Genomic DNA, 140,923 nt, shown 5'->3' on the forward strand with positions numbered 1-140,923 from the left:
GAGCCAAATCTAAAAACACTGAGGAGGAAAACCCGCCACACGCAGAGAACCTTTTTCTCATCTCCTGTAGAAACAGTTTGTGGTAAGATAAGGTCCCTGGGGGGAAACTTGTATAAAAACCCACTTCCTGCTCCTCCTGTTTTATGCTCCCCATTATTCTAGCGGGGCTGATAAAGTATCGACTTCTTAGCTTGTAAACCATTATGACCTTTAGCTGTTTTTCTGTAGACTATCATGGCAAGACAAAACAAAGCCACTGACAATTTACTTGTGACTATTTACTCTCAGTGCATGCTAGAAAACAATCATAAAATATGCATTAGTAACACTAAATGATTTCATACATTATTACGCTGAATATTATTCTGAGAGCATCACCAGTTACTGATCAAACTTTAATTTCAGCTTTTCTTTTGATTTTAAGAAGTTTTGCCAAAAGTGAAAATCATCAGCCAGCATGGGACAGCACTAAATGGATTCCTAACCATCCAACTAGTTCATCTTGAAATATAATTCATCAATGAATCATAAAGAACAGTATTATGACTCTGAGCCTCTTTATTCTGTCGCATCCTGGGTGCTTGGGGTATTTTTATAGAGCACTTCATTTCTCAAATGTAATATCTCTTTCTTCTCCGCCTTCTGAGCCTCCCTTAAAACATAAATCCACTCCAGACTAGCGTGCTCTGCAGTCCGCAACGATTCCGCCGTCTCGCAGATTAAGGCAGAGTGATCCAAACAGCTTGGCAACACTCTCCCTGACACTGCACTGATTTGCAAACTGATTACCATGTAAGAAGGAAAAAAACACTGCAGTGGATCTGAAGAGGTGTCAGGTTTTTTTTTTTTATCTAAAAAAAGAAGCAAATAACACAAAAAAGCAGGAAAGAGGCAGAAACTGGCAGAGGAGGGGAGAGGAAAAAGAGAGGGAGGAGGGTGAAGAGGAAGAGGACAGAAGGGAGAAAAGAAGGCTACAATAGAAGCACTGATTGGGATGGTGCATCCCTTAAGATGGGGAGAAAATGGCGGGTGACAGAAGAGGATGGGGTTAGCTGCTTTTTAGACAAGCTAAAGAGAGGAGGGTGGAGGATGAAAGAGCTTCAACTCCTCCATCCCTCCAAAAAAAGTATGAAGCATTATGTGGTTTTTGATTGAGTGATGTGAAGAAGGACTAAATAAGAAGTATATGTACACTGAGGTGAGACAGAGTCAGAGGCATAAAGGCATCAACAACAGAGAAGCGACACGTTGCCAAAAATAAATGTCATGGAAAATACTGTGATCCCATGTTGCTTTTGGGGAGTCTTACGTCTGTGTGTGAGTGTGAGTGTGAGTGTGTGTGTGTGTGTGTGTGTGTGTGTCAGCCATAAGCCTGCAGCCGGCCTCTTGATATGGGGCCGGGCCACAGTCCAGAGAGCTCAGGTAATTTGACGGATCGTGCCACTCAGGCCGGTGATGCTTGCAGCTCTCCCTTGCTAGGGATTGTTTCCCCAAGCTTGTTTGGCCAGGCTGACATGCCGACATAAGATGAATAGCAGCTCCTTTTCCCAGCCTGTCTGTCTCTGATCTGTCCTCGCTGCTCCAAGGTCAGCCAGCCACAGAGTCGTGGAGAATGGGAATGTAGACTTGGGAGGGGAGAGAGAGAGGTGGACGGGGGCAGAGGCGGAGGTGGGAGGAAAGTAAGTATGTGTGTGTGAGAGAGAGAGAGAGAGAAGACAGATGTCAGAGAATCTACAAGCAAGGTACATGACTTGGGTCTGAGCAGGTCTATGTGTGCCCTCTGCGTGTCCTGTGTGTTTTCAGTGTGTATTTGTATTTTTGTGTGTACCAAAGAATAAAAGATGTGAGAAATACATCAAACGCCATCAGCATGCTGCTGAGACAGAGCCTGCCAACATGCAGTTTGCCCGGCCACCTGCAGTTAAGTGTGTTGGTCTCGCTTTGGTTTCCACAGCTACATGGAATGAAACCAAGGCCAACTTGCTGTGTTTTCTCAACTCTCCTGTTAGAAGAGAAATCCTTACCAACCTTGACAGATAGCCCAAAGGTAGAGATATATAGACTAGTAATATGTGTTATATGTGTGTCTTTGTGCATGTGTTCCTTTGCTTATACCACTGAAAAAGCCAGTTAGATTTTTTAAACATCTTGAGGACATTTTACAAAGCCAATCATATCACCAGACATAATATCAATAATGGAGGACTCAGGATAACCCCAGACATTATGTTCAATGCAGGCCGGTCTCCTAGAAGTTGTTTAAATTCTCCTGATTTACTTTGCCAAATACATTTTAAGGTAAATGTAGCTGCTCCCCAGAGGATGCTTGGTGGTAATATTTCAGGTGCGGGAAATCAAAATCGTACCGCACACAAGTCTTAAGACGAGTGGATGGTGGGTGTACAAAATGCAGGACCAACCCATGTGTGGTTAGGGTTCGGCAACAAAAGCACTTAGGCAAAGACTGTAGTTTCAGTTAATGTTTTATAAAGAAAATCAATGTGTAAAGTCACTATTGACTTTCTCAATATTTAATCAATATTTCCTCATTATCTTGATAATGAAATCTAATTTAGGGGGTATTATCTTATTTTCAAAACATAGCTGCTGCAACAAAGTAAACATAAATATTTTTGTTTCACTGATTGTATCAATGTTTTTTAAATTACTAAAGTAACAGTATGGTAAAACCCCTCCGCAGCCAGATATGAGGTCGCCCAGGTATGGACAGGTATGAATTTTGTTTGGACATCGTTATGAATCCCAGTGTCGACGCATCTATTAGGCTAATATTAGAGCATACACTAGGTGTAACAGTCAACAAATCTGGGTGAAGTATCTGTAAATCAATCCGTTCGTATTGATCTGTTAAATAAGACTTTGTTCAGCCAAGCAGAACTTATTTTACAGTGATAAGCAACTATGTTTCTGTCACATCTGATAGTCAGAGGGATGAGAACGAGAGCCTACCAGCAGTGAGTAACAAATCTATTAACAACTGTCCTTTTTTTGAAAACCACAACACGGTCACCCTAGATACATATTAACATTGTATATCTAACATTTTCACGTCTGTTGAATCTGTCCATTCACAACCAGTGGAACAACAGTGCCTCCGAATGACATTTTGTGTTACGCCGGCAAGCTAGCTAGCTTGCTAGCAGTGCTTAATTTGTAAATCAGGAGGTCCTGGAACACAGAGAAGTTGCTTTTCTCGTGGGTCAGGGGTAGATGGCTAACAGTTGTCACAACAGGTTGTTTGCAGTGTCTGTAATAAATGGATTCCTGATATTGTCCTGTGTATTAATTGACAAGAAACATGTTTAGGGATGCAACCAATTCTTTAGGTTCATGTGTGACTTCATGTGATTTTTAGGAAATTGTAAGGATAAACTTTTTTGCCAGAATATTTTCTACCATTTGACCTAAAAGATTATTTGCTGCTTGTAGGTTACACTGTGGTTCACATGCATTACAAATTCACCTGAATGCAGGACATTTCATGTCTGAAACTAAAATTTTCCTGGTACAAATAAAAAGTACAAATGTACAGCTATAAAATAAACCCACTTTACATATATATCTGGACGTCAGTTAAAATTTTACCCTGGCTACATCCCTGTAAGATTAAGTGACACTTGGTAAAAGTTATGGTTTGAAAGAAATATTTACAAAAAACCTCCTGCAGAATATTGGTCTGACGTGTCACACACCCAATCATTAAATCTACCTCTGCAGTTGGTCCTCACTACAGTGTGAGCATTCAGGAATTGAGGCACAGTGGTAAAGATCAGGACTTAGATGTGACGATAAAGCAAAAACCCAAAGCTTTAAAACGCTTCACAAAAAGCTCATGTGACATTTCTGGGACAGCTTTAATCAGCACAGCTAATGCTACCTTACTTACACACTGCCATTGTTATTCTCTCTTCTACATCACCTGTGGCTTAAACTGACCCCCTCAGATCATCCTCTGAAGCTACGACACTTTGTGGCTACTGAGCCACCTTATTCTGATTGTCTGTAGCTGGGGGAGGAGGACCAGACATGACTCGCAGTGTGAGAGATTTGAGAGACATGTCTGGCTTACAAGATTTAGGTTTTTGTTCAGAATCAAATAGCAAAGATTTCTCTCTTGGTGTAAAAGAGGAAGATGTAACATTTTCCTCACCTACAGGATAGCTCTAATAAACCAGAGGGTAATACAGTGTTTTAGTGTGGATGCCATTTTTGATGTTTGGTGGCGTCTTTGTTTGCCTCCTGACATCAAATCTTTATAGATTGTGAAAAAAATTGCTTTCGGCTATCAATGTTCTACACCCACATGTTTAGGGTGGTGTGTTTGTGTACAGTATTTGTGTGTGTGTGTAGTATTTGGGTGTAGAATCTATGTGTTTGCACTTGTGAGGAGTGTGTGTGTGTGTGTGTGTACATGTGTGACAGTGTGCATATGTAAGCCTCGTGAGTGTACTGTATAAATGTCAGTAGATCATCTCTCTGTGGATGCGGCTGAGTAAGTATAGCTCAGAAAAATCAATGTTGTGCCCCATAAGGGTAACATAAAACCACATAACATTTTTTTTTATTTCAAAATGTGTTAGCTAAGCTTGGCCTGCAAATCATGTGGCATTTTTTTGCTGAATGCAGTTGAAATAAAAATTCCAATACATGTGGCCGTAGCTCTCGCTACACTACATCATTTATTTTTTAGCATGCTACTGCTTAAAGGCTGCTTTTATTAAAATGTGATTTTCCCCAACCTGACACTTGATTTGTGTTGGATTGGAATTTTTAGAGTCAGTGAATTTGTTCTCTTGTTTAGGGAGCTGTGTGAAACACCTGCAGCCTCTTGTAAGACCAATAATGAGAATTTGATGTTTCTCCAGATGTGCAGCCCAGCATAGAGCCTGTACATTCCTAATATTATTTCATCAGCCCTCACTTCACCCCTGTCCCATTCACTCTTAGCTAACTTCCTCCTCCCCTCCTCTCTACCCTGCCACCCTCCCTCACCATCCCCGCACCCCCTTGTTCAATCTCTGCACTGTCAGTTTGTGCCTCTCGCTTCTCCTTCAGTCATTGATCACAGTGGCAATAGCGTAGTGTTTGCCGGCCTGGAAATGTGTGTCTCGGCAGGGAGGGAAAGGAGATCAAACACTTTAATTACCGCAGGCTTGTAGGTGGTGCCAGCTACAGGCAGCAGTCATGTAACAAGGACAGGTAGAAGAGAAACGCTCGGGCTAACACGGATGCACCAGAGCAAAAACCTCCTTAATCCAGATTCATTCACTTTCACACTCGCACACGTACATTGGGCAACACCATAAATACCTTGCAGTTGTCGTGCTCATAGATCGTGCCGACATGGATGGCCCCCGAATGTATGTAGAAAAAAATGAAACTCTACTGCATATATTTACAGGAGATGAAATCAGTCTTGTGTGGAAACACCACAAATGCATTAGCATACGTAAACAGTCAAACCCAGCATGTGCATGCTATGTATGAGCATGTATACATGTATACTCATAAATCACATTTTCTCCTCTCATCAAACTAACAACTATGATCCGTCTTTCACTATAAATACAACAATCTTAATAACCTAAAAACCTATTGTCATTCAGCTTTTATCGCTCCACTGATTAATTTGTAATACCTGCACTGATCTTGGAGAGAACTACATGGAAAGGTGGAAAAGGCTGACGCAGACTAGCACTGTGATTGATGCCCTGTCTTTCTTGTCCCATTGCTGATTCAGAGCCCCAGGCATTGTGGGAACCAACTCTTGACTTCACTGGTTTTTATTCCTGCCAGGTAGTACCTCACTGTCATTCATGGCCCAGTCATGACTGCACATGGTGTCAACCAGCTGATCAGGTGTGCAAGATGCCGGGACTTGTCAGAATTATAGTGTTCATACGACTGAGGGTGAAAGGGCAGAATAAGGTCAACAGAAAATGTTACATGACCTCTAAAGGTCAATTAGTTAGCACATAATGGTCAGCAAAGCTGGCGAAGGTACTTATTGAGACAGTCTCTTAATGAGAGATTGTCAAACAGATAGGATCAAAGAACAGGTACATCATAAAAAAGTCAATTACTTCAACATTAACACAATGAGAGCAAGATAAAGTATGAGCATTCTAATTATGCCAGCAACACAAAGCCTTTTGCTGGTGGGACTCTGTTATAATTGTTCAGGTTGCTTTGTTTGTGGGTCTCTGGCTTAATGAGCAAATTATCTTAATACTGAAATTTAGTTTAGTCTGGGCGATGAAGTGTTTTCATTTTTCCGCAGGAAAAAATATTGAAGCAAGCGGGAAAAATGTAATCAAGGAGACCAATTCCATCTTATTGTTTGTGAGCATAATTTATATTTTCATTGAAAGTGCCATCTCTTAAAGGCCACGATGAAATAGAAGAGATAATTAGAGCGATATGTGAAATAATACATGTAAAGGGATGATTGCATTCTCCCGGCGTTTCATCGTCTCTTACCTGCACAGAATTATTTTTTTATCTGCTTAAATGTTCTCTTTCTACCAGTCCCACAGGGACTGCCAAAAACATATCAGCTTTATGGTTGTTTGGTCTGGCGTGCACCACAGAAATGGATTTTTTTTTTCATTAAGAGGTGAAGTCTTTGATATGGTGGATCAATTTTTCAGAAGTGTTTTTCTTTGATAAACAAGGGCTTTTTCCTCACTGGGTGAGCACAGGCACAGGCTTGGACCTAACCCAGCACAGGTTGGAACAAGAGCAGTCAAAGAAATTATGGAGAAAATAAAGAGAGAGAGAGAGAGAGAGAGAGAGAGGAGTCCTGGAGAGGAACAGCTGAAGATGGAGGCAGCAGCATTGAAGAGTAGAGAATAAATATTTATGTCCTGTAATGTTTCTGCACGACAGATTCTATATTATATTTGAATGTGGTGCTACACCTCAGCCATGAGAAATGTGTTGGCAGTGAATAGCCTGCTATGCCAATAAAATACATTGGGGGGATTGGGAAAGGAGGAGGAAGGGTAAACAGAGATGGGGGGGTTATGCAGGAAAGAAGGAAGGAGGCAATGAAAGATGAGAGAGGGAGAGACAGAAGGAAGAGGAAAGAAAGAAGAAAAGAACTGATATGAAAGGAGGAGCAGAGGGAGGCGACACAAACAAAGCGTCGACAGACAGAAATTGACATCACAGGTACGGCAAATGGGACAGCGTACATCAAGCAGATCGAGACAGTGTACACAGGGAGAGATGGAAAAAGAATGAAAGAGAGAGATTTGTGGCCTGTGGAGTGAAGGGCATGAAATGAATAGAGCTAGGGGGCCCACTGGAGTGTGTCCTGGGGGTTATGTGCGACTGGGTCAGGGAGAGGAGTGGGCTGGTGGGAGCAAGGATGGTTGCAGGAAGGGTACAGAGCCGGCTAAAGGAAAAGAAGAAGAGACGGACAAGGCCCATTAATTCAGCGATAGTAGCTAACCAGGATCGCTCGGGGGGGGGGGCAGTTTGGATCTGCACTGATAAGAGAAGGTGGAAGGAAGATGTTTTTCTATATCAATTTAAGTCCTGATCAATATTTTCTCTTTTCACCAAACAATTACATTAATATTTATTTGCATAGATGAGCTTTGACCTCTAGATAAAAACAACCATAATTGAAAATATTTTCAATATAGGCCCGTTTTCTTGCCATGTTTACAAATTGCCACTGTCCAAATAGCGATTTTGAGTTTTTCAGATACACTGAAAGACTAAGTGTTCGTGTATGGTTTGAGAAAATTCTTCCACTTCTCACACATTGTCACAAAGATGAATTCAAGGCTGTTTCCTTGATGAAAGGTTGTTTTGAAGATGGATGTTTTCACAGAAATAAAACAAAATAATACATGTAAACAGAAGTGCGTCAGTAAACACTGAAATCTTTGGTTCTGTTGAATCATTTTTTGATCGATGGCTGATCCAATGTCATATGTCCAGTTTCCTTTTCTTTAGATTACAGATTGCTCTTGTAAAAGTGACCAAAGGTTTTTGCTAACTGAAATTTCTGTTAATGAAATGAGAGTTCATGGTCATCTTTTATTTGTCCATTTTTCTCTTTATTCCAAATAGCTTTGACTTTGACCCAAATAATGCTCCCAGAAAAAGACTCCACCATCAGCTCCCACAACAGATAATCTAAGAGCATTCATGAGCTGGTTAAAGGTTGAATCACTGATGTGTGAAATAAACAGTAAAGAGTAGGTCAGTAAATATAATTTTAGATAAAATTGTCAGGAATTATTATTATAAGTCCTGGATTGATTCCTGGAGTTTACAGTTTCAAGCACTGACAAAGAAAATATGGGAATGGAAAGTCATGCAATGCAAGGGTACAAAAACAAAGACTCAACTGCAGCACATGTTCCAAACCGAGATATAAATCTGAGGATAATGAGAAAATATGAAATATATAACAAAGACAGATCCAAAGAGGGGAAAAGGGCCTATTCACATGGGACTAATTTTACTCAGGCGTATTGACTGATTTGTAATAATTGCAGTGCTCAACAGTGGTTTTAATCCACAGGGAATCTGCAGCGTCTACTGTTTCAATCTTCCCCATGCCATGAAAAATTGAGGCAGCACTGGTGGAATCAATGGATGAAAGCATTTCTGCCTTGCTGAATCAGAATGTGACAAATCATAAAATCTGAAAAACCTGTACTGCTGAAGGCATTACAGTTAAAGGCATCATATTCTTTAGATAGTGTTCAATTCAATTCAGTTCAATTCAATTCAGTTTTATTTATATAGCACCGAATCACAACAAAAGTCATCTCAAGGCACTTTTCTTATAGAGCAGGTCTAGACCATCCTTTTTAAAATAATAATCAAATGACTATAATGTGAAAGGAAACTGTTGTATATTCCACTGACATGCAGCTCAGCCATTTTCAGCTCGCTGTTTTTGGTTTGCTCATCCATATTGTTGAGTCACTCCGGCTCTCACTGGCACCCCACATATTAAACCATGGGTGGACGCTCCCAGCTCTCACGCACACACAGGCTGATTGTGGGCTTCCTGCCCAGCGTGAAATGGTGGTGAGCCAAAGTAACTGAGTGGCTGGTGAGCACAGTTGAACATCCAGGAAGCCAGAGAAAGCCAGATGTTTTTCTCAGGAGTTGGCGGACAAAACTAAGGAGACAGTGCCAGTGAATATTGGACTTTATTCAACAGGTGGTGAGAAAGAGAGCTCCAATCGGATGTCTGGATGTGTAAGCAATGTTTGGCAATTGTTTGCTAACACATTAGCCCTGTGATAAATTGGTAGTTTATTAAGGTTTGTTGCTGTGAGTTTGTTTTGGAGTATAATTTTCTGCCTGCTGGAGATCAAAAAATGTTTTATGCAACTTTAATTTCATTATCCCATGTGAAAGCTGGAAACAAAACGAAGAGCTTGGATGTCGGTACACAAATTAATCACAAATTTTTCTCCCTCCTCTTGCACGTTTCATGGTCTGTGATACAAGGGACAATCTCATTTTAGTCCAAGCCTTTGCCATTGATGCCCACATTGCAGCCTTGGACTATATGCACATGAGCCCATGCACTTTAATGCCATACAGCACGGAGAGGAAGCACTGAGGTGTGACAGAGCTGAACTGCCTGACGGCTGCCGATGCGCTAGCTTGGTCGTATCAATGGAAGTGTCTTTCTTGCTTCCCCTAAATGTGCTCAGACAGAGACAAAGACGGAAGCTGCCGAGTGAATCCCTGAAATGGACAGCCCTGGGACGCCCAGTGAAAGTCAAGCAGCTTAGTGCAAAGTAGTTAGGGGGCTGGCTCTCTGTCTGCCTGGTCCATTAACGAAGAGTCGAGCAGGTGAGTGTTGCAGTGGTGCAGAGGCTGGCATATGCCAAACTAGAGGGGTGAGAGTGGCACAGCAGACCCCCTGCCTTCAGTGTCATCTGTCACAGAAGGAAAGCTTGTGTGCTGGTGTGTATATATCTGTGTGTGTGTGTGTGTGTGTGTGCGTGAAGGTGCTCAGCAGGGTGAGGAGGGAAGAGAATATGAGTGAGAAGGAAGAGGGCAGAGTAGAGGGCAGAAAACCTGGCAGAGACTGAACAGGGCGACATAGCTCTGTATGGGCTTACAGTATTCAGGAGAATAGACTGAAATAATTGATAATTCAGGGCTGACACTCAGTTTCCCAACAAGGGAGTGGAATGGAAAATATTATGTTTCAAGTGAAACAATAATGTGAAAATGTGCTCATAGATAGTTTGTGTTTTCACTCCAGGCTTTTTAGCTGTAAATATGTATTAAATTACTTAATCATCTTTGAAACATGTTGTACAGCAGAAAAATAAGAGCAGAGGTAGAAAAGATTCATTGTTATTGAAGTTCAAGGTTTAAAATCTCCACTCTGTTGCCCACTATGGCCTCACTACGACGTGTCAGAGTACATCTTTTGGTATTGTGAGATCAGTCTTTGACAGACTTTTTTATTTAAACGAACACCCTCACCACCTCAACTGTTTTTCCTTCACTCAATCTCTGAGAAGCTTTTCGCAAAAAATGGTAGTGGTTACAGAGACAGGCTGAAAGAGAAAGTGCATTAAACATTAAAGCAGCTATTATCAGTTTTTTTTATAATAACGGATAGTAACGGATTAAATACGTTAATAATGTGAGGGGTCTCTTGCACTGACAAACCTGCTGCATTAACTCCAGCTCGACTGAGTTTTGTAATGTCTCTCAGCTCTTTGTTTTGATTTGCCAAGCCGCAACTTTATCCACTCATTACTCTCATAGCATCGTTGTCAGACACAGCAAACTGCTGTTTTCAAAGCTCCAAAAAACCCACTGTACACTGCCTGCTGAGCACCAAATGGCAGGCAGACTAAGTTAACAACTAGCTGGTGAACATAGTGGAGCATTTAGCTGCTAAAGAGCCTGATATTTTCCCAAGGAGCTGGTGCCAGGAGCCAAAAAGAGAGTGAATATTGGAGTTACATTCAGCAGGTGGCCAAAAATGATTCCAATTAAATGCTAATGTTGCACAGTGTCTGCTGAATGTGCAAATAGGCTGTTTGGTAACAAGTTCACCTTATCAGCTTCAAAGATTTGGCTGTTGTGTTCACAGTTTGTTTCTGCTGCCCCCAAGTGGCTCCAAAATCAGGCAATGCAGGTTCCAAAATTGGTCCAGATTAGAGTAGGGGTTTGGCTGAAGCTTGGATTATAGGGTTCAACAACTATATATATATATATATACATATATATATATATGCATTAAATAGGGTAAATAGGGAAGTGAGACTGTATAACATATTTCATCTTTCTTTAACATCTCATTTGACATTATAAGTCAGAGCAATGTTTCACATAATGGTTGCATTGGATTCACTTATGGGGTTGGTAACCCAGAATGCTCAGAAGGTTACAAGTTTTACAAAAGTCGTTGTCTCCACATTTTCATTATATTATCATCAGCTAATGCTTCTCTTTCATGATGTGAAATAAAGCTGTACAGAGCATCAAAAGAGAACATGAAGAAATCACACACACTCAAACACAGAGGTACTAGACTTTATCATTGAAGTAATGCAAGCAATTTCCCATTTTATTTGTCTTTTCCTTTTTTTCTTTTTTGATGACAAGCTGCAGAGTTGGGCTCTTACATGACACACACTCTTTTTCAGCTCATAACACCTTATAACCCCCTCCTGAGTTCCAATTCATTATCCAGCAGAAGAATGAATAGTAGTTGAGGGACTTACAACCTACAATGCTCCCTTTCTTCCTTTTGTAATCAAGGTAAAGAGGACACGGCTCAGCAATGAGGCTCTAAAACCAATCCAGCTCAATGAGAGTCCTGCATGCATAGAACTATTAATACATTTATTGTCCCAGCTGTGCTGTGGATATGTCCATGAATGTGCTTTTATAGGTGGACTCAAGAATGAATAGCCTCTGAGGAGGACTGTTTCTTTCCATTATTATAACGCAAGTTATAACTTGCATTGCAACCAAAAAAGTGAATTAGAAATGTGTTTGGTCCAGTGAATCACCTTTTAACCACAGTACGTATCTGTTCGGGGAGTTTGGTCCATCAAAGATGCTACTTAATCCGTCTCCCTCTCAGTTTTGTAAAGACCTCTCTTCACCTCCATCACTGTGCTCTGAGACATTTTGTTCTGACTACAGAGGCTTTCTGCCTCTCGATCGTGTCTGTCTGCCTATTTTTCTTCTCTCATTTTACTTCTTTTCTTCTCTTTTGCCGCAGGGCACAGTATGTCATCTCGCAGAGCAGGTATTGCTGACAGGGCGTGACGTTTAGGTGAGAATGCACAATGGCTTTGCAGGTCACTTCTTTTCTTTATCAAGCTGAGATCATGGACAAATATTCTGCATAGGTGAAAATATGTGTCACCTGCGTTGTCACTGTTGAGTGTTAGTCAAATCTCCAGAGCTTAAGATAAATCAGTCTGCCAATAGCAAGATGAGCTGATCACTTATTCCAAAATTACTTGGTCTGATTTCCACTCTCCCCTGAGTTCTCCTGTTGTGCTTTGAAATGATCTCCCTGGATTTTGATATGCTGCTGAGATTAGATAATTTAACTATATAGCAATGTTAAAATGCTTTTGCTTGAGACTTGTGGCACTGGTCACTGATAATAACCCCACTTTTTAGTCCCTTGGAGTCAAACTGAAATTGTTCTTTTTATCACAATAGCATAACAAATATGACTAACCACTCAGTATATTCCCAGTCTTTGTTTTTACATGTGTACTCATTTAGTCAAAAGTAGAATTATTAAAACAGACATAATGGTAATTAGTTGTTTATTTGATGACTTAACAGATGATTCAGCAAATAACATGAACAAAGAAAAAGGTGAGAATCAGGATAAAGTTTATATAGCCTTGTATATCACTTTCTGAGTGATATACAAGGTAAACAACATGGTGAGTTCTCTGTTAAATGTTGTAAAGGAGCAGATAGATATAACTAGTGCTCTCTGGGATGGTTGAAAAAGGGAGCAAAGAACATCTTGTATCACTGTTCAGAGACTATACATTCAGTAGAGCACACTTGGGAAACACGTCCCTAGTGGGCCTGAAGCTCAGATGCTATTTTCACAAATGTGTCCAAAAATGTTTTTTTGCTCTTTTGAAAAAGAGTATGAACAACAGCTGCAGTATCACTATAGTTTTTATTCCATGTCCAAAAGTGAGGAGAATTGAAATGAAAAGTTTGGATATTGCCAGATATGTCCTGTCAATTTGTGATTGCAGGCTGAACTCAAAAACGTGAAATGTAAAATTTTAAGTTACAGTTGGAGACTTCGCTTTCTCCATCCATGTATCCTTTATTATTATTACTTTTTTAGTGTTCTGTAATGAGTATGGACAGTGACAACATAATTTACTGTCAAATAAAATATAGTTGAACACTGGATGACTCACCAGCCTGTGCATACTGAGTCTGCACTCCTTCTAGGAAAAGAAGACAGAATTACTAGGAAACTGGGCCTAGCAGAGAAATGCATCCCACTTGGATGGAAGACCAGCAGTGCATCTTGAAGCTAAGCTTTGGGAAGCTGCCACCCAGAAGTGGTGCCTGAAGCTAGAATTATACTGCTCCACTCTCAGAGTCAATCTTAACTGTGGGGAAATGGGCACTTTTGGCCTCCTTAAGCAGGATCAGCATCCGACACCTGCTGCAGTCTTGGGTTACAGGTGCATGTTGTCCCTTCAGGGCATTAGTTAGCAGCTCAGACCATCTTCCAGACACGGGGCTTGGGAGAGACAGGAAACGAATGGATGTCGGGTTATCTGATAGACTCTAGGTAGAGGAGGATACATGTCATGAGATTGGAGGTTGTTAGGAATTGCATTTGACATATAATACGCTTTGGAAAGCAAGAAATACAAGATATTATAAAAGATCTGTCAATGACATGAACACTAAAAGGATTTAAAAAAAAAAAAAACAATACAAGTGTAATACTACTGCAATGTACCATGTGATGAGAAATTTACTTCATTTTATCCCGGAAGCACATACATGCATTTCACTCTTTAGATTTCTGTCATTCAAAGAACATATCTTACTGCAGGACCTTGAGAAATTTATTTTTTTAAAGCAGTTTTTTCATTGCCTGCCTTCACTGCGAGGAGCTTTTCACAGTGAGTGTTAAGTACTTGGGACTGAACATGAGGGCCATCACTCACTGATGCCTTCTGCCAAAGCCACTTTTCACCAATGGAGCTTAGCACATCCTCTTTTGGGTACAGAGTCAAATTCTAAGCAGTGTTTTTAGAGTGTCAAGGCCACGTGTCGTGTTGCTTCAAAGACAAAGACCCAGAGAAGTCCTGCAGAAGTCAGATCCTCCACTTTTACTCAGTCACTCAGAAGACAGTGCTGCGGAGCGTTTCTGCTGTGGCAGGAGTTTTCTGAAAGCACTGGGGGGAGAAAAAAAGAGGACACAGAACAAGATCAGTGAACAGCCTCCACTTTCCCAGGGAGGAGTTTTCCAAAGGTCACAGTGCCCATTCACACACCAATTTACATTGATCAGCACTCCCCACAGTTGTTTATGCACCAGGAGTTTTGCCCAGAAACCCTGCCATAAATCAACCACAGCCTGAGTCCAGCATCAAGAAAAATCTAAAAACCCTTTCTCATATGAACACAGTAGCAACAAAAGCTGCAGTAGAAGCATTTTCCTGATGTATCTCTTTGTGCTGTTAGACACCGTTTGGTTTTCCCTCCCCAAGTTTAGTTCGCATTTGATGTAGATCAAAGCACAGCACATTTCACAAAGAATCAGGCTGTGAATCCCAGCGGTCACTTGAAAGCACTGACAAAATAAATAAATAAATAAGGAAGATAAATTCCACTTGACATGTACTCAGTCAGTCTGTGTTTCAGCCTTGTGGAACTATTTGTCTAATTAATATATCAATGTTTCATTGGTTCATTTGGGGTAAAGTGAATAATTACTGTAATGACTCAATCAAATCTAACCTCTGTTATGGTTGGGAAAACACCTACAGTATGTGTCTTCTTTTTCCTCGGTGCACCTTCATTTGTTTTCCCAGGATGCTGAATATTAGACTTTCATGTGCACAGCAGCCGGCTGAATATATACATAACACACACATAGGCTCATGAATATGAAAATTAGCCACAACAGGTGGTGAGTAGTCCACTCATAGCAAAGTTAGATTTTTCCTTGCATATGTAACAAATAGATTGTCATGAAGAGCACAAAACCAAGTTTGGCAATATTCTGTATTTCTGTGTTCAGGCATTTCTGTGTTCTTTTTGTCAATAAGTCCCCTGAAAAGACCAAAACTAACAGTGAGTTGAGCCTATAAGTACTGCTTTTGTAGACAAAACCTGATGTAGCTTATTCCTCTGCCACAAACCACTTCTCCAAAAGCTGTTAAAAACACATAAACGAGCTATTCTGCTGCACTGGGAGACATGTTACTTCATAATGATAAACATCAGCACAGTAATCTTCATTTTCAGTAAATGTCACAAACACAGTCCCACTGCTGTACATAATTTTTCCACCGAGGTAACATTTGTCTAAGAGTTTACAGGCATGCCAGCAGCTCTACGAATTAGACACTTTGAGCTAAATGCAAACGTCAGCATGCTAACATGCTGACAATGACAAAGTTAATGTTGATGTTTAGCAGGTATAATGTTTACCATGATTGCACCAGAAAATCTGGAAATCACCACAGTTTTTAAATTCATTCTGCAGGAACATGAATGTCTATTGTATGCTGTGACATTTAATTCTTTGAGGTATGTTTTCTTTTACCTTACCAAAGAAAGGAAACATGTTTGATGCCATGTATGATGATGACCCAACTCCTTACAATTAAAATCCATTCAGTGCTTGTGTAGATATTTCAGTGCAGATCAACTGGACAGCATTGCTATCCCTCAAGCCATGCAGTCAGTTAACTGATTCAGAAAATGACCTAACCTTTTCTGCTGCTTCTTCTTATATTTGTGACCAATGACTGTATTGATTGTGACCCATTTTTTAAGATTTACATCATCATTAGAAGCCCAGAGACAGACTGGCAACCTGTCCAGGGTGTACCCTGCCTTTTGCCCAATATCAGCTGGGGTTGGCTCCAGCCCAACCGCAAACTTCAAAGGATAAGCAGTATAGATGATGGATAATGGATGAATGTTCATTAGAAGTGAGCTTAGGACTAAATATAACAGACAGGGTAAGGAAGCTTTAAAGTGAGATGAGAAAGTGTTGATTTTGGTCTTTTCACAGGATTTTTGGACAGTAAGAAAAATTAAATGATGACACCACCATTACCCTTTTAGTCAATGATTTTGTCAATAAAAAACAATGTTCTAGAGACAGTGACCTCTTCCTCCAAACAGGTGGCATCAGACCATGGCCGTGATGCCAAAATAGATTATATTACAGGTGATGCAAGTTTGCAAATGCATGATAATGAGATTCATGCTGAGTTGCAAATCTGTTTACTTCAGAAATGTCAGTGAACTATGTTACAACAACAGCTGCTCACCTGTCATGACAACTCTATCAAACAAGACAAAACATTCAGTCTCAGCATCCACTTTTGCTCCAAATGGTTTCATGTCATTTGAGTAATGATATTACAGTTTTAAAAAGTACAACCTAAGACTTGGGACACAAACTGACATCTGATTAAATGTGATCAATGCGTATTGAGCAGTGAGACACTGAGGGAGGTTAAAAGAGATGGAAGAAAAAAGCCGGAGGGGCTGAGAAAGAAAGATGATATCAGCTGAGTGATTGAGATGCAGAGCAACGGGGATGGACAAGTTGAGAAGCTGGTGATGCGTCATTGATTGGCACTTTCACAGGGCTAGGACAGATTCCACATCAGCGCTGAGGTGTTCGATTCAAAGTGTATTGACAAATGTTCCCTCGTGCTTTGGTACGGGAGGAAGTTTTTAATTAATGGGCAAAACAAGGGTATATGTTAGAGGATTAAAAAGGGGCAGGGCAGAGAGGATGAGCAAAATTGTGACTCTTTCACAAATTGTATCGAAGCTTGGCAGTGTCTGCAATCAATACGTTAATTACGGTAGTGTGTGATAATCACGCAGAGATGTTGATGACAGTCCTACACTGATGAATGATTTTACCGGGAATCAGTCCAAGCAAATGCGCTAGAAGCGTGACATTAACAGCATAGCATATCCGGTACACGCCTGTGCAAATGTGTATTGATGGACCATGCTAAATGGGTTAAAAGACAGCCAGCAAAATGAATGGCAGCGCCATAAACAATCAAACATTTAATTGTACATTCTATTCCACTTAGCAACTCGGTTGGCTGCAAATAATCAATTTTAAAAGCCACTGAGTTAAGTCTCAGGAGTGCTGAATCTGTTTCTGGATAAATTTAATGCACTGTAGACTTATCAGCATCATGTTGAAACCCTTAATTCTTCAACTGTACATAAAAATGATAGCATTTCTCTCTGTATCTCCCCTCACCTCTCAATTCCATCTTGTTTTCCTCTCTGAGCATTACAAACACAGCAGAAACCTTATGAGAAAATACAGTATGGCACAGATTGATTATAGGTCTTTGCTAATACATCAGAGGCTGCCATACTATAAGGATGTTGCTGAGACTTGAGGGGAAATGGATGAATCTACCGCATGTAAGCTTGTCTGGTTGCACTGTACAAACAGCTGACTGTAGCCTCTTTTTCTTTGGTACTTCCTGTGAAAATCTGAATTAAATTATGAAACGTTTCTACAAACTGATGAAACGTTTATATGTGATGATGAGTGTATATGTTTTTGTATACATCTGCAGCTGTCACTCCAAAAGCTGCTCATCAATTCAGTTTCATTTTTCCATCAATCACACACCCAACACTGCAGTACTTCTTCAGGGGGGAAATGTTTCCAAGCAACTGCTGCAACAGCTTACTGAGAGAGACGACTATCAAAGAGACAGAATGAAATCACAACTCATTTGTGTGCAGAGCCATTTAGCTGCTTCTCTAACATAGTTTGAGGGTTAAGTTGAAGTAATCAATATCTGCCCTCTCCCGTACTTGTATGGTTGTTTGTTATACAGTGAAGCAGTGCTGAAGTTGATGGTGCAAAACAAGCGAGTGCATGTTTAGCGTCCCTTTGTAGTGTTGAAAGCCTGATCCATCATTCAGTGGATGTTTACATATCTGAGTTTTAGAAGAACAAGCATTTTCAAGAGATAGAAATCAGCTCTTTGGATAACGCAGAACTAAGAAACATTTTTTTAGAAATCTTGGCTTTGATGATTTTGAAAGGCCACTAGAGGTAGCAACTCATTACTTCTGATAGAGCACAATAGCCCAATATTCATAGTCTGTGAGACCGTCAATATGCTAGGTACATGCTTACCAAGTTGTCCTTCTGCTTTGAAACTTGCTCCATGTGTTGCTGCTAAGCGCTTGGCAGAACAATGGATTTGTTCTCTCTCTCTACTCATGCATCTTTTATTCTGATGCTCTAGAATTATAACCAGTGTTTTTGCAGCCTTAAGCCTGTTTACAACATTTTGTCTGAAAAGTTTGCTGCAGGAACCTGATCACATATAATTGCTTAGAGTACAGATACAGACTCTAATCTATCTTTATTAGTTAGATCTGAGTGAGAGAGGCTAGTTTTAGCACCACAGTAGTTAAATTCTTCATGATGGAATGCTCTTAGAGTGTTGATAGAGTTGACATTTCCTCTCATGTATATTCTACAACTGGTTCAGATTTTGCATTTCCAACCCTATCACTAGATGAATACTGGACGATATGTGAAAGCCTTGATTACAATGAATGAGATTTTGTTAATGTCAAGTGTCAATGTTTTTACAGTTTTTCATCTCTACAGTATCTGCATGTCTACCATGGTTTGGAAGAGGCTGGAGAGAGATTGTGGCTAAGGCGATTAAAATACACCTGGTTACAGTTAAGGAAACATTAAGGTGAAAGTTAGTAAAATGGTGAATGTTATTTGTCTGTGACATGAGACACTTTTGGCTCACAACTTCCTGCATTAGCACTAAACACTGGCATTGGTCACAAATCATGAGGTGTGGAATTGTATAACATGGGTATAATTGCTACGGATACTTAAGCGCTTTTGTGCTACAGTTCATGTGACACATTTCATTTTGTGTGTTTTCTTCTTCTACTTTTTGTTGCAGTGCACACTCATTTCTTGAGAATTAGTTCCACAGGGTTCTAGTCTAGGCCCATTATATTTGCTTTTCACATTTATTCCATTTTCTGAGTCTCAGAATCTAACATATATCTATATTCATAAAAGAAACTTTTTTCACTTTAGCTGAAAAGTCAATATTAGGCAGTAGCTAACTATAATATGTTATTATTGCTACAAATGCAAGCTCAGTTATATCCACACTGCTCTGATTCCAGTGTGGAATTCATACCTGGGAACCCAGTGTTTCACAGAGGAAAAATAATCAATAATTACTGTTATTCTTTAATAAATGTCAGAATATAACAGTACTTGGATTGTTCTCAAGTATTTGTTTTGGAACAAGTGGTCCAGGATAAACCCATTGTACTTTCACAGCTTTTTCTCTTGAACAGTTTTATGGGGAGAAACCTCTTAAGGGCCTCTGGTCATCACATGACTTACATGTGCACCTTGTGATTTTGCCCACTCTGCCAGAATCACCACAGTTCAGCTCTGTCCCCAGGGCTACGATTCTTTGGCTCTGCCCAGTCGACAAATGTGATTATTCTGCTGCCAGAGTGGCTCTGTCTCTGGGAGTGTTTGTATCACTAAAATTGCAATCTGCAGTGTATGTAGATACTCTGCATGCATGTTAATCAAGCAGGGAGAGTTAATAAATATTGTTGCTGCCTCCTATAAGCATATGTGGTTTGGAAACTGCAGCTGTTAAAATATGAGGTATCCAAATATTTACTTTTATGACAAATGTGAATGCAGAATGATTTGTAGACAAGAAATTGAAATACTTAAGAGATTTTTTTTTAAATAGTGATATAGTATACTATGATACAACCCTCCTGTAATTTACAGTATCTTCATAGTACTGTCATAGTACATATCACTGCTATGGTGATAAAACATTACTGGCTGCCAAGATAATGTCTCATGCATGGCACCAATTCTGCAGCACAGAATGCTCAGCAATGCCAGCCACATCCAATCAAGACATTGTTCTACAGCTCTGCGGAGGTTACCAAATAAGGGGACGGAGCAAAAGGAGCCCCATTTGTAATGAGTGGCAGTGGAACGCAGAGTGGGATAGAAAAAAAATGAGATAGAGGAGGAGAAAAAGAGCAAAAAGATGGAGTGGGATAGCACTGGGTGAGGTGGTGAGAGAGCGGATTGCAGGATTGCGTCAACGATAAGAGATGGTGAAATCAATTCTGGACGAAATGAGAAAGATTGATTTGGGAGTGAAACACAGGAAACAGTGACAAGGGCAGGTATGCAAGGAAGGAGGGAGTGAGGAGGAGGGAAAGATGGAAAGATGACAGAACAAGAGATGTCACTTGTAGGTGACTGGAGGCCACAGGAGGAAGTGACAGACCGTCATGCGAAAACACTTTATGTGTAGATATTTAATGTGTCAATCAAGAATATTATATCCAAGTGATTTTCCAAAGTTTATTTTTCATTCCTATGGGAATTTCTTTTTCCATTTTAGTTTTATTTTGAAATTGATTTTGTGTTTTTCTAATTCAGTCTAATACGCATTTTGAGATCTGAAGCACTGCCATCATTTATTAATTCATTTGTTCATTTATTTATTCATTTGTCTATTTCCTTTCTTAATTGCCAACTTATAGTAAGATTATCTGTTCCCAGTGGTTCTTATGGCAAGACAACTAATGGAATCCCATGGAAGATCCCAGATGGCTCAATAGTTTCATATTGAAATTATAAATGTTTTATTAGTAACACATTACGATTGATTATAGTGCTTGTTTGATTTTTCATTGTTTTAAAAAGATGTATACATAAAAAAAATCTACATATGGTTTTTATATTTGACACAAGGCCACCATCATTCTTGTGCATACTTTCTGACCTCAGTTGACAGTCACACAGTTAGACAGGAGTGCGTTTTAATATCAGCTAAATTCATTATTGCAGACGTTTGTTCTGTCCATTTGTCTGTCTGTCTGTTTGTCTCTCTGGTCCTGGCTCTCTCCCTCTCCTCCACTCATCCATTTACTCTCTTTTTACACCTCGGGCAAAAAGCAAGGTTGCTATCCTCATTAACCTCCCTGCCTCTCTCCAGCTCACCTCAGGCCAGCCCCACCTTAAGCTGCACTCATTACTGTCGAATCAAGCTGGGGAGCCAGAAACTGGAGGTGGGAAGCAGAGAGAGTAAGAGAGATAGACAAACAGTCGGCTGGAGAGGGAAGACTGTCATAATGGGTGACAGAGAGGGAAATAAAAAGGAGGAGAGTGACAACAACTGGAAACAAACAAAAAAAATCAAAGAAAGGCAGATAAAAGGAGTGATTCGCTTTATGAAAAAGCGAAATGAAAAAAAAAAAACAGACGGAGAGAGAGGGACGACAGGGGCAGAGAATCCATTAAGGATCTCGGGAGTGGCTAAGATGATGTGTGAACCAGTCATAGGCAGACATGCTCAAAGCTTAAAACTATGGCACTTGGCATGGTTATCCATGATAGATATCCACTTTCAAAAACCAGTTATTTATCAATGCCACACTTCTGTTGGCTGCGAGACCTCCATTTTAGGGCTCTGAGCGAAGTGTTTCACGTGCTGTCCAATCTATTCAACAGATTCTGACTAGACTGAACTGCTTTTGTGGTCCCCTCTGCTGCTGCCTTATGGCTGAGTCAGAGTTCAAAAATCCCTACAAATCTATCAGGGATTAATGAGCTGTTGCTTAAACTGCAACAGTTATGGATACAAATGGATGCAAAAGTACTCTTGATGATAATGAACCACACCATTTTTTTCCCTTGCCACCGCTGAAAAGTTCTGTTTTTCACTGCCCATTTGTTTCAAGATCTATGGGATAACGTGGATGATTAATGGCATAAGGAATGCTCTTGAAGTACTATCATTAAGAATTTTTTTAATTAGGAGGGGATAGTTTGTGGAGTGAGACGCAACACTTATTCTCAGACTGAGGGGAAAAACGCCAGAGCTCAGCAGCAAAGACCTCTTCATGGCCAGAAGGCAACCAGTGGACACTAACTAAGGAACTGATGTGACATGAAACACGACCGGTCGATCTGACATCACGCTACGCTGGTAAAGTAATTATGCTGATGTTTTTGTGTGTGTGTGTGTGTGTGTGTGTGTCTCAATGTACTTCAATAGCCCATGTCAGTGACTTGCATCTAGAAAGTCTGAGTGTAGCAGTGATGGAAAAATTTGATGGAGGGGCGAATTAAAATGAATGGAAAATGGCAGTTGCATTTTGAAAGCTATAATACAGAGAAAAAGAGAGTGAGAAAGAAAAAGAGAATGAAAGAGAGAGAGAGAGAGAGAGAGATAGGCAGCAGACATGATTAAATTCCATCATCTATTACAGCTCGGCTCGTGGCTTTGATCTGGCTTCAAGGCCGCACTCTGACGCGCTCGGGCTCCATTCGCTTCCTAAAAGGTGACTCTCCCTTCACTGTTTCATCATTCATTTACTATCCATCATTCTCTGCCTATGGGGAAACACATTCATGTGCATATGCTTGCACACGCCCACACACACTTACTCTTACACACACTCATCCTTTGGTTAAAGCAATTAGCAGCCTTGACCAAGATGGAGTACAACATTTATATTTTGACCCTCAAAGGGAGAAACCTTCAGTTTTTTTTCCTTTTACACATTTTTTCTTGCCTTTTGTTTCAACATCTCACAATTTACTCCATCTCTTGGCAGGCTGTCTTTGTCATCTCCTCTTCAGATTCAGATGCAGTTCCTCAATTTCAAGGTACTTTACAAGCGTGGCATGTTGCTGCAGCAGCAATCAGCAGTGAAAACAATTGTAAGCTTAAAGTCGAACATCAACTTGTGAGGCGTTAACAGCAAGGGTGATATCAGCAGTGGAAATGAACCAAATTAACGGTTATGGCTAATAAATCAATTTTCTTGAATTAGAATTGTGAAGCCTTTTCCTTCCCAAATTTTTCCCTCAGTTGAGAAAGTTTACAGAGGATAAAAAATGATTATATTACAACAGGAGGAGCTTTAGTGTCAATTGACCTGTCATCTTCTCCTGACCCACCACTCCTTTCTTTTTCCCTCTCATCTTTTTCATGTCAATCAAGTATCCTAACCCCCATCCCCCTACCCTTTTCCCCACTGATCCAACTATCAATCTCTATCCATAATCCCCTACATGAATCTCCCATCCAATTCTCCAATTCTCCTCTCCTTCCATCTGTAGTCCTCCATTTCTCCAGGAGCAGGGGAGCTTACATCACAATTTCCTCTCAAGCTTCTCCCTTTCTTTTCCCCCCTCGTTCCATATCTTCCTCTCTTGCTCTTCCCTCCCTGTCTTTCTGGTTCTGTGCACCTCCTGGGATAACATAATTCGGAGGACAAGCCTTTCGAGACCAAAGGCTCCCGCTCACTCTCCCTCCATCCCTCTCCCCCTTCAATCCTTCTCAGTGGGGTTCTCCGAGGGACAGTGATTACAACCAACTGACTGCTGCCTCTGCCATGCCAATTAATGCGGGGAGCTTAAAGACAGAGCAAGGGGAAAGAGGGAAAAAGTGCCCGTGCCCGCATCTCCATACATTATCATACTAAACAGGCTGGTGGGGTGTCTCAGCCCAACTGGTGGCTCTACAGCAGACACTTCAGGGACGGGTTCCTGCAGCCTGATGTACTCCAAGTCAGACATGTTTGCATAAACTGGCCCGCTCTCCAAACAAGCTCAGTGAGGTGTCCTTCTGTGTTTGTCCTTACATTCAAGGTGCCAACATCTGACATTATAGTATGGGTCGACTTTATACTCTATTAATTGGGTGTGAAATTACTCTCATTTGAGCCCAGGCACTCAAGGTGTCTCAGTGATTCTGGCTGCGATTGATAGGTGTAAAGGCTCAGGAATATACCCTGACTGCACATCTGAGTATAAGCCTATACAGACAAACATACGCACACTTTTGCTATGAACGCATCTTACAGAGTTTTAAATGGCTCGCTGCAAAGTGTGGTTAAGTAATAATCCATCTAACCAGCCCAACTGTTCCTCCCCAGATAAGTAATGATGCACTCAGTAGCATTGTGGACAGTCAATCACACTTTATGTATCATGACCTACACCAAAGACCAAACATTGTGATTTCAAAGATTCATTTCATTGGCAAGGAATGAATTATTCTAATTTGCTCCAACCATGACAGCTTGTGAAGCTTGTTGGTCAGTGCCAGACGGACTACAAGTAAATGACAAGTACATTTTTGCAGAAATGATAGGGATTAGCTACAATAACTGGTTGCTGCAGCCAAAAGAACCTTCACTTGGAAAGAAATTAAAGACTCAAGGTAAAAACAGAAACTACATAAGGTCAGAGCCCCAGCATGACTACTCTAATTAGTGTTACCTTCAAGTAAGAGGAGGTCCTCCTCTTCCGCAAAAGGTCTCCTGCTCTTGTGTGAGTAGGAGGGCCTGGAAGAAGCCTTAAAAAAGCTCTAAACCTAAGTTTCTCAGGGATATGCTACAGTATTTTACCTTTTCCAACACTTTGAGATTTGTCCTCAAATGTAACATGTATTATAAATAAAAAGGATTATGATTATTGTTATCATTATTTTCTTTTAACAGACCCTTGGGTGGCCCTACGGGGCACACAACACTCCACCACTGACCCAAATCAACCATAGAAAGCACCTTAAGAACAACCAAATATTACCAACTTTATTAACATAAAGACAAAAGAAAACAACCAAAACTACATCAACAAGAGCAACATAAAAATGAACTACAAGTTGAGAGGCAGCATGTCCAGCAGTCCCACACTAAAAGCCTCTGTCTTCTGGCACAAGAGCTTTTAAACACTTCACTGAAGCCAGGTGCAGCTCGTTGATGGTCATCATCAGATAGCACCTGGGTGGAGCTACAGAGAAAACAGGAGAATAAAGGGACAAACAGAGCACCACAAACATACAGCCAAAAGAAACCTTAGTCCTGTCCATTGCGTTCCATCCTTCTTAAACATTACTGCTGGACTGAGCCACTTGCCTTCACTTGTCTTTCACATTACTTTGCCTCCAGCCAACATTTTAAATTGCTGAACAAGCGCGCATGCACACACTCACTCACTCACACACACACACACACACACAAATTTCTAACCTTAAACATGTAGTTTCCTTCTCCTATTGTCCACTCACCTTTTCTCACTATGTTTGAAATGATCTTTTTCTAAGTACTTTTCTTTCTCTATTTGACAATTTCACCAATAACTGGTCAGCATGCGGTCTGAGATGTGGTCTATCAGTTTTTGTAAGTTGTCTTAGGGTATCTTTGCAAGGTTCACACAGGTATGTTTCACACTTGTTACTTTGATTTGGACTAAAGTGAAAGGCTTGAAGGTCTGGAGTTTCTTCGGTCTCTGCAGGCCTTCCAAGTCCCCAGGTGCCCCCCAAGTCTAGCTCAATGCTCATATTAATGCTGCACATTGATGCGTCATTATATGATTGCTCATGTTTTTCTTGGCCGTGTTGCCCTCAGGGACAAAACCACATACTGAGACTATAATGCTTTTAGATAAAAGTAAAAATAATGAATACAATAAATCAATGAAAATTTGAAAAAAACAAACAAAAAAAAAAAAACACTGCACCCAACTTGATGACTCTAAACTGAAGAGTCAGAAGATATAAAAACATAATAACTGGCTCTTGTCCATTCCTGTTTATTGAAGTCCTTAGCTGATGATAGAAGACCTACTCAATACATACTTTATTTTTGTTGCTAGAACATGAGATAGACACCATTTGGAAAAATTGGCACCCATTCTTAAAAGATTTGTGGCACAAAATTGGGACAAATTATGGTGGAGTTCAGGGAAAAGCAGATGAAAAAAGACATGTATTCTTGAGATTATTTAACTAAATGGTGACATTTAAAATGTTGTCAAATGACCACCTGGAACGCTGATATATGTTTGGGACAAAAAATTGTTTAACTGTGTTTTTTTGTTGTTAAAAATGATAATGTTTAAACCTTCCTCATAATAGAAATATTATCTGTGAATTGAGCCAGGCTCATTGTAACTGAAGATTATATGTGTTTATTCACCATCCTGACCTCCAAAAAACTTTCGTTAACACAGTGTTATGAAATTACATTTGCTGACTAATGCTATAATTCTAAGATCCATATACAGGCATCCGGTGTAGACAAGACAGGTAGAATCATTTAGGGAAAGAAAAAAGTAGCAGCTTTATTTACTGTATGTGCTCCTGCTACAGTAGAGTAACTATTGTGAAAGAAACTCAAAGCAAATGTGCACAGTATCTATGATTTTGTCCATCTATGACATGAGGACCTTCAGTTGAGGGTTGTGTTGGGCAGTTCATGCAATGGGAACATTTCTTTACTATGTCGTTTATGGCTGCTTGCAGACCTGTACATCTTATACATAAGGTGTCAGTATCAATACTGTGAAGAATCATTCTGAAAAAATATTTTCAAATGAGTTAACAGGCTCAGAAATTTCAGTTAACCTCCATGGAAACACATAAGATCTTTAAGTCTTGTTTCATGGCACATCTCAGCTCCTCAAGGCCCAGCACTGTCACAGACTTGACCTCATGATGGTTAAGATGTCATTGTATGTACAACAAAAGTCCACAAGGGCTCAGTCTACAAGTCCAGGGAGACATTTGGATACAGCCTCAGAAATACTCCTCTGTCTCAGCCTCCCCGTAAACCCACCTCCACTGTGCTCAGGATGTCATACAGCCTGATGGGAGCTGTGAGGTCTGAGGGTAATTGGCTTTGTAAAATCTGAGTCAAAATGCAAATTTATGTCAACATTTTTGCAGGTGTTTCTACTTTTATCGAAAAACTCGGAACAACAGAGTACAAACAAACTGCAACTTGTGACAGGTCTATAAATAATATCTGCGAGTACAGGGAAATCCAGCTGAATTACAGATTGCAATCATGAATGCCATTAATGAAGCTTTGCAACTGCATGCGCTGTATCTCATGTTTAGATCAGAGTTTTGAGTGTCACACAGAGGCAATGCTTCTATGCTAGTGTGGAAGCTGTACAATAACTGTCCTGCAGCAAATACTGTATGTCCAAATGAGGAGGAGGAGGAGGACATGCTGACTGGAGAGTATGCCATACTGTGCTAAGCTTAATTGTTTTGTACAAACAGCAGCATATAGTTACGGGTGTATAGCCATGTTGAATTGGGATTTACCTCAGGCCAGACTGCTCTCTTTATTCAGTTGCTTGTGCTATCTTTATATTGTCTTTAATGCTATTTGTGTATCCTACTTTGTTGCTGCTGATATCTATCTATCAATCATCTATCTATCTATCTATCTATATTCATAAATCATTAATTCTGCATCAAGCTACAAATCTGAAAGTTTTTTTTTAATGGTGTAATGAGCCAGCAATTAACATCCTGAACATGACTGACTCCCGATTCACTTCAATGTGTCAAATCTAATTAATAGTGAATAATAAGTATTTACAAACAAACCACACACTGTAAATAACTAATGCCGGGCTTTGATTAGCTGACTCATTAATCAGGCCTGGGTTTTCTTAGAGTTTGCCTGTTCATCTCCTTCCATCTTTCATGTGGGGCAGATGAGCAGTCAGTTTATTCCCCACTGTATTTATTCTAATTCTGTCCGAATATCATAAATCAGCAAGCAGCGCTTTATTACTTATGCACTCAGCAGTAATAAAGCATTAATTGGTTATTTGGGGAATAAAGAAGCCAGTGTATTGGTAAAAAATGGAACAATACATCAGCTAATATGGAAATAAGAATTGCATGCATACAGTAAATATTGCACAAAATGGACCCAGTGGGCACTGTGTGAGCTGTATGTTGTTTGGGTTTCTGAGTGAGGAGGTCCACTGAAATGATGCAATATGACTGTAATGAACTGCCAGATCTTAGGGAAGTATATGCAAAGATTTGCCAATCAAGCTTACTGGGAGTTTCACAGCTTCTTGTGTGGTAGCCGGTGTCTGTCTCAGGCTTCTAGCTTTCAAGCAAGATGATTAGCTCACCATGAAAATGGCTTTTTATCGAAAATTAGATTTGTAATGTAGGCAACTGCATCTAGTCCTTTTAGTACCTGACGCAGCACAGAGACTGAGAGACTAACATGTTTATAAATGGCTCATTAGTACTTCTGCATAAATATAAAGTGTCTTCCTAAATGGGTTTATGTTGCCTGCCATTAAGTCAGCAGTGTGATCAGATGGTGTGTTTTCTGCAGTGCTTACAATCTGCTCTCACACTCTACCCAGTCCGCCCAGTCTTCCCACAACCTATGAGTACGTGGGCAGTTTTCCTCACTCACTTTACAAGCTTCTCCTCCTCTGGCCTGACAATATTCATTTTCGGCAATTGAGTAACATCTGCTCATCAGCGGCACAACCTGTCATTCTACCTCGTTCTCTTTTCACTCAGCGTCTCCAAAACCCGCGCACCGGAGCCCATATGGCTCCACCTGCCCCTCACTCACCCCCTACCTCTGTCCCTGTAGTTATTATGCTTGCCTGTCCCCCTGTGGACTGTTCTCTCTGAGTACTGCAGCAACACCGAACTGGCTATAAATCACATTGCATTATCACCGCGCCGTGCTTCGCCTCGCTGTCTGCCCGCCCACTGCTCGCGTCCGATTGGCCGGCGACGCTCCTCGGCCGGCCTCTCCGAGCGGGACATCGGTAGAATCGTAAATCCCGCCTCCTTCTTCAGGGCCGGTGATTGGGAAAGAGGGGCTCTCCTTGAACTGTCAATCATGCTCTTTCTTGTGCGCCTCGCATTCAGTGTTGCTGCCTGCGACGCGCTGAGTGCGGAGCGACGAGACGCGCTGCATACCAACAGAGACATACAAGAGCAGGCTAATTAAGGCAGAAGTGGCGACTCGCGGCAGGTCAGGACGCAAAGATCCCATCCTGTTCTCTGTCACAGCAAACATATTCATGTGAAGTCATTGGACAGTTTGAATTTTACCCTCTCTTCCCATGCATTTTCTAAAATAATTCCTCTTCTCTTCAAGGCACTGAGAACCAAACTAAGTGTCTGGGATATTTTTTCTTTCTGCTCTAATATTTTTCTGGTTGAGAGATTCTACACAGGAGAAGATAAACAGCCCCCTCCGCCTCTGTCTCTGACGGGGGTCATCAAAAGGAAAAGTCAAGTGGATAAGACTGATGTTTTCGTCTAGTCACATGTAGAAGCGTTGGACTATTTGCTGTTGACATTCATCCACTGGGTCGTTTTTTTTAAATGCACAAATTCCCCGCAACGGCACGCTAAAGGAGGAATACCAAGGCATTTGGCTGCAAAACAAGCAGAAAATCAATCAGAACTCCATCATGGGCTGCCCCCTCTTGTGGAACGCGTTTGCTGGTTTGATCCTGGTTCTGCTGTCGAAAGGTAAGTTCTTACGAGCTACTTTGCTGATCCGCTGACGGCGTATATACGCATGTATCTTCGCCTTTCATTTTCTGAAAATGGTTGTGGAGGTGCATACTAATGATGAGACCGGGGAGGGGGGGTCTACCTGCTTGTGAATCACGCGTGTCTGCTGTGCCACTGCGCTCTCCATTTGCTCACGCGGAGATAGAAATGTAGAGAGAGAGAGAGAGAGAGAGAGAGAGACGCTGTGTGTGTGTGTGTGTGTGTGTGTGTGTGTGCGCGCGCGAGCGAGCGAGCGCAGCGCCAGGTTCATCTCCAAGCCAACCTCGTGGTTCAGTGTAAGCAACGGGTGATGCATGTTAAGATGTTTACTACGGGAAAAAAGGAGAAAAAAACAGCCTCCCATTCCCATTCTTCTGTGAACATTCCTTTACGTGACGTGAATGGCCCCGGTATCCCACGCGCACGACGCACCACCAGTGCAAAGAGTGTGTGTGTGTGTGTGTGTGTGTCGGTGTTGGAGGAGGGGGTTAATGTAAGTATGGGCAGAAGCAATGCAGAGGAAAGACTGTTTTGTTCTCTCGCTTCTTCAAAACCAAGGTCGAGAGAGACAGAGAGAGATAAATGGTGAGGGATGGACAGTTTGGGGTGGGGTGGGGTGGTGGGGTCAAACATGAACTGGCTGGGTAGTCAAGCCTTAATTCTCTCTTTTATCACTGGCTTCCCTGCAGCTTCACAGAAGAGGCAAACACACTTCATTCATCTGCTCACTAATTTCTCCAGTTAAAACCTTTTACTTTGTTGAGGCGGCTTGTACAACCATAGGATTCAGACAGCATCTTAAACTGCTTCATTATTACTAACACAAACAGTCAGTGAAGTTATGCTGTTGTTGTCCATGAGGAACACCGACCAGGGAATATTTATAATCCTTCTGCAATTTTTCTTCATGTCATCGCCTAATGTTCTCACCATGCTATGGGATGTCCCACCATATATTAGTTGTGGACGGCATTTTCGCCATGCTATCTAATTTCCCTCAGCCCATCTAGCATGAACACACACACGCACACACACACACACACACAAAAGTACACACACCTGGCTCAATTAGTCCTGCCTTCATCCTGTGGGAAATCAGTATATAAATAAATTACTCCGGCCCCTTAATAACAATAATTGATGTGTCAGTGCAATAAGATGTGAGGTTAACAACCTGCAGATGCAGACGGGGCTATAGCCTCCTGCTCCTGAGCTCCTTGTGGGCAGGAGAGCCCAGCTGGTCATGGTTGGCTTGCCACAGCAAGCCCCTTCTCCACACCAGGCAGAGAGCAGACGGACAGCCCCGCAGGACGTACACACGGTACACAAACACAACGGGCTCAGCACCACACAAACCTAACCCCGCAACCATATTGAGTCTCATTTCAGCTTTCAGCGCTCTGAATTTTATAACCTGTGGGTTTTTGAGATGTGAAGGTGTGACCAATCGTATAGGCCACAGTTGAGGACTGATTGGATATTGATGCGAGTTGTGCACATTGCAGCACATGTGAATTAGATTAATCTTGGAGAGGGATCCCATCTGCTGCTCTTAGTTGCTGTAGGTCCACAACACGTTCATCTTTTAAGGTGGAAAGCATGCATTATAAAGGAAGAACATGACTGCTAAAAGGGCACCGTCCGCTGCTTGATAAATCATGCAGCGGTGGAATAATCCTTTGTATCTGTGCCCCTGAGAGTCATGCTGGTGTAGTATGTGGTTGCATAAATGCCTCACCACCACGTAGCAGATTGTGTGTGAGTTGTTATTGCCTGGTTAATGATGTATAATACAAATTCCACTGAATGACTCTACTGCTTCTACTGTATTTTATTCATCTGAAGATATTTCTGCCTCCTAACAGTGATTATCACTCATTTAGCCACTTCACATTATGCATGACAAATGTTTGTTAAGAGAGAGAGAGAGAGATTTTATTTTTAATACTCTCAGAAACACTTAGTGAAATGTGTTTCAGATGTGTACAATGGCACGTCAGCCAGGTCGAAAAAGGTGCTGCGGAACACCATTAGGCTTTTCAAAGGTTTCCTGCTGGCTTGGTGTTTGAATGCACAAACTACTCCATGGGTGTGATGGTCAGCTCTTGGCATGCCATCATTCATTTCATCACCTCATTTATTCTCACCTTTTTTCTTAAAAAGTCTGAGAACCTTAACTCAAGAAAGTTGGATGGCCAAGCACCTGCTCATACATACAGTAAAATATCTGTGTATTTCTAGCGCACAGGATGTCTGCAAATAATCAAAACCTGTTTTATCTATGAGACCAGGCACTGTGAGGCTTTGCTTTTTTCCTGATGATGGAACATTAATGCTGTGAATGTACTCTCACGCACACCTCCAACAGAAATTAAACAATTTCCCCTTAGCTCAAAGGATGTCTGTTATGACATCTTCAAGATATGACAATGTGAATAATACTGTCATTGATTTGGTGAAAAGTGAAGATGACAAGAGAAATTGCTTCTGCCTACTGTGCTACACAGGTCACAACAGAGGATGTTTGAGGTTATGTCTCCGAGGATATTATTTTAATGCTATATTTAGATAGTTAAGAGGCTGATTTCTGCCTTACATATAGCTATTAATGCAATTACTGCAGGAGATTCCACTTCACACCATACTGTACATATATGTCGCTAATGTTCAAGCAGTCCAACAGATGGGTCTTCCCACCAACATCCACTGCTGTGATGCAGGTTCTGGAAGAGGAAGTGTACAGGGCAGGAAAACAGGTGAAAACAGGTGGGGTCGCTTTGTAGCCCACCATCCCTCTTGTTTCAGCAACATATGGGGGCCAAGTGGGGTCAATGCGCATTGCACATGTTAGCACGTAGCCGCCCTCCTTCTTCCCTGCCCCCCTCACAGACACATATGCACACACACACACTCCACTGGATCACCAGTCTTGGCTTGGGGATGAAGAGAAGGGAGATGCCAGCATCAACAGATGCCTTGCGCTCCTATTCTGGAGGGGCCTCTGCTTTTTCTCCCTCCCTTTGAAATCCATGGTTTCTGTGTGCTGTTGTTTTCCATGTTTGGCTTAGAAATGCTCTGCCATTGGCAGGTTTTATTTATCTGCAAGTGTTGGAGTGAGAGGGCCAGGATTTGGTCTCAAGAGCCTCAGGGACAAGGGTTGGGAGGTTTAACCACCCTGGAGTGGGTCTGTGGTCTGAATGTTTTTCTCCAGGGTCTTACTTTTTTCTGTTTCTCTTGCTGGTGTGTGGTGGCCTATGGTGCAGTGCATTTAACATCTCCCACTGAATCTACCCCTCACCTATCTTGCAGGCAAGATAGTACCTTAAGAAAATGTAGTTGTGTTTTGACCCTAGGACTGACAGAGACGGGTGCTGTGATGGAATAGGAATAGGAATAGGTGAGTTTTGTGTTGATGCTGATAAAAATAGAGTGGCCAAAAATGTTTGGTGAGCTGGAGCGTTATGAGATGTGTTTTAATCTTAATTGCTTTTGATATATTCCAGCACTGTTGGGTGTTCCTAATTAGGAAGTGTTGTTACGGTAAACATAGCATAACAGAGTGAGGACAAAGTTGATATTTTCCAATCTTAAAGCACCTGAAACATTTTGAAAATATACCAGAAGTTCTTGAAAAAGTAAAATACAAACCATTGAAGATTTTGTAGAATCACTTAAGTTATCTGACTTTAATTACTACTCTGATTAGTTCAGCAGTGAAAGAGCTTTTGTACCACAGCTTTAACTTTAGTTACTGAATACAGTGCAAAGAATTACGTCAGACCTGGCTACCGCTGAGAGAATTTTTACTGGATTTCAGTGTGTAAAGGATCCTCATCAAGGACTGTAAAATACAACCAGTTCAGTTCAGTCTTTATTATCCCTCATGGGAAAATTGGCTTGCAGCAAAAAACAAACACATCAAAGCAAAGTAAGTAAGAACAAGTTTAAAAAAACAATAGGCACATAGACAATAGGACAGTAAAACTGACTTTTGGTAACTGCAAAGAGTGCAGATAAAGTGATCTTGGTGCAAAGAGTAAAAAGGAAATGTTTTGCACCTATTGAACCTTGGGAGTCCATACCTCCACCCTAAAAGAAGCAGCTCAATATCTTTATAGGGGTGGCAGCAACACCGTATGACCAGAACAGAGAATAATTTTGAGCTGTTTTCATTATCTTGCCCCCACCACATATGTTTTGCAGCATTTCCAATTACAGGCTACAGAGATATCTATAACCTGTGAGCCGGTGACCCCATGACCTGCCAGGTTGAAGCTGAACTCTGCATCTCGGAGTGTTAGCAGCTATCTGGCAAGAGCGGTGACCAAGAGGTCATAGGTTGAAATCCTTTGAGGATGGTTAGCCACAGTGCTGCTGTGGACGATAGGCGGTTGCTGCACCAGTTCGTTGCCCTTGAGATTTCTCCTGTCGGTTTTGATAAACACTTCACTGGGCCTCACATATTGGTTCGAGGGGTTGGCAATTACACATAGTGTCAGTGTCATAAATAATGATTACAGCGAGGCTTGTTTGCAATTATAATTACAGTTATAATATATGGAGTTCAGTGTAATGGAAAGGAACTGGGACCGCATTCAACTCGGGACAGGTAGTTATACCGTGTTTAATTACTGTAGTAATTCGCTTCCTTACAACCTCCCCTCGTCCTCCCTGTGTCCCAGTCCCAGCTTAAAGATCTGTGTCGGTCCGGGTGTGAATATGAATATGAGCTGTGGGTTCTCACTGTAATAGATGAAAAAAGGGTTATGTTTTATTTAGAGTAGGGGAAGGATCATTCAAGAGGGAGCAGAGTGGCTGTAGAAGGAGGAATAAGTGGTGGCTCATGTACTCACATCAACCATCGCCCACGCAGGCACACACATACACACCTACACACACTCTCACAGAGAAATAAACGTATGCATTCATACACTGTGGAATAGGTCCTTTACTTGGGCCACTGGGAAGATGAATTTCAACTATTCCCCTGCTGAAGGTGTGAGCGGTAAATCAATGGAAAGCCAATGGAGCCAGGCCTTGAGGGAGACAATCTTTATACATACATATATACATCAGCATGGATATTAATAACTTTCAATGATTTCTTTTCAATAGTGTTCATATATGGGAAAATCGAATAAGCCTCAGCAGAGTGGAAATTTCTTCCCTTTGGTTTTCGAGGCTTCAGTACACACTGCAGATTGAGCTGTCTGCAGGGAAAAAGAGGGGGAGAAAAAGATGTTTTCTTGTTTGGTGATGTGCAGATGTTACACATTTAAGAGGAATGAATACTGTTAGAGGGGGAGAGAGAGAGAGAGAGAGAGAGAGAGAGAGAGAGAGAGAGACCGCTGTGTGATTTTCTTCCCTCTGTTCCTCTTCTTTCTAGTCTTTTTTGTGCCAAGGAGTTAGCATCATTGGAAACACAATTCAGATTAGTGCAGGCTGCTTGTCCTAGGGGAGCTGGGAGGGACGAGGGTCCCGCTTCTCTCCCTGTCCTCATTACCAAAAGACAAGGAGCTCGCCGGCAAATCAATGGAAAAGGCTTAGGCACTAATGCAGGCCATGCCTGGTGATGGGACTTAACTTTGTGTGTGTGTGTGTGTGTGTGTGTGTGTGTGTGTGTTTTGTGTCTCTTTGTGTGCATGTGTTTATGTGTGTGATTCCTCCCTTGTGTGTGAATGTGTGTGTGCATGTATGTGTGTGTGTGTGTGTGTGTGTATGGAAGTTTAATCATTTGTGCTACAACAGAAGGCTGGAGAAAAACATTAGTTTCAAACAACTGCTGAATTGCTCGCCGTTGGAGTAACCTCAAAACTCCTGGTTAACTGCCCCGATATTTACCACAGGGACATACGATAGCACGGAAGCCCTTTAATTACGCAGAGATAACGTCAGATTCATCTGTGAATCCATTTAGTCCAGTACTAACACTGTTACCATTGTAATTATAATTGCTCAGGGCATTGTTGCCATGACTACAACTACTTCAATAGCTTGCAGTTGTGTACAACTTCCTTTACACTGATAGAAAAAAATAAAAAAATTTAAAAAGTAATAAAAACAGCAGCACCTTGGTGCGTCAACCCTGTGCAATCCGCTGCAGGGGGTTGCTGACAGGAAACACCTGTCTCACAGCTCAATCTGTGCTGCATCTGTTCTTGCTGTAGCTGATGCTGTTGTTGTTTTCACATTTGCCTTCATCCCACCCTCGCGCCTCTTGTTTTGTTTACACAGGTAAAACTACTGGGTGCAACAAATGCTAAATAATGGTTTCATGTTGTGGATTTTCAGCCCCTCCGCCGCCTCTGACATCTTGTGGCGCTGGAGGTGTTTCTGGGTCTGCATGGAGGGGAAGGGAGGGCAAGAGGGAAGAGAGGGAAATAAATAAAACTGAGGAAAACAGATCAATAAATATTTCAGCAGCTGCTCCCTTCACAGACTTCTCCTGAAGCCATAAGAGGTGGAGAGAGAGATGGAGAGAGGGAGGGATGGATAAAGTGCATGAAGAAGAGAGTGAGAGAGAGGGAGAGTGAGAGAACAGGGGTAATTGTGTTCCAGACTCTCATTCACAGTGAGCGAGAAAGATGGAGGGTGAAAGAGAGAGACAGAGAATGGGGATAATTGTGTCCCAGACTTTAATAGACAGAGAGAGAAGGCATGAGTGAGGGGTGGAGAAGCGACACAGGGTGTGCTAACGAGCACCACATACCAACATTGTCTCCTGTGGGAACAAAAAAAGGCATATGAGAGGCTGGGCCCCCAGACTTTGGCACTACATAATAGTGACTGTAAGAATCTCTCTCTTCCTGACTTTCACATAATTCTAATTCCTGTCAGGAGTTAGCGACAGACCGTGTGGGTGTGTAGTTTGTGCAGCGAGCAGTTCTAAATGATAATGAGCCGACCAGCAGCTGAGACGACTAACGCGTTGCTGTTGAATCAGGCGTGGCTAGTGTCAGTGCCGCCACACTCCAATCATCAGCTGACATGCTCTCACATTGCCATGAAATTTGCACACACAAGACGCACATTACATGAGGCGCGTGCAGTATGATATGTATGTTTAATGCTGAGAGTGAGAGGCAGCGGGAGGAAAAAGACAGAGGGACTTTATGAGGGTGGACAGGCCGGAGAGATGGAGGAGTTATGAAAAAATGATTGAAGGAGGGCTGCTGGGAGGGAGCGAGGGAAGAGAGACAGATGGTGTGAGGGAGGAAGGGGAGGAGGGACTCAAAGACCCGCAACAGGCAGTGATCGAGATGGATTGATTTTGCAGGCAGATGATTAGGTGGAATAAAAAACATGGCAGGTTTATCCTGCCAATGAAAACTGTTTTGGTGATATTGCTGTGAGTGGGAGTAGTAAAATTGTTTCAGGGTCACTTGTGTGATATTCCAGCATTAAGGAGTTGGTGCTAATGTGATATGCCACTGGTTAGGGAGTCATTCCAGCGAGGCAGCACACCTCTAATAAGATGCTCATGCAGTGCGCCCACATCATAATAAGTGGTTTGGAGCTTGTCAAGAATCTACAGGTTACATAAAATATTCTATTTAGATACTCTTTAAAATTGTCAGCATATGCAGCAATCAAATACCAACACTACATGGTTCGATGTTGCTGTTTGGAAAACTACATCATTAGGAAAACACACCGTGCTGATCGATGCCCAGTGTTAGACGGTGCTTGGCGTATTTGCCTTCAACTCAGAGCCTATGCTGCGATCCAGAGATATGCCACAGCTCTCCTGTCGTTTAAGGCCGACATGTGGCTGCAGCTCCAGCTGTGAAGGTGCCGCTGGGATTTTCTTGTAATAAAGTGTCCATATTAGCACGACATCCTGACAGTAAAGACTCAGTTAGGCAGAATTTCACTAAGGATTTGGCTGTGACAGCCCCATAAGTGGACTTTGAGGAGATGTTCCACAGTGTCTTGAAAGATTTTGATTCCTTTCTCCATGTCCTCTGGGTATCGGATATTAAAAATTACTGCACACGTTTTGAAGCAAAAGATCACAGGACTATTTTTCAAACAAAATGGCGTATTTGTGATACTGTGATGCTATTGTACTAAGTGGGATGTTAGGTGAGATTTCATCAAACATTTGTGCTGAAATAGACCATTAATTGGGTTTGGGAGAAGACGCTGCTGCGTTATTGTGTTATGATATTTCACTAATTAGATGTGGGGCTGGATAACGCTAAAAGCCTGTGCTGCCCTCCCCAGTTCTGTAATGCAGTGAGTGAAATTCCATTAGTGCTTGGACCTGCATGGGGGCGGATGTGAGCACAGTATCCAACTCAGACATTATTTAAGACATTTCAAGGATATGGTGCACTTTTAAACTGTGGTTCCATCACATTTCATTCCTTTATTCACTGGGGGATGTGTGTGAATAGTGCTCTCTAATTTGTTGTGTAATGTCATTCCTGGGGTGCCAGTGTGATTTTCAAATTCTGCTCAAAAATCCTTTTCTTTTTCTTCAGACTTTTCAAGGCTGTGGTGCACTTTAAAAACACATGTCAATTCCTTTTTTTCTCTCTTTCCTCTTTAGCGGCACAAAATAAAAGGAATTTGGCCAAATTGTACTCATTAAAATGCATAATATCATTCCAGAGATGCAAGTCAAATTTCCAATTAAAATTTCTCATCATGCTGTCCTTGTTGAGCTGCTGTTTTCTCCTAGTTGCAGCAGTTATTGCAAGACCAGAGAACATGTAAATGTATCAATTCAAATTATTGCCTCAACCTGGTATTTCCTGTCATCCAGTGTTCTGGGTTAATGCTGTGTTTGATATACTGATCAAATATAGTGCTGAAAGTGCCAAATAGGTTTAGTGCATAAAAACAAACATTTTAGCAACTCTCCCTTTAGAAATGATGCTGTGAAATCATTTTATCACAGCAGCAAAACATCATACGCTCTCCCCATCAAGGAGGTACCGGCCGTATCGATGCGACCTTTATCTGGCCAGCAGACCTCCAATTCCATTAAGAAATAATGAAGGTGTCAGAAAAGGGCAATTAGCTGCTTAATGTTGGGCAACAGTACTCTAATATAACACTTTTGCTGACAAGTCAATATCTATACCTGACAGCAACCACTGTACTTTGAGACAGGGTAAATACTTATTGGAGTTGTTGTCATTCTAGTAATGATTTTTTTGATTTAGGCTCCACAGAGCTTTTACCACTATTTTTAAAAAACAAAAATATTTCTGGGGAGACAGACAGGTTGAATAAAAAATTCTGTAAAATGAACAACGTGGTCATAGGCTGAGTGATGATGTGACAAGGGGCCACCAATACAAAATAAAACATGAGAAGGTAAACGATGAGAGTGCTTTTTTGCAGAACAACTATACAAAATCAGTATCAGGTTGATGTCAGAGCAGGACCCACAACATTGAGGATTTAAATCAGATACCTGAGCCACACAAGATAAACGGCCCAATTCAGCACTTGTTATGAGGCTTCATGTTGCCCTATTTATCGTAAATATCTGCTTTATCAAACCTTCAGTTACCTTTGTTTGTTGTTTTGGGTTTGACAGCTGTAATCAGAATTGATTTGGATACTGCAGGGAGGCAGCTAAATCAGACATGACAAATGTGGGGCAGACAGTGCAGGTGTTTTCTCAATCAGGCCGATGTGAGTCATCCTCTCATGAATCCATCATGATCAAGCCTTATTGACACTGGGCCTGTATTAAAAAGAAGCTTCTATTTTTTTGATGGGAAAGAAAAAAGGAATGCAGCTGATCGACAACTGTGCAAAAAAAAAAAACAATTCGGGCCTTCAGAGCATTTTATATATCGAAAAATATTGGAAGGAATTCTGCTGGTACTATCGATTTTTACTTTAATTAGATTTTTTAAATTTATTTATTATTTAAATGTCACTAAAATGTGATATGCTGAATATGGTGCACTTAAGCAAATATGTGTGATATCATGTACTGAATAAGAAGCTCTTTTGCCAGTGCTTGTCATTTAATGCCTCATTTCTGCTCCCTGCATCACAGCGAAGTTTTTATTCTCTAGTATATAGATGTCCGTTGTCAGCGTTTTGACAGTGCAGCTTGATGTAGCGCAGTGATTTTCTTTTCTTTTTTTTTTTAAGCAAGGATTTCTAAATGAGCAGAGATTCGCTTTTATACAAGTGTGCTGTACAGGCTGAAAGCAAAGATGGCACAACACAAGTTGTTAAGCCATATAGACTGAATGGCTTTGAAATACTGTGTGTTTGAAACGGCAACATTTCAATTCAGAAGACAGCAATTACACAGTCAAAAATGGAAGTGGATGGAATTGCATTACAGCAGCGCCGCATATATTATAATGTAAAAGCCAGCCAGTTTGTGTTCTATAAGTTATGCTTTAGTGCTCAGCCCTCGGGGACCCACGGCCTTCTGACCACTCACCCGTTGCTACTTCTAGCTTTCAGCTCACACTTAAAGACATGAGTGCCAAACTTAAGGCCATCTGTTTGCTTTTTTTCTGGGGCAACCTGATGCCTACAGGGATATGGACATAGGTGATAAAAACTACCATCAGAGTTGTCGACCGTCCGTGTCTGCCCTGATTACCCGGGGAACACCACATCTTCACAACTCGTAATAAAAGCTGTGCGATGTCCCCTGTAAGGTACTCCCTTTGCAGCAAGTTTAATACGAATGTGTACTGATGTTAATAACTTTATTCATGCTATGCTCGTTAAAAGATGACACCATCCAGTATCTAACCAAGAGGTACGGTATATCACAGCAGATCTTGTTGAATATAATCTCTGTGATCACAACCTGACATCACTCCAGGGCAGGACAGTGTGGCTGTTATCAGTGTATATATCTATATATGTGTTAATATGGCAAATGTATGCAAGTTTTTCTATAAACTAAGCTTATTATTTTCTTTTTCAATACATTACATCAAACAAAACAAATTGGTACAAAAATGTGTAAAACGATAACAGGATATGATCATACTGTCTTGATCCAAATCCACCAAAAGCTGAGATATGATATCACCCAGCCTTAATGTACTCAGACAAAAACAGCAGTGGTATGATGGACCTCATTCAGTAGGACATGAGCTAACTTCATTTTAATGGCCTAATTAGGACAATATACAGCTCTCTGCAATGTCTCATATTCTGGTAAAACTTGACACATTATAGTTGGTAAGAACTGGTAACATTGGTTTATTGTGTCCTGTGCAAAAGTATATGAAAGCAAGATTCTGGTGTGGCATAGAGAACTAACTTGTGCCAACCATTTCAAGGATACAGGTTTGATCCCTGATTGCAGTGATTTCAGCTTGGCTGGGAACTCCATTGAACAGATTTTAATGTTGGCCAGTGGGAAGCCAGTGAGGGATCCATGTATATTAGAGGACACACCTTCCCCAGGACAAAACAGGGAATTGGCAGTGATAAGGACTGTAGAACAAGGACAATATGCCTTTCCAAAAAAAATGATATTTTTCATTCTACACCTGTAAACAGTTTCATACACACACCCCACAGGGGCCCTGGACACTGTGTTGCAAACCACTGACTTTAGGGTGGCATTGAATGGACCCATCATGCATAAAGTCTGGGGAATTGATTAATTCTGTTTGTAAGAAGGTCAGGGGGAGGCAGTACCTGTAAGGGCTTCTGCAAGTTAGAAAGTGGAAGGTGAGAAGAATCCTGCATTACAGGAGGTAATTGGTTGAGCTGGAAAGGGTAAGGCCACTCCTGGGATGCACTGTGCTTTGCACAAAGGATGGATGAGCCAGATAGAGTTGGTTGAGACTGAAGCAAACCATATGGAGCACTGTGTCTGGCTGTGGTTGGTTGTTTTATTTATTAGCTCTGCCAGGTTGGTTGCCACATTCATTTCATGCCTGTGTTACTCCACCTGCATCTTTGGTTGAAGCTGCTGATTTTGAGTAGCGCCATAGCTGGAGAACACTAGCTTTCCTTCAAACAAAAATTCAATAAAGTGGCAATAAATGTGGCATTTATTGTAATTACAAGTGATTCATAATATGTTTAATTTTTCCATATTAACTTCAAGCTTTTGATCTTGTGCACATACTGGCCTTTTGATCTCATATATTCCCTTTCAGATATTCTGGGTTGTGTAGTTGAATACAGATGCGCTTTGACATAACCAGAAATCCTGATTTTTGCAGCAGAGTGACAGCATAACTAAAGCAGACTGATTAACTCAACTCTCTTTCAGTAACTAACATTAACTTACATCACATTCCCCAGTATGCTAGCTTTATTGTCATTTTTCTTTTCAGTTACTCATAATGTCAATCATTAACTGAGTAACTGAGTAACTGACTGAAGAAGAATTTGTTAGAATGAAAACAAAAATCTTTTCAGACTAAATATATTGAATAAGTCTCCATTTCCAAAATAAAACACAAAGAAAATATCTGGGTGTTTGGATTTGAGTTGCAAACAAATCAGACTCACACCTGTCGTGTCACAGACTCAGAAATTGGGTCTGTGCAAATTCAGCCCTGGCCAGAAGGGTGAGTTGTTTGTAAATTGCTAGCGACAAACCAGACTGAAGGATTGTGGAGTCTAGTTGCTCAAGAGTGGAGAGTAGGAAAGTGAGGAGTCTGACCTCTTGGCCAATCAGTGAGAATCAGTTTGGAGGGGAGGAGAGGCTCTCAGCTGCAAGCTTTTTCTCTCATATTGAAAAACAATCTTGGTGCAAAGCAATAAGCCCGTCCTCAAACATCCAAAAAATACGTTATGCAGATAAGATTTGACACAAACATTAAATCTGGACCCAAAATCAGTTGTCTCTTCCTTGCAGGTTTCCATAAATCAGAGAATCTGCAACAATTGCATCTGAGAGCTGGAATCCTCATTTGGTCTCTTTTTGTGTCTGCAACAGGATGACCCACCTGTCCAAAAGATTGTCTTGAGTCCATGATCCAGGTGCTCAACCTTAGTCTCGTCTCATGGTCCTTCAAAACCCACTGGGGGAATGGCTCACCCTTCTCTTTTTTCTCTTATTCCTTCCCCCAGATCACACAGACAGCCACTACTAAAAGATTCATGCATGTGGACTTTGGGTCATTAAAGAATGATCCACAGCAAAGCTGTTTTTTCACCCTCATAATGAAATCCAATATTCATGAAATGGATTTTCCTCTCAGCTCTTCCACTCACTCTAGCCACAGATGTGTGTTTGCTGGTGTATTTAGTCTGTGTTTGTACAGCCTTGTTAGGCTAGCATGGGTTAATGGTATCCTAAAGGCGCATTTTCAGGCCACCCAGTTAATTACACAGGGTTGACGGATGACCTTGCCATACATTACCTGTGTAAAGCAACGCAGAGTTAGGGCATATCTGGGCTTTTCTAAGATTGGGGTCAGAGTAAAGACCACTTAATCAAAGCTTTGTTTATGCAAGCACGGTCTTCACCATACTGAGTTCCCAGTTAGAGGTAGCAAGACAACATAATCAGATTGGTACATGTGTATCCAAAACCTACAATATGCAAATTCTGACATTAAAATAATACCACTAATACTGATGCATTTTAGTACTTCATCAACCATTTCTTGTCCTGTTGTGCATATTTTCAGTTTCAGTTTTGAAATGTTTAAAACATTTTGGAGTGTATATCATTTACTGTTGGTGCAGTTATCAATCATGTGGATATACTGGTTAATAATAAATGTGATAATACAACTTCTTTATATATAGCAGAGTTCATACAAAGAGATGAAATACAACACGCAGAAGATAAAACGGATACAAAACACATCAAAAGATATTAAAAATGAATAAAAGTAAATTAGTAATACTATGGATGAGGTAAACCACAGTAAGTTTTCTGTAAATCGATGATACCACGTGATGGTTCGTACATTGTGTCTATAGTTGGTCCATATGGGCCCTCCCTCCCCCCTACTGGTGAGAACAGGTTAATATACTGTGCAATTTAATTTCCTGCATGTAACAGGATCAAATAAACATGACTCAGGCATTAACAGACACAAGTCCCCCCACCCCACTCACAACACTTGATACTCTCAATCCAGACAACACAATGTAATAACCCTCCTGTTATATCAAGGGACCCAAGTAAAGATCCCTCCACTAATCAGCCTTAAATACACTCTGGCACCCGAGCCGTTCTGGAACTTACCACTAGATGGCATTTGTTAAAAAAAAAAAAAACACTTTTTTTTTGGTTTGAACTTATGTGCAGTTATTTATCTGTATTGCCTATTTCCATTTTCCTCTTCATCCAAACCAGTGATGGCTTTTATGGATGCTGGTTACCTCAGCCTCGGGCTAGATAGTGGGCAGCTCATCAGTATGGGTGACAAGAGTTGGGGTGGGACCTTCACCAAATGAGGGGAAAAAGGGTGGAAAAGCTTAAAAGCTTAAAGTAATAATTTGCTTCTGTAGGTATAAAATGGCCATGTAGGCCTAATTTAATTTTTAAGGTTAGCAGTCAGACAAGATTTAAAATAAAAGCAAGTGAGTGACACCAATGTTGATACCCCAGGGCAGTATTGGTGGTTGAATATTCATGAAGTCATACGGGGCGTTGTGTTCTAAAATGCAAAGAACCAAAGGGAATTGATGCAAAACAGCCCTCCTGTTATACTGAATTATAGCAGAATATGTAAAATCTGGGATCTCTGTGATTAAAATTGTGCCGAGAAAATACCACTATCATCACTGGCATCAGTAGCAATTTTAATCAAGTCATCTTTTTTTGTCATATCATGAAGACATTATGCCACGTTTGATCCTCACCACCTTCATTATGATAGCCACCAACACTGTTATCATCAACACTGATAATCAGCTGAATCTATCTTCCCCATCTTCTCACTGTTATCTCCATCTTTATCACTGCTGCTAATTCCCAGCATCATACTCAGCTCTCTGCAGCACAATTTTGTTTTGTTGTTGCAGCTAGTCAGTGTTTTTTTTGTTTTTTTTTTAACCACAATTACATACTCCACTGAAGCAAAGGAGGTAATCCTTTCTCTCACTGTCTTTGATTATATTTCATTGCACTCATTCTTCAACCCATCACCCCCCCAGTACACCCTCACCCCCTCCTCTGGAATCTGTAGCTATGTCCAACTGTGGACATCTGACTGCTTTTAGTGATTCTGTTTTTGACTCCAGATTCCCTTTGGCCTACATCAGTGTATGTCCTCCTTAAGACAAATTTCCAAGTTTCTTTCTCTCTGGTTCTCTTGCGATGTCTCTTTGTGCACCTTTGGGTGTCCCTCTCTCAACCCATCTGCTCCCCATCTCTTTTTCATTCAAACTGACCCCCTCCATCTTTTCATTCTTATGTGCTGGACCTCTGTTGCTCTTCTACTCTTACTGTGTCATAAACTGTGAGATTACAGGGTAGCACGGGCCGTACGTATTGCTCTGCATGGAGCCGTTTGGGGCACAGCTTGGTTTGGAAGGGTAGATTGTGCTTGTGTATGCATGTGCATGCACATTTGTGTGTGCTGTTATGCACACATACACATTTGTTAAACCAGGCCTGTTCTCAGTGTGAATCTAAGTGAATCTAGAATCGTGGGAAAAGGACTGATATCAGAGGGGCCATGCACACTAGAGTGTTCATGTATGTGGGTGTAGAATGCGTTCATGGCTACAATGGTGTGTGTGTGTGTGATGAGAGAAAGATGGGTCACGTCTGTGATGCCTGAGGCTTTGAGCGCAGAAGGAGGCTGGGTGAAAAGGTCAGCACAGGGTAAGCGCTCCTCCTTCTATAAAGCGTGAGTCACCACAGGAAGTGGAAGCCAGCAGAGGGTCCAGTGCAGCGTGCACCCCCACTACCCCACCCCCCTGAGGGGACCTCCACCCACAGGTACAAACACCTCGTTATCTCCTTCATCGTTATCTCTGCTACTGTCGTCGACACCTCAGTTGCTGTCACTGCGAAGGAGAATAAAGTCATCACACACACACACGCATGCACACACAGTAGCAGGAAGGGGAGTGCTTCCTCCATTAACAAGTGTTTTCTAATTGGCTCTGAGCACTGACAGACAGCCACGCGCCGAACAAGAGCTTTCTATAAATACAGTCTAACAGGCTGGCTTTGCCCTGACATAAAGTGCACCGAGAGAAATGCACACATGCACGCCAAATCATGCACGCACACCTGCCTTCACACAAGCACACATATGCACACACACGAAGCACGAGTTAGACAAACAAGCAAATAAATCAGAGCCTGAATAAATCGGAAGATCTGGATATATTTTTTTCCCTCTTTTCTTTCGCCTCATCTGCTCCTGCCTTCTGCTTGATCTTTCAGCCTCAACAGGAAAAGAGAAATTGAATTAAAAAGTGCTTTTGATATCTCTTCCTTGCCTCAGATAAATAAAATGATCAGACTCTGTCAACAGGATGACTTCCGCCCCTGTTTCACCCTCCTCTTCCTCTCCCCAGCGCACCCTCACCCTTCCATCTCTTCGCCCCCACCTCCTGTCCTACCCCTCTCGTCTGATTGGAATCTGGAAACCCATTTGCTGTCTTGCTCTCAGACCCAACTCAGGCCGTGTCAGGTAGTCTGTGCACGTCCCCCCTCTGTGCTTGTTCCCTCATTCTCCTCCCTCTCCCCTCCCTTCTCTTTTTTCTCTCTTTTGCTCTCTCCTTTCGTCTTTATCCCCCCGCCGTCTGCTGCAGGCTCTGTGGAGAATTTGCCCAAATTACCTGTCATACTGGCAGCTACGTGTAAATAAGCCCGGAAAGTGTGTCGCTTTCTCGGTGCCCCCCCACCCCCAACCCCCCTACCCCTCCCGTGCCTACTCCTCTCCCTCCCCCCACCACGACGCTATCTCGTCTCACTTCAAACCGCCCTTCCCCTTCTTTTCAATCCATCACATCTTTCCCTTCATTTTTTTTTCTTGCCCTCAACCTCAATCTCCCCTTGGTGTTTATACCTACTTCTCTCTTTCTGCGTCTACGCTCTCAACCGAACTATGGGGAGGCTAGGAAAGTCTTTGTGGTTCTTTCTAGTGGGGAAAATGAGTTTGCTGCTGACTCCGTGGGAGATATAGCATGCAGAGAGGCAGGCCATTGACTACCTGTCATTTAGCCCTGGGGCTTAGTGAATTAGAATTTGCGGCCTTTGGTCCACTGTCCTGCTAGGGCCAAACAGCTTTGGGTGGTGGGGCTTGGAGAGCAAGAGAAAGGTAGTGGTTTGCTTGTGCTTCTCAATGAACAAAACACAGGTGCATGTTAACATGTACCAGCATTAATTTTCATGTACATCACACAGCAAACATTCATCCCATTTATAGCTCTTAATTAATTAATCAGGTGTACACCACTGTTAAATGGCTGTTGCTTCAGTGTTTCCACACATCTGTTAGTCAAGGTGGGTGGAGGTGTGCAAGTGAGGTCAGGACCAAGCTCTCAGTTCAATTTCTGCCTTCGGAAGGTGTAATCATCTCTCACCCAAGGGTTAGAGGTGCAAAGACTGTGATTTGGAGGGAGGGAAGTAGAGGCAAAACCTGGAGGAGGATGTTGTATAGCGAAGTGCAGAGAGCAATAAGGAGGAGGAAATGGAGAGATGGAGCTTTTAAACCTTGTACAGGTAACAGAGCTCGGCTCTCACCAGCCATCTTGTAAGATTTATTGAGTGCCTGCCCCACTCCTCCATCCAAATTATAAGCCAATAAGTCATCCTGATAAATAAAGAGAGTTCTGGGTTATTTCTGGGTTTGTCTTTTGTTTTTGTTAAAAGGAGTCTGTCAGGAGCAAACACTCCCAACACCCGTTGGGGACAGTATTTTTTATAAGCTGGGCAACTTCATTCATCGAAATACAGTGTTGATGCCTTCAGACTGATTCAGTATGGACCAACAGAGCTGGAAATCACCTGGGTTTGCCTACACAAATCCAGGAAACCACCTCCGCCTCTGAAATTCAGCACATTTTTTTAGCTCTTATCCTGAAGTCCAAAAGCCCACTTTCAATGTTCATTCAGTCTGGGATTTCATGCTGCGCCTCTCTTTGTGATCAGATAATTTATACATTTGTTCATCTTTTACACTTTTTGTGGGGGCTCTGAGTGCGAGGCGCCGGAGAAGGTTTGCAGAGATGATAGCACCTGTTAGCTAAAGAGGGCTCAATCATGAGCTGTCACGCATCACCTCACTGCGATCCCACCATGAGGGAAAGAGGGCAAGATATGCACACTGGGCCCAGGCTGCAGTCGGGGAGCAGTTTGTTTCACCTAATTGGAGATGGCCTGCAGCGCTGGTAAAATATGTACAGAGAAGGAAGAGGGAATAAAACACGGGCAGGTAGAAGATCAAGACCTCAGAGCATCTTTTGCGGGTATGTGTTTCTCTGAGGGTATGCAACATAGCTTCTACACAAACATACGGATGCACAAACACACACACAAACTCATGCTAATCCATGTGCAGTAATGTAATATATGCATAGCAGTCCCCTGAGGCGTGGCACATCCATGAGGAAAGAAAGCTAAGAGAGAAATTCCTCCTTCCAGTGAATCTTATTAGCATACCTGTTGGAACAATGCACCTCAGGGCCTTTTTTTCATGTGTGCAGTTTTCTCAGACATGGAGGAGGGAGGAGATAAAGGTGGGTGAGCATTGTGCAGGTACATTCAAAGAAAACAACAAGCGCTGTTCCCCTACTGGACTCTTACCTGTGCAGCTTTTTCTCTGAACTTAAAAGACAACAGTGGACCCTTAAGGCAACATGATGGGAGGAGGGAGAGGTGAATTCCATCCTGCTGCACCTCCAGACTCACACACACACACAAACTGATTACATATAATAGTGTGTTGCAGACAGTGCCTTCAGATTTTTTGGGGGGGCTATCTTCCATTCACATTATCCCAGTGCCTCTGCCTCTGTCAGCCATGCAGGCTGGGCAGAGAAGCAACAGAGAGGACGTTAGAAACTGTGACAGCAAACTGAGAGAGACGGCTTTGATCAGGGCAGCTCTGTGACTCCACACAGCCCTATTTACTCTGGTCTCCCTGACACACAGCTGCCCTATTGTCACAAAGCACGGAGAAGCTTCAGGATCCCTCTTCCTCACCTCCTCTATGGCCCACTGTTAGCTTGACAAGCTGAAGCCAAGCTTGATTTCTCCCACAGCGAGTGTGCCAGAGAATATCTGCAGAACAAAAGCCCAAACAAACATTCCCAATTAAAACACATTCATGAAAATGTGGGAGCCAGAGAGTAAAAAATAAACATTTTATCAGCATATTGTGCACCATTACCATGCACCACGAAGGAAACATGCTTTTCCTAATGAGCTCAGGATAAAATTCCCCACCATGCCATGTTGGCTTTTCAAGGCTTGATTTCACATCCATTTATCCGCCCCCTCACAGCAAATGGGCTTGAGAATTTATGCTTTTCTACGACAGTGGTGCTATCAAAGCGGAAAGCTGCCTTTGGATGGGAGAAGAGATAATAAAAGGGGTATACGACTGGATCAATACCACAGCACTTGCTTGTGTTCAGCCAACAGCATAAAGGTGTAACAGAGATTGAAGCGCTTGAGCCAGATGGCAAGAAGACATGGTCTTGTAAAAAAGTTTTGTGGGTTTAATTTTGTTTGTATTTCCTGAAAGAGTAATTTAGGCGCTTGCAGACAGGACATCCTTGTCCCTCTTTTTTTTTTTTTTTTAATGGCACTGCATTATGTTTACGCTCTGTTGCAGTTTGGTTGAATGTCTTCTTTTTTTTCTTCCTTTTTCTGTTTGATCTTTTTTTTTTTTGTTTGTTTGTTTTCTTTTCAGTCGCGTACGCAGGACACAGACACCAAGGCGGAGCTGGATCACATACAGCTTTGGCTCTCCAAAGCTGATTGAATTCCTAAGCCCATTTCCCTTCAGAAAGAGAACGAGAGAAAGCAAAAATTATGCATCTCCCAGGCGCTCCAAGACTATCTTCTGCCTTTTCATTCTCTTCCCAATTTAACTGTGTAACAAAATCCCAAGCTCAGATTGAATGATATGACCTTCTTATTCACTCTGCTGTTGTACTTAAGATAAGCAGGAGCCTTTTTTTCAGCTGTGAGACTAAAAACAAAACTTCCATTTGATTTCCCTCCACAAACCTAATTTGAACTTTTTAAAAAAGGGAAGAGCTGAGAGAGGGCAGGGTTTTGAGTTATTGATCACTGCATATTTCCTCGAAGGGAATGCTTTGCATCTGTACAAATGAGCACATAATGGTATCCCCGTGATGCATTATTTATTGGATTACTCTAGTATCCAGGAAGATGCCTGCTCAATATGTTGACAGTGCAGTGAGAAGAGAGTAAGTGGACAAGCTCAGATTGGGATTGATTTAGCATCCCACATCACTGCAGCGCTTGTTACTCACCAGTATCCCCCCCCTGCAAAATTATCCTGGAAACCCAAGCACATTAACCCTAATATCAGTCTTAGGAGTTAGCACGAGTGTGTTTGTGCAGCACTATCTAACAAATGCATCATCCATGGCGACTTGTGGTGGAATTCTCAGAGGAATTGTAGTTGCAGTTGGTTACGCCATTTAATGATTGTGAACCTCCTATAGGAAGCTTGTCTGCAAGGACTATTAGTCATGTTTTTTTTTTTCCTTTCACACAAATGACATATAAGGGCATTTCTATTTGACATGATTCCCCAAGCGGATTAGCGCTTCAGCTCAGTGGGAGATTGAAGCCCATCCACCGTAGCCTTCCTTTGGTGCCAACAAGGGTTGTGGATGCACCACAGAGAATGCCTGGGGTCCCATCAACCCTCTTACATTTTATTAGGAACAAAACTGAGTCTGAAGGAGAGGAAAAATAAAGAGACTGAGCTTAGAATGGGCAGAAAGACAGACAGACAGATAGGGAATAATAGGAGTGTTTGTTGTGATGGAGACAGGAAGTCATGGCAGTGTCAAGGGAAAACACTTTGCTGATGATGGAAACACTGAGGAGTATTGTTAGCCCTGGTGGAGAGCATTGCAAATGAAAGTTTTGGGGGGGGGGTGTTGGCAGAGGGGGATAATGAGGTGGTCAGAGTTGAAAAGACAGCCGTACATTGTACGGCGAGGATGGGAAAGAATCACAGAGGCATACGAAGAAAAGGTGAGACACAGATACAGAGGCAAGCTCGACTCATGTATTATTGCTGACCATATTGATTGAGCTGGGAGGGAAGAAAACAGAAAAGTACTGTCTGTCTTGAAGCTATACTGATAGATGGGAGCAATGGATGGAGAGGATGACAATAGTCTTATTTAGACAAATGACATGTTTGTTCTCCACAGTGAGCGACATCCTGGAGCCTAGTGAGTATTTGAAGTGGTGTATATAGTTCATCCTAACTTTGTAAACAACATCCTTTCATAGGTTTACATAAGGGAGTTGCTGTCATCCCTCTAGGTTAGAGGCAGATGATCTGCTAATAGAATGATTGTCATCAACACTCCCAGGGAGGGAAAACTGCATGTTTACCATTGCTGATTGTTTTTTGAATGACTAATACAGGCAAATACAAAATGGTTGTTGTCTGTACCACTTTCCCCCCACAGGCCACAACCTCTCACAGAGGCAATTAGAAATCCAGCAAAGACGTAGACATCTGAACAGAAGGAGTTGCACGTCTGGCTCTCTCTCCTCCTGGGTGGGGGGGCACTGTCTGTGACCTTGAGCCAGGTACGCAATTTTCAGTCGGTAAGCATGTGACAAGTGCAGCAATTGCATTGAACAGAGGGTCTTATCAGCGTGGGAGTCATTTCATCAAGCTGACATGCAGATAATAATATGGCTGAAATAGGAGAAAGACAAAACGTTTGGGAAGAAAAGCTTTCGGCTCAGCACGTCTGTCTGCAGATGTGCTCTCGTCCTTGGCCCCGGCCATGGTTCATAGTGCATGTTTGTGTTGATTTGTTGCGATTGTGTGTGTGCCTGCAATGTGCCCGTCGATTTGTTTTGATTGTGTTTGCGTGCGTGCCCGTGCAAGTCTGCGCGCGAGTGATCTGTGGCTAGAGCCATCCCTCAGGTGTCTGATATCTGATCGCCTGGATTGATCGGCCCAAGGAGAGCGTGACATTCAGCTCGTACTATCATGCCACAAGCGCACCCAATAAGGCTGCAGAGCAACGACGGTAGAGCCCTTTGTTACAGGAAGTTAATTAGGCCTGTTTGAACTGCACAAGTGAAAAAAAAGGGAAAAAGACAGGGTAGCTTCTAGCAGTCGCCCTGATTTCCCAGCAGTGGATGACTGTACAATGGAGTTTTCCACAGCCATGATGCAAGGGGGAGGGCTTCCCTCTTTTTGCTGTAAGGCGAGTCCCTGGGGATGCCAGCTCCGTCTTCAGACGAGACGCAGAGGCTTTTAGTGGGGCTCCAGGCAGCACAGGTGGTGCCCCTGCATGCATTGATCTCTCAGTGCTTTTACTATAGGGAATGTCATCCATGACAATGGAATACACCCAGGCATGGCTATAAGACATAGTGCATTGTAACCACATAGTGAGGGCTCTGCACAAAAACATACAGCATTGCTGACAATCTTTGTCAAATGAATACTGCATGAAATGCTGACTTAACTGATGGAATTTAATGGTCAAGGATAGTGTACAGTAATCTTACTGAATGCATCACTTCAATTCTCAGATCTCTGCAGTGGCTTCCAGTACTTCTACTTTTTTCTAAATGTCCATAGTTTTGGAACAAAATACATTCTTTGACTGTCTTTACTATATGAATCCTTTAAATCAAGGTTGAAATACATGCTCTCTTGTGTCCTTGACTGAATTAAGCATTCCTAAGCAGACCATTATCCGTCTTACATCCTGAACTACTCCAGAAACTAGAATCCAGACTTGTGTGTCCTGGTTCTGTGTTGTGACCTGATGATATTATGATATAATGTTCTTTTATGTGAGGGCATATAGGTGAACAGATCATGACTATTCAATGAATGGTCTTTTCTTATGTGGTCCACAATGCTGCTTTTTCTCAGCAGAGCGCTGGGACTCCATGACATATCTCCCATTCAGTCAAGCTGTTTTTTTCCTTCTTCTATAAGATCCCTCTGACAAAGCTCTCTTAGTAACTGCCAACAGGGGAAAAGTTCCCATTCTGCATATCCAGGAAGACCTATGCTTGCATAACTTGACATGATAGATAATCGTCTTATGGAAAAAAAGTTTTTTTTCATTTTTTATCGAGAGTTTAATTCTATTAAAGGGGAATTAATAGCAAGAGTTATCCTGAGCTCCAGAGTGGTGCCAGAAGACAGTGGATCCCCCTGGATCTAGATCAGGAGTCCCTTCAAGTAGAGGATCCCACAAGACATCATTAACATTATCTTGGCTGACTGGCTGCAGGGACAGTCTCTCTCTCTCTAATTCTACCACAACGTCTTGAGTAATCCCCAGTCACGAAACCCTCTTTAAAATGTGGGACCAGAGAGCGGTCATTACCGACTAAATGAGAGAACCCAAGGTTAGTAAAAGCAGACAAAAGGATTTCATATATAATTGATGAGACATTATTCAGTTTTTGTGCTGTGTTGTTGTGGTGCCAGTAATAGTATTTTTCTAGCTGGCATTGCCTTGGTATGGCTCATCTCTGCTGACATCGTAGTCGGCATTGTGCATTTGGTCTGGCCAGCAGCCATGGTCATCAGTGGCAGTTATGCCTGTCTTTGATCATCAGCTGGGAGGGCAGAGCCTCACACTTCACAGCACCTGGTTGCCTCACGCCCCTGCATACTGTATACCTACCTGTCTTTCCCTACAGTCTGCTGTGTCCTTCCAAACTCCTTTAGCTGTTGCTACACTCCAGATGTCCACCGCGGTAAACAGGATGGAGGAGGGAGGGGTGGGTGGTTGTGGAAAAGGAACATTTAGTAAATATTGTCAAGTCATACAGGTACATGCTGCAAGACTTGATCAGACTACAGTCCGCAAGACCCTTGTGCCTTGTTGTGAAATTATTTCCACTTACATGAAAATCTTTGTTTCCTGCTAAAAAGCATTGTCACAAGTGTGCAAACTCTGTATTCTCTGTTATTCTAATTAGTGGCTGGAAGAATGAACCAAAGAAGCAGCAGGTTCAGAATGAGATGAATAATTCTGTGATGAAGCAGACTGTCTGTGACACCACTGAACATGTGGTCTCAGAGGCTGCCCAGCTGATGTAATTGCATATGTTTTAGTCGCTCCTTGTTTAGTTCCCAGAGATCAAAGGCCATAACCAACATTTTCTTAATGTGTGAGTATTTTCTGAGGTCAGCGTGTCCTTTTCTCATCCAGTTGTTTTATGCAGGGCACCTACTAAACCTTTCATAATTTGCTAATGTAGCATTTCGGTTCTGAGGTCAGCTTGTAATAACGAATTTCTCTGAACATTTAGCCTTATCCGGTGTTTTGCTCAGAAAGCACTATTAATGTTCCATTCCAATTTGTTATTGGTAAACACTGTGAAATTGCATGAGTCAACAGCTTCACTGTGGACCTGATTTGCATGAGTTTGCCTTTTGAAACAACATCCTCCCTCTTAAAGTATGTTTTAGTCTGCACCATCTGGTCCTTAGTTTAGTGCTGTATCAAGCATTGAATAGTCATTCTCCCACCAAGAACGGAAGGTTTCAATTTTCTTCTCAATATAGACGTCTGTAGCATTGAGCATCAAAAAACCAGAGTAAATTATATGATGTAGGATTGTATTTCATCTGCTGTGCTGAGTAAATCCTAATGACTGTTTTGTGGATGGACTAACATCCGTCTTTGCTGTAGATCTGATTCGTGCCTTCTATTTTTTTGGTGCGAAGAGTGTTTATTTTTCTCATCCTAAAATGAGAAACTTTACAAGCCATAAAATTCTCTGCTACATAGCCGCGGCAGTGAATGTATCTAATGTGTATTTTTATCACGCCTTTGAAAATGGGTGGCTGCCAAGTGGAAGGATAATAAGATGTGGAACGTGCGGGTGAATTTTAAAACAATTCCAATTTTGCCCTCCGTTTCCATTATCATAATCTTCAAAGATGCTTGTCTTGTTCATTTTGCTCATGACCCTGGCAAGTAAGTCATTGAATTTCCTGAAATAACTGCAAATAAGAGAGCCATCATTAAGATCCCCAGCGTGTAGGAGTGATAGGACTGCAGAGACTTCGGATATGAAAGGACATCCAGTTGATGGCTTTGCAAATGATCTGAACTCCACTCATGACATGAATGCAAATCTGGCAAGTTTTCCTGTTCCTTCTGCAGTGCTGACTGACCCCCCATAATTAGATGAGTGCTGAGAGCTTGTGGCACTACTGATGTGAAAGAGAGTGAAGTGTTTTTATACATGGTTAAAAAGGTTGTAATACTGATAGTAACATTGTACCTTGAATTGAGACTCCACGCAGTCATTCAAGTCTCAAAGGAATATTTTTTGAGGAAATATTTGACTCCGTTTTCAGGCTGGTTTTTTCACTTTTGACAGTTGTTGCCAGACCAGTGTGCTCAGCTATGGGTGGGTAAAGTTCAAAATTTGTCTACATTGTTGCCAAAAATACATGAGTTTTCGTGCCACCACCAAATCACAACTTAATACTTTAAATGGACGATTGTTTTACTACACAGCCCTTTTGTTCAACTAACAAAATATACCAACCTTTTCAAAGCATCAGTGTTTAATGCTGCACAAAAGCTTTGCCTAAATAATACAGCATGTTCTAAAAGCAGCATTTTCAGATTTTTTGATAAGGACTAGGAATTATTTGATCAAAAGAATAAATACGTCTACAAGTCTGCCCAAACACTAGATTTTCAGTTTTCAAAACGTATTTTCATCTCTACTCAAAGCCTCGACACCCTGGCCCAGTCACCCAGAGCAACAGCAATTAGAGCCTATTTGTAGAGTGTAACAGTTCTGGTAGGTGCTGTGTGGACTCAAAAGCAGGCCTCGGAGGCAGAGCAGGTGAGGTTACTTTGAGCTTTACTTGGTTAGCGTTCAGAAAAAAGGCCAGCAACAGGAGGTCAGTCATCCAGGGCAAACAAGTCAAAGAACAAGATATGCTGGCAAAGAAGCAAAACCCCAAAACAAGCAGAGATCATAAACAGACAAGCAAAACAGAAAAGGCTTACGGCAGGACTGCTGTTGCAGCATAAAAGAGGACTGGTGTTTCTGGGCAAGTATATATAAGCAACTAAGTGGGGCTGATGAGGGACAGGTGTGGCTTGATGGGGAAATTAAGAGCAGGTGTGCAGGAGGGTGTGGAGATCTGGTGACTGGTGAATGTCCGAGATCTGTAACAATAAAATATCCGTTAGTAACGGAACTAGGGAAAGTAAGAGAGGCCTGAAGTTGAAAGGAATGACAGAGAATCTGTCTTCATGATAGGGGATTATATTATTTTCCTCTCCTGGGAAGTGTTGATATTACTCTAAAGTTTTTAAAAGCTCCAAAGTTAAGCCTTGAACTACTGACTTCCTAAACACAGAAACGCTGTATTTAAATGTATCACATTTATCCGACCAGAGGAGACAATGTATAATTAGTTTTGCCTTTCAGATCATTATGAGGGGATCATTAGGAAAGGATCATTTCAGACCATCAGATCATCAAAGGGAACTAGCCAATGAACCAAATTAAAGCCGTTCCACTTTGAAATAAATTAATGATAATACTAAAGTCTGTTTCATTGTATTCAGTTTAATTTGTTTATTGTGTTACTGTAGTGTACCAGCAGGACTTAAAACTTAAGTGTTACATAAATGTGATGATGTGTGACTCAAAATCCATTTGATGAATCACTTTTTGTCTTAATATTTACTCATTAGATTCAATTATTTCCACTCTATAATAACATATTTAGAGGATGTTATCAGTAAAATAAATATTGAGATAAATCAGGATAATAATAACCTCTGCAGCAGCGTTCCAATGGGAATATAATTATGGTAATTGCATTTTTCAGTTTTAGTTACATTATTCAAGAGTTTATTCAGAATTAGGAATCACTCTCTGCTTTATTGCATAGTATGTGTATCACTCATTATCTCGCTACATTACTATTTACATGTTACATAAGTGTTGTGACTGCAGAGCTTTGCTCCTGTTTCTGTAGATATGGGATCTTTGGCAAGCCTGGGGCTTCTACTGCACCGTTTTACAAGCTTCCACCAAAACACACTGAGCCTCAAGGTGAGCAGGAGCATCCATACTTGGCCTACTTTGCTGAATTTCCCTCGTTCTCCCCTGCTCTCGTCAACATTTCTCTTCCCTTAACATCATGTCCTCAGACAATGTATTTTAAAATATTGTTTATATTTTCATGTTTGAATGTTTTCTTGTGTTTTCAAATGAGGTGAAAAAGAGTTTTACTGTCTGACGGCACAATATTATCACACAACTTAGTACACAACTTACTATAGTAAGTATAAATTTATCAGCTACCATATTCTAAACTTAACTGCTGATTATACTACAGTTTGTAAAGTTTGTAATGTGAGGGAGCTGGTGTAAAATAAATTGCCACAGTATGAAGGCAAAAAACCTCATTCTTGAGCCAAACTAAGAGATAGCAATTAGTGATATATTATCTGTTCAGTAAATTATACTTTTGGGACTCTGCTCTAAATAGCTAACCTACTAGTCTCTATTTTGAGAATTGACTTTATTATTCTTGTCATTTACAGGCCACTTGAAGCTGTGACAAAAACATGTTTATTTTCTTTTCTCCCTTTTTTTTCACAACTTAAGTCACTGCTAGAAATCAGTCAAAATGATAAAACATAGGACATATTAATCAGTTATTTCACAGTGTGAATATACTGCATAATTGTAGATGCACTTTTGTCAACTATAATCACCACCCTAGCATGATTTCTGAAGGAATATTTGCACAGTCTTTCATTTGCAAAATGTGTGCACACACTGTCACAGTGTGACACACACAACCTCAGGATTTGCATCTGTGGTAGAATTTATGCATCAGTGTCAATGCTCTAAAATCCTCTTAGCACATTTTATACATTTGAGCTCATCTAAAGCTGTCTAATTCTACACTGCACTCATGAGCTCTCACTGTATCTCATCTGCAGGTGAGGCAATGTCATATATTTATGTATAGTAGAGTTGTGTCCTGTGGTTTCTCCTTGCACGGATGTCTTTGTTCTACAGAACATGTGCAGAGACGAAGAGCCTGTCGTTGCACCAGCGTCGACTTGACAAATTCCAGTTCTGCTTTGAAAGGCGGCATTAAAAATGATTTAATTTCCAAATATTTAACTGATAGAACTACAATATATGCTGTCACTAACCCTTGAGAAGTAAAGGGTCAAAGAGGGGTGTATGAAAAAGCTCAGATCTGTTGAGAAGCAAATTCTGCGCTTACCCTCAAGGTTCTTTTCCTGTAAGACTTGGTGCATAGCAGTTTGGGATCAAGGGACACAGCTGGGGACAAAGAAAACTGAGTTGGCTATGATTTGCTGTGTTATATACATACCAAGCACAGTTCTACCTGGCACTGCAGAAAACTAGAAGCAGTGGGAAGAAAAATGCAATGCAGCACTTTGATCCATTTTAAGGTGTGTCGCGGGCACATGGTGCTGCTGTGATATAAATTGCCGTAAAGGTACAGTAAATAAATAAAAAACAAAGTGGCTAGACCACATTGGAGGTTATAGGATTGTAATTTAACTCAATATTCACACAGAGGACAAGGTAACAAGCATAAAATCCCCTACACCTGGCTGTGGCGCGTGTCCAACTGGCTGCCAGCAGCGTGGAGCCAGCAGCAGCGGGCCTGGGGACTAAAGCGACATGCCACATGCTTTTTTTCCCCCTGCTGGTGCTACTCCCATTGAGACTTATTGTTTTATTCTGTCACTTATTCGCTTCATAGCTGCCTTAATCTAATGCAATTTAAGCCACTTACATTTTTCATACAGTGCACATTAGCGAGTTAGTACTGCCTGAGTGGGCCAGGTTAAGGACCTTCCTGAAGGGCATTGTCACTGCTACACACTCCCTCATCTTGGGACTTATCCACGGTCTTATACACTTGCTTTTACTCTCCGTCTCCTACCTCCCCTGTGTGGAGTGGATGCAGTGGCCACTTTGTGCTGGGGCTCCTCAATAGGTGGCTCAAAACCATTTGCAGACTCGAAAGGCCTGGTTCCACTCCAAAATACAGCCTTTTGTTTTCTTGACTTTTTTCTCTCTCTCTCTCTTATTGACTGGACAGTATATCACACTGCATGAGAGGAAAGGCCAAGAGTGAGGTGGTACTGGAAATAAAGACAAACATAAATCTCTCAGTGGCTCACCCAAGCCAGGGCATAATGCTATCTAGTAAATGACAGAGTTGTGGTTTAACATCAACATCGCACATACAGTAGCTGGCAGAGCAGAGATAATGAATTGTGAGTGTTTTATGTATGTGTGCCTTTATTCGTGTGTGTGTTTATGAGGGTGTTGAGCTCTGATGAGCACGTTCAACCTTGTACAGAGACCCTCCCCTTGCCCACATAATACAGCTTGTTAACTTATGGGGCGGCAGTCCAAGGCTAGACCTTAGTTTCTATTCAGTATTCAGGACGATTACATAATAGTTATGCTGTACTTATGGAGATGCGTGTGTGAATTAGGGAGCCCAGGTGAGATAAATTTATCAGGAGAAGCACACAGAGCAGAAAACAGATGTTAGCCGGCCTTTTAAACAGTAACAAATACACAATATACTGCATTTATTAATGCTGGTTACAGAGGGTTTAATGGGTTTGCAGTCCATTACTCTTTTGCTCACTTTCCCCCTTCACTTTCTCTCATTCCCTAGTTTTTGCTGGCTCCATCCTTCTCCTCCATCCCATTGGTCTATCACGCCATCACGGCAGTTGTCAGAGATGGAGGAGAGTATTCTGGCTATAGAAACTCACATCGATCTGCTCGCCTGCAGTCCACACCCAAACCTGCTGACTCCTGGCAGAAAATAAAGGGAAACAAAAAAAAACTCAACCCTCAGCTCTTTTCTACCCCCCTCCCCCCCACCCCCACACTTCCGTTATCACAACCATCAACAATACAGGTCACTCCTGCACTCTTTGGTCCCTCTTCCTTCCAGGCGATCATACCTGCCATTTTCCATCTCACCCTTTTCTCTCCCGACAACACTTCCTCTATATCAGATGTGACTTTCCTCTGTGTTTGCTCCTCTGTTCAGCATTTTTTTTTCCATCCGCAAGATCCAATTTTCCAATTCCCCTCCCCGTCTCTCATATTTCTACCTCCCACCCATCTATCTTTCACCCTCTCCTCTTTGCATCTGCTCCTTTCTGCCTCCCTCTGCACATCTTTTGCTCCGTGTACACAAACAGGGATGATCAAACACACACACTCTCACACACACATCCATTTCTCTCTGTCTTCCCCCCTGCTGTTTGTAGTCCATATTGGAGGCTCAGTCATAGGGGATTAGCCACAGACTTGATCAGAGTCTCTGCAGTTGCCAAGGTTGAATCTGTGGCGTGGAGATTTACACCACACACTTAATAACACACATGTTGAGGTTTTGAAACTGATGTCTGTATTTCAGCTTCATGGGGTAGTGTGGACAGCACATTGTGTGCTTGTCTGGTAATGAGTCTGTCCTTTTTTAAGACATTTTAGTTATGTGAGGCATGCACAGCACACATAATTTCTGCCCCACCAAGAAAATATTTCAGCCTGATCCCATCACCATTCATTGACTGGTGCCCTACAGGTGCCACATTATTCCAGGCTGTAGATACAAGTTAAAAATACTAAACTTAATAAGCTCACTATAAAGTAGATATCTGTCATTAGAAAAAAAAGATTAGAAAAAAAGGACACCTGCCCTCACAGATTTATAAGGGGAACAAAATTAAAACAAATCAAGGTCTTTTTGAAGATGATAACACCTCAAGACATTGTACCCTGGGTATTTTGCAGATATTTAATCATAGGTTTCAGATAATTATTTTCTCATTCAAAATTGATATCACTTTGGAATAGAACTCTTCAAATATTAACCGATCAAGGATTTCAAAGAGAAAGTGCAAAATTTCTTTTTCATGAAAGATACAAGAGCCAGCCCACTGCTGCGTGCACTGTGTGCACATGTGCCCTAGAATATCTAACATTTTATCTCTCTGCTAGAAGAAAGGTGTGTGATAGATCAATTTTTGAAAAGACTTATTAATTTCCTTGATTGGTGAGTCGATGCTACATTTTCCCAAATCAATCACCATTCAGAAATTCTATTGGAGTTGTTAAAGGATTTTCAACATTGCATTCCCTGATGATGCCTGCGTTGGCCTCTGTTTGAGCATTAATACAGATGCCTGTGACTTGATGCATTGCATATTCACTGTCCAATAAGCAAGGCGGGAGCACATTACACATTCAGTTTTCCATTATACAGCTCTAATTTATAGAGCATTTTCATCAAAGCCTGCGCCAAGCTGCGAGATCAATGGGCGTCATGTCTCCTGATGTAGATTGATACTGGACGACAGCAGAATCAGTAACAATTCAGCTCGCGTCTGTTTACGCTTTGGTATGCAGCCATGCTATTACGATACGGTGGCTGCCAATGAGTTGACAGTCAGAAGGCTAAGAGCTTCCCCTCTCCCTACTGTGATAAGACAGATCTGATCCGCTCCTTCACTTGGCTGATGTCAGCAGTATCATTAGAATAAATGAATCACCATATTGCACTGTCTCTGCTTCTTCGCTTCATGCATACAGGAGGAGGCGTCTATTGGCAGAAACCTGTGTACATGCTCTGGTATTTTGTTTTTCATTTATTGACCTCTGCACAAGAACACACATATATATACAGCTCTCCAAATGCAGTCAAAAAAAATCTGTTTATTTACACAAATGAGTGTCCGTGTTCCTCATTAGGACTCCAAACGAGGTCTTAATTAGTTAATTGGCTTGTTACGCCGCTCCCAGGGTAGCCAGTGTCGGTTGGCTGTCATTCATCAGGGACCCTCCCAAACAGTAAAAATGGGGGAGTTGTCCCGACCAATGAGAGACAAGGAAGGGAGGGAACAGGGAGGAAGTGCCATGAGAAAAATGCAGCGGTTGCTTGTTGATTTAATAAAGTGTGGCAGATCAGTGGCTTGCCATTCCAGACTGGGACGGTGGCAATCTCTCAGTCTGCCCTCAGTCTCACAGCGGAACAGTGGGTGAGGGGTGACTTTCAATTAGCAGAATGAGCCTAATTAATCAGTGAGGAGGTGATCTGTAATGGGAACCAGCAGCATTGCCCTGCTCATCACTGTGATGGGGTGAGAGGTTTTGCTGGTTCCGTCGCCATGTCACGGTGACCTTCACTGCTACAGATGGGGACCCACAGAGTGCACACATGACAGCCCAGAATCACTATAACCCTCATTACTGAGCAATATGGCAGAAATTTATTCTGTTGTCGTACATATTGCAAGTGACCTGTGCATGATTGTCTTGTCAGCTACAAGGTTTGGAGTATGAAAGGAACATTTCCATTGTGTCCTCTGTGTTTAAAATGAGCCATCAAATCGGCAAATCAGAATTATCATATGGCGTTCCCCCAAAACTGTCTTGGTTCTCTGAGTATGCAGAATTAAAAAAAAAAAAAACATAATCTTACAAGTCTAGGTACAACATGCAGAATATTTTCTTTTTTTGCTGTACATTCTGTCATATAACCAACCCAGCAGACAGCTGCAAAGATTTCTGATTGAAAGGGATTTATGTTGACAGAGCCTCCCAGAGCGGTGACTTGGAAGGACTCAAGAAAACTCTCAGAACAGGAGGGTTTATTAAAAAATCTTAGAGGTTATGTTTCAGGTAAAGCCTGACAATCTGTTTTTTCATATAAAATCCAAGGAAGTTGACTTGATGGAGGCCCAAGGACCACTAGACAAGTGTGACACGGCAGACCTGTTTGAGTGCTTAGACTGTCATCAGAAAGACAGCTGCACTGGTTGTTTATCCAAATGACAGTCTTTGTTTACTTTTTCCTTACAAGCCATATCTTGCAGTTGCATGAAATTATATGTTTATGTTCAGTTGTAATTGAGGAAGGAGTGATTTTTATATGTCACCACAAAAAGTCTTTTCATGGGGGAAACAGATTCTTTTAACCGAGTTTTTGGAAAGGACATAAGATTTTCTAATGCACTCTGTAATTACTTATTTTATTGTGAATATGAAGAAGGAACTCATTAAAAAGTGTGAAGTCCAGTAGTTTTATTGGGAAATTCTCAAGGAGGAGAGACTTGAGCTATATAGTCTGATGCTGGTCTTGTCTGGCTTGGGGTGATGCAGTGGGCCTCAGCAGTACAAATTTCAGCTTAGATGAGCTTCAGATCCCCTTCTAGGCTCTACACTGTACGCAGTGATGTAAGACACTAATTACCCTGATGTGTGTATTTGCATTCTTGCATGTTCGAAGCATGTGGGAACGCATAAAGCATAGATGTATTTACACATGAGTAAATGTATGTGAAGAGCTTATTTGGTGTGTGTTTCCATTGTTCATATGTACGAGGTGTGTACGTGAGTTACTGGAAATGGCGTGGGTGTAGATGGTGCATTCATATTGGCAGTGGACTCTGGCAGATCTCCCTCTTAAGGCTAAAATGTTTGCACTTGACTAAAAGCAGAACACCCACATGCGCCCAGGCTTTTCATAACTAGTTGGCTGTTATACAAGTTGAATGCTGATGGTAGCAGCTCCATGGGATCTCTCCTTTTCTTTCTGTTTCTGCTTCTTTATCTCTGTAGTGATAACAGCATCACAGATCTCCTCAGAAGCAAAGTTTCACAAATGGTGTTACAAGGGCGCAAATTATCGTCAAATCCATTTGCTTTCTATTCATCACCATAGCATTGTGTTTTGTTTAATTGACTGTGAACCTGCTGGTGTGCATCCAGCTTGTGTTCGGCAGACGCCAGGTCTCACAAATGAGTCTGGGGGGAAATAAGAGCAGGCAACAAATTAGCCAATTCGCATGCATGTCAGGATGCTGCGTTTACGGTGACGGTGGAATGATGGACTTGATAGACAGCAGAAAAAGAACAATAGAAAAACAACCACAACTGTGAGACAATCTAATGGCGGCATCATTTCCACTTCACTGTCACCCAGGAGCATTGTGGGGAGTTTCTACTCCTTTTTCTCCATGTTCTGCTCAATAGCTCTCATGCTCTCTTCTGCTCAGACTTCTAATTACAGAGGTACATGCTCATAAAACATGCTTTTCTGTTCTGTTCTGCTGCATTCTAAATTATGCTCTTGAACTAAAAGAGGTGAGTACCTGTGGCACTGAAATTAATTTGCAAGAGTCTGAATGTAAGTTGAGGTGACAATGAGTGAGGAAAACAAGAGAAAGAAAACACATCCAATGAGTCCCTGCAGATATTTATCATTTCCTGACTGTAACTCACAGTGAATGTCGGGGAACCCAAGAGTCTCTGTATATCTCTGAAAAGGCAACCAGTGACATGGAGTGGCAAGGAGGTCACAGATCACTGGGTTTAATTGTCCCTGATGGCTGGCACCCAGGGCAAATCTGGGACTGCTTTACTTGACTTGGTCAATATATGCTCGTGGTGTGTGTGTGTGTGCCACTGTGTTTGTGTGTGTGTGTGTGTGAGGGAAAGAAAGTAAGATAGAGAGATAGAGAGAATGAAAGTGAGTGGCATTTTCCTCCTACTTGCTTTCTGTTCTAACTCTCATCCCATCAAATGTCCCATCACGTTAGCATCACTTTGTCACTCCCTCCACAACACAACTCCAGGGCCTGTTTCATTAGCTGCTATTTTAAGCTGCAGCCCTTGTTGTCTTCCTTAAATTATACTTAGTTATGAGTTATGAGCCGGCCGACTTTAAGAATCCTGTCAGGATTTCAGTCTCATTTGACCCTTTCCCCAGAAGGTGGTTTGCGGAGTGCAATCATGCGTCGGCTCGGGCTTGCCGGCTGTCGCTCATGTTGACAGTTTTTTTTTTCATATCCTCACGCTGAGCGGCAAGCAACCATGCATTTTTATGCCTCCATCAAATGGAAATGAGCGTTGATATCCACCCCCACCCACCCCCACCGAATGACATTAAAAACTTTACAAGTGTGATTTGACCTGGCAGGGTATATGCACTAAAAGCCAGCTGAAGACCTCTTTTGACAGTGAGGGACACAACCTTTCACTTCAGCACTCACGTTTTAAGGAAGCCTCATAAGTGGCTCGGGCTGTTCAGATAATTAGCAAATGAAGTGGTTTGTCTATATAAGTCAGTAAGCCCATCATGTTTGCCTCATAGCAAGCTGATACTGACAGGCGTGCATTTAATAACTATAATTAGCAATATCCCCTTTTCCCTCATTCTGACTAGAGTTCATCTGCACTCAAAAAGGATTGTTGTGTCAAGATTTATGTCCAAGCTAATGCATTTTTTTGCTGTGTAGGAAATCCCCATTATCCATATAACTATGGCAGTGCTTATCAGAGCAACACTCTATCCATTCATTTTCTTACTAATTGGCTAATAATTACACAGAAGTGGTAATTATCCACTGTAATTGTTAGCCGATATCATGGTATCAATAACTTTGATTCATGATTACTGACTTCATGAAACACATGTCTGCACTGTAGCTGTATATTACTTACTTTATGAGACCCACCCTAAAAAAATGAGTTCTTTTTTTTTATAATTACTTGAAACTTTTTACTATCCAAATCCAGCTTATGTCAGGTGACAAAATATTTCGATTGATTCCCACCTGGAAGCAAACAATTAATTTTCTTGTTATCTGGTTTTCAGAAGAAAGGAACCACCTAGATATCACTCAAATACGATTCTTTAAATGTAGAATACAACCATATATTTTCACTAATTGATATTTGATACAGCTGAAAAGGATTCTTCTGACCACAACTATATCCAAGTTTTTTCTTTCCACAGAGCAATCCACCACCTGTCATCAAAGTCTCCTCCAATATGAATGCCTCCTGCATCAGCCCAAGCTGTGCCAAAAACTCATTAGAACTTCCACTGAGCAGAAATGAGTGTCACGGGACAGAAGGAACAGGGAGTAAGCGATACAATTGACTTTCAAAGATTTGAGCAAGTAGAGCCCACACATCGATACAGAACCAGAATTTTGATCACATGTGGAATTGGATCAGTCACTTTGGATTGGAGAAGCAATTCACAAGGGAGAGCATTAGGATGGTGGTGTAGGCTTAGCGAACTGATCAGCCAGAAAACAGGTAGCATCAGAGGCAGGCAGCATCACGAAACACTGGCTTTGATGGATGAGCCTTAGACCCACGCTAATGCTAACTCCTGGCAAGGCGGCATCACCTGTCCCCAGCCATATTCAGCTGGGAGAAAAAAATGAGGGTACAAAAAACGTAGAAGAAAGGAATCACAATGAAGCTCGCCAGCACCCTTACACACCTTATAAATCCAAGCCTGCAATTCGTCTGTGTTTCCTGTCCAGTGCATGTGTAATAAGTCAGCTCTGGTCTGCATGGCAGGAGTATTAACACGCTTGAACAGACTAATTAAAGGGATCACTGTAGATCATTTCTGCAGATGCCTAGTGGACCAGCCTCATCCAACACTCTGACCTTTAGCCTTTGCCGGCCAACTCTGCTCACTACACCAGCCTGCTGACTGGTCCACTGGATTCAGGCTAACAAGCTATTAGACCATCCAGATGGTTACAGTGGCTGGGGGATCAGGCTTAAAACAAGACTGGTCCATTGTCAGCTGCAACTCTGTGTGTGGCGAGATGTCTGTAGCCATTTTGTCTCCCCGGAAGCCATCTCAAGCTCATGGTTGCAGGCTGATATGAAGTGAAAAAAGACAATTCCATGCGCTTTTCCTTGAAGTCATTTCACAAGCACTTATAATCTCTTTAGAGGGAAGAAGAAGAAAGCTACTGCTGCTGCTCCTTTTGTTTCCCCCTCTTCCCCATCAGAAGCACTCCGGAAAGGAAGCAAACTGGAACAAAGAGGCAACGGGGACCAACACAGAAAAATAAATCTGCTGATTTAATCAGGTTGCTATGCCTGTCTCTCACCAAGCGGGTTTACTCCCTGCCTCCAAGACAGGAGGGAGCTCCGACAGCGACAACCAGCATCTCTCTGATCTAGTGTAACCAAGAGAAGAGATAATGTCACTCCTCTGGGGGGCATGCAAGTTCAGGTACTGTTTAATTATAAGCTCATTAGGACATGTCTTCAAGACTAAAAAACTGAATGAAACCGCCGGTGTGAGTTATTATCCAAATGACCAGTTGAATTTGGTAATTAAGGCTGGGAGTGGAGAGGAAATGAGCAAGCCAGTTGGACTCTCAGGAGGCAGTCAGACCACACCTAGTGTTGGCTAACCTTCTCCTGTGAGATGCTCTAGCCCATGGAGCCTCAACATGCTTCCACAGCTGCAAGCCCAGTAGGAGATCCCGGCGCTAGAGGACCAATTTAGAGCCAAGTTGGAGGATTGAATCATGGAAATAAGACTGGATGAGCATATGAAAACACATAATTTCTCGCCAGTCCTACTCACTGATCTCATCATGAAATCTTGCAGGAGTGAAACTGGGTCTCGATGTGCTATGCAAGCACTCCAACAGTGCCTTGATGTAAATACGTGTTGGGTAACAAGGAGGAGGAACACAACAGAGCCAAACCAGGAGGCAAGATTTCCAGCCTCAGGGGAAATCACAGCTCCAAGCAGCGTCCGCCATCCAACACAGAGAGGTCCTCAGATTCATAAACAAGGCTGGGGTATTTGGGCGGAAAAGGAAAGCAGGGGGCTTTGATTTAATCTGCATCAATGTCAGGCACTTTGTGACAGCTGATGGGGAGATATACAGTGGACTGTGTACCATTTAACCCACATGACACACTCCCTGATTCATGGTGCCTGTCTGACAGCTACGCTGCCTCAACAGGGTGAGCTGACTGACACAGTAACTCACAGCAACACAAAGTCTCATTACAGGTAGGGGAGGAGAGGAGACCCATGAGGCTATTCCTGGAGCCTTCCACCCACCCACCCCACTTGCCCACTTGTGGAGGCACAGGCCAAGATGCTAAGATGCCAGCAGAGGAGGTTTCATGTAAAGATCACACTTCTCTGGTCAAGAGGTGAATGGCTTGTAATGAACATCATCAATGGAGGCAACAAGCGGCCGTCTCCCCAGACCTTGGGGGGTGTGTTTGTCTTTTTCAGATCAATAGCCTTTACAATGATGCCCTGAAAGACAATTTATGAGGCATAAAGGACAGGCACATTGGTTCAGCTCCAACAACCCACCCCTAGCCCTTGAGATTCTTCTGTCTGATTCTCTTTTATTCTTTTTTCATACCTTTTTTACACACTATCAGCTCTGATTTTCCCTTTGCCATTTGGTTTGCACTCTCTTTTCTTATCTTTTGATTTGGCAGTCATATTGTCTAACTACTCCTCCATCTTTTAGTGTCATTTTTTTGTTATTCCTTCATCTGTCACTTTTCATCTTCCTCTGTCCCACCTTTATCTCCCCACAGCTACATCTCTTTCGCCATCCTTCCCCCTTTCATTAACTCCTCCTCTCTTTCGTCTCTCTCTGTCTCTCTCTCTCTGTGTGTCTCTCTCTCTCTCTCTCTCTCTCTCTGTGCCACTGTGCCAGCTGTGTGATGAGCCAGGGGCTGATAAGCGGTGGTCAGCCTCTCTCCAGATGGCAGCCTGAGCAGCAGCTGCCTGGGGGGTGGGAGGGTGGACAGTGGTGAGTAGGGGGGGTGTCGGGGAGGAAGATAGGGAGTGCGGGGATGATTACAGTTTTGTTGCATTTCCAGGTGAAAATGGGCACGCACAAAATCAATTGTCGGCGGCATGCTATGGTCTGCCTGCTGAGCTGCTGTGCAACGCACACACACTCAGGCATCCTCTCTGCTGTGTGGTTTCCGCTCTGTCGCCGGAGGTGCTGTGTCGATGGTTCGGCTTTGTGGAGTAGTCGCTGGAGAACGCCGCCTCTGATTCTGGAAGTGGCGTGTGCGCCTTCCCATGTGACATCACTCTGCCATGGTAGCCTGGAGGGAAGAGCCTCAATGGGGGATTGCCTCCATATGTGGAAGAGGCAGTGATCTAAGAGTGAGCATGGCCATTTGTTCAGGTTAAGCTGACTTGTTATGCAACCACATAAATTTGTTGAACGATGTCTGGAACAAAAAACATATCCTCCCACAGTATTTGCTTCCATGTGAGTCACTGATGTCCCATCATACCCTGGTGTGATACGTGATGTAACCCTATTTCCTTTCATCTGCAAAGCTGGATATGAAATCAGTGGCCTTTTGTTCTAGCCAATGTGCTCGGTCACGGTCCTGGCTTGTCTCTATGGGTATTCACAGTGTGTCTCTGAGCGAGGGGCCATTGTAAGGGAAGAACACTTAAAACAGTCAATAGTTTCAGCCGTTTCAGCAAAGCCAAAATGGAATTCCTCACATGACCAACTTGGTCAACTGACATACTCATAAATCTCTGAAATAAAAGTGAAATTCAGGACAGTAAGCAGTGTCTTTAAACTTAATGCACACATACTGTACGCTTGATATATACAGCACAATGCCCACTCACACATGTTCACCTCACTTGCTCTGTTGATCTCCTCAAAATGTTTATACCATTTCCTCCAATTCTTCCCTTGCCACAGACTGAAAACCCCCCACCCCCCACCCCCACCTCCTTCAAATTGGGATCCAAACAGAGGCTAAACTCTCTCAGCAGCTCTTCTATCCACTTCAAACAAGGCCCGTTTTCTTAGAGCTGTCGGTGGGAAAAGCCAGCACCAGCAATGGACGGTCGCCAAGGGACTTGTATGAGAGGCATACAAGAGAAAAAGGGGTGGGAGAGTCAGAGTGGAAAGAGGGGGATTGGGAGAGAAAGGGAGTGAGGAGAGATACCCCATGTGCATGACAATGAGGAGACCATTCAATTAGCATCGCTTTATGGCCCCTGATGTTGATTACCTCAGACAGGCCAGCAAGTCCCATCCTTTTACTGATTAAAACCAAGAGGAGCGCTGCGATGAGACACTTGGAGGGATTGGTCAGACAGTGGAGGCTTTCTAATTTCTGTTTCATAAGCAAGGAGAAACAAGGTCAATATATTCTTGGAAACAGAGCCCACTTGTGTGTGTATCACTCCCACCACCAGGTAATTGGATGTAAATGGAACACAGGCTGGGAAAAGCATTAACTAGGTGTCTTTTTTTGAAATGTTACTAGTACGTATAGCTCACAAGATTCACATCCACCAAGGAGAGTGGTTCTTGACATGTGATTAATTAAACTCAGAAATGTCATTACCCCCTATGGAGTAATCAGGCTGGCTTCCAGAGGGCTGTGCTGATTGCCAAATGTGTCAACAGTGACAGTCTTTGATGATGGTCCGGTTACGCGTGCGTCATGGCCAATGATTCTCAATTTAGAGAGTGAACACAGCTTGTGGCTCAGTGACTCCAGTTCGTCAAAGTAACAGTCATCTTATTTACTCTTTCAGTAGACTGTCTTTTGGTTTATACAGTCAACACTGTTCACAGTCTTTAAAACCATAGCAGGTATTTCTCACTGTACTGCCATTCCTCCCGTGTATGAACAGTGTAAAAAAAAAACAGTAAAATTCTACTTCAACCTGCAAGAAAGACACAGTCGGAGGCTGTGAAAGCTATAGATATATGAGCTTTAGCAAAGCTGGATCACTGTTGTCTAATTTAGAGTTTTCCACGATCAGTTAAGAGGCATCCAACGGCAGAGGGTTAATCAGAAAGACATGCAGTGCTCCCAAATGTCATGAGCGTACCTAAAAATATTCAGCATTTATTTGAGATCTCACCTGCTTTCATGTTTGTCCCACCCTGTTTTCATGGCATCACTCAAGGTGACACTGTCATCAAATGTCGAGCGGCATAATTGTGGGCAACGGAAAATAAACACTGACATTAGAGCCTCAAAGGCCACTTGCAGCAAAGTCTGTCTGTATCTTGTCTGCCTACTAAAAAGAACTGTGACAGACAGTTTTGACATCCAATATGGGGGATGAGGTGAGAAGAAGTGGGAGGGAGGCATGGTGAGGAGCAGAACGAGGGGGCAGAACAAGCATGTGGTGTTTTTAATTACAATTTTGCCAGTGCCACCATTTGCATGTTCACGATGTTTGCTGCTTATTTAATAATTCATCCCAAAGCCACTGACCCACTCAATTAAATCCCCCGTGATTCTGTCTTACATTTTCCCATTTCTCCAAGAATGTAGAGAAGAGAAATAAATATTGCAATTTCAATATTCAAACAGTTGCGGGGAGGGATAAACAAGCAGGGGGAATTGGTAAATATGATTGCCTCGGTAATTAAAGAAAGAAGGCGAGCAAAGGAGTGGAAGAAAGGGAAAGGGGAATGGACGGGAGGATGTGTTAGTCATATCTGAAACGCGTTTGCGACAAGATTACATAAAGAAAAATAGAAGAGGATTACAGAGGGCCAAGAGGGGAGGAGGAGGAGAAATGGGAGAAGTAGGAGTAGGCATGAATTGGATGAGGTCTCGGAGGCCCTGAGGTGTAGACGTAGACCGCCATGACCTCACTGCTGAAGCCCAGCAGATGAGGTGTGTGTATGTGTGGATATTTTTGTGCACTGATTTGTGTGGGTGTACCAAAGAGTATTTGGATGTGTGCGAAACAAAGAGAGATCAGAGGGAATAAGGGTGAGATGTAAAGCAAATATACAAAGAATGTTTAGTTGGTGGTTTTGTCCACTGTACAATATAAAAACATAGTGGGTGAGAGCTGCTGTTTGTATATGTGTAAAGGTTTGATCGAGTGTAACTCAGTTTTCAGTGGAGGATTTTTTTTTTCCAGAACGAGGATACCCATCAACCTCCCCATTCAGTCCCTCATGGCCTTTGCTGCCACAGCTTTGATGGGGGGCATATGCTTGCACTTGTGTGTGTGTGTGTGTTTCTGTGTGTTGTATGTGTTTGCATGAGCATTTTGTGTGGTTTTATGAGCATTGTGTGTGCGCACTTGTAGGTGCACTATGGTTCACCGCTCCCCTGAACCTCATTCAGTCAAAAGGTGCAGGCAACGATGAAAATTGAACAGCGGGTGGACGTTTCGCTGAGGTGCAGGGGGGAGTGGAGAGGTGTGTTTTGTGGAGCATCAGAGGGGTGGGGAGTGTCTGTTTTTGTGTGGGGTGGGAGGCTGGTTGCTGGAGGTGATGCTGGCAGCAGTGCAATGATGGCGGAACAGGGAAGAGGAGATGGGGAGCCAGCAAGCAAGCGGCGAACTAGATCAATGACATGGCGGGTGCGGCTAGAACAAAGTGCTCCGGCCCCGTGTGTTGATGTGGTGGAAATTGCATCTTCAAGGAAACGTGCTTGATGAGATTGTGGGATCAATAGAGGATGGGGGCTGCCAGGCTGCTGAGCGGCTGGAGAGGCAAGGGAGGCTGAGGCTGGGCCTGAATGAGAATGGGGAGCGCAGACCAAGGCTCCGTAACCTTCCTCTGATGGTCTAATACAATATGTCACCTCAGTCACCAGAGGGGCTGAGTCAGAGAAGTGGGGGGAAGGGGTCTGCCAACAGTAAAGGCTGTTAAGGTCTTTGGAATCAAGCAGCAAGTTGAATAGATTCAGTTCCACCACAGCAATTCTGGGAGTGGCTGACAGGCTTTAAACAGGCTGCGGTGTGTAATGGGCCTACCATGCATACAGCAAATGTAAGTGTTGTCACCAATAAAACATCCTGTCTCATTTCCATTAATGATAAACATTAATGGGCAGGAAATTGGATCAGTAATGCACATAGACATGTCTATGGATCCACACGACCACACACAGTCGTACAGAGCATACAAAGTAAGATGGACAGATGGATGTTAAGGTTTGACGTTACTTTACAATGTACATTGAAATAAATTTAATAAGCTGTTTCTCTAGCCATCTCTTTTTCTGTCTCTCTCTCTCTCTCTCTCTCTCAAAAACACACAGCATCCCATCTCCACAAGTGCCTGATTACACTCTCATTCATAAGGTCTCTATCAGACAAACACGCGCACACACACAAAACACTCATCCAAGTCGAGCAATGCAGCAGAGATCCCCCCCCCCCCCCCAGCCTCCTATACAAGGCTGTTTCTATGGCAACAAGCTCCAGTTTCTGGCACTGAAAAGTGGAAACTTACAGGAAGTATGAGCAGCCTCCAGGGGGCAGGCAGGGGTGGGGGGGTTGGTTGGAGGACTGGGTTGGAGGTCAGGGAATTGGAAGGGGTGCTAAATAGTTGGGGTTCAAGAGGATGCCTGCCGGGGGGAGGGGTAACATTTCAGGAGGCGAGTTGTCTGCAAGTTTACCCGTCTTTCTGCCTCATGCTCCTCATTCAACTAGACCAGTTTGTTTAAATTCATCAAGGACGCCTGATTGACATCAAAGCATCTGTTGCCAAAATTTATTCCCATGCAAATTGTGGGGGGGGGGCTTTGTGGCTCAGCCTCAAGGCCTGACATGTTGGTCAAGGGTGTCTGGAGATGGACAGCTTGCTGGTCATTTCTTCCAGTGTGTCTGTTTTCTATCTTTCGCTCTCCCATTCAAATTCCCAGACATGTCCTTTTCTCTCCTCCCTCTGGGCTTGTAGAAATATTCTGCTCACTTTTGAGTGGGTTTCATGGAAGATTTATCAATGTCTCACCTATAATCTTGACAGCGGAGTGACCAAGGCTATGTAAGTGCTTGAGAATCCTTCAGTTCTGAATTATAACCTTAAGCATGGAAAAACACATTACAAATGCAGCACCATGCAACTGCAGCTTGATTATCTGCCGCAAGAAAAGTTTTTTTTCTTTCCCTGAATATGAGTGTCTGTTTGTGTTGTGGAAAATTTGCCTGAAGGGGACAGGCTGATTGCTTGGCAGGAGTACTGGCGAACAAACTGGAGGCCATTTTCACACCTAAGTCTTGCTTGACTTAGGTGCAATATTAATGTCTCTCTTCATCGCCATACCCTCCTCTCCCTTCACCTTACTTCCTCTCCTGAGAGATTTGCAATGTGACTGCGACAAACATCTAAGATTTTCCTTTTCTATCATTTTATTGCCCTTGGTTGCTTTGGCTTACACTCGCAGTGTCTCTTTCTTTCACCTTCCTGTTTTTTTTCCTTTTTTTCTTTCTGCTCATTGCCATCTCTATACCCTTCCATCTATTGTGGTACCTTTCTTTCTCCAGCTCTCTTTCAGCCTGCACTTCAAAATAGTTGTGATTGACATATCCAAGTGCAATCCCATAGCACACATGAGTTTTAAAGGTGAAGTTTTTACATTAAAGCAAGACATACACACGTTTAAAGACATTTCATTCACAGCACTTGATCCCAATGGATTTACAGGTTTGCACACTTATCAGCCGGCTCACAAGGTAAAGTGTAGAACGAATAGGTGTGAACTGATGATATTTATGAAGGTTGAACTCGAACATTATATTAATGTCTACAAAGGTAGACATTTAGGATACTTGATGCTCGCTGACAGTTTATGTTAACATTGTGGATTGAGCAAGGACCACTGAAACATGTGGCCAGGGTGAAGAGGGAGAAAAAGCTGTTTTCATTGTGTATTTACACCTAAATCTTCATCATACAGTAAAGCTCTGTTACAGCGCTTCAATTGTTCTGCCCTTCTGGGAAGAAGTAAAAAAAAATTCAACAGCCTTCCTGCCTTTCCTGTTAAAACATGTCAATGTAATTCAGACAAGGAAAGATTAGAGTGAGCTGGATTTGGACATACAATTTTTGCAACTACATAATGCACCTCCGCTGTCTGAGCCACCTGAATGGAAAGAGACGTCTTTCTCTCAGTGGACCAGTATTCGGAGTGAGTTAGCCGGAATCTGGCTGGCTAACTTGAAATTCTGTGATCGACTTCAAAACTTTGAAGATGCCTCTGACCAGCTCTGTAAATGAGTTTTTCTTATTTTTCCTCCACTGCATTCAGCCCCTAATCCTCCCATGAGTCACTGTTTCTCTTTCTCTGTGTGTTCTTTTGGCTTGTTTCCCTCCCTACGTTCATTTCCGCACTCCCTCTGCCACTTTTTCCTCTCTCTCCTGCTCCGTGTCTCCCTTGTTTACCTTTGTTCTCCCTTGATCGGACTTAGACAAGCCCAATTCTTCTGACCCTTGGTACCCTGTCCTGCCTCCAGCCTTTCCACAGGAATGAACAAATCTGATGATCAATTTTCTCTCCCTTTTGCAGCACACACACTCGCTCACACACACCCTGAACTGCCATATAGTGAAGAGATCGGCTCAGTCTAGCTGCCTGCCAACCAATTACCACACCACATCACCAGTCCTGCCACCTGTCCCCACCCCCCACCTGTGTGCCTCTGTGCACACCTCAGTCTATTCCCATCCACTCCCTTCTTCCATTACATTCCACACTTAGAAGAGTCTGTTTTTATCACCTTTAATTACCCACTGTTCCAGAGTTCCCCCTCCTACAGGGCTAAGTAAGCTCTGCCACAGCTGAGGCCCATGACTGTCTTACACCTCCACCTACTCAATCAATCCTCCAACAGCAGTTTACCCTTCTCCAACTTTAATTATTGCCTGAGTTTCCTTGTCCCCCCCAATTGTTTCTTTGATACGTTTCATCTCTTTCTTCTGCTTCAGAGTCTGTCCAACCCAAGTCCCGCTGAGCAAACTCCCTGGTCCTCTAGATGTTTTCCACTCAGCTCTAATTAAAAGCTCTCTGATATGAACACCCATTTCCTACTACTCTGAGTCCTCTTCCTTCAGCGTGTAGCAGCCATGTAGTGTGATCCCACTAAATATGTATCTGTTTTATAATGAATGCCTTGGGCTTGCTAATGGGTGTTTCTGTCATTTAGTCTTATGTCTTCTTATTTTGTGCTGCACTGGAGCAATATTTCCTGGATCAGCCAAAAGACTTAGGTTACTTTCTTCTTAAACCAACTGTTTGCACACAGAGTTGAACTTGTTCATGAACATTGGTTAGAGAGCTGGGTGGTGTGGTGAACTGTGCGCTGTTTGATTTGCAGACTGTGGTACTTCTGAGTTTGTTTTTCTGCAGATTTGTCTAGACAGACCCAATCAGTCCTGGCTTTTCCTACAAATAGTCTTCCCTTCCACTTCAGCGCTTCATTATGTAAGAGATATTTTAGTATGTGGCCCCAGCTGCTTCTCTAGCTCCTCCGCTGGGGTGTGGGCGTGGCAGCAATGGAAAATTGAATGCCCAACCAAGGTTGTTGTGTCTGGAGCTTTCAGCTGGGTGCCTCCAGTCTTTAGCCTTGTTTACCGCTTAATTTATTTTGGCCTAGTGTTGTTGGGTTAGACATGTAACTCTACTAACAGGCAGCGAGAGCCACAAGGTCGGTTAACAGCTCCTGTGAACTATCCTGCTGCCTCCTGAACATTTTTCAATTGAAAGGTGTATTAAAAGCTGGAGGAGACCCATGGGTTTGGAGGTTAAAGGCTGTGCCAACCAGGTAGAGTTGTTTACATTTGAGCAAGCCTTGAGGACAGCAGGCAGGTTTCACACTGTTATATGAGAAGGCTGTACAGGCTCCAATCAGAACGCCAAGAAAAAGACAGGAGGCTAACTAGTGCTGTGTTTCCAGTCATTATACTCCTGTCCGAGCAGCCAGCTGAAAGCCCTCAGGCCCCTTTGACAGCCCTTTGTCCAGAGAATAGTCAAAAACAGCCATGTTGAACGAGGCTTAGCCTTTCTGTACAGGTGTCAGGTTGTGTTAACAGCAGAGCACTTATTTGTCCCATTCATCTGTAGTGTTTTTGACCTCTTATCCTCCATCTGAGCAGCCGGCATCCTCCCTCTGACTCCTCACCTCAATTTGCTGCTTCACATCCACAAGGCCTGGGCTTCAAAGTTCTTGTGACTGGTGTGTCTGTCTCTCCCCCCTTTTTCTGAAGTTCCTTTTGAAGTAAAAGTTCAGTCTGGAACATTTCACAACCAACTTATTTTCCAGCCGTTTCCTTGATTTTCTATTGATTCCCATCTGCCTTGGTCGGGTGGAAAAGGAGGGGAAAAAAAGAGAAACAGAAGAATGAGGGTGGTGGTGGATCGATGTTAGCCTGACCTCCCATGGGGGGTTGGGTCAGATGCATTTCAGATGAAAGTCATTAACCATTTCTGGTTTGCCAGTCCTAGCTAAAGAAACAAAACAGTGCTAATGATTTTTTTTCTTATTCCAAAAGCTACCTCAACATTCAGATTTCCATGCAATTTTCAGCAGTCTTCCTTCATATTGAACTTGCAAATGCTGTGACTGCAAGATGTTGGTTGTTATTGGAAATCGTTAAAGGACATCAATTTGTAAGCTCAAGGCCAACTTCGGAAATGATTAAGGCAAATATCTGTATCCCAAGTAAGCACTGAAGATGTACTGCGCTGCATCACTAAATCTTCCCCTCCAGCTACTTCTCTACTTTCATTGTGTCTCTGAGACTGTTGTCACATGCTTGACATGCACTGAACAGGAACAGAGAGCATTTTGCATTGTTTCCACATGTGGAGACCCAGAGCCATATAAATCAGAGTCCCAGATGCTTTCTCTTAAAATACAATCAAATTGACATGCTGTTCCTGTCCATGTAAGCAGGAAATCCAGTCATTAATTATGGTGGTGTAGTAGACCTCAAAACCTCAATCCACAAATGGCACAGCTGCAAGCAGCAGTCTCCTCTGTGTACTCAGTATCTCCATGCCGTGTTCCTAGAGCAACTCTATGCAGCACTCCCTCACCAGTCGTCCTCCATGGCTTTGGCCAAGCGTGCAAATGGCAAATGGACAGCGGGTGCCCCAGCGGCCCTCTCAGCCCATGTCTTATTCATGAGCAGGGGTCGGCGTGATGCCCCTCGTCACACACCATGTCAGAAACACACTCTGCCCTGTGCACCGAAGCCTCTTTCTACACTCCCCCTCCAAACCTTCCTACTCACTAAAACCCCTGTGACATTTTCACTTTATGTGCCGCTTCGCTCCTATCCTGCCTAGCAAGAAAAGTGATAATAGTAATAGCCAGCCGTAACGGCAGGAAACACTCAGCTGAAATGTAATCCAATGCAACATACAGCTCGCAGCAAGTCACTGCTCCTCTATAAGTTACACAGATGCTGCATGAATATGATAATGTGATTACTTGTGGTGTTTTCTTATATTGCAGCACATCAGTGAGGAGAATGTAATGTTGTGGTCAGGCTTCAGGCCAGAATGCAGTCTGCCCATCCCACCAAGCATCTCATAAAGAGCAGAGAGTGGAGCTAAGCGAGGGGGAGTTGAGGGTATTAGATGATTACATGGCTCTATGATTTCATGAAGATGGGCCCAGCTTCCTGGGCAACTATGACATCAGCAGTCTGACATTCAGGATGAAATGTCTACTGTGCAGCACCAGCACTGTTAAGCCAGTCAAGTCAATAAAGTAATAAAGTTGTATTGAGCAGCAGGCTTTGCTTAAAGGTCGAGGTTTTTTTTGGGGGGGGGGGTTAGCCAGGCAAAGGTGTACGGTGTGGAGGAATTGGTAATATTATCAACAATAATGTCTGAGTTCCAGAGAGGACTACAACTTTAATTGTATTCATTTTCAGAGCTCAAACATATTTACAAAGATCTATCTCACTTTGACCTGATGTTAAATCAACAATATTGGTGACAGGTTTGCCTTTGAGGCTTACTTGCCTCAGAGGGTCAATGACTGTTCTCAGGTGAGTGGAGGCAAACCAGATTGAAGAATTTCACCTTTATAGCAGCTTCATCTTTTTTTAAGATCCAGCAGCTTCATTGAGAATCAACTGATCGATTAAATTTTAACAAGACACCAGTGATGGGCTCTCTGCAGGGTTTAAACATCCAATCCATCACGGCCATGGTGCTCTTTCTTTCGCCTCCCACTCAGCTCTATCCATCTCTTCCTCCTAACCGGTTTGGGGAGGGGGAAAATTATCTCTTGATTAAAATTTAATTAAAAGCCATTTAACTTTTTCCCTCCTCCTTCACTGCCCTTAACAGAAACAACTTTCCCCTCCTGGTGGGGAGCATCTCACTTTGGTGGCCGAGAAACCGTTCAACACTCCCTGGGACACTGATTATTTCTCAGCTTCTTTTATTACACCTATAGATCAGCGCAATTAAAGTCCAAAAAGGGTTCATAAAAATGCCTTTTTTTACCTCACAATGGTAAACAACCACTCTCTGGGGGCCTAAATGGAGATCTATTACCTCGCCAACTATTCTCAACTACCTATCCTCTTGCTACCCCACCCAAGGTTCAAAGTTAAGTCTGTGGAAGCAGATATAAACTCTAATCCACTTATCTCATTGATTCATCCAGCTCTGACCTCTCTTACGCTCACTCTGTCTTGCCTAGAGATCATATCTTGGGTCCCGTCTCTGTGCTGGCCTCAGTAACATGCAGTGGCAAAGGTCAGGATGCAGATCAACACTGAGGTTGTGGCAAGGATCCCATTCTCTCAATTAGTCTGCTCCTGAGTCTCCTGGGCCCTTTGGGGCGCAGGATTTAATTAAGTAATTGAATAGATGATTCCCATTTGGTTGGCTCATGCCACGCCAGCTCCCCCTGTGGAAGATAGTGGAAGTGGTATGTTTTCGTGTGTGTGTCCTGTGTGCTATATCTGTCTCTCAGTCCCCCTTAGCCATCTTGGTGGCAAAGGAGAGGTGTTGCTTCTTTCTGGTGATGTCACATTTGAGCATGTTTGTGCGCTTATGTGTGTCAGTGTGCCTTTGTGTGCTCATGTGTGTGGTCATCCTCCAGCTGTGCTGCTGCTCCTTAATGACCCGTGCAGTGCCTGGGAGCAGGGGGTGTCACAGCATCGTGACTAACAGCCTGGGCAGATTGGCTGCTGCCAAAGCTCCAGCCCTAGCCAAGCCCCCATGCACAATACACTCCAACACACACACACTCAGGCATACACACACAGAAAAATATGCACATTCATACAAATGCACATCACTGTATCTCCTGCTGCTTAGATTCCTCTAAATGTGTTTATGTTGCTGTGGATGGCTGCCTTAAGATGTTGTTAGGAATTTATGTGTCTGCAGGATAGAGATGTTTGTGCGAGTGCAGCAAACATGTTTGTGTTGAGTGCATCTATATGGAAGGATGAGATTGATTGTGCAGCTGTGAAAGACCGCAGCAGGCACAAACATGTATGTCTATGGACAACACTTAACCAAGGCCATATTAACCAGCGAGGGGGGGCCAGGACAGAAATTAAATGGAGGAGACTTTTAGAGCGGGCCTCTTCACAACATGGCACCTCAAGATTAGGTAAAAATTTCAAGGCAACCTTGAGAACCTTGTTATTTCCACTATGCTTATTCAAAAACAAGTTTATGTGCCCACAAACTAAATGTCACAAGTGAATCTGAGGCCTTCACCGCTGCAGGTACCCCAGCGCAGTTGTCCACTTTGTTTGGTAGGTAGTCTTGACATAAATCCATACATACCAATCTCTGTATACATGAAAAAACAAATGTGTTACAGCAAATATGTGTGGCTGTGTGTATTCTTACATCCCTCTGTTTGTGTGAAGATGCATGTGCATATTTTTTTTCAGTGGACATGCATTTGTACTCGTGTGTATGTGTGTGCACATGTATACTGGGCAGGTGAGTGATGAGCACTGCAGTGCTTTGGTGCAAGAGCCTGTGGTTAGAAATCACAGGGGGACCCAAGTGACTTGGTTCGCCCTGTGGCTCATATAGATGCAACCCCTCCCTCACAATACACACACAATTACACATGCACACACACACACCCCTTGGAGATATAAGAAAGAGAGAGAGTAAGGTGGGGGGAAGAGAGAACCCTCACATCCTTTTAACTGGGTCTCATAAATCACAGACAGCAGCATGGCAGGATTATGTTGTCAAGTAAAAAATTGTGTGTGCTTGTGTGTGTACTTGCGTGCGTGTTTGTGTGCGCGCATGTGTGAGTGTGTGCGCTCTCCTCTGTATGTGTCTAATGTGGTGCTGCCTATGGCAGGACAGGTGGTGAGGCATTGACAGAGCATTGTTCAGTCATTGTTTGTTGGAGAAGGGATACATAAAGCCCCCTCACATAGTGGAGACAGCTGAGCGACGTGAAAAGGCTCAGCTGAGAAACTTAACAGGTGGATGAAAAGCTGAAACAGAGATGTAAAGGTTTCACAGTGAGGGAGAGGAGGGCACAGAGTGTGTTTGTGTATGTATGAAAGAGACTGAGGGTGTGAGAAAAGAATTGGGATGGTTCAGTAGATTCATCAAGAGAGAGAGAATGAAGAAAAATGCTAGAAAAATGCATTTTGATAACACGGGGGAAGTGAAGTGGGAGTATATTTAGAGGCGGAGGAGAAAAGATGGAACGAATGAGAGAGGGAGATGGAGGGGGAGAGAGTCCATCATAGATCTGTGGTTGCAGGCTTCAATCAATTATTAACGCCATGCAGATTAGCAGCCGAGCCGACAAACGATGCAATGATGGCTGTCAGTTTCCCCCGCACAGCCGCCTACCTCAGGGAATGATGGAGAATGAGAAAACAACAGAGGGAGAAAGAGCAAGGGGAAGAGCAATGATGAGAGATGAATTGGAAAAAAAAAAAGTTGGTGCAAACTTGTTCTGCGGTTTGTTTATTCCTCTGGGAGAGAGACAGAAGGAGGGACAAGGACTGCGTGAGCAAGCGAGGAGTGTGATGTGTTAATATGGGAAAGAGAGGAGATGAAGCACAGTCATTTGCTTTCATGATGGGATGAAGTACAGTTTAGAGGTGGGAGACATGAAGATAGATATCCTGAGGTGACAGATATTTGTCAACTGGTTGGAGTTTCTAAAGCCTTTTTACCAAGGTAGTATTCCTTGAAAATCTCTGCTTATGGTCCATTTGGGGCAATGTTGCAAATCAGTGAGCGCTGCTTTTTGTACAGTGGAAATTTTGATAATTACTTGTTTTCCTGTATTTTATATCATTGTAAAGTGAACAGTGTAAGGTTTATGGAGTGCTGGTTAGAGAAAACAAGCAATTTGAATACCCTCTAACATATTATAGACTAAACCAGTTAATCAAAAATGATGAATTAATAATAAGCTACAGCCCTCAACTGCTCCATCTTTTAAGTGCTGGAGCTCCATGTTGTAAATATACTGAGTTTTGCAGTAATGTGATCAAGGGCATTGATTTAAGGTATTTAATGCACTGGATTAGCCAAACAGAGACATCACCATCTGTCATTTCTGCTATTAAGTCTCTAGAAGCCAAATTAGAGCACATGTTTATAAAACATCTTAAAATCCATTTGTTTTCTTTGGCCTTCTCTTGATTTTCTAACTTTTATTTTGTGGATTGTTCAGTTAATTCCCGTTGTTCTATTGTCTTCTTTGTCATATACAGCGATGTCGCCCACTTCTAATTCAGTTAAGGTTTGTAATGGTGATTAGAAGGAGCAGTACAATAAATGCTCTGTCTTCCTAAAAGAAATGAAGATGTGGAGGTGCAAAAATGTAAGTCAATTATCAAAAAATATATTAAATGCATTATTATATAATGGTGTTATTGTTAATGTTTCAGCATGTAATCCAGCCATTACACCTCCAGAAAAGGTGTGAGGTTTTTAAATAGAGTCCAGCAGCCACACAGAAAATCATGTAACACCAGGGAGAACAGATCTAACTTCTACATCAATACCCTGTGTTGCTTCCCTGAACATCCAGAAAACCCCTGAGTCTAGGCATTTTTTCCCCTCTCTATTTTATCACAAGTACTTTGTCTAAAATGTCAAGAGTACAAAAGCACAGCAAGGTGATGTTGCCCACTTTCCCAAAAAGTTTGGGAATAGACAGAGGACTTGAACTTCTGACCCCTGCGTGGGAGAACAGCTTTCACCTGGGGCGCTGAAAGCAACCAACATTGTCAAGGGAGATGATGATGATGACGAGGCAGTTTGTTTGCAGAGGGGAGAGAGAGAAATGGAAGGAAAAAGATGGTAAGTGAAAGAGAGAGAGAGACAAATTGGAGAAAGGGGGAGAGGAAACCTTTGGGGGGAGGGATCACTTGGCCTTAAAATGTACAATGGTACAACTCACAAGGGCACCACATCTGGGACGCCCTTGAGTTAGTACAATTAACCTATATGCTCATTGGTTCTATACATAGCTCTCTATAGAGGCTCGCCATAGAATAGCATAGAGCAGTGCCATTTGAGCGTGTTAAATCCCCCATAATTCATAAATCATTCAGTGTTACCTCAGGACATGCTGACCATATAGGGACGCCCACACAAGATACACCGAGTACACAGTCTTCTCTCTGATGTCCCTGTATTTACAGTATCCGCTGTATTTACATTATACTGTTAGAGCTGAGGGTTAGGCAGAGGTAACATGCTCATCTGGCGATTACACCTGTGCTCAGCACCAGGGCAGGCTAAAGGGAATGTGTCTAATGGATCGTTTTGGTTTATTGGGCCTAATATTTTTTCTAATTTTCTCTTGGTTTGGCCATCTTACATGTCAGGAGTAAAAACAACATATTCACCAAGTCAAGAGATTTTGAAATCTGGAAATTGGAAAGTAAGCTCACCCAAAATGCAAATTTGGGTACACTCACTTTTGGTTTTACCTCCAAATTATGTGTTTTAGATCACAGGTTTCAAACTTTTTTTAATGTTTTGATTTCTTAAATTGAAGCGATGTCTATTTGCAACCTCTCCTCAAATGACGATAACTTTGGAGTAGTTTGATGGTTGGTTGGGAGGCCTGGGATGAGGTGAAGAGGTAAAAGTACCCAGTTTCTCACACAAAATAGACAGAAGTCAAGGAAAATACATAATTTTGTGAGGCCACAAAGTGTTTTGTCCTTTTTTATATTCTGTAAATCATCTCATGATCCCTCAGGTTTATCCCGTGACCCCTTGAAGATGCCCTGACCCCTGACTACCAAAATGAGATCGAGACTGAAAATAAGTGAAATTCTACTTTTGAAATGTTTTCACTGAGACCTTGGATGTTTTTACTGAACAAATAATTCATCCAAACCTTGCTTCATTCATCACCTTCCGCATACTTCCATTATTGGTGCCTTCACCTACTTTCTGATGCCTTTAAGGCTTTCAGAGACCAGGGGCAGAATGAATTAAGCATGGAGTCCCTGGGATGTGTGTGAGTTGAATTAAAAAAAAAACAAAGAAAAAAAAAAAACATAGATAGGGGTGTGGTGCCTGTTGAAAAGATGGGGAGAGAAACACAACTTTGGGGTTGTTTTCCTTGCCTGAAGGCTCCCTTGCAGGGAAAGGGGTTTCAAGCTTGCCAGAGAGAAACAAGGCTTTGCAATTAACCAGAGAGCCACTGTAAAATAAGAAAAAGGATGGGTGGTGAGAGAGTGGTGGAGGAAGGAGCAAAAAGAGAAAGTACATTAAAAGTGAATAGGTGGTATAAATGCTCACACTGGCTGTCTGGCTGGAGTGTGTACATCACTTTTTGTCCGTGCAGCATGGGAGTAAGGGAGGTTTAGGTGAAGGTATATTCATTGATGTGTATTTTTAAAAGAGGTGATGGCAGACGGTCTATCGCTGCAGCACTCTGTCTTTCTTTCCCTCTTTGTTAAGTCAGAGCCCTGCCGCCAGCGGCTGCCTGCTGCACCATCTGTGGCTGCAAAGTGCCCAAAATTCATTAGTGGAGAGAGGCGAGGGAGACGAGGAGCAAAAATCCACCAAGAGAGTGACACACGGGGAGGGAAAGAGACAGGGAGGGAAGAGAGGGGACCGACCGAGATGGCAAGAGTGGACGAGGCAGCGGAAACTGGCTTTTGAAGCTTTTTAATGAAATATCTCTCTCAAAAGAATGTAGAAGAGCAGTAACGAGAGAGAGAAAGCAGAAGGAGAGGCGGATTGAAAGCGTGAAAATGGAGTCAAGAAGGTTGAGGTGCACTGAGAAAACGAGAGAGAAGGGAGAGATGATGCAGAGCAAAAGAGAAACGGGAGGAATGGAGTGAAGCAAATGGAGAAATGAGGCAGGGAGGAAGTGACAACAGAGACAGAAGCTCGAGGAGAGGGGGGCTGAAGAGGGGGAGATGATGAGGAAGAAGAGGAGGAGGAGGACTAACAGGGGGCCTCTGCGTGGCAGCAAGATGTTCTTTGTGCCTGTCAGAGTCTGACTAAAGATCAGGATTTGTGTGACACATCTGCACTAAATCTCTAACAACGACAGTCTGTCTCTGTCTTTATCTGGGGAGCTGTGTCTCTCACTCTCTTTCTGCTTTTTCTCTCCATATTTTTTAAAATTTATATCCATTACCTAACTCTGCTCTGTCTCTTTCTTGCATCTGTTTTAAATTACACCATTATAAAGGATCTCTGCTTTATTTGACAAGAATATAGTTCTATATGACTAGAAGCATAGGAGAGCAGATTAAATACAGCAAAGGTCCTGACCCCAGAAACTCACATGTAGAAGGATTTATGCTGCACAACCAACAGGATGCTTTTGTCTCTCTTTCATTTTCCTCTTTCAGGTATTATTTTATTTCAGGACCCCTCAGCTTTCTATTATCTGTGACCTCTGGTCTGCACTTCACTGCATCTCCCTCTTCCCCTCCTTGTTCTCCGACTTCCTCAGCATTCCCCAACAGTGCTTCCTCCCCCTGCACCTCTCTTTCTGTCACCTCCTAAACCTCCCACCTTCTTTCACCCCCCCAACCAGCTCCTACACCGTCATCGTCTATCTGCAGCACTGACTCATGATTCCCACGAGCCCTGCGAGGTGACAGGGATCATAGAGCTTTGTGGAACTTGTATGCTCAGATAAGCTGCTGAATTAGGGGGTGGAGAAGATCAGCGGTGGCATTGCAGCGGAGAGGAGATGAGCAAGGAGGTGAGAAGATAAGAAAGAAGAGAGGGAGAAAGAGGGGAGAGGAGGAGAAGGTTGTTGAAAGAAGATGGCAATAGGAGAGCAAAAAGAGACAGGTCAGGTTAGGATCAGCAAAGTACATGATACGTAGCCTATATACTGTTGCCAGCAGATCAACAACTGCAGCCAGGTAGCATGTGATTTTACCCTTATAATCTCTCTTCTTATTAATACCCAATCCTAAGCAAGAAGCCACACATGTAAAATGACACACAAAAAGCTTAAAATGCACATACGTGACATGTATTCCCACGGGATCACATTACTCCATGAGGATGTGTGTCCAACCAAATTTTCAGATAACTTATTTCAAAATGAGATTCTTGTAAAAGGGGCCTTACACATACACTTGATGGCTAAATTTTACACATTACCTGCAAGTAGTAGTTAGCTAAGCTCCTTGGCCTTGGAAACGTCTGTAGACAGTAAGCTAGTTAGCCAAACATGCTAATGTAGCACCTTAAGATGGAGCCTAAACACTGTCTAATGCATTCCTTAACACTTTTGGTTTGTGAAAGACTAAAGAAGAGACACCCCCTTCCAAACATTTTTACTACAACCCCAGTAGACACACTGCTTCAACATGCAGAGAATTCCAAAGCTTGACAGACGACCAGATTAGTGGACAATCACTGTTTGGGGGAGAGGTTTAGGCAACAGTCAAACGTCAATCCATAAGTATACGTGGCTTCTGCATGCAAGCTCACAACATAAAATATGCAAACATCAGCAATGTACCCTATGGTGCATAACAGATTGAGAGATTGACAGCCATGCACACAGACACTGAGTAAAACAACTAGGCTATACAAGTAAGCATACAGAACTACAGAAAAGAAATAAGGAGAAACAGAGTGAGAAAAGCATCAAAATTCATTTAGATTCTGACAATGTGTCTAGCTCAGCACATAAGGGCTTAAACTGAGAAAAAGTCTCCCCTTAAAAAAGTACAACTGACAACTGACAACTGCTGGAAGAAGTAAAACATTAGGCTTGGGGTCTGAGGTCAGAAAAGGTCTTTAACAAATAAGAATGAGCTGCCTCTTTGAGTGTTCTCCCTTTTTCCTAGTTCTTCATCTCTCTGTCAGCTTCTTTTCTTACATCTTCCTCTTCCTCAAGGAAAATGCATTTCTAATGCTGTGAAAACACACCTGCATGATGTGACATCACACACAACATGTCTTTAGCTTTGTACTGTACAAAATCAACAGTCTTGGTTCTAGCCTCACCAATCCAATTTGCACCAATAAGGACCAACAATTTTACAGGAAGAAAATTCAGTGCAGACTAGACTGAGATACCAATTTTTCAGCTGACAGATGAAAATGTAAAAAAAAAAATGCAGGCTAAGAAAATGTCATGTTTCAAGGACACAAGTAATATTTTTTCAATGTGACATCTCACGCTCTTGCTCTAGCACTGCAGTTGTAGTAACCACACAAAATCACTAGCTTTAATAGAAGTAGATGAGGCAGATTGCGGCAAAGTGGGTACACCAAAAAAAAGTCAATTACTTCACCAGAAAATAACTCCTGGAACACACTGAACATCACAGATTGATGATAAGTTACATAACAGTGAAAAAAAAATCCCAGGGTGGATTCTTTTTTTCCTTGCAAATATTCACCTAATCTTCTCCATCATTTTCTCTTTGTTCAAAAAGTTTTTTTTTTTTTTTTTTTTTTTCCCCACTTACTCTCTGAATGTACTGACTCAGGCACAATCATGTCTTGCACGAGGTTAACTTATGTCTCAGGGGGTTTATTTCAATCTTTCACTCCAGACTCGTGTGCGAATGTAGGATATAAACATCTGGCTAATGTTTTGTCGGGTCATTTGCGGATGAAGTCAATGCCGATGCAGTATGGAGTGAAGATAATGAGACAGCTTGTAAAAAGGTTAGAAATTATGTGTTAAAAAGCAGTCTGGCTGTGACACATTCACTTGCTCACTTTAGGAGCAGTAATAATGAATGACATGTAAATTGAAGAAGCTGTCTGACAGCTGTCCTCAGTGTGTTTTACACTAAGCATAGGCTATATAAAATGTTGCTACGTTATGCAGCTGAAAAAGGGCACACTTCTATTTCCACTTCAAAGTTTATATTAGTTTCATAGTACTTTATGGAAATATTCCTTACAGTGTAGCATAAGCTTTCACTTGAGCAAGAGTCATTGCCATGCACACTCATTTTTACTCAGTCTGTGACATCTGCAATACATCCTGGCAGCTGCGCATGTTTTATTATTAATAGTTCAATTTATGTCTAAGGAAGATAGCTATGTCTTAATGCCTCTTTGTTTCATAGGGTACTGCATGCTGTAAAGTGTAAGACCCTTGAAAAATAAATGATTCTCCCGTTTTTGTTGCTGTGGTTATCGACAGTTACAAGTGTCATGTCACAGAGCAAGTGAGAGGAGTATATATATATATACATACATACATATGTATGTGTGTGTGTGTGTGTGTGTGAATGCAATACCTGCTATAATATTTTTGTGTATATATACATAAGGAACATCTGCAGTCTTCATGTGCTTATGTGTGCTTGTGGCACAGTAGTAAAATTGTTTTTGCAGCTCATTCACACATGAGGGAAAGGGGAGCCAGCGATCATTTTCAGTGCTTCACATGAAGGAGCATTAATCCAATTCAAACAGCTCCAAGGAGACAGCCCTCTAATAACTTATGGTGACTTAGGAATTTGTTTATGTTTGTAACAGTGCACTGAAAGATTAATAACCTCCACAATAGGAGTTACACAACCCTTTCTGCGAGAAAACACAATAAGAAAACACAGAAGAAACTGATGTGTAGAGATAAATGAAAGGCAAATTAGCCAGTGGCACTGTATTTAATTACACATTACTTCTGTCACAGCTTTAGTTATGCCCCTGATTTCCTCATATTCCTCGTTAGCCTCAGGCTTTGGTAAAACAGCTTCATCAGGAACATGAGCCAGCAGATTCATCAGTGGCTCAGTCCACCAAGGCTGACATAAAACACGCAGTGTAGCTTTGCCCCAAGTAACTGGCTGCATGCTTGTTTCCTCCTCAAACAGACTATGACACATTAATTCACCTTTACCTCTCTTCTCATCTCTCTTTTCTTGATTCTCAGTATTTTTTCTGCATGTCATACATGAGACCCCTCTCAGTTCTGCTCAGCTGCAAAGATTAAATGGGCTCTATATCGATTGCTCTTTTCTAATGCACCGGCTTCTCCAAAGAGATACCAAAGGCATGTCATCACCCAGGCTGAAAGAAGGGGTTGGAGGGTGAAAAGGGAGGGAGGCTTGTCTTCAAAGTTTGGTATATTTTTAACTCAGAGGGCCTGTTTGCTCAACAAGATGAAGAGAGCAACCAGGGAGCATGTGAGCAAGACTATCAATGCTGTCGAGGGAACGGGTAGGGGCTTCTCTGTAATCGAGCAGTGGCAAAAAGGCGCCAGAAGCTAGCCGAGAAGTCATCCGGCTTCCATCTGGTGCAAGACAAGAATGCAGAGAGAAAGAGGAGGGAGCTCCAAGATTTGTTGAGGGAGAATACACTCTAGTCTAGTGAACCATGTAACCCACAAAGGGAAATGACGTCAACCAAACTCACTCCAACTTACAGACCAAGGCCTGGGCTCGTGCTGGCGGTTTGAATGTCTGCCATGGGCTCTCCAGCACAGCTGTAGCCAAACATAACTGGCACAGCGGCTATGTGTGCAGGAGCTAGTGGTGCCGAGTCACAGCAGTGGAGCAACAATGGCAAGGGCTGCCGCGATTCAGAATGCAAATGAACCCCATCCACAGCTGTAAGGATGGCTGTGGGCACAGCCAGGCGGAATCCAACTGCACACAAACAGACGGAAGTATGCAAACACATGCACGAAAACACTCACTTAAACTCTCTCTCTCACACACACACACACAGATTCACAAACACCCACGCAACTAACGGATTTACACAAGCTTGCAAATACATAGATGCACATTCTCTCTCTATCTCGCGCTCTCTCTCTCACTTGCACACACACTCATGCTTGCTTCATCTGTACTTGCCAGCGTCTTAGTGCACTGCACCATGCCTCCCTCCCTCCCTCCCTCTTTTTTTCTTTCCTTCTCCCATTCCATCCCTCAGGAGCTCCCTCCTAAGCAGGTGTTAGCTGATTTCTGTTCCCTCAGGTAATTCTGTTTTGTTCTTCGCAGCAAGTACTGCTGCTGTGAATTATCCTGACAGCACCTTACCCCTGGGCTCTGGCCATCACCTCCTCCCCTCTCCTGCCCCCAACTCTTTCCCCTCTCTTTCACTACACCCTGCGCCTCCTTCCTCCACTCCTCCCTGCCTGGTTCTCCTCCTTTCACCCTCAGTCTCTCACCACCCCTCATGGAGCAGGCAGCAAGATCCCTGAATGAGCAGCCCAGTGGTCATGAACAACACACAAACATAAATATACATACATAAATGAATACCGAGATGGACAACAACTCAAAAACTCTTCACTCAAATACAATATTCACACATGCATGAATTCATGGATGCACACATGTGCTTAGATGTAACCCAGGTGCATTTGGAACGATCACCAAACCATCAGGTTATTTGTGCATTCACCAAGCTTGAAGTTTGCTGATGTGAAAACATTGCTGCTCTCCTGTTGCCAAAATGTTGTTCCCTCTTGTTTTGCTGTTTGCAAGAGGCAGAGACAAAGAATGACTTATTTTAGATTGCTCATTACCATGGTGGCTATAGACAGCAGCTAATTGCCCTCCATTCAGTCATCACAATTAACTGGTCTTATTACTCTGTTTGAGTATATTACATATTTTGCATATTTCATCAGAAATATGTCATTATCAGTATGAATGAATGGTGGAGGGAAAATTAATAAGCTAAGTCAGTGGTGGTGCTGTAAAGGCTTATGAATGCAAAAAAAAAAATCTAAACAAAAAGCTAAATGAGATCTTTTATTCAGCTCCTCATTGATTCAAGACTTTGTTCAAAATTCACTGAATGCAGCACATCGTCTTTTGTCTTTGATGGAAATTGCATGATTTCAGCTCTTTCAGTGTAAGTTAATGTCCAGATAAACAACAGTGGCAGTAATTCTCGAGCTCTTGTCAAACTCTGTTTTTCTCATTAGTCCTACTTTTCAAGTGTGTCATAAATGACCATTGGCAGCTTGTACTGCCTGGTCATCCATTTCACACACAGGCTGCCCAACACTCAGCTGACTTTCTGATGCCTCATTCTTTTTGACTCCACTTTACAGCCAATGGTCCTATCGAAAATAACTGCTCCCATGCTATTACACTTCTTTGTCTCCTGTCACTATCGCCCAGTAATTGCTGTTTTTATTGTAGCCTCTTAGCGGCTCAAGTGTAAACTATAGGGTAAGCCTTGCCACTGTGCTGGAAGCTTAACTGCATGGCTAGAAATATTTGTTCAGTCTCACAGCATCTGACAGAATTCCCAAAAAAATAAAAATATGCAACACCAGAACATATTCACAGCTTTATTTTATTTTTTATTTTTGATCTTGTAGTAGGCTGGGCAATAATTCAATATTATGATTTGTAGACTTCAAGTTGAATTACCTCTTGTTGATATGATCATAGTGTGTTAACATTTTACAAAATTCTGTTGTCTAAATCAGTGATTAAAAACTAACTAATCTTTTAAGTATTTATTTATTTATTTTTACACAGGAGTTTGTCTGATATAGTGCAAAACAGTGAGAGACACTTTATTGTATAAAACATTAACCCGGTTGTTTTTCTGTGATTTTATCAGATTCAAGTGACAAAGCCCAGCCCAAAAATGCCCAGTAAAATAGACATGAATACAAGACAATGAGATGCTAATATTGCAGCCTAGCTCTTGTCCCTTCAACATATGCTTTCACCATAACATGACAGTAAAAAGGGAATTTACAACTCTGATTTGTTCAGTATCAAAGAAGGCACCATGCTGCTGTGTTCCATTCCTCTTTGCTGCTTATAAAGTGTATTATTGTCTGAGGATGTTAGATGCAGTGCAGCTTGGGGTGAATCAGTATTTTAAGCTTCTATTTTAAAGCAGTGACAGCACTTGCCCACAAATCTGTCAAATTACCAGTGCACAGGGTATATTTAGGGGAGTCTACAGGGCCTTGTGTAAGGCTGACGTGTGTGTGTGTGTACTCACTGGGAAAGGAAGTAACAGTTTAACTACTGTATTGATTTCAAGAGTGCTAAGGGGTTTAGGCGCCAGTCCAAGGAAAATGGGGGGTAAAAGAAAGCGGAGTGGGGCTCGTCCCTGGTTTTAGCACGCTCGGCTTTTCTCCCTGGCCGCGCTTGATTCAATGGTAAAGATCTGTGGCTGCCCATTGAAGTTGTACAACTGCTGCATTGAGTACTGTATGGCTCTCTGCACTCTGCAGTGCTCTATTGATTGATGTGTGAAGAGGGATTAGTATGTGGGAGGGAGACGAGGGGAGGGAGAGAGAGGAGGAGACGCCGGATGGGAGGGGGCCAGAGGCAGAATTGTGGATGCAGCATGTGTACAATAAAAAAAGGGGCAGATGTCACATCTTTGGTAAGGCCAAGTCAGACACCCGAGGGTGATGCCCTGCTTTTCTGTAAATGCTGATCGTTTTGGCATGTTTGTGAGGCCAAGTTGTGTTAGCAGTTGAATGTGTGTCAGAATAGTTGGTATGTGGGGGGTCCTGTGAGGCCAGCCAGATATATGACCTTGAATGATGAGCAGCTAAATGTCCAACCAATCCTCCTGATGCCTCAGAACGAGCTCAGCAGAGCAGTTAATGTCAAAATAAGCTACAGTCACGTAAACACTTATTTCAGTCATTCCACCACATTCCTCCAGCAAGAAAAAACATCTTTGGTCTGAGAGGGGGAAAAATGACATTACCAGACAGATTCAAAACAATTCATTCACCGTGACTTCTCTGACATTTCTTAGATTTCCTGTCAAGTGGAATCCTGCCGACATCCATTTTGCTTCACCAGCAATTGTGAAAAGCAGGCGACCTGCATATCCATCTTGTTGTGCTGTTGAGCGAGGCATCCAGGTGGTTTCTCACTCCTCGCCAATCACTCTCTCCCTGCTCTCCTGTTGTTCTGTCCCTGACAGGTGGTGCTAAGGGTGGAAGGAGCCATGAGGGAAGTCGGAGATTTCGTCGATAGGGAGTAGAGGGGCTGAATGAGTAGTGGAGTGAAGAAGAGGAGAAGAAGGAGGAGGAGGGCAGGAAGATAGGGCTTCACAGAGGTGGACACGAGGTTGGATTTGGGCCATCCAGAGTTAATGGGATCAGACGAGGGAGAGAAAGGGATATCTGTGCCAGTTAATGTTTAATCCACCACCCCCAACCCCTTGTCTCCTGCCTGAGGCTCCCAGCATCTGATAATCCTTGGGCTGCCTCTCTTCATCATCAAGGTGTCGGAGGGAAGTGCCTCTGTAAATATTTAATTGGCTGCACCATGCCGTTGTTAATTATGCGGGTGTGTCTTTCCATTCCTCTGCTCTCTGCCCCAATGTTACCGACTGTGTCCTTGCACTTTTCTCTCCTCCTCATATTGATGCTACTCTATCACTCCTTTTCTAGCTGCAACTACTAACGCCAATACTGCTCTTATCACCTAATACTACTGCTACTATAACTGTATTACTACTGCTACTGTTACTGCTTCTACTACTGCAGCTCCACAGCATGCTGTAATTCCATATTCCACTACAGCTTTTCCCCATTCTCAGTGACTTTTCTTTTCAAGACCTCGTCTCACCCTGGCTATCTATTTTCACCTCTCTCCACCAACCTTGTGCTATGCCTCTATCCCTCTCCTTTCAATTTCAAAATCACAGTAGCCTCCGTTAAAACGGATTATTGTTATGGGTTTCATTATAGCCTCTGCCATTATCCGTCTTGACGCCAATCATGCTTTCAGAGGTAGCTTTCCCTCCTCTCTGTGTTTATTTGATCGTCAAGGGCAATACAGAATAGATGAAGAGTACAAAGACAGCCTTGCAAGGACTGCGCAGGCTAAAGTTGTAAAGCTCAATAGAGCTCTACTCATAAGTGTCTGCCAGTAGCAAGTGCAATTACAAACAGGCGCATGTAAAAGTCAAGAGAATACAAATCACATAATAGATGTCTCGTGGGTACTGAGCAAACAGCCTTCCAACGTTTTTACAGACAAAAGACACAATGCAGGAGAGCAGAGAGGCAAAAACACTGGACCACAAGTGTAGGGAATTATGTGAATGTCTACCTATGGGCCAACAATAGATAAAGTGTTATCCACAGATGAGCAAAATAGATTTCTGCTTTTGCAGAATGTAGAACAGCAGAACTGAATGGCAAAGGAAGAGCGACAGTATAGATAAATAAATAGTCTCTCTGCCCAGTGTTTTCCTGAGTGCAATCCCTCAGGCATGTCCATAAAATTTTATTCTCTTAAAAATGCCAGACAAATCTAGACCCAAGGCTTAATGCTGTGTGCAGACAAAGGCTTGAGGGGGGTCATTTGGATGGCAGTCAAGTGTGTCTGTACATGTGTGTACATGTATGGTATGGAGGTAGGGTTCCATTTGTGTGCCAAAGCAGCAGGTCATTGCAAGGACGAGAGACCAGTGGCCAGGACAGAGTGTAGCTGCGAAAGACAACAGTGAGCAGCGAAATTCAATATGCTGGTGGCCACGTCAACACCAGGGGCCACTGCAGTGTTCACCACCAGTGTTCTACATTGTTATTTATCATGTCTCTATTCAAAGTCAGTTGCCTTTTATACAGGCTCAGGATTTTTCAGCCATAGACAAATCCATATTTGTTTTAGTCAAGTAGTGTTTTAGTAAAGTAGTGTACTAAAGCACTAAAGAAAAAAAGTTTTTCCAGGGGGGTGGGTGGAGTGTGTGTGTGTGTGGGGGGGGTATTCACATTGTTTTGTGTTTCCACATTTAGAGTCTGCAGCTTAAACCACCAGGCTACCCTGGTGGTTTAAGCTTTCCTGTTGGCAAGCTACTCCTTTCTGGAGTGTCAACGGGCAAGACTCCTGAATCCTCCTGGTGGGTGCAGTTCATCAGCCTGCACGCTGAGCCCCAGGAGGGAGCAGAGAAAAAGGAGAATTTGAGATAGGGATCAATAAAGCTAAAAGTAGCCCAGAAATTCAAAGTGACGTCTGAAGATTCTGTTTTGGCCATGCAACAGCACTCTGCTGGTTGCACTCCGGACTCATTATTGTTCTGTTTGATCATGTCCGTTGTGTTTGGCTGGCTACATTTGAATTAATCGCCCGAAAAGGACAAATAATGTGGATTACATCAAAGGGAGGGAGACACATGCTGTCATTAAGCCAGATGATGTTTACATTCTGTTGTTTTACACCCAACACTCCCACTCGCCCATAAATGAGATGCTGCAGATGCACACTTTATATTCCTTATCTGTAGAGGCAATAACCATTTGCCACCGTATTTTATTACAGTATGATTGCTTTGGCTAAATGTTGGGCCCAAAAATCTCATTTAGCATGAAGAATGAATAACTGCATCATATGTCATCATTGAATTTTAACAAAAGAAAGGTGGTAATTAGCAGAAGATGCTGTCTCAATGAAATAGTAGAGATTCAGTTTTATTATTTATTAGATTTCTTTTTTTGTTCTGCATCCACGGCTCCAGGGATGGTAATGTTGGTCAGTCCTCCAGTTTGGTCCAGACTAAAATATTTTAGGAGCAGACGCACAGAAGATGAAATGTAGTGACTTCTGCGAAGCCTTAACTTTTACATTTAGAAATTCATCTCCCCTATATCTGTGCACATTTGTCACGATTGTTTCTATTTACTGTCATCAACCTTAACTATAAATCTACAGTAGTTCTAGCCACTGCATATAGTCAGTTGACATTCCTAAGGGCTGTGTCTGTATGCATCGTGGTCTGCATCAGGTTTTCGATATTATCTTGGTGCAAAAACAAAGTAGCTCAGCCGTCAAGCAAATAATAATATTTGATTGCTTCTCACGCAATGCTTTGCAAGCAAGTAGGAAAAAAAGCAGCGTGTGAGCCCCAGCGCTGTCCTGAGGTCACCTTCGTGTCAGGACAGAGGTAGTCTCCCATCTCTTAATAAAAGACACTGGTCCTGTTTGTTTGTTCTAGACAAGCTGCTGATTTCCACAGTGTAACTTTTGGGTGAGTGCCTTAACCTGCACAAAGGTCAAAGCAACAAGTTCACTGTGCAATGAGCATTCAAAGTGAATGACAGAGGTCGAAAAGGGTCATACAAGAGTGGGTGTGTGCGTGCATCAAGGAGAGTGGATGTTAAATATTTCCGTATGTGTGCATTTCCCGGTGTGTGGTTTGACTTTTGTGCGTCTGGATGAAGTCAAATTTGTAGTTACCACGTAGAACATGAAGTGAATCCTTGCTGTGTTTGCTGCCACGATGAACTCACACAAACCTTCATCTCAGCTGGTTTGGCTCATCAATGAGTGTGTTTGCGTACGTGTGCGTAAAGTCTGTGATTGGTCCCCCGGTTCAATGTGTGAGAGGAAGTGTGGGCTGAATGTTTTGACCTGGTTATCATGTTGTGCTGTGCCTGGGAGTGGAGGCAGGGTGATACAGGTTTTAGAATGCGAGGTGCCAATCGAGCTGTGAAAATGGGAATTGAGTAGGGAAATGGGAATAGCTCCCCACTGGTTTGTAACCTTCGCAATGTTGTTTGGAGCATTCAGTGTATGCATACATCATTCATTCAATCAAAATGTGTGTGCGTGTGTTTGTGTGTTTGTGCACACGTCATGTATGTCCCAGTGGTTACATTATGTGATAGAGAGCGTCTTTTCTCTACGTGTGTGTCTGTAATTGCGTATGTGGGGTAGTGTGTATTTATGACAGCATGTCACACCCGTCTCCAAGCCCCAAGCCCTGGAACTGAATTGAATTAACCTAAATAAAGTCTAGTGTGTAGAATACAGAGCACTTGAAAGGGAACAGCTGAGGGCTTGTGGTGAGGACCGTCTGAGTCTAAGACAGAGAGCACGAGCACAGCGATGCTTTGCGACATTACTCCATTGTAAAAACCACAGATAAACGAAAGCTTGTGACAGTTTTTGAACATTGGACACAGTGGTTAATGTGTTACGCCCCTCCCCCAAGGCTTTCAGAAAGAGAGAGAGAGAGAGAGACAGAGCCAGTTCTGGCATCCTTGGCCGGCCTAGATAGCACAGCAACAGTGGCAGCAGCAGCAGCACCCATTAATGCGATTACAGCTTTTAGCGGGAGATTTTCAGGGCCAGTTTTCTTTTGAGGCGTCATTAGTTTGTCCTCTTTTCTTGCTCTGCACCGGTATGTCAGCAAACAAATGTACACATCCACCCCCATGAACAATAGACACCTCAATACTGTAACTGCTTATACACACAACCATGAACTGGTTCACACACAGGAATATATGAATACACAAGCATGAATATAATAACCTATATTTACTGTGGTGTATTCACACAGATATGCCAACTGTTACATTCAATAACATAGAAATAAAGGACAGCCGTAATTAGTCTTTTTTTTAAGAGATGATAAATTATTATTTAGTGTAGTTGGCACTTCTCAGGACTTTCTGCTATGCAGTTTGAAAATCTTTTGATTAGCAATCCATGATGTGAATCATTATTCTGAAGCCTCTCTCATTATTCTTTGTAATCAAACTATGAGTCTTCCTCTAATTTAAAACCCACATTTCCTGTCCATTTATTGGTGCATTGCCGTCATTCTGGGTCTCATCTCTTAGCGGATTCCCATTCGGCATGCTTAACATGTCTGCACACATCTTTGACTTTGTGCAGCTATTTAACAAAACCTTGAGGTGCTTCTTAGCTCCTGACTGCAGCGGCTTCGTTTCATAAAGTCACCTTTTATTAAACCTCAAGGCTAGACCGCAGCAAAAACCTATTGAGATATTGAGGTCATCTTACAGGCAGAGGGAGAAAGAGATTGTTGGAGATGGAGGGAGGACACAAGCTGAGGTATCTGGTGTCACGCTGTGATTTGGCAGAGTTTAGATGGACAGAGCCAGGTGTCTTACTGGGGAGCGGCCTGCCTCAGTAGGCAATATCACTGCCAGCATATAAGGTCTTTGGTTATCTTTGTTTGCAGTCCAAGCCAGTTCACAAAAATGACTTCAAACTGTTTCAAAGTTTTTTTTTCTCACCCAAGTGTGTCAAACACACCTCACAGATGCCAAGTTTGTATTTCCTCTTCAACTAATGGCTCTCAGGATGTGTCTCTGTTCTTGTGTGTTTGTGCTATTGTGAGCATGTGCCTCTGTTCTGTGTGTGTGTGTGTGCATATGTGTGTGTATTGGTAGGCAGGATGAGCATCCCTTCTGTTACCGTTGCTGTCCCTTCATTTCACGCTCCGGCAGCTCCGCGTGAATCCTCTTCCCTTGGCTCATTATCAGTGCTGTTCAATGAACGCGCTTCCCACCAGAATGCAGGGTAAAACCAAATCATTATTCAAGTATGGGGGTCAGTGCAGACATTGTGATTCTTTTGTTTAGTATATTTATTACTTTCCCTTAAGAAATAAGTAAGCAGGATGCAGAGCACATCCCTGCCCCAACTGGATTTGGTGAGGTAGTCGATCCACGAGCACCTGAGATTGATGAACACCAGCGAAGCGTCTGGTGCCATTACTGAATACTCATTGGTCTCCTTTCTCATTTTTCTTGGCAGGGTCCAGTGTGCACGGAGCAGAATTCGGACACCTGCCGGACAACATTACAGTGTTGGAAGGAGAAAGCGTCACTTTGAGGTAACTCTTGATCCTACACCTGCACCTACTAATTACATGAAAAACATGTTTGTCCCCCTCCCCCCCACACCTGTCATGCCAGTTTAATTGCCAATCCTCCATCACATTACTCCCACATTGTGCCATATTTTCCAGCTTTGTTTTTCCTTTAGCTAATTAAATAATAATACCTGTCAGATGTTGTTGGAATCACCTGGTCTTTCTACAGTCACCCTCTCCTTCTACTTAGATGTAACAGTAATGTTGCATAGGTCAGCTCTGTAGGTGGACCTCTTCTGCATCCCACCACACCTGCCTAACTGTGAGTGATAAAGTAGAAATCACAGCTTTCCCCAGCTCCCAACCAAGCAGAAAAACAGCCAACTTGCTTTTTCCCTTGCGTGGATGTGACCTGGCTTGGCTGTACACTCTGCAGCACCAAAAAAAGAAAAGAAAAAGAAGTCCAAGTCAACATTACTTTCATCACCTTTAAGCCTACACCTCTACAGATCTCTGAACAAATTCCTCTTTCAGTTCTGTGTTTTTTTTCCTTGAAAGAAAAGTGGGCCTTCCACTAAAATAAAATATATTATTCCAAAGCCAAGTACAGTTCTGTCAATATTTGTTAACATCAACAAGTCTTGCACAAAGTTGGAAATCAAAGAACCAGAATGCTGATCTGGAATGTCATCAAGATGTGTAGCCTGAAGCTGTTCTATTGATGCTGTGCAGAAGTCAAATCTATAGAACTTATTTGCGTGTTTTCACACATAAAAACTAAATTGAATGCACCCGGGTGGTAAAATCTCTGCTCCCAGTGTCACCCTTTTCCTGCTTTTACTGTTTGGTATCATTACAAGCACCTCAAGCATGTCTTTCTAGTTTCTGGATATAATAATTGTGCCACATTCACAAGGTTACCAGAGCATAGAGCAGCTGTGGAGGTTCTTAAAACCAGTAATCCCCAACTCTTCTGGCTTTTGACCGTTTAAAACAAAAAACTATGTCTGCTTGTGACCCCTCTACACAAGTTGTATGACTATAACCAGTATATTTCTGCTTTGTTCTCCTATAAACCATTTCACAACCTCTCAGACTTGGTGTTTGAGATGGATACCAGCCCTAGTCTGTATCCATCTGCCACCACATCCATTTGGAGCCACTGCTGTGAACTGTACTTGCCATACTCCAAATAGTACTGCAAGTTAGATTTCACTGCACAGAACTGTCTCGATAGCTTCATCTGTGGAGAGTGCAATTGCATATTTAATCAGATGTGTGTGTAAGTTTAGTCTTCACTGGACAGCCAATAGCTGACAAACAAGAGACTAAAGAGTTTTATAAATAAACTTCATTTTCATGTAAAATCACTTTTGCCCAAGTGGCACAAATACTTGTGTTATGCTTGAAACAGTGCTGTTGTGTTGGCTTTGATGCGGGCCATTAAGACGAGGAACATTTGATGCTATTATGGTGCTTATTTCCTCTGGGCTTGCAGTCCTGTAGCAACATCATCAGTACAGAAGTGATTAATTTTAAAAATAGATTAATAGAGTGTTTCTACACAGATAATGAATTTTTATGGTAGGTTTTTTTTTTTAATATATTGTCTCTTTATTTAAACCCAACAGCTACAAACTGAATCTTAATCAAAGTGTTTTTTCTGCTTTCCCTTTGTTTCCTAACCTGTTTGCAGTGGTTTGCCCCATGGGTCATGTGTCAGCCTGAACCATCAGCTCAGTGCCTCAAAACCTGTTTGTTAAAGATGTCAAAGCTTACGTGTACTGTGGTTATTATGCACTGTGGTGTCACTGCCGCTGACTCGGCAGGTGATCTAAGATCTACCTCAACAGTGATATTTATACAGGTCATATCAATTAAACATGGGGACTACAGAGGCATGTCCTCAAACTAGTTGAAGCTAAGGACATCTAGTGGCCAAGCCAAGAACTGAAGTCACACCTTTGGCCAGAGGCTCCGGTTTGGAAGAATGCCTCAAGCTTTTGTAGAGGAAATTTTGATTTATTGCTCCTTAATCACCTGTCCTATATTTGTCATTATTTCCATATATGTCTCCATTCATTGTCAAGTATGAGTCTATAGCCACCTCTGGGCATATGGCCAGTTGACATATATCAATGCATTTGGACTGCTTCCGCTGTTTTCACTGTTGTCTTGTGGTTAAAACAAAGAATAATAGTATGATTGCATTACATCCAACTGACTCCAATAGCATTCAAGCTGTTGATTACACTTTTCTCTGACTGATATCCATTTTTATAATTTGACCTATTTGGCTCCACCTAAGTAACAGGGATGATGCATATAACTTAGCTCCTTTGTACTGCATTACCCAAGTTGTTATAGATAGATAAAATGATGTAGGAAAAACACGAATAAATGAGTAGAGAGACATAATTAATGCAGATGCTTACCTACAGTGCAAAAGATAAGAGTAAGAAAATTGATAACATTTCTACCTGATTGAAGTTATTTTTGAGGAGGATGGTGTCCTATCCCTTCAGAGAACTTCAAGACACTTGTACAATCTATTTTAAGGTGCACCAATGCTGTTCTGGTGACTCATGGTTGCTCAACTCTGTACTAAGACACTTCATGTTGGTGCCTCCTTTAATGCGTCACCTATTTGTTATTCTGTACCAACTGCTACCTGCTGTAATGAAATATATTTACAAGCCGTTATACGATATAACAACCAGCAATATAACACTTCACGGCATTGACACCTTCAATATCAACCCCATCAAAACAGTGTTAAACAGGCCTCTGAACTGTTGATCACCTCCTGTCCTCCAACAGATGCCGGATTGACGAGGAGGTGACCCACAAGGCCTGGCTGAACCGCTCTAACATCCTGTTCACGGGGACAGACAAGTGGTCGCTGGACAAGCGCGTGACGCTGGTCAACAGCAACAACAGCGATTTTTCCATCCACATCGAGAAGGTGCAAGTAACTGACGAGGGGCCCTACACCTGCACCTTCCAGGCCAATAACAAGCCCCGCATTGCCCATGTCTACCTCATCGTCCAAGGTTGGCAACTGAGTTCAGATGCAAAGGAATCTGTCATGAGTGTGTTTACTGCAACCAATATAAGTCGTGACTCATTTCCCTAATATATCCAGAGTCTGCAGATTTGATTGCCAACTGCAGAACAAAAAAAAAAAATGTGTGCGCTCATGGTGCTGTAAGCTGCCTTGGATAAAAACATTCACTAAATGACTTAATTATGCATTTCGTCATTCATCCAAGCATAGTGCTGTCTGTTGGGTGTGATTGAGGTTTGACATCAGGGGAAGCAATTAAGATTTTCTATGGTTATGTTTCAGTGTTCCCTTTCTGTTAAATCATGCCTAAATGTATGCTTAAAATTTATGATAGACAACTTAGTAGTTAATGTTTATGATGTTTGAGTATTTAAGGTTAGTATTTATGGTTACATCAAAATGTAATTACTTGATGTCTTGAAAGCTTAGTTGGCCTGTGTGTGTGTGTGTGTGTGTGTGTGTGTAACCAGAAAGTCAATTGCAATAAAAAAGCCAAGCCCAATCCCATTTGTTATTTTCATGTGACCCGTTAAGGTTACTTGTCTTTATAAAGAGAAAGTTAGGCAGATCAGATGGATGAGGATGTGTGTGTGGAGGAGATGAGGCACACAAGGGGCTGTCCGACTGCCTGACTAAATAACTGACAGTGCAGGACCACAACTGGGGCTCAGTCATCAAGTCAGCAGCTAAGTGAGTGAGAGTCTGACTGATCCTGAGTGACATGATGTATTGGCTCAGGACTGCCCAGAGTCCTGGTCCTGGTCCTGCACAATTTCTTCTGCATATTTTGAACTATGCAGCGTGCAGGTTGCAGTCATACATCACCAGCAGGATGAAACTGAAAACTTTTAACAGGATATATTATGTACATTCTGCTGGAATGAAAGCACGAGGCCTCACAGCTCACAGGTGGCAGAGACGATGTCAGCTGCTTACTAACAGAGTTTTCACATCGCACTGCAGCCAAACAAACACTCTTGTCTGCAGGGTCCAAAGCTTGGCACAGATGACCACATATACCTAATTCCAAGTCGCCTGCAATTTCAGCCCTAGCTTGATAGCACACAAAATAATTACACCCTCAAGTCAGTGCGTCAAGCAGGAGCAGCTTCACCACCACTCCAATCTGTGCTTTATCGTGCAAGTTTTCAACTCTGGCAAGATAGAGAAAAATAGGATCCTTGGTAGATGTTTCGCAAAAAAAAAAAAAAAAAAAAAAAAAAAAAAAAAAAAACCAATCTCGGGGCCAAGCTCATTAAAAACAATGATAATGGGCCATTTAAATTCAAGGGCCATCTTGTTATCAAACTAACTACATGCATAGTGCTCTAGTACTTTGTGAGTTTGGGGCAAAACAGTATTCAGGGGTGGTCATTCACTTAAAAAATAAAAATTTCTGACTACCACTTGTACAAATGTCTCTTTTCTTTAAAGATCAATTTAGATTAGATGTCAGGAGAATGAGATTTTAAAGCCCATTTTCGAATTCAGTGCATTTTAAGTAGACGGTCAAGCATATTGTTGCACAGTTCGGTAAGCACTCAGGCACAGATCATTAATCAGCTGATTGCCTGTCTGTCTAAGGTGGAGGGATTTGCATCACATTTTCAACACCTTAATAGGCTGTAATGGCATACCTTATCAATTATTTATGAAATAAAAAGGAGATTTTGAGGTCATATTTTAATAGCATGATCTTGTTTTTCAGTGCCGGCCAGAATCGTCAATATCTCAAAAAATGTTTCAGTGAACGAGGGAGAGAATGTAAACCTCTACTGTCTGGCAGTGGGTCGGCCTGAGCCCACCGTCACCTGGAAAGACCAGAAATGTAAGCTACCTTTTCTTGTTTGCTTGTCTTCACATCCAGAGGTCTCTTGTTCACAGCTTCACCTTTATCTCCCTGTCTTCACACTCATCCCTAACCCTGTTCAGTCTTTTAGTCTTATTTTTGTTTTCTTCCAGCCTAAAAGCTTATCAGCATTCAAGTCGTGCCTGCGTCTTTATCCCCCATTCCTGTGTCATCATTCTTAAACCCAGCTGTTCAGTCTGTCCCCCATCTTAGATTCATACTACCGTTTTTTTCCCTGTGTCCCAATGTTTTGTCCCAAATAACCACACATTATACGTAATTATTCCCACCGCGCCACCCGTAATCATCAGCATCTGTCTTCATCCACCCTGTCAACTGGCATCACAATGCCAACTGACGCTAACAGCCACTTTTGGCATTAAATCAGCCATTTGTCTTCCATCGTTGTGTGGAATCAGAACTGGTTCAGGGTGGTCAGGACACACAGCTTGATAGAAGTCAGATCCATTTGATTTCATCAGCACAGCATTTGCTCCCTATCTGCCCACGTCTTTGTCACCACTAATGTCCAAAGTCAGGCAAATAGCCATTATGTGGCCTCTAGAGATTGTACGGTTTTAGGGTTTATTAGAACTGTAATGGTAGTGCTGTATCATCTGTTTGGTGCATAAAGAAAATTGCAATGTACTGAACTGTGCCATGACTCAATATTCCTGAGTGCATTTTACTACAGTAATTGTTAGCATTAAAAGCCAAGAATGTTGCTGTTTTTTTGGGAAATGGAACTGCAAGCTCACTAGCTCTATGACCAATGGCTGAAGTATGAACACAGCGCATTATGAACATGTGCGTGTGCCAGAAAGCCTAAAAATAACTTGGATTTAACTTGCTTTAACTTTATTTTAGACTTTTCAGTGTTTTGAAAGTCAAATAATTGACTTTGTGAGGCTGTTATTGCATCAGTCGCCAAAGTCATAGTTATAGCTTTTTTTTTCTCCTTTTTTTTTTTTTTAAATCAACACAACAATGAGGCTGAGTTGTAGCTTGGCTATAGCAGCAGCAGCACAGATCAAATGCAGCAGCAAGACAGCAATAATAAATAGGCCACTGTGAACAACTACTCAACACGATGTAATTATACTGTTAGGCCAATAAATGCACAACCTACTGTACTGCTGTACTTACAGACAGATTTGGGCTTGCTTAGAGGTCTGTTCCTCCTCCTCTCCCCTCTGTTTGTCCCTGAGTTAGCCTGCTGTACATGCATTGTCCTTCTCTGCACAGTCAGTGTTTGTGAACCTACACAGTACAGTACAGTACCTCAGGCATGGACAAACCCAGTAGTGGTCACACACACACACACCCCCACAGACACACAAAAATAGATGAGAAAAGAAAAGCGTGCACGAATGCACACCTGCAGCAAATACACACACACACACACACACACACACACACAATCTTACATCACAAAGTCTGTGTAGTTGTCCTCACTCGCAAGCCTACAGCATTTCTCCTCTGTCAGCAGTAATCCTCCGTCTCTAACCACCCCCACCATCTCTCACTGCCCCCCTCCCCCAATAACCCCTCAGCTTGCAGAGAAAGAGATAGGGTCCGCATTGCTATTCCGTGGGAGTCTCTAGAACCAAGCCATCAGTTGCAGGATACCAGGGGTGGTGGAGAAGGGGGTGGAGCTGGAGGAGTGGTGGACGAGCCCAAAGAAACAGCAAGAAGCTGCCAGCCATCTGTCCCCATTACTCAGAGACTGCATAGAGAAACTGCAGGGGGGGAGTGTATGTGGAGGTCGAGTGGGAAATGTGTATGTGTGTGTGTGTGTGTGTGTGTGTCTTTGTGCATCATGAGGTGGCTGAGTGGGAGGAGCCATTTGCACCGCCTCAAGAGGTGAAACAAGAACGGGTTTTTAAAAAGTCTTCGACCCATTTGCAACATTTCTAAAGTGACCAGAGTCCTTAGCTTGCAGAATCCACCTCCTTCATCTTCACCAAAGCACAGATACGATTTGTCGCCCCCATTCACTTTCACTGGCATCCATCAGCTGACCCACTCAAAGACATACAGGCATTCTGTCTCATTCAGTTAAATACACCAGCACATCACAGCCTTATCATTTGACATCCCATCCATTACAACACACACAGGCTTGGCATGAATGGACGATTGTGGCAATGGGGAGGAAAAGTGGGTGTGGGTGTAGGGTGTTTATATCTTTGTATCTTTGACAGGGAGTTCTTGGTAGATTTTGGTGAGATTGGTTAAATAATTTGGCAGTTGTAGTGTAGGGGAGAGGATTAAAAGTCAGTGGAGGCAAAAAAAAAAATCAAAACAGCAGAATGGAAAAACAACAACAAGCAAGACTGATAAACAGGCAGGCAGAAAGGAACAGAGGCTGTGGAGGCACAATATGATGATGTGGCAGAGGACTGGTGTTTGTGGACAGGTATATATACTGAGTAAAGTTGATGAGGCACAGGTGTGGCTTGATGAGGGAATCAGGAGCAGGTGTGCAGGTGGATTGGGAAATCAGGTGACTGGAAAGGAGGGAAAGTCCGAAGTCAACAGAGACAAGTTTATTTTTCGAATGTAAAATGTCCCACTCAGAACATATCTTGGCCGTTATTCTAATAAAAACATGTAAAGGGTCGTGTTAACTATTGAGGTCGGCAATATTCAGTATTTTTGTTATTGCTAACAATACTATGAAAGGACCAAAATCAGCAATGCATCTCTACCCTCTGGCTCTCAGCCCTGAGCTTATTTGTTTGTACTGAAGACATAAATCTTGAGAATTGGTCTTGAATATACAGTTTGATTTAAAGAAACTGATAAATAATTTCCTAAAACAGCTGCACACTGTAGTGTTTAGCAAACATTACAGGAATAAATATTGTATTTTCTGGGAACTATTTTCAGCTGTGAATTAATGCACATTAGTGGATATTTAGAGCAACAGGATGGTGTATGAGGGATTGACTCAAAATAAACTACAGTGCCCATATTCAGGCTAATGAAGGAACTTGCCACAGTTTAGCTCACTGATGTTTTTAAATAGTTTTTGGACAACAATGGAGGTTTATCGCACAGAGGAGTAATCTATATATGGGCCTTAACCTACACAGACGATAGGATTGATTCAGGTCTTTTTTACCATATGAAAATATGATACAGAATATTGACATATAGGTATTAGCCTCAAAAATCCAGTAATAGTCTGCCAGAAAGAACAAATATGGGCTATGTAAGGAATGGAAGTATGTGGAATAAATTATTTAGAGAGAGAGCTATGGGGTAATTTTAGGCATGTGTGGGGAGCCAGGGCAAATTGGCCTTCCTATTTGAAATTCTGCTGTGGCTTTATTTTAACACACATTTCAGCCCCTTACTCTTCCAAATGACAGGTTTTACAGTCTGTCAGCCTGTCCATCCTTCTCTGTTTTAACCCGACATCAGACCTCTCTGCCTCGACAGTAGTTTTTGTAATGGAAATGGATAAGAGGAGCCGAGAAATCAAGTGCCCTGATGATCTAGTCAGACTCAAAGTGCTGCCAGGGAAATAGAGCACAGTTTCACTGTACGGCAGGCCAGAGCCCCTAATACCCCACCACCACCAGCCCCCACCCTCTCATTCACACACCCTCCCTCTCTTCTCAGGTGCAATCCAACTATCTCTGGTGGTCAGGAGTCAGGCTCCTTCAAAAGCCATAAGTGGTTGATGGAGCTGTATTTTACAGACCATTGTAGGAGTGCCAGGGGCCGGCTGCAGTCAGATATGATCTCCCACCAAAGTGGAGAGAAGTGTGCAATGCAGGTCCAGAGATCCCAGGGGATGGAAAGGGAGGGAGGGATAGAAAGGGTGAGTGAGAGGGCTGCTTCGCACTGTCATATTACATCACACCCTAGGTGCTGAGAATGAAAAGTCCACGAAAAAAGCAATCGCATCAAATACCAAACTCGACATCTCTTACTGTTTTCCTCTTTATGTTGCTGTTTCCCTCTTTTCCCTCTATCTTCATATCTCTGTATCTCTTTCAGTCTCTTGCTCAGTATTTCTTGCAAATTATCACTCTCTCTGTGCCTGTAACATACGCTCTAGCACTCGATTGCGCTATTTTCTTTGTCCTTTTTATTTCCTGGAAGTTAGCTGCAACAGCCTTGTGTGTAATTTCTCCAGTGCTAGTTGTCTGATTCTATCTTTTTTCTTCCCTTTTCCCCTCTGTGCCGCTGCAGCTTTCCCCCCACTCTGGCAAAGTTGGGTGCTCTGCCTGCTTGACAGAGATGTCACAAGAGAGCTATATTTATTAGACTAATGGAATGAGTGAATAACATTGCACCCACCCCACCCCACCCTATCACCCAGGGCCTGCCCGTACTCGCTCGGGTGGCACAAGCAGCCATCACCGCGGTTGTCGCTCGCTGCTCAGCCTCTGCTGCAGCAGCTGCAAATAATCGTCTCCAGCTCAGTAGCCGCACTAATAATCCTCCAGTATAATCTTCAATTAGAACCGCCGCGCTAATCTCTGACAGGAATAATCGTGGCGTTTAGCGTCTTTTTTGTGTGTGTGTTTGCGTCGGTGTTGCTCACAAAATGTGCTTAGGAGCTGTTTGTGTGTTTGCACGGGGAAGTAAAGGTCCACTGATTGACAGTGGTTGTGTATGTGTTTGGGGGGCTTTGAGAAGGAAAAGTGAGCAGCAATTTAAGTGCTGGATTTCCTTGTTAGTGGTGAGATTATATATTATGTCGTGTTCCACAGTCTGACTTCTTTAATGGGGTAAAGGGGAGGGAAAAAAAGGGCCTAATGGTTTTGGAGGCTGTGAGACAGCTGGCTGCTAAGACTTGCAGGGGAGGAGGAGGAAGAGGAGGGGTGCACTCTCACACTCATTCTTCTTCTGTTTCTGCTCTCTTTCTCTCTCTCTGCCACCGTCAATCCAATAACACCACCAACATCCATTCCCTCACATGAAGGAGCAATAACTCGTAGCTCGTCCCTTCAACTCTCCCCTCTGAAGAGATTCTGTGGCTGTTTTGTCGCCTGAGGAAGAAGAGCGAAAGCGTGAGACTGACTAATTCGGTTTTGGGGGCACCTGGGAGTTTGTCAACATCAAATAACCGCCAAATATTCTTCTCACTACATAATGTGGTGAACAAGCCGTCACCCCCTGGTGTGTCCACTGCTTGGAAGCAAAGCTTGCAATTTCCCCTGACACTTCAAAAGTAATGGTGCCACTGCTGCCAAATCATGTTTACTTACTTTGAGTCTATACAAAAAAATCACCAACTGACCCATTACTATTCTGAACAAGCCATCCTGAGGCCCCTTAGTTTGGGTCATGAGACAGATCTGATTTAAACGTAATTCATTTTTCGTTTTCATTTCATTAAATATTGATTTGCTAATTTTATATGTAATCTTGCAGTATGATCAATTTCGTTTAGTAGTCTTATGAATATCCATCATAATCACCCAGCCCTATGTGTCGGTACTGGAGAAATTTACCAAAGTACCATCTAAATATGCATTAAATGTTTTTATCTGATATATGCATTGGTGCTTCCCCCCATGTTATCTGTAAGAACCATGCGTGTCAGCCCACCTACAGCCATATCTCAAGTAGTAAATCTTAAATCTGCGTCCAGAGTCACCTTCCATTTGATATATGGTGACCTTTGACATCCTTATCTTATTTTGTTAGATGGGTTGGTGAGCGAGGGGGAGTTTCTAGACATCACAGAGATCAAGAGGCAGCAGGCCGAGGACTATGAATGCATCACCAACAATGGTGTGGCTCCGCCCGATCAGCGCAAGGTCAAGGTTACGGTCAACTGTAAGTATGTCTCTCTGCGCCACACAACAGCCCAGTGGTGATAATTCAACTCACACCTAAGTCATAGCATAATGATGTATTAACGATATATGTAAATAATGTGAATGCATTATTATGTATGAATTCATACATCTTAATTTTGTTCTCTCTGGGGATTTTTCGACCTTGTAGGCCGCCCCAGACTGACCTGACTCAACTTCCCACTGAAGGCAGACTTATACTAATTGCTGAATTCCCTCCCTCTGTTTGTCCATTCCTTCCTCCCTCGGTTTTCCCCTCCAGATCCTCCCATGATCACAGACATGAAGAACATGCCAGCCCATCTGGGTAAAACAGCCATCTTGCGCTGTGAAGCTATGGCAGTCCCACCAGCCTCCTTCGAGTGGTACAGAGACGACCACAGGTGAGACCAGCAACAAGCACGGTGCTAATTTGTTTGACACATAGACCACATCCACACAAAGACACCTGAACTTAAAAATGCGTGTTCTTCTCTACGTGGCCCTTGGTCCACACCAAGTATGTGTTTTTATACCCAAAATAGAGCTTTTTGAAAAATTCTCAAAACACTAACCTTGCATTTTACTGTTGACATAGAAAACAGAGCTTTTTAAAGCAAAAATAACTTTCTCTCTGATCCACCGTGTGAGCACTAATTTTCAATATCAACTCAGCTGCTCACAAAATACAGGTGTTGTCATTAACCTGTATTTTTGTTTTGTGACATGGGTGGGTCGACATCTGAGTCTGTGTTATACCAATCAGTAGTCTGACAACAGAAACAGACACAATATGTTAATAATAACACATAATTTGTGAGTTCAGCTATAGTTAACCACAAATTGGGTAATCAAAGAGACCAGGAAGCAACAAAACAGGTTTAACCAGTTGAGATTCAGAAAAGTAAATGAGCCTGTCCCTCTTCATAGATGTTAGTTCTGATGCACAATTTGATTTTTGCCAACCAAAAGATGGAGACGAGATTATTGCTCTAGCATTCCAGTATGGACATTGTTTTTTAAAAACAACCTGAAAAAACATTCAGTCATTTTCACACATGAACAACATTTGCACTTTTTTCTGGCATGCTCTGGACGTGGGCTTGGCTACCATCCATTTGCCCAACCTCTGACATTAGTACAGGCCTGAGATAATCATGTATGTTTTTGCTGTCTCTGGAGAAATATTAGCTTGTCTGAAACCTATTTTCTCTCTATTACCTACACATAAACTGTCCTTCCAAGTTTGTAAAAGGTCCCAGGGAGCGTAGAGGAGTTAGGGTGATTTGGCATCAGGCAAAGCAAGACGCAGAAGTACTTAGACAAGCCTTTGCCAGCCTGAGAGAGCTGTTAATAGAGTATAATGGGCCCCAGCAGGAGGCCTCTGTTATTTATGGACTGTTAGATTTCACTATTAGTACAAGGTGAGACACAGTCGATGTGTGGAGGGGGACTGTGTTGCATGGTCGTCTCTGGAGAGACAGAGAAAAAAAGCCTCTTATGAGGGCTGAGTCACTAGGTGTGATGTTATGTTGTGTTATCTCTCTTTTTCTGTCACACTCTTTTTCTCTTTTTCCTCCCGCTCCCTTCCTTCGTTCGCTTTTGGTTCCCCACCACTACCACCCAGGCCGGTAGAGAGTGACAACACCCTGAGGATCAAAAACGAGAAGACGCGCTCGCTGTTGCTGTTCACCAATGTGACAGAGAAACACTTTGGCAACTACACCTGCTTTGCCTCAAACCGCCTGGGCGCTTCCAATGCCAGCATGCTGCTGTTTCGTAAGTTATCACACGGTGCACACACGCGGTGATGGAGTGTACACATGTAATGCGAACCCACGCTTTCACAAATACATAAGTGCACTCTCATGTGACTATCAATCAACGTGCAAGAGTGCAAACAGACATGACACCCCACCACTGAACCATACATATGCAATGACACACTGTTTTTCCCTCTTTTCCCCATCTCATTTTTGCTCTGCACGCAGCACAGCATTTTCTCAGCCCTCTCCTCCCTCCTTCTCCCCATTTTCGTTATTCTCCGCCCCATTAAAGCTTTGCTTGCCTATATTACCGTCTCTCTCTCTCTCTCTTTCTTGCTCTCTCGCTCTCATTCGTTCATGTTCTCACCCCCTATCTCTCGTCCATATGCATTCCTGCACACACAGACTGTGTCTCTGCTCTGTCCCGTTACCCAAGAAGTTGTCATTTCTCTCCGAGTCCAATTCACATTAACCATCCCCAATGAGCGATTTCCTACCCTTCCATTTCCCAGCAACCCCCTATCCCCACCCCCTTTTAGTGCATTCGGCATTACCATCTTAAGTGAGTCCTTCATCTATCCCCTTTCTTCTTTCATTCCTTTACCCATTATCTCGGCCAGTCTCCCTTCAATGACTCACTCTCCCGTCAGACCCATACATCTTCCTGCTCTCTTTTTCCACTGCGCTGCCACTTCTGTCAGCCTATCTCTCCATCATCTGTCCTTCTGCCTCCTCTTTCCTTCCTAATCTACTCCTGCCATCGTTAGAACACAACAAATCCCTTTCTGTTCTGGACTGGCCACGGAAAATCGGACCATAATCGGATACTTTTGTGGCATTTCTATTCATATGCCGTCCCTCACTGTCATTGCCACGCCTGATTTTGTTTCCCTGCTTTTGTGCCTCTTTGTTCACCATTTTAAAAAGGTGCCACATGTAGCATTTTAACATCAACAACCCACTATCACATCAAAATTGGCACATTATTGTAATTACCCTCAACCAGTGAGCCCATTACTGAGACCACTGGCAGCCTGCACTGGCTTTCACTTTACACTGTTCACTGTGCACTTGTCCTTTCAAATGTGATGTAATTCTATTCTATATTCTTGATGGTATGTTGATTAATATTGATTAAGATGATATTGACTTTTGTTGTGCTTCCTGGAACACATTCATAGGTTATCAATACAGCATTACAGGCTTTGTAACTTCAGAATAACCATATACTACTCTGACATACAGTATGTCACTGCCTACCATATTATAATTGGATCCAAGTTATTTCATTACATAAAAAAGAGAAAAAAGCCCCCCTTCTTCTTCTTCTTGGTTAATTGATTGTAATATGTTTAAAGTTTTATACAAGTACAAACAGAGAACCCTTACATCTGGCAGTGTAACTGAACATATTTCTCTCCCTTTTCCCTCTCCCTCTTCTCTCATTTTGTTCCCTCTGTCTTGGTCCAGGACCGGGGGCCATACAGGGGCGAGGGACCGGTTTACACGCAGGGATGAGTGTCGGCATGTGCGTTTGGGTTTCTCTCTCTGCTGTTCTTCTGCTGAAGGTGTAAAAGATCGAGCATCCATCTGGAATTGTCCCTAAAAGTCCCTGAAAGCACCAACCCCCCTGACCTCCTCTCCCACCCTCCCTTTCTCCCTCCCTCCCTCCCCCTCTACAGAAGGAAGAAGGAAATGAAATTCTTTAATTACGAACCCATCACTGTGAACAAAAAGAATATGCATTATTCCAGGAGCCATTGAGTCATTGCATCAAACACACAACCACATTAGACCACATCACCAGCCCCCACCCGCTCACCCCCCCACTCCCACCCCCCCTCCCCCAAAAACTCCAGCACATTCAATTCAATTTTGAGGTCAACTCACTGTCATTATCCCTTCCTCTCTTTCTCTCTCACACACACAGTCTGTCTCTCTCTTTGTGTCCCAGAATGCCTTGCAGATTTGTCTGACTTGGTACTTCCCTCGTTACGTTGTTATCCCCTCATTGTTACCACTGGGCTGATGTTGATAAAGAGTGTGCATTAATGATTATTGTGTCGGTGATCAATGAGAAAATAGATAATCTAACAACTGGACGATCATTTATGTAATATACTACATAGACTAATGACTGACCTACAATGTTTGCCTTATGGAAATTATACATAAAATCACAGTATTGCAGTGCATATTTATGGAAATGATAATGTGGTTCTGGTGGTCATCTGACCTTTTGAAAAATGTCCAATTGGGGGCCATGTTAAGTGTCACCTTTTGATCACACACACACCTACACACACACACACACATATGTATGGCTTTTTGATTTTAACTGTGTAGCAGTGAATCTGCTATGAATGATGTCAAAATGTATAAAAAACAAAAAGGGTGGGTGGTGACGGTGTCAGTCTTAACTACCCCTTTATGTAATTTGGGGGGTTTATACCAAGGTTTCGCATGTAGACCCCCTCACTACCCAAACCTTTTTAGCCACCCCCTGTCCCTCTGTTTGACGTGCTCTGTCTAGTCGCCCTTCACATCGCTATGGTGTTCTCTGCTCCGTGTCACCCCCACCTGGTCCCCCTCCTACTCCCTCCTCCCCCCTCCCTCTCCCCCGACCCCCCCACCTCCCAGTGTAAATATATGCAGTACAGAGGCCATGCAGGCGACCTTCAGTTGCCTGGCGCCGGACAACATCTCCGATCAGCCTCGACTACACTCCAGTCTTCTGAAGCAGGAAGAGACTGTCCAGTGACAACAAGACCTTCTGTTTCAAAGCTGCAGCTCCATCCTCTGTGTCGCTTGTTGATAGCATGTACCGGTTAGAGATGTTCCTGTTGTGAGTCCATACTCCCCCACACTCCCTCCCTCCCTGCACTGTGTCTGTTTTACTCTGCAAGGTTACCTGCTTTTACTTTTTTGGTGTTAATAATACTACAGATGATGATGTTAATAAGTATTTGAATAACTATGAATAGTAATTCCATGTGAGAAAAAAAATGAACAAAATCTGATGGTAATGAGCTGTGCGTGGGAAAAATAATTTTTGTACTTTATTCTGAGAAGTCACACACATTGATCGACTACAATGAAAAAACTAACAAAAAAAAGATGTAAAGTTTTCGAAGTGATGTGCTCTATTTTGCCATGACAAGCTTTTTAAAAACACATTTGAAACAGTCTAAATGGATTATTTCATTCGAGTCAGAAAGCGGTGAATGATGATGTAATTTATAATTTGTAACAGTTTATGTATTGGACCTTTTTTTTTTTTGGTCATCTTGTTAACTGCATCACACGCACATTTACAGCATATTTGTCCACTTATCATAGTGTGTCTCTCTCCGACCAGCTAGATAAATGATTTGGATCCATGTCGGTCTCTGGTCGTGGCTGTAAGTCAGTTCTTGTTCGGCCAGACCACAGGGAGATAAAGATGTAATTAGCCATTACCTGTGGCTGGCTAAGCGAAGGAGCCCGGGCTCCACCTGTCCCTCCTGCCAGCCAATGATGGCCCCCATAAATCAAGCTCAATCCTGCCACTGACAGGAATCCTCTTCAAGGACAACCTCGCCGTGGTGCACCAGTGCTCCCTCCAATATGTACCTGTGACATGCAGGCATGGGCACTACAAAACCCCCATGGCACAATTATCCAGCCACTTTCCCCTTACAGCACAAACAGTGGGAGGTAAGCCCGTATTTCAATGCGGTGGCACTTGTTTCTCCGCTGAAACACTGTTCCACTCACATGCAGCGACTATATGCAAATTTGCCATAACGAGCCTGCACGGAGAGATGAGTTTACCCCGCCTGAACCCTGACTATTGCGACCTTAAAGGGGAATTACTCAGTATAGAATCAGTTGTCTGAATGTGTTTTGTTTGATTTTGTTTGGAACCAGCAATAACCCCTAACTCTACTGTGCAAGAGGTATCAGATATGGTTAAAGCTGTGGTGTAATATCTGAAAAATTGCCATTAACAAGGTATATCAAATAAGTCTGTTGTTGTACTTTTACTGTGTACAGTACTCTGAAATGATTGTGAAGCTCTGTGTAAATGGCACTTAATTTAAAACACTTCATGTTGTACTCAAAAAGTCTTCTGCCCTCTGCGATGTAGTCGGGTTGTCTGTGTGACTGGCCACACACTTTTTGTGCATGAATCTTGTTGCTCCAAAAATAATGATGGATTCCATTTCAAGCACAAGAGCAGGTCGTTCGGTCAGTGCTTTTTTTTTTTTTTTTTTTTTTTTTTTTGTCTCAATCACCTTTTCATCTGCTCACTATTTCTGTCTTTTATGCTGTTATGTTTTTTTCTTTTCTTCTCTGTTTTTCACTCATATACTTGTCCATGTCAGCATCCCACTGGGTTTGTCAGTGGAATATAACATCTGTATGTACATAATCTGTCCTTGATGAAGAAAAAGAACAAAAAACTGAAGATAAAAAAAAAAACACGGACAAAAAAATAACATACTGTCATGTTTCTCAATGTGGGTTTGAAAAAAGCACGTCAGTGTTCGTGTATGGGTGGATTTTGAAAAAAAAAAAGAAAAAAAACAACAAGCAAACATTGTATGTTGTGTTCAGGTTTATGGGGTTAAGGGTCTGGGTGGAGGGGAGTGCATTGGAATACGACTTGAAATCGTAGTGGTGATAAACACAATGTGGGTATTTGTACAAACAAGCAAAGCAAAAGAACATGTTTTCATGAGTCATGATGTACAGTATGTAAATGAGTCACACTTGTGGTGTGGGAGAGGAGGACCGGAGAGGATGTGGGCAAGAAGGCAGCAGATCCCCTGGGTTCACAAATTGAGGGTAGATGAGGATGCTGTTGAGAGAGCACCCGCTCCGACGGGCCTGTGGGAGGATACCCTGACAATGCAAATCCAAAAGCTGAGAACCAGGGGGAGATGGGATGACACTAACCAGACAGTGAACTCTCCATTCAGGGGGGGAGGAAGACAGACAGGCACTCATATTGCATCTCCAAACTTGAGCGCTGTGGTCTTTCCCATGGGGAAGGAGTACCACACACTATTTATGCTTGCACTATGTAATATGAATAGCATTAACATAGCCTTGATCACAAACACAGTCTGGCCTACTTCAAGTGTATAAATAACACCCCAAATGGGGTTCAGTGAGTTTACAGTGATATAAACAAGACGTTTGCTCGGCCCCTAATTACATTCGGCTCACCCTGATGAGAAAGTGTTGATTGGCTCCTGTAGCTGAAGGTTATGATGATCTGTTTACAGAATCTTTGTTAATAAGGTGCCATGAAACTGTTGTTTAGAGCTCACAAAGTAGCACACAGTACACACAGTACATAGCATTGTATTGCACTTTATTGTCGTACTTCTTTTGTTTTTGCTTATGGTAGGATTTAATTAATTGTTTTACACATGTAATAGCAGGAAAAGGAGGTGAATTTATATAGCTGTAAAAGAATGGCTCTTCTTTTTTTATTTTGTCAACATATCAGTGCAGTGTTATGAAATGGATTTTAAGAACAGGGATTGTAAAATACTTTTAAAATGCAGTTTTGGATTACTGTGCCTTTGCTGAAAAGAGTCAGGTAATTAAGCTCTTTAAGGTGTAAGGACAGATACTGCACATCATTCCTGAACTGTTGCAGTAAAATAGTAAAATAATTATGGTGCTTTGAAGGTAGAACTATAGAATAGTAAAAAGAGTGTATCCCCAGACAAGGTTTGAATGTACCTCTTTATTCGTTTCATACAGTATGTGGCAGCAGGCTCAGACTGCAGCCTCTCTTACAACACCCTCGCTACGTAGAACAGATCCCAGACACACCTTCAATACAGAGTGCAATGGTTAATCAATACATTCGACTGAATGGCTTTGGAATAGAGCAATTTCTCCCCGGCCTGCCTTACCAGGTCCCTAGAAGCTGAATTGATCAAGTGTCTATAGACCAGCCTTAGAACAGAGAGCATAATTCATCATGCCTGATACAAGACACCCCTAATTGCACATCGATTTTAAGCCCTTCTCTGAAACTATTTGGGCAAGCTGTAATGTCAGCTCAGTAAACTATGTGTTCAGAGCTATGGTTCAGATCCAGGGAATGAAGAATTAATCATTTGTTTTTCTTCTCAAGTCAGTCCAAGCTGGTATTTGTTGTTTGTTTTGCTACATAATGTAGTGTTAACCGACATGCTCCCTCGGCTTTTACACTGTACGTGCAATTTGGGTGGGTGCTTTAGTGTTTCACTATATTTTATTAGTAATGACAGAGTAACTTGATCGTTTTGCAGTTGCCGATGCCACAGCTATTGATACTATGTATCTAGAGGCTTATGTCTGGATTTAAAATACACAAACGTAAGGTGTGAGCATGCAATACACAATAAGAAATTATATGTAATATGTAATGAGATAATAATTTAATAATATAAATTGCCAACGATATGCTACGCAGAGTGACTATTATATATGAATGATTATCACTGCTCTAAATTCCCTGCTCACATCCTTTACAGCAAAGCATGCCTAATTCCCATATATTATCCTAATTATCCATTGTTTACCAACTATCTACAGGCTCATTCAGTTCTCATGGGCAAAGTCAATGTTGCAAGTCTATTAAGGCCTAGTACTTTTCCATTACCACAGCTAATGAGTACATTAGTATACAGCATGCTAGAGAGGATTGTGACAAGGAAAGTCTCCCTAACAGTGAACATAAGTACACCTCAGGAGTTTGAAATGACGTCAGATTTGTTCAGTAAAGAGTCACCTGACAGTTGGAAGACGTAGGTGTAGGATCCATTAACTACAGTAATTACACAGAGTACAATAACATCGATAGATAGATAGATAGATAGATAGATAGATAGATAGATAGATAGATAGATAGAGTCAATTTTAGTCTTGTGTTAGTAATTAGCTGAAAATAGATTCCTTCTTCATATCATGCGGTTCAGCTGTTCCTGTTCTGTATATATTTAAAACCTCAGCTTGCAGCAAAGATGTTGGGCCACAGAGCCACCAGCCTCACCCTCTTCCTCACTGCGACCACAGATGGCGTCTTGTCAATCATTCACCTCACCTCAGAAGAGGAGCGTCTGGCTAATTAACAGCGTGCTTTACTTCACTAGTTGAGCAACAGCAACATTTGCATGGACCATGCAACACAATGGAGGCATCTCGCCCACCACGTCTCCCCTTGTCATTAAGTCGCCCACCTCACGTCTCCAACATAGAAAGAGTCCCATTACTTGGCCTCTCTGAATCACTAGCCCACGCCTGGCATTTTCCTTGTCAATCAAACAAGGGGTAAATATTGGTTGTGGTGGTGAGAACTGACAGGGGAAACTTGGATTTCTTTCACAACTGACAGCACCAACTGGTATTTTTGTGCTGATTTATATTGCAGTTATGAGATGGTAGGGATGCAGGGCTGCAGTGAAGTCACCGATGCGAGCTACAAGTGTCTTATTACCGTGTAAGGTGTGCTGGAGGCTGAGATACATGACAGGATATATGATAGGAGCCGGTCATGTGCTGTGTGCCTCAAGAGGGCAATAACAGTGAATAGACTGCAGGAACCCTCACTGCAGAGTAATGGAAAATTTCTCATTTGGAAACTAATAACAAATTTTACCAGAAGAGAACCCACCATGTATAATTGAGGGAATGAGTTGGCTTAGGTTAGTGTTGAATGTGGAACCCATCTCTCTCTCTCTCTCAGCCCTTCTTTTCTACTTGCTCTCACTCTCTCTACACCCACACACACACACACATGCACACACACACTTACACACACATTTAGTTTCCTTCATTCTTCCTGTCCTCCGTTTCTTTTTGTGTGGAGATATCCTGTAAAAAGTTCTGCCCTCCCTTAGTACTCCAGGTTTGCCCGCTCTGCCATTGCTGATATAAATGGTGTGTCTGTATGTGTGTGTGTGTGTGTGTGTGTGTGTGTGTGTGTGTGTGTGAGTGTACCTGTGCATCTATGTGCAAGTGTGTATTGAGCTCCACAATTATCACAAGTAATTCAAGGGGCTTCACATTTGAGCATTTAACAATATGTGTGCATCTGTATTCTTATGATCTGCACAGGGCAGACATGTTTTGTTCATTCATAATGCAGACACCTGAATTACAGGCGTTTGTTACATTTGTCAAGATCTCATCAGTGTAAACACACAAGACAGAAAAAAAAACAATGAAAGGAACAAAACATTTGTCTTCCACACTGACAGATGTTCAGTGTTGTGAAGAGATGATTGTACTTCTTTTTGATTCGTTTAAGTTGTTGAACTTGTCTTCTTTGACATTTATTTTGGAGTGTGTCTCCTTTTTTTTTTTTTTTTTCAAAATCCATCAAGTGGAGTTTAAAATGATATCAAATGGAGGGAGACAAAAAAAATAAAAATCAGTTTTGTTTTTAACAGAACTCACTGTGTGTGGTTTGTTGCTGGAAGCAGGGCTCTCTGTTGGCCCCTGTGGTTAGAAAGAAGGTGAGGTCAGGCGAGTTGCTTCAGCTTGCTTTTTGCTTCCTGCTGAGTAAAGAGTCTCTGCTTTTGTTGTGTTTGCAGGTTTGTCTCGAGTTTGTCTTGAGTTTTTTTGTTTTTTTCCTTTTTATCAAAATGTCTGAATGTTTACTTTGATGAGATGCTGTCAGAATAAATGGCTCATACAAAATTACATGCCAACAAATGAGGAAAATGTTATTAGTGGGTGATAACTTCATAATAGAAATGATCTGTAGTCATTATGAATCATTAATATGAAAATCAATCATTCTAAACTAGTTTGTCAAGGTCCAATTTTGATTAAAACAGACTTTTTTTTCATGTTTTTAGTGTTCATTTCTAGTTGGGTTGTAGCTAAAAAATAGAGATTTTATACACAGGAGAACACTCTCCACTTGTCCCCCTCTTGTCATTGGCAAACATCTGTGTCTCCTCATCTTCAACTTCAACACACCTGCACATATTTAGTCATTAATTATCAACAAACAAACTGATGATGGCCTTGGGGAGCTAATCTGTGAGGATAATTTATTATGATAAATTATGAACAAAATAATAACAGTATTCCCTTTGTTTAAATCTTTTCAGGGAGGGTGACTGTATGAAACAACATGCAAATAACAATAGTTTCTGTAAAATATATTTGACAAAAGTTTCAATTGTGCCATTAAAAAAAGAAGGAAATGTGAAATATGAGTGTTAGATATTTAAAAATGCAAACTCTGTATAGATACTTGGTGTCCTGGGGTTTCAGCACTTGACTTTGCATTAGCCCATGCAAGTACTTAAAATGTGTTATTTGATAAGTGCATAAAGCTGGTATAGGATAAAAGTGGGCCTTTTCACCAGCACCAACAAATGCCCTTTTAAGTTGCTGCAATTATACTTTATCCAAAGTGGATTCTCTGTAGTTTTCAGTTTAGAGTGATAAGTTTTAGACAGACTTTTTTTCCCTTCAAGTTGAGCTCACAATTTTAAACTTGTGTTTCTTGCTTTGATGAGGATGATTACACCTAGCATCACAAGTTTTCTCCCCTCAGAGGACACAGATCTGAATTCATTATACTGTAGCTCATTAGGCCACTCCGGAAATTCATATTTACAGCTATTGCGCAAGAAAAACTCAAAAAACCAAAATCAAAACAAGAGTTTTGGAATATATCAACACACTCAGTGATATGCTGAAAATCCTCTAAACAAGAAGAGAGAATGTTACTTCTTGTAAACAACTCAAAATATGGAGTTTTTTTAAAAAGCTATCAAGGTTTCTTTATTTTTTAAGTAAAACTTAAATTATTAAGCATTTGTTCTTCAGATAACTGTCTATAAATACAAACCTTCAGCAACCAAAGGTTCTTTGCGAAAATGATACATTTATTCTTTGTTATTATTTGATTTTTAGCAAGCAAGCAATTGCTGAAAGTCAAAACACAAATCTCACACATCAGATTTTAGAGCTTCAGTACTACTGTAGAGGAGAACAGAAACCCGTAGAGAACCTGTGGAGGAATAGCAGTAGCACTTGGTTACTGTTGCACTGCGGTTTCAGTCAGCGTGCAGACAGAGTGCCTGTATTTGTTTGCCCAGACACTGACATATGTAGTTTTTTCACCCCAACAGTCTCTGAAATTCAGGTTTCTGTTGAAGCATGACCTATTAATGAACCATAACCTCTAACCATAAGAGTGCAACAAAAAAACAAGCTGACGCCATCAGATTTTGAAGCACAGCAAGCTTCAAACTTAAGAGTGCCTGAAAAATTATTTCACTACTCAAGCTTGGAGAGGGGAACAACAGCAGCATGGCAAAACTGCCTCATCTGTGTTTGCTTCTTTTATTGGCAGGTCAAACATCAGGTTAGTCTGAATACAAGTCAGTCATGTTAGAATATGTCTTTTCTTTGTATAAAGTGTCACCCAGAGATCAATTGCTAGTACTTATATCTGTGAAGCTTATCTTTTCCTTAAACATATTCAATTCAAACTTTTTTAATTACATTTTTGAAAAATGTTTTCAAAATAACATATTTTTAAATACATATTTATATCATAACTCCCTAAAGTGTACCACCTGTGACAGTGATCAATGTTTCTGCAATGAGTCACAACAGTAAGTGAGTAAAATTACTGTCAAGGATGAAAAAATTATTAAATTAGTCTTGCCTCCGCTCTCTCTTTAATGAATAAGAGCAGAGGCTAGAGAGATGCAACCTGTTTTTGGACCATCATTTTCGTGTTTGCTGATCTTCTTTGTCATCCACACCGTGAGCAACTGAGTGTTTTGCTTATCTTATCTGCAGTATTTCATCATCACACTTAATAATCACTTCATCACACTTAGCGAGACAAGCAGTCACTACAATCAAAAAGCTATTCTGAAGCTGTTAAAATCTTTTATACTCAAGTGTGTCTGCGTTTGTCTTGGCTGAAAAAATGAGCTTTAGAAAACAAGATTTGTCTTTAGGTGAGGTTTATCACATTGGGAGCCATTCCGTAAAGTGTTTGGCGCATTGTAACCTTGGACTAAATTGACTTTCAATTTTGTTCCTCTGGCTGTTGAAGTTTTTTGTTTGATCGTCTTTGACTGGTAAACTTCCCTTCCCAGCTGTCACCCAGGAATACTAAACACACATTTAAAGTATTTGTAGTTGACCTGTAGGTCTGCCCTGCACTTTTTAAAAGTTCCTTGTATGACACGTTGTATTAATGGTTCTGTCTTTAGCCCTGACAGCGACCCCAGAGGGACTGGGGGTTAGACAGTATCCTCCGTTTCTCAGTGTGATGCGGGGTGAAACGGCAACCCTGTCCTGTCATTTCAAAGTTGAATCCCTCAAGTATGGGGTTCAGTGGTTCAAAATGAAGCCGGAAAAGCAGCTCATCCTAAAGTCATCCAGGCACAGCTTTGAGGAGGAGAATCAAACCTCCTCCCTAGTGATTACTGGGGTTGCACCGGAGGATTCTGGGAGGTATTACTGCGAGGTGAACGTCCTGCAGATGGATCCAGAGCGGGGCAACGGCACTGAGCTGGTCGTCTCGGGTGAGAAACAAATAGTTGGTTTCATAAATGAACATGCCCGTAATTCATTAGAGGCGCTGTGCTTGGGTGATGTTTGCCATGCTGGTAATTATGTCTCATTTGTATCTTCTGTGCACCAGAGCCACATTGTTTAGTGTGAGGTAGTTCGATAGAGTGCCAGTGTGGACCATGCATCACTATAAAAGGAACGACCAGGCCCAATCCATAAAAATTCAAGTCATGTGAAATTCCCTCAGAGTTCATTTTTTTGCCTGAGCAGTTTCATGACAGATCTAGAAATAATCACCCCGGCACCATGCACAGTGCCTTGTATCGATCTTGCCCAGGGAATTGAAACTCACCAGAAAACAAGGCAGGGAGGGATGGCTAAATTATTATGTGGAAATCCTCCATGCGGAAGAAAAGGCTCCTTTTGATTTTCTTTGGATGCAATGTTGCCTTCACCAAATAATTGATACTGCATGTTTCTCTCCCTTTTAATTCTTGGTTAATGGTTTTATTCCAGATTTATCATTTTTTATAACTTTTTTTTTTTTTTACAGTTATTGTATATGAATTACTTTTTTAAATTTGTTGTAGTTAAAGTATCTTGTCACTGTTTTAGATGATTATACAGTATAAATGGTCATCATAAATATTAGTAGTACTAGGAGAAATGTAGTAGTGATAGTAATAGAATGATTCAGAGTAGCAATTTTGTAGTGGACACGGGGTTTTTTGTTTGTCATATATAATTTTTCTTCACATCTCAGCACATTCTACTGCAACTTATGTGATTTTTACCCTTGTTGTCTTTTTTTTACCTCTTTCCTTGTTTTCTTTCTTATTTAGATTGCTGTATTATGACTAATACCACACTCTACTCTTTTCATATTTATATCCTGTTTTCCCTTTATATGATGATTTGCTGCGACCAGCCCCACCTTCTGCTCCCAAAATCTACCTCCAGATTCCCCCAGACCCACAGACTGGCCAGTGGGCTCTCCTGTGTCTCACCGGGGGATTCCACCCCAACAAGCTCACCCTCACTTGGACCTACCAGAGCACAGCAGCTGATATCGATCACCTGTCAGTCACCAACTGCACCCTTCCTGCCGTCAACCCTCACAGTAACCTGTCTGAACACCTGGCTGACGTAGCCTTGCTGTCCTCAGATTGGTTGGTGCACTACATGCCGCTGCACCAGCCAAAGTGTTTCCAGTTGATGGACAACCACAGCCAGGAAGTGTACCTCTTCAGCGTGTTTTTTCTCCCGCTGAAACAGTCTTTGGACAAAGGGATCACTTTCACCTGTGCGGTGCAGGACCACCCTGCCACGACCACTGCTCTGACTGCCTCCTTTACATGGGGTAAATAAAAGAAGAATCTATTCACAGTCACAGGTTGTAGATATTTTTTGTTGTTTAATTAAACTGTTTAATTTCCCATTTGGAATTCTTTTCTATTTGTGCTATTTTAAATCTCTCTCAGCATTTAAAATATATATTTTATGTCATGCTGCATGTCAGTTTGGTGTGACAGATGGCTGTAAATATTACGATATCCACTGTTTGTTATTGAGAAGAAGCCTGTCAGAGGTATGAATCACTGCTGAAACAAATTTAGTGCACATGTCATTGCAATTTGGAAAAATAAAAAAACACTACAACTAACTGCACTTAGTTGCTGAATTCATCTCACATTGACCCAGAATCTGAACTGATTTAAACTGCTGAAAGCATCATCAGAATTCCCACTATCAGATTTCTACCAATTTTTTGGCCACTTTGGGTCAGTGGAGACAAGTTGTAAACGCAATACTGACACATTACCACCTAGAAAAGTGCTTATGGTGAGCTTATTATTCATTTGGAGTTGTGTTTCTAGCCATCAGGTGAATATAATTCCAATATTCACTGTCCTTTTGGTTCTGGTTCAGAGGTAGAAAAATATGGCTGTTTAAATGCTAAATTCTTGGCTATGTTTAATAACTAGTTGCTAACTTTGCCTGCTGTTTGGTGCTGGACAGGTAGCATAAAAGCTGGCTTATTGTGCAATGAGACTAAACCAAAACAGTGTGCTGAAAGATGTTAATAAGCTCCGTAGGCCTAAGGGGTACTGCAGAGTTTCTGATAATTCTCTGTAGGTTCATCACTACAGATGACCCCTTTCAAATTACACATAGACATTTGATTATAAATTTATAAACATAAAAATGAACAATATAAAGACTGGGTATTTTCATGCCCATCCAAGCCTTGGAAGCGCTACAACTCTTTGTCAGAGAATGAACTGGAGTTTCACTTCTGAAAAACCATGGATCCCTGTTACAGCCACCTTCAACATTTCTACTCTAAATAAATACAACAGTCTGCACAGAGTTCAGTCACGACAGGGCTTCAAATACCACAAGTCGCTTGCTCAGTGTTTGCCCTACTTGACTGTTAATGTGGGTCAGACATCGATCATTCCAAGGCAACAGATTGCCTGCAATACAGCATACTTGAACAAATTAATGATTTTTCCAATCAATGTTTAAACACCTCTCCTCCCAGGGAGGAGGTGAACGTCCATCAACCAAAGCCAGTTCAACCTTCCTGATTTAATACTGTCATGCTCAATAACATGATAAGTCAGAGCTAATCAGTGTTGTCCTTTTTCTTTTGGCGCTAATTTCCAGATGCCTCCCCTAACGAGCTGATGGTCCACTTGAATATTCTCAAGATGTGTTTCCTCTCAGCAGCGACGGTTGTGTTTTTATTAGAAGGTGAGCGAATAAACCTCTCAGTAAGAATTACAGGAAGTTGTTAAAATAAAACCATATTTAATTAATATGATCTTGCTCTCCACAGCAGTCAAACATTTCTGCGTGAAGGGAAAATGATGTCAGCCATGTGAGTACAATATTCTCCTGTGCCTTTGGCAAACACATCATTTACACACACACACACATGCATACACACTCACACGGGGCTGTTTTTCTTATTGCCTTATCCCTGTAACATATCAAATATTGTTAGGAAAAAGTCAACACTGATGCAATAACCAATTATTGTCTTCCAGGAAACACAAAATGAAATAGAAGAGAAAACAAAAAAAAGACCAGCGGATGTTTAACGCAGTTGTTCTCAGCAGACCAACCTTTGACAAACAGCATCACTCAAATTCAACTCCAGAGTCATCACAGTAAATGAGAATTAATTCTGAATTATCAGTTAATTTTGCACTCTGAAAATGTAAGTGTAGTCATTCTCTCTCTCATATTTGATAGGCCACATGCTGTATACTCTGTGTTGCTTTCACATACTGTATATCCTCTAAACACTGATGCATCGCCGATTCCTTTCTCTACATCAGAGTGATTTATCTCTGTAACCCTTTACCACTGTGACGTGCTGACTAGCATGTTTTTGACTTTGCTCATTGTGTCAGTGGCTGGTAGCCCCACACATTTTAGTCATTCACTTGGGTCTGTGTGTCAAAATGAATGCTTCATGCATGATCCACCTGTCAAACAGATACAGTGATCAGCTCAACCTCCGCGCAGGCCTAATCCACACAAAACAGGATTACAGCCGACGCCAGCGCTTGCTTGTGTGATAGCATTGTTTATGTTTGCTGTGTGTGGGGCGAGATCTTGATTCACGTGTTTGAAGGAAGTTCATTTTAAATTTAGGCCCACCTACGCTGCCAAGAGCACCAAGTACTGCCAGTAACAATGACCATTAAATTTAGAGCAAGATGATAAATCTGCAGTACAACCAGATTAGTGATGTCAAAAGCAAGCTTGTTCCTGCTGAATAAATTTGCTGTTGCTCATACTTAATCCTTATTTTTATTCTAAACCACTTTTATAAATGTCATACTGTATATAAAAAAGGTATATGACATGACTGATCATCTGCTGATCACATTTAAGTTCATGTAAAGCAGTGGTTACATTAATCTCTCTTACACTCTTACAAGCAAACTAGTTAGTCCTTATCTCTCTTCTTTCATGCCCACATACACATAGTCTTGTCTTCGTGCTCTTCGGGGACCTTACATTGACTTACATTCATTTCATTTCCTGAAGACTTATCCTAACCCTAACCATAACCACGACTTGATCACCCTGACCCTTACCCTAAACTTAAAATATATTGTCACCTTAACATTTAATGATTTATTTTATGGGAACTTGCTTTTTGTCCTCATAAGGGAAACAAGTCCCCATAATGTGACTGTCAAAACAGATTTAGGTCCCCACAACATGAGGAATACCTAGACCACACACATACACACAGTCTTGTTGTCCATGACTTCAAGGGACATTACAATGACTTACGTCCATTGTCATTCTAACCTAAAACCTTAACTACTGCATCCCTAACCCTGACCCTTACCCTAACCTTAACCTAAACCTTAAAGCATGTCTTCACATTAATATTTAATGATTTACGTTATGGGGACTTGCTATTTATACATAGACCACACACACACAAACACAACCACCTCATATCTGACTAACATTAGTCATAAATTATGTAAACAAATTATGACATGATTTGTTTGTGGGGTTTGTCTTTACGTCTTTTCCTTCATGTGTATGAACACACACAAAGACCGAATCCATTCCTACCCAACCGATGTCTATTGAAAGAGTCTATGAGTCATGTAAAATATATGTTCATGCAATTTGTTTATGAAAATAATGTTCTTATATCTTGTGTTATGTAAGTACAACCCATGTCATACAGCCTTCAGACATGCATTTATATTTACATTCATGCATTCAACTTCAGTGCCACATATGGTTTAAACACAGCCCTGTGTATGTGTTTAGACATATACAACAAAATGTTCCTAATCAAAATATAGTATAAAAGCGATATTGTGTAAATTATAGTCTGAATGAGAATGTCCATAATAAAGTAAGACAAAATATAAAAAACACAAATATATTATCTGTTCACATAAAAAGCAACTGTACAGTTTTTTTTTTTACAAAGCCCTGTCACTTTCAACATGTTTGAATCTCTTTTTGGTCTCACATTTGACACATAATGAGCATGTTGTTACAAACAGACGACATATCCTGTTCATATTCTAAAGCTGGTAGGAAAGCTTTATCTCGTATTGCTCTGAGAGATGACGTACAAAGCTGTTGCTTAGATATTCTATTTTTTCGGCGTCTCCACCGCAGCGCTCTACAACACCTGACTGCACGAATAGAGATCTTATGAAATCCTGCTGTTGTGTAAGAAATATTTTTCACTTGAATGTGACAGTTCAAAGTAGCCTGTCTCTGTGGCTTTATACATTACGCAGCATAAAAACGGCTGTGGCCTGTTCTTGTTTCAAAATAGGAAGTTCATCAGACTCAAACAGAGACATGTTTCACTGTATAAAGTATGCAAAGTCATTTTCTCACGTATAAAAACAGAAACATGACATTCATTTCCTGCTTCTAGGGATGAAGAAATAACAAATTAACGAAGGCAGCTGCCCATAGCTCCCTTTCAGTCAGCTCAGATAGCATTGATCTCCTCTTGTTTGTGTTCCTTATCTTTTTCAGTCTCGTTAATTCCCCCCCACAAGCCCCAGAGCATGTGACAGGACATGCACCTGTGTAGGCGGCTTTTAACTCCTTCCATCACACTACCCACAGTCCCTCTTACAGCAGAGGAGGAGAAGTAGAAAATAAGAGGGTCTAGACAGGCGTTAAAGGTGCTACATAGCAGGGCCTTGTCTCGCCAGTCTGGACTTTTCCATGTAATAAAACCCACAATGTGCGAGACATTGTAGGGTCCAAAACATAAAGCAAACACCAGCAGTGTTCCTAAAGCCATGCCAATGGCCCGGAGGCGCCGGCGCCGGTCAATGTGCTGCAGTTTGGACAGAATCCTGATGAAATTGATGTAGCAGAAACTGCTAATCAGGAAGGGGATGCAGAAAAGTACTAAACAGAGCTCCAGACGTACAGGCAGGAGCACATTCAGCTGAGCCTCTGTGAAATTCTCGTAACACACCTCCTTATTGTTGTCACCAGTGGCAGAGCTACCTGAGGCATTGTGGCCTGAGGTGTTATTCGGAGAGTTTTCAGAGCCGATGAAGGGCACGATGAACACAATGCTCAGGTGGACGAAGGAGAAAATCCAGAAGAAGATGCTGGCGGCAACAGCGTACCTGGGTCGCCGCCTCAGGGAGTGCTGGATGGGGAAAGCCACGCCCAGGTAGCGTTCTACGCTGACCGCAGTGAGGAAGAAGGTGCTGTTGTAGATGGTCATGTAGAAGATGAAGCCAGACAGTGGGCAGAGGGGGTAAGGCATGTCCCACAGCATGTTATTCATCACTTCCTGCATCTTAAACGGCAGGAAGAGGAGAAAGAGGAGGTCAGAGATGGTCAGGTTGAGGAGAAGGATGTCGATCGGTGAGGGTTTCTGCCTCACTTTCTTGCAGAAAGTGTAAAAGGCAAGGACATTGGCTGGGAACCCCAGCACAAAAGTAATGACATAGACAGAAAGACACAGCCCTGTGTGACACTCCTGCATGGTGGCCCCAGTTTAAGTCAGTCAGTCAGTGAGGGATCAAGATGTGTCACATTATGTCCTTGACTCTTGGGGGGGATGAATACACTGCAGCACAGGGAGGTTTGATCTGTCAGACAGTCAGAATCACAGGAGACGAAGGCTTCTTATTGGGTCAGTTGCCTGGAACAAACCCAGCGAGACAGCGTCGTTTTCCTGTCCCAACCGATAAACCAACGCTCATCGTTTCCTCGAGGGCTTTGAGCTCTGCTGATAAGGGAGAATGGAAAGACATTACCTCACTGCACAGCACAGTATTTTGACCCATTGTCCATTTGGCACTCAGTTTAAGAGTGCACTGCTATACTTTTTATACATTGAATTTTAGCCCACACACTGAAAAACCCCAGCAAGAAGCCAGAGATAAACTGTAATTCCTTTTTTTTAATATTCCCTCCTAATTTCTCTCCATATCCCTACTTCAGAGTTTATTGTGGGGCTGAATTATCTCTTAATGAGAAGCCAGTGTTTTGGTCTGGCACATGGTTTTGTAAACAAACCGTAATACTGTGTTATTGCTTCCTCCATGTTGTAGATACAGTACAATGATGCTTTTATCGTCAACTCCCAGCCCGTGTTCTCACTATATGCACAAATACTGGACATGTTGTGTAAATGATGACCCTCATAAACATAATGACTTAACTACACCAGGGAAATGAGTGTCTCGGAGCTTTAGCTGGCACAGTTTCACAACACTTTTGTCATCAAAAACAATGTCTATATCTAATTCCTGAATCTTATTATAAAGAAAATACAAAATGTAGACCGAAGGAAATTGGTAGAATCTTTAAAAATTCACATTTTAAAAAGAACATTTTCTTCAAGGACTGACTTTAAGAAAAGTTAGTTTCTTACCCTTTGTGTTATGAGCTGCATCACATGAAAGTGAAGATGTGTGACCAAAGCTCAATTCTTATAGTCCAGTGACAAACCAGGGGGATTTTTTTTTTACTACAGAGGAATGTGACGAAACCAAAGAAGTGTCGCCAGTTTAAGCAACCTTAAGACTTCCTACATGTCTGCGATGGTGGTTTGTCAGTTCACACGTTTTCTACCCACCTCCGCAAACTCCCTATTTTGATATTTTTGAAAAGGAACTACCTTCAAGAAAAAAAGTAATTGCGTCTTACCTTATTCCTCTGCTGTGTGTTTCTTGGCACACCCACATGTGCTGATTGCTCAACTGTTTTATTTGATCTCCTCTATTCACCAGCCTTCAGCTCCTACCTGCTGTCGCCTGGCACGTCCCCCTATTTACATGATAATCTAAACATCCAGCGCTGATAATAGAAATTATTAGGGAGATACTACTGCAATTTATCACCCACGCTTGCCAAACATGGTTTCCGTGGTAACAACTGGCCTTTTTGCAATATGAGTGGCTCAGACGGTCTCTGCAAGCCCGTGTGATCGTAGGTTATTAAATCAAATTTAGTTATCCATGCTCACTGCTTCTCCGAGGACCCTCTTCATTATGAGAGGGAGGGAGAAGATATTTGACAAAGGAGATGACCTGTTGTCAGAGTGGTCCCTCCCTTCACAACATGTGGTGAGGGCAGCGGGGCCAGCTGTATGGTTGTCCAAACAGAGGTTTATTGTTTGGACAACCATACACTGCACACAATAATATAAAGAAACACAACTGTCCTGTGGTTTATTCAGAGAAGACTGATGAGGTTTCCCATTGTGAGATAATTCTGTGTTCTACAGCCCACAAAAAAACACGCAGAGATGTAAGAGGTCAATGGCTCTTTTTGCATTTACCAGCTATTATCACAACAGCAGGGTCAGGTTTCTCTTGAACAGGTAAAGCATGAAGCTCAGGTAGTTGTGGTTAATTTTGCAAAGTAAGAGAAACAAGCTTTTGAAGTAATAATGACTGGGAGGTGTACAAAGAGTCCTTTTGATGTTGCTTAATGTATGTAAATCACTCTGAGGCTCTTTCACTTGAGCTTAGTCCTTAAACACTTGATTCCCGTGTGCGAGTTTTGGATATTTTGTTACCATGTGACCTAACTCCTTATTAGATATTCGTCCCCTTTACCACGTCTGTCCCTTCTTGCCCTCTCTATTGATCTTATTTTTTTAAAAAAACCTTCTTTCAGTTTTTTACATTCTTCCGCACCCCAGACAAGCCACCAAAGGGAAAATGTTTGAGTTTCAGGCACTGTGCTCCTGTCTGAAATCATTACATTTGTATTCCACACATAAATTTCACACGATCACATTGTATTATGCAAGCTGGAGTGTTCGACTGTGAGAACTGATTTTACTGAATGACATCAGGGAATTTCTAAGACACTGTTTGAGCACAAACTTCAATGTAACGCTTGGTGATATTTCATCACTGCAGGACAAACTCGCTTTAGTAATTAGCCAAAGACAATTCACCCTCTTGGCAAGAAACAGAGGATCAAATCTAAAGAGAAATGCAGACTGGGTCCCATTTTGCACCTTCATATTACATATTTTGCTTTTCTTATCTTCTTAAAATGCAACAGGGGCAGAATGTTATTTTTCACATTCTTCTGTTTCAGTTGTCCCCACTGCCATAGCACTGAATGTGCAATATGAAATATTATAATAATAACTGGGAAGAGGAGGAGCAAAGCTGTACCCAGGATTTTTGAAATACTGAAATTCCCCCACCACCAAATGTAAATGTGAATTTGTAAACAGTAACAGGAGACTGTCTTCCCAAGAGGAATGACAGCATCAGTCGTCTCAGCAAATTCCCCAAAACCATGTATGTTTATGTTCAAATGACGAAGCCCTTTAGCAGTTGTAGTAATTATGGCTGAAGCAAAGGGGGATTTTAATCTTTGATTTTGAATATTTTACTTCATATTAGTTTAATCCATGGAGATACCCAGAGCATAAAAAGTGAGTTTTATTTTTGTGACCAATGTAAAGTCTATGGCCTTGAAGGAACATTCACTTGGACTCAAGAATGAACTGATTAGTTTTGGTGGGTGGTCAAAGGTCAAGGTCACTGTGACCACACAAAACACAGTTTAGGCCAAAGCTGTGGTTAGCAGAGGCATCCAACTGCAGTCTAATTATGACAGTTTTGGAGAGCTCAGACATATGATATAGAGTATGAACAAACAAAATATTTTTGTTGTTTTATTCAGAGGACTTTTTAGCTGAGATATTGTAAAATGCTGTGGCAGTTAATGTGGCAATAGCAGATGTAGTAATAGTAGTAGTAGTAGTAGCAATAGCACTGAAGAGGGGCACTGAGGCTTGTGTTAATAAACATAGCTAATTCATTTTTTCAGGTGTGTTGTGTGTGTTTCTAAATGCACAAAATAAACAAAGCTGGAGGTTCCAGGCAGGTGCAGCAGGTATGTGTGTAAAAGGGAAATAAGGGATTTTCCCAGCAGGACCGGGCAGTTTGAAAACAGGCTATGAATGGCAGCAGCAGACCAACAACCCTGAGGTGTTTCTTTCAGAACTCAGGACGCTCAGGATGTAATCAGACAAAGCTGCTGCAACACAATGATATTTGTGACAGAGCACACAAAATAGAACAGGGACATGGTTCAGATGTTGAAGCACAGTGTTGAAGTGCAGAGAAAAGTCTGCAGTGTAGCAGTCTGCGTGGTTACTGAAGCAGCAGGAATAGAATCATACATTATATAAGCGAGGAATAGAAAGATTTATTGGCATGCCAATGTAACAGGCTCCAAATATCAGAAACCAAATGATGTAGATTTCTCCCTCCACAGCAAAATATCTGCAAATGCATCAGTGATCTCTTTTTTTCTTTTTCAACTGTTTTCAACTAAATTAATATTTCATTTTACCCAAACAGACGTAGTTTATGTTCCTTAGTGAGAGTTTTTTTCCTCTTAAGTATTCCAGAGGTTAAATAGAGAGGGTGAGCAATAACACTTAATGGAGCTGCTAATTATAAATGAATTGCATTAGTGAGGATTTTAAAAGGGTGTTAGTGTCCTATGGAGTCTGAATATTTTAACATAGCCTGAATATAAGAATAAAATACAGAGAAAACAGGAAATTGCCTTTCTGTGATTTATTAACAAACTAATAGTAAATATGAATTGAAAAATATTGGATGTAAGAATAAGAGTCAGCCTTTAGAAATCTGCTTGATCCTTAATAAGAGCCACCATGGCATAATATTGTCCAGAAAATAAATTGACCACCACTGTGTGTGTGTCTGCTTTGTGCTCAGAGAGTAAGGCCACTTTGAAGTTCAGTTGACATGGTTGTTACGAACAAAGTGTCAGAGTGCTTGTGTTTTTAAAGAGCACAAACACGGGCAGTGCAGACGTGAGCCACTCTGTATGTTGTCAACAGCCTTTTGAAGAGCAGTGGAGGGAGAAAGAGGAGGCTAGAGATGACCGAGTGGTGAGACAAAGTGGCTGTGTGCATCTTCTTGACTTACTATAAATGCCACGATACAAATAAACTCACAGTTTCCTGAGGTTTTATGAGAAAGAGGAAGAAACAAAAAACACCCCACACTTCTGTTGACGTAAGCAGCGACATATGCAATACCATATGCATCTTAAGTTTTCAGGAGTTCCTTTATACTTTTATCATAGCTTTTTCATGTGAAATTGTACTTCCAAATTGTACTTAAGTACACTACTTAAGTAAGTGTACTGTATTACTTTCCACCACAGCAATTATACAGAATATTTAGCGTCTGTTGTCCATTGAGGTCCAATGGGCTGTAGCAATTACAGTATAATGTTGACAATCAAGTCACACTGTTTTCAGCTTGCTGCTTTATACTGTTAATTTCTCCAGTTTCTCAGTTTATCATTGTAGTGACCGATTCAGCTGCTTTCTCAGTGAATTTGCCTTGGTCCAGATCAGAAGAGATTTAGTATTGTCTCTCACAGGAGTGTGTACAGCCTCAACAGGTTAAAAAATGGTTGCTACTGACATCCACCTCCATCTTGTCTCTATAAGACCCCAGTGTATTTGAAATAAGTTGTTAATTGTGTTACATCAAGTAGATATCTCAACAATGGAGAGATTGCGGCTCTGTGCTGTATGGACTTGGGCATCCCAGAAGCCTCTGTGCTAATCCCTCTGTTAATACCCAGAGCATGAACCTATAAGCTTCCTTATATTTGTGGCGGGAGGAGAAAAAATAACAACATAATTCTCCCATCCCGACAGAAGAGTTCAGTGGCTGCTAAGCCACCATATTGCTATTTGAAGAGTGACTTTGCTTCCAACATGGCTGGACTCATTTTATTCCCAGTGACACATTCATAAAATAAAGCTTGCTGTGTTGAAAAGATAATCTTGTACATTTTGGCTGGCAGCCTTATCAAGTATGACCTGAGTCCAAAGAACAACAGTTGAAGGATGGAAATCTGTAAGGAAAACACATGACAGTATAAAAGCCGTGGAGGCAAAATAGATTTTTCAGCCCCTGGCTCCCCACCCATACCAGCTAATCAGTTTTATAATGATCACATCAAATCCTTTTACACATAAATACCAAAAGGAAAATCTCCTGTAGTCCCATTTCCAAGTGCTGTGCAGGCTACTCTCACTGCCAACATGTGCAATTAATATTTCAGCCAACAACTTCTGTTGATACACTCCTTTGTGTAAATCTTGTAAACACTGAAACCAAGATTAAGTTTCAGTGTGACTTCAAAGTTTATGATCAATGTGCATTTTCAAAGTTCTCCCACTACTGGGAACAAGGCCAAAGTCCCACACCTGTACAATAGACCAAGCCATGAGTGTTTATTGTGTTATCTGGTGTTGCTGGGAACTCAGAGGCTGTAAAAGCAAAGCTGATATTGAGGCCGCTGGATGTATGGATGTGCTTTGAAAGTGGTCAGAGATCATAGTGGCATACAGTGTTAATGTTTGAGGTTCCTAAGCAATAATGCTCTCACGTCATTGGCCCTTCATTACGAGCCTGAAAATGATGAATATGCACAACAGGAAGGGGCTTGTTGATTGTTTACAGGGCTTGTTGAACTGCTCTCTGCGTTCGCCCATCTATTATGTCGCCTTTATTTGAAAACCAGCCTCCATTATTTGCCTGCTTTTTATTTACAGTACAATTAGATCCTTGATTACCAATATTTTTAGTTCTGGCATTCACACAAAACCTGTCTCAATTAATCAGCTATGATTCAAGGTCTTGAATACAAAATGCTTTTAGTCAGTTCAGGGCCATTAAAGAGCGTTTAGTTTTCATTGTACGACTGCAGAGAATGATAAACACACTGAGTTGAACTGATGGAGGGCCTAGAGATGTTGAAAAGTTGCTGATCCTCAGACCAGGAGCTTGGATCATAGAGATAAAAATGTCTTGAAAGATCAAAAAGCATAGCACTTAAAATGCATCTCATTATAGGAGCAAAAGAGAGTTGAATCAATGGTTTTGTCAAACAGCGGGTGATTGGCGAGATAAAAGGAGTCCCCGATTGGAGCAGAGCCACAAGACAGACGCATCACACTCATTCTTAGAGGTCGATGAAACTTGAAAGTCACTACTCTTCTGATTAGAGTGTGAAATTGCTCAAAAGATGTACAGAATACACCTCTTTAATATCTTAGCAGTGTAATAGGAAAGAGAGCGGAAAAGCAACTGTGCCTACATGTTAAGGTGAAATGAAATTTTAATGATCGCCATGGGGAACATTTGCTAACATTTGGGAACATTTAGATGAGAAGTCAGCTGCTGATGACCTCACACCAGCACTGTAAAATAAGTAGTTCTAATAACAGTAATTGCTCTTCCTGATTTCCTTTCTTACAGGAAATTACAAAAAGGTGAGTGGACTGAATGAAAACATCTTCATTAGAAAATAATTTAGTGTATAATTAAAATTAAGAATGGCCTTCCTCAGTGTCCTTTAACTGTAGCACCACACCATTCTGAAGAAAATGGTTGACTAGAACAAGCTGTTCAAGCATAAACCTTCTTACAAAACTCCTGTCCTGTATCAAAGTGCTCTGTGTTTCATTAATCATAAAACACATTAATCATTTAGAAGTTACCTCCACTTTAAGTTGTTTATTGCTCCAGCAATAATATAACAAACAGTGAGGCTGATATCATTAAAATAAAATTATAAAACAGAAACGCTGGATTACATACATGCATCATGTGAATCTCACACAAAGGCAGTCTGATTGTAGGAATGATGGACAAACAATGAGAGCTGAAACATGGAGAGGTAATTACAGAATTCAAATACACTGAATGATGAAAAAATTCAAAAATCAAAAATGGCATTTGATTTTATGAAAATCTTAAGGATTATAACTTCAAAGCCTCTGAAAGTTTAATTGGTTTCACTGTAACATTAATTATTCAGGACAAAATGAGCAACAATCAAAGTTTAAATTCAGGGAATAAACATTCCTTATTTATTCAGGGTTTAACACTGAAAAAACTGCAACAATAATAATGATATCGATTTTATATATATATATATATATATATATATATATATATATATATATATATATAAAATTTAAAGCAACAAAATGAAATTTGTTGCTTTAAGTCTCTGGTAATTGCGCTCTGAGTCTGAGCGGGTAAATGCTTTCATGTACAGAAAAGTACAAAGTCTATCAATCTCTTAACTGGGGCTCTGACTGCGTAGTCCCACCCACTGAGCTAAAGCATGACCTCATGATCGCCAGCTTCTGGAGACAGAAGTGCTATCACTGTAAAAACACATAACTGTGTTTTTGTTACAATGTTTCCTTGGTGAATATCAGAGAGAAATGCTGGTTTTTAAACTGATCTACAGTTCAGCATTAGTCTTGAACTTGCTTGAGTTTAAGCCACTGACTATCACTAAGTTATGTACTTTTCATGGGAGATCGTGAGAGTACCTGCTCACCACAGTTACATAGTACAAGAACAGGCATTAATGGTGCAGAGTGGAAATGCCAGAGGAACCACTCACCCTATGTGAGTGTACCATCAAAATGATTTTGAAGCTGTTATTTTAAGGTAAATAGTTATATAATGTTGCGTTGATGCCACCTTTCAAGGCACTCAAGGTCATCTCACATCACACAGTAATAAAACATACACAGCAATGAAACATACAATAAGCAATAAAGCACCAGCAATAAAACATCAGTGAAATGAGCAATAAGTAATACAATAAGCCATGGGGCAGAGCTCGGCAATGAGCTGCGTCATCAGGACTGTGTGTGTGTGTGTTTTGGTCAGATTTGACTCAGTGTCATCAGACAACCACATTTTGATTCTAATGCATCAAATACATCACATTTTCTCAGCTGACCTCCACCCACCTCAGAACGGTGGGAGGAGCACACAGATACAGAAATCCCCGCTGTGAAATAATCGAAACTGTTTCAACTTGAACAGGAAATTTTATGTTCATAAAGGATCCTTGTGGTAATACTAAGATGCTAATTGAGAGAATGGGCTTTCAGAGCTCATAATATAAAACTGTAGATTACAGCAGCTTTAAATGAATGCACTGATGACCATATGGAAAATCTGGTACTGACAATACTTAATATTTATTCAGTTTCATGTCTTTTAGCAATTGCATAGAGCCTAGTAAAACTTTAGGCTTTTATGGTTCTGTATATAGTATGATTTTTAAAACCTTGCCACTGCAGAATATAAAGATGAATGAAAAATATTGTATATTACAGTGTTTCCAGCTCTGAAGTGTTTTTGCTTACACAGCTTATTCTTTGAAGGCACGTTAAAGGCTGATAGGACTTTTTTTTTTTTTTTTTTTTTTTTTTTTAGGTCAGCAAAAATGTCATTTCTTAAAGACCTTCAACATCCCTTAGAAAATGTTGTCCTTATCAAAATGTGTTCAAAAATATATGATAGTGAGCAAGTTTATACAAGTGAACCCTGCCAAAAAATTTTGTAAATGTCACTGTTAACTCCCCCAAAGGCCTGCCTAACATGGGGTCACATGGCAGAGTGCTGGCATTTTGAAGTGCAGAGATATTCCAAGACACTCAGGCCCACATTTTGCAACATTAAGTTAAGTTTACCAAAAAAAAGCAGGAACATATTGGTGCTCACAAGGTCTGCAACCAATGTTTGTTTTCATTATAAGGCACTTTATTTGATTAATCATTTAGTTTTAAATGGCAGAAATAATAACTGAAGCACAACACAACACAGCTTAGCAGAGCTTAAAGTGATGTTTATAAATGACTAAAAAACTAATTAATAATTTCACTAATGAAAATGAAAACAAACAAAGGTTTGGTAGTTTTTTATGTATGAAACAATGAAAATCTTGTTAGCTTTCTAGTGATCTATTAATCATTTCTGCACTATTGCATATCACCCATTACCCCCCCATACCCCTCCGGACTGGACTCAGCACCCACGTAGTTCAATTCTGGGGCCAGTTCTTTTGATTTGACGTGTAGGTGGGTTGTAGGCCATTGTGCCACTGATGTCCCTGTACTGGACGTCCTCATGATGACCTTGACGATGACAACAACAGCAGTGAAGTGGAGAGTGAAGATATGAATACATAAATTCAGTATTAATAAATGTAATTAATGAACTTGTTTCCACCCAATAAACTCCCATGGCACATTATTCTCACTGCAACTTATATTTAACACAACCACAACAGTGCTAAAGTAAAGTGTTTTTTTATTTTTTATCTTTTTTTGTTTAATTCATTATTTTAAAACCCTTAAGTTATTTTTAGACCCACGGCAAAAAATTTGACTTGACTTGATGTTACAATCAGAAATGTTTAATGAGTTGCTAAAAAGGAGATAAATTTATTACAGCTGACTAGTCTGTCAATCAACAATAATTCTGAAGTCCTACTGTGGGTGCAAAAGATAAATTTAGAATTTAAAAGTAGTCAGGCTGAGATGCTGAGCCCAAATAAGTAGGGCAACACACCCATATCAAGTAACACACACTCACGAGCTGGGGCCATATACTGTATTTACTGAAGATACAGGGATGTAAACAAGAGCCTGACCATTACTACCACCTGATAACATGGTATCTGTATTAGCATGGACAGTGGCTGAAAATACAGTACATAGTGCAGGATCACAGGAGGTAATTTAGAAACAGTGGCATCATTACTTAGTGTGTTGAGCAGACTCCATAGTTTATTGCAGCCTGCAGCACGTGAGCTGGCACAGCAGCAGATCACAGCTGTTGAGCTGTTCAATACCCTGCCTTCAGTACATACAGTACACCATATATTTGTCAGAACTCTTTGATAAGCAAATCTGATGGATGTTGCTGCATTGGTCGGGCTTTAATAAACACCTACGGAGGGAAAGGTTCTTCAGATTTACCCCAGATCTAGCATGGATTGCGATGAAGAGGTATTTTTTATTTGCTGTGCTCTGCTTTTAAGTCGCAAGAAACTAGGCTGGAAGCATAAACCAGTCAAGCAGTGAATGAAATCTATCCAGCTGGAGTCATGCAAATATAAGTCAAGCTAAGAGCAGAGAATAGCCACTGTCCTGCGGGGTATTTAAAGCTCCACTGACAGTCTTATGATAAAAAGGTATGTGGGTCTTCACCGCAGACATGGCATGAAGGACAGGAGGCCGCCTGCCTGCTTGTGTAATCAGGCTTTTACTAGGCTGTACATAGAGAACCCTACCTCACCCTGACACTGTTAAAAGGAGAGAGGCTAGGCTAGGCTGAACTGATAAATAAAGCAAACTCTCTCAGTTCTCTCTTTTCCACCATGCCCTTCTGTAATTATCTGCACAACTTGGTGCCCGGCACACAGAGAGACACAGTCAATTTGCTGCAACTCCTGTGAGCAGTTTGTCAGGCACCGTGGCTTCAGCTTTGCTACTGGATTCATCGTCTGATCTCCGTCACCTCTGGTTGGTATGTGAATCTCTTGTCTACTTTAAGGTGTGTGGGTTGTTTAACTGGCCTGTGTTGATGTTTGATGTTGTAATGTGGGGCCTGAACAAGGTTCTGCAGTGTAGCTAATGCAGCATGTTTTGCCTACATATTCTGGTCTTAAAGCAGCACTCGAGTCAACACACTCAGGGGTTTTGCTGGCATACGCTTCCTTGGTCTTGTATGATAAATATTACTGTGTAACTGAATCAGTGCTCTGACTTAATGACTACTGTCTACTTGTGCTGCTCTAACACTACATTTTAGCATTTACCTTCACCCAGTAAATATCACTTGTGGCCATAGTTCCTGCCATTATATCATAAGTTGCACTGGCTCACATTAAATGAAGGTCTAACAGAATTGTAGCATTCATCAACTTGTTTTTTTTTTCCAGAGGACTCTTCACTGTCACAACCCTAATTGCTCCTAAAAGTGTCACATGCCTACAGAATGTTTAGTCTTCATGTTAGTCATAAAACTAATGAGTAGATAGACAGAACTGAAGTACACAGAAAGCAGACCAAAGAGCACTAAATGCAATGGGTTTCCTTTCTCTCTGTTCTTGCAGCTCACATAATGTATATTTTTAGTGACTCTTGCATCTGCTCTGTTCTGTACAATCATCTCTCTTTTTTTCTGCTGACATTGGATTTTTGCTTCAACTCATGGCTTAATTATAAGAACTATCTGCACTGCAATTCGAGGAATCTGCTCTTTCTTTGAACGTCTGACAAAACATTTCTGTGTACTGTTGTCTGGCAGCTTCTGTGGGTTCAGTCTGAACTTTGAACCTGCTAAATTCTTGGTAGATGTGAAGTTTAGTGTCATTGTGGTGGGTGTGATGTCTAGTTTTATTTTCAGTCCATCCTCTGACAGAAGTCCACTATGCTAAGCAGCTTTAACATACTTTCACAGGAAACCTAAAATCCTTGGTCATTTCAAACTTCTGCTTCTTAACAATGGAAAACATCTTAATATGACTATGAACCTACGGTGCAGATTCAATGACAAATTGATTTTTCATTCTTGTAATTTAA

General features: G+C 41.9%; 2 protein-coding genes across 5 annotated transcripts; one reads left to right on the forward strand and one right to left on the reverse strand.

Annotated features, from left to right (window-relative positions):
- The first annotated feature begins 29,057 nt into the window (after window positions 1-29,057).
- Window positions 29,058-119,741, forward strand: iglon5 (IgLON family member 5). The gene is made up of 8 exons (XM_018700001.2): window positions 29,058-29,657; window positions 98,364-98,442; window positions 101,242-101,474; window positions 103,197-103,316; window positions 109,008-109,139; window positions 109,422-109,542; window positions 110,766-110,917; window positions 112,375-119,741. The coding sequence occupies exons 1-8, from the start codon at window positions 29,597-29,599 to the stop codon at window positions 112,476-112,478; spliced, it is 1,002 nt and encodes a 333-aa protein (XP_018555517.1). The 5' UTR covers window positions 29,058-29,596; the 3' UTR covers window positions 112,479-119,741.
- Window positions 119,742-127,102: 7,361 nt separating this feature from the next.
- On the reverse strand, window positions 127,103-130,192 carry LOC108899599 (free fatty acid receptor 2). Of its 4 annotated transcripts, none has more exons than XM_018700124.2 (2): window positions 130,141-130,192; window positions 127,103-129,217 (listed from the first exon to the last, which is right to left on the reverse strand). In XM_018700124.2, exon 2 carries the CDS (start codon window positions 128,969-128,971, stop codon window positions 127,949-127,951), a length of 1,023 nt encoding a protein of 340 aa, XP_018555640.1. In that variant the 5' UTR covers window positions 128,972-129,217; window positions 130,141-130,192; the 3' UTR covers window positions 127,103-127,948. The 4 variants fall into 4 exon arrangements, with proteins under 4 accessions (XP_018555640.1, XP_018555642.1, XP_018555641.1 ...); XM_018700126.2 differs by having other exon boundaries at window positions 127,103-129,214; window positions 130,141-130,165; XM_018700125.2 differs by lacking the exon at window positions 130,141-130,192 and adding an exon at window positions 129,866-130,011 and having other exon boundaries at window positions 127,103-129,214.
- Window positions 130,193-140,923: the final 10,731 nt, after the last annotated feature.

Source organism: Lates calcarifer, linkage group LG15, assembly GCF_001640805.2.
Source record: "Lates calcarifer isolate ASB-BC8 linkage group LG15, TLL_Latcal_v3, whole genome shotgun sequence".
Lineage (NCBI taxonomy): Eukaryota > Metazoa > Chordata > Actinopteri > Centropomidae > Lates > Lates calcarifer.

Bases quoted from the DNA above. Each gene is read 5' to 3' on its own strand.
- iglon5 (XM_018700001.2), top strand. From the start codon at position 29,597: ATGGGCTGCCCCCTCTTGTGGAACGCGTTTGCTGGTTTGATCCTGGTT. The intron at 98,443-101,241 runs GTAACTCTTGAT...GTCCTCCAACAG, and splicing joins GGAGAAAGCGTCACTTTGAG to ATGCCGGATTGACGAGGAGG. The intron at 101,475-103,196 runs GTTGGCAACTGA...CTTGTTTTTCAG, and splicing joins TGTCTACCTCATCGTCCAAG to TGCCGGCCAGAATCGTCAAT.
- LOC108899599 (XM_018700124.2), bottom strand. From the start codon at position 128,971: ATGCAGGAGTGTCACACAGGGCTGTGTCTTTCTGTCTATGTCATTACT.